General features: G+C 42.1%; 10 protein-coding genes across 10 annotated transcripts in view; 6 read left to right on the top strand and 4 right to left on the bottom strand.

Moving 5' to 3' along the window:
* LOC310944613 (cell adhesion molecule 2-like) overlaps nt 1-13,687 on the top strand; it is a gene marked incomplete at both ends in the record, with an annotated part of 180,235 nt that extends 166,548 nt beyond the window's left edge. Inside the window, 2 exons of the mRNA XM_083910416.1 lie at nt 11,683-11,805; nt 13,569-13,687. Of these exons, the coding sequence (XP_083766542.1) occupies nt 11,683-11,805; nt 13,569-13,687 (242 nt within the window). The remainder of the gene's footprint in view (nt 1-11,682; nt 11,806-13,568) is intronic.
* Nucleotides 13,688-51,003: 37,316 nt separating this feature from the next.
* Nucleotides 51,004-68,725, bottom strand: ltn1 (listerin E3 ubiquitin protein ligase 1). Its single transcript, XM_083908465.1, has 32 exons — nt 68,627-68,725; nt 68,191-68,397; nt 67,814-67,912; nt 67,030-67,260; nt 66,900-66,952; nt 66,631-66,811; nt 65,547-65,720; nt 65,210-65,400; nt 64,523-64,670; nt 64,179-64,436; nt 63,766-64,077; nt 63,434-63,652; nt 63,304-63,345; nt 63,022-63,211; nt 61,868-62,107; nt 61,618-61,771; nt 61,383-61,533; nt 61,059-61,263; nt 60,809-60,965; nt 60,424-60,537; nt 58,789-58,916; nt 58,573-58,708; nt 58,334-58,478; nt 58,047-58,260; nt 55,326-55,563; nt 55,174-55,251; nt 54,916-55,102; nt 54,652-54,817; nt 53,397-53,617; nt 52,376-52,570; nt 51,463-51,630; nt 51,004-51,330 (listed from the first exon to the last, which is right to left on the bottom strand). Exons 1-32 carry the CDS (start codon nt 68,666-68,668, stop codon nt 51,268-51,270), a joined length of 5,307 nt encoding a protein of 1,768 aa, XP_083764591.1. The 5' UTR covers nt 68,669-68,725; the 3' UTR covers nt 51,004-51,267.
* Nucleotides 68,726-69,912: 1,187 nt separating this feature from the next.
* Nucleotides 69,913-77,146, bottom strand: tmem135 (transmembrane protein 135). The gene is made up of 15 exons (XM_083910301.1): nt 77,001-77,146; nt 75,603-75,730; nt 75,426-75,518; nt 75,288-75,321; nt 75,128-75,193; nt 74,987-75,033; nt 74,861-74,902; nt 74,590-74,766; nt 74,451-74,520; nt 72,616-72,783; nt 72,451-72,514; nt 72,293-72,369; nt 71,817-71,915; nt 71,658-71,725; nt 69,913-71,557 (listed from the first exon to the last, which is right to left on the bottom strand). The coding sequence occupies exons 1-15, from the start codon at nt 77,136-77,138 to the stop codon at nt 71,422-71,424; spliced, it is 1,407 nt and encodes a 468-aa protein (XP_083766427.1). The 5' UTR covers nt 77,139-77,146; the 3' UTR covers nt 69,913-71,421.
* Nucleotides 77,147-79,535: 2,389 nt separating this feature from the next.
* Nucleotides 79,536-88,220, top strand: hephl1b (hephaestin-like 1b; the record flags this gene model as incomplete). The annotated part of the gene is made up of 19 exons (XM_083910447.1): nt 79,536-79,711; nt 80,441-80,685; nt 81,378-81,590; nt 81,670-81,861; nt 81,940-82,194; nt 82,405-82,573; nt 83,320-83,459; nt 83,541-83,672; nt 84,154-84,359; nt 84,463-84,607; nt 84,703-84,915; nt 85,606-85,822; nt 85,920-86,059; nt 86,138-86,263; nt 86,342-86,448; nt 86,671-86,905; nt 87,003-87,142; nt 87,338-87,491; nt 88,135-88,220. The coding sequence occupies 19 exons, from the start codon at nt 79,536-79,538 to the stop codon at nt 88,218-88,220; spliced, it is 3,291 nt and encodes a 1,096-aa protein (XP_083766573.1).
* Nucleotides 88,221-90,483: 2,263 nt separating this feature from the next.
* Nucleotides 90,484-97,680, top strand: slc43a2b (solute carrier family 43 member 2b; the record flags this gene model as incomplete). Its single annotated transcript, XM_083909833.1, has 14 exons — nt 90,484-90,643; nt 91,992-92,283; nt 92,655-92,710; nt 92,793-92,869; nt 94,278-94,370; nt 94,474-94,607; nt 94,945-95,141; nt 95,217-95,360; nt 95,442-95,459; nt 95,692-95,824; nt 95,911-96,043; nt 96,451-96,524; nt 97,303-97,426; nt 97,519-97,680. 14 exons carry the CDS (start codon nt 90,484-90,486, stop codon nt 97,678-97,680), a joined length of 1,797 nt encoding a protein of 598 aa, XP_083765959.1.
* Nucleotides 97,681-100,205: 2,525 nt separating this feature from the next.
* Nucleotides 100,206-107,437, top strand: pitpnab (phosphatidylinositol transfer protein, alpha b; the record flags this gene model as incomplete). The annotated part of the gene is made up of 11 exons (XM_083910227.1): nt 100,206-100,222; nt 102,925-102,955; nt 104,290-104,435; nt 104,911-105,002; nt 105,523-105,530; nt 105,819-105,893; nt 105,995-106,078; nt 106,173-106,250; nt 106,906-107,013; nt 107,179-107,301; nt 107,390-107,437. 11 exons carry the CDS (start codon nt 100,206-100,208, stop codon nt 107,435-107,437), a joined length of 810 nt encoding a protein of 269 aa, XP_083766353.1.
* A 5,595-nt stretch (nt 107,438-113,032) lies between these two features.
* inpp5kb (inositol polyphosphate-5-phosphatase Kb) lies at nt 113,033-117,594 on the top strand (the record flags this gene model as incomplete). Its single annotated transcript, XM_083910537.1, has 12 exons — nt 113,033-113,256; nt 113,362-113,466; nt 113,553-113,661; nt 113,994-114,110; nt 115,034-115,209; nt 115,311-115,422; nt 115,516-115,625; nt 116,646-116,892; nt 116,964-117,101; nt 117,178-117,261; nt 117,349-117,453; nt 117,526-117,594. 12 exons carry the CDS (start codon nt 113,033-113,035, stop codon nt 117,592-117,594), a joined length of 1,596 nt encoding a protein of 531 aa, XP_083766663.1.
* A 900-nt stretch (nt 117,595-118,494) lies between these two features.
* On the top strand, nt 118,495-123,669 carry nle1 (notchless homolog 1). Its single transcript, XM_083910367.1, has 13 exons — nt 118,495-118,564; nt 119,250-119,410; nt 119,490-119,710; nt 120,041-120,120; nt 120,212-120,288; nt 120,378-120,475; nt 121,605-121,797; nt 121,883-122,018; nt 122,126-122,172; nt 122,267-122,469; nt 122,562-122,721; nt 122,800-122,870; nt 122,963-123,669. Exons 2-13 carry the CDS (start codon nt 119,273-119,275, stop codon nt 122,973-122,975), a joined length of 1,437 nt encoding a protein of 478 aa, XP_083766493.1. The 5' UTR covers nt 118,495-118,564; nt 119,250-119,272; the 3' UTR covers nt 122,976-123,669.
* Nucleotides 123,670-124,825: 1,156 nt separating this feature from the next.
* On the bottom strand, nt 124,826-126,818 carry slc25a1a (solute carrier family 25 member 1a; the record flags this gene model as incomplete). The annotated part of the gene is made up of 9 exons (XM_083910368.1): nt 124,826-124,940; nt 125,022-125,095; nt 125,178-125,293; nt 125,376-125,480; nt 125,571-125,655; nt 125,740-125,878; nt 125,960-126,059; nt 126,165-126,272; nt 126,584-126,818. The coding sequence occupies 9 exons, from the start codon at nt 126,816-126,818 to the stop codon at nt 124,826-124,828; spliced, it is 1,077 nt and encodes a 358-aa protein (XP_083766494.1).
* Nucleotides 126,819-137,466: 10,648 nt separating this feature from the next.
* LOC310944640 (uncharacterized protein) lies at nt 137,467-139,491 on the bottom strand (the record flags this gene model as incomplete). The annotated part of the gene is made up of 1 exon (XM_083910446.1): nt 137,467-139,491. The coding sequence occupies one exon, from the start codon at nt 139,489-139,491 to the stop codon at nt 137,467-137,469; it is 2,025 nt and encodes a 674-aa protein (XP_083766572.1).
* Between the last annotated feature and the right edge of the window lie 4,688 nt (nt 139,492-144,179).

The following is a 144,179-nucleotide window of genomic DNA, read 5'->3' as shown; positions in this document are numbered from 1 at the left end:
CAGAGATCTCGCTGAGCCCGAGATTACAATAAAACACAGCATTCTCAGCAGTGGCTGAACTGTTTGTTTAGAACCTTCAGGGCTTCTTAAACAAGGTAATGACGCAGATACACACTAAAAAACAGCGTTAATTGGAACTTCCGGTCTAGGTCCGCTTTAACTTTGCAAATGCTCCGTCCATTGTCCCCTTACAGATTCCCACAGATAATATCTGACCACAGTCTCATCATGACTTGAAGAGGGGACACCGTCTAAAAAAATCCTAGCTAAAAGCCTGCTGTATGGATATGAAAAACCTCTCAGGTTTAGTTGCTTTTAGCTGTAGGGAGCTGCTAACTGTGCTAACTGTGCTAATAACAGTTTTGATCAGCAGATGATGAGCAGCGTTTGTCTCTTTCCTCTCAGTGCTCCCGGGGAGTTTTATCCATGTACTTTCATCATATAGATGTAGGCGAGTCTGGCGTCTGTTTTTGTTCCCTCTCTACAACACACTCAACGTAACGGGGCTCCAAAGTCCCATTACCTTAGAATAATCTCCTCTCATCATCGCTGCCTTCTCTAAATTACCATCTTTAGGGTCCTTCAGGTGTGACGCTTTTTCAGAGAGCGCGGCCGGACTTTGTGCAGAGACACGAGGAGATTTAAAAAGTGTAATACAAGCGTTCTTTGACTGAATTATAGCCGACGCATGGATTGTTCTGAGAGTCCCAGACAGTTCAATACGCAGAGTCTGACTCGAGTGTAGAAACAAAGCAGAAGAGTTTGGCTGCAGCATTTGCATCAGGTGTGTGGGAAGTGACTTCAATGCCAGGCCCAATCAACACCACACACAGGCAGGTGTAGGCACGTGAATGTTGGGGGGGAAATGCACCATGAGAACCAGGAAATTCGTTTTTTTCAGGATTCAGGGCGAAAACACGCTTGAAAAGTGCAACTTTTGCAGCACCAGATTGGAAGTGTGTGCACGCGGCATTGTTTGCCAGGGGCAGCAGGAAGGAAGCACATCCTCACACTCTCTGTCAGACTGGTGAAGTCATGGCTTTCAGCTGAGCGGAGCTTCTCCTTGATGAGCCAGGTGAAGAGCGACTGGAGAACCCAGATAAGTAGAGACACGCTGAACCTGAAAGAGACGCTGATTTTACACCAGGGTCCATCGACCGAACACCCATTTACATCATGTTATGTTATGCTGTTACATGCCAGACAACTGCGTGTTCACACTAAGAAATCAAAGTACGAGAAGTATGAGTCTCGTACTTTGATTTCTTTGTGTGTTGTTGGATTACAGATTTAGTTAATTTAGCAGATTATTTGACATTTTTCCTTGAGAAAGTGATTCTTTAATGTGTGCTTTAATGGCACAGATTGTAAAATTTAGCAACGTATGTGGGTAAAGTTGCATGTTAGAGCTTGATAACTCGTCAACATCACGCGTTAAAGGTGCATTATGTAATAAATCATAAAATCCTCCTAATGTGTCACAGAGACTCAGGAATAATGTTCATATAACAACTGAACTCACCAACAACAACAGTACAGACAAAAAAAAATATTTTGCAGACTGCAAATCATGTTTATGTTTTGAAATCATGTTTTGGTGTCATGTGGCGCCACCTACCGCCGTCTACCAATCATTGCAGTCAGTAGAGTCTCAGCTGCCGAGCAACCACGGGTTGCCAGTTACGTCAGAAAACGAAAACTAAAAGACCTCTGTATTTTGAATTTGAATGTAGTAACCGTTTCTGGCCACATTCTTACATTTGGCACCTTTAAATAGTCATTTTCTTAGGGTTTATATCCTTCAAACTGTCATGGCAGTGCAGTTGGCATGACATTTCATTTTCAAGTCGCGTTGTTTTGCCATAGAAACGATTCAAAATACCATAGAAACGTGTCGCAGGGTTAAAACTAGAAGCACAGAGTGCGCAGAATAGCGAGTTAGTTTCCATCCCAATCCGTCCTTTTTCTGGACTTTTGGAGTTATGTTGCTAACAAACAGACTCTGGCAAAAACATATACCTCCTGGTGGAGGTCAATAAGTTAATTTCCTAACCTGAGGTCCATATTCCTAATATCAGCGGTCTTGACTCCTCCCCCCTGACCTCCCCTGACCTCCCCTCTCTCTGAGGACGCTCACACTGATGGATCTTCTTCATCAGCTTGAGTCTGGGCTCTTCTCTGATGTCTGTTTGTGTGTAAACGCAGAGACACGAGAGGAGCTGAACCTCTTCCCCGTATCCTCGGGGGAATCTAAATATCAGACTCCTTCAGTGCATCCTCAGTCACAGGATACTACACTATCTGCTTTCATGTGTCTGCTTGATTTATTAGTGGCTCCTCTGGATAAAGGCAAACAGCTCTGCCTCTGTAACACCACCACCACCACCGTGGTGTGTTTTGTTGCAGAGAAAACACACGTTAAGTCTGTATGCAGATAATATTATACCTCCATCAGACGTGTTCCTCTCTGTCTTTACGCGTTTTTTTTGCGGGGAAATGTCAGAAATGTGTAAACGGCACTTTACGAGCTTGTCAACACGATAACTTGACAAATATTCAACATATTGATGTCAAACTGGCACTGTCCATGCCTCTTACAAGTATCTTGGACAAGTTCAAAGATGGGTGACCTTGACCTACTTTCCAAGGTCACAGCTGCACTTGAAACTTGAAAAATAGCCAAAAAACGGCACTTTTCAACCTTGTCAACGCGACAACTTGACAAATATTTATTGTATTGCTGCCAAACTGGCACTGTGGATGCCTCTTACAAGTATCTTGAACAAGTTCGAAGATGGGTGACCTTGACCTACTTTCCAAGGTCACAGCTGCACACCACATGTCCAAAGTGGCCTTCATTGCCTATGCAAATTTTGCTTTAAAATTGGCATAAAAATGTGGCCGCATGGACTCAGTGCGGAGCATTAGTAGTCGTCGACTATCACCACTCTAGTTCCTCTTGTCATTGATCAGCGTATTTAGTTTTCCTCCAAAGAGCAGTGAGTTTACCACCATTAAGTCTGATGGAGCCTTAAAATAAAGAAAGTTTGGGAGGCACAAGATTCAGGGTTTTTATCATTACAAAATAGTCAGTGTTGTATTAGCTGTCAGTAACTGTCTCTTTTTATCTGAAACACTCTGAACTATAACAGATTGTCTGTTGTTTTGACACAAACATTATTCTGAATGATCGTGTCATAAGTCAGCGGTGGGATATTCGTCATAATTGAGCTCCTGTGGTTTTACAAATCAAAAGTGAGGCCTTTTTTTTTTTTAAACTCGGTAATCTCAGTAAATCCTGTTACTATGGCGATATGACTATAAGCTGGTAATAAGCAGGTAGCTACAGCCCCCAATTACTAGCTATTTACCCAGTAAATATATGGTAACAGAAATGTGTTACTTGGTATTAACCTGTAATTAGAAGGTAAGAACAATGGCCAAAATACTGGGTAATTACCCAGTAAATTATAAAGCGTTATAATATTAACGCTTAAATTACATTATATTAACGCTTATATTACTTAACGCTAAACTGTAGAACTGCAATATGGTCATTAAAATGATTACAAATGGGATTTCTTTCTGGTTTTTTTTCCTTTGGCGGCCCTCAGTCCAATGTTGGGTTCCTAAATTGGCCCTCGGGTATCAAAACTTTGAGAACCCCTGGTGTAAATATATATAAAAACATCATGCTTTAGTGTGTGGCTTGCATGTGTTCTGTATCAGGTCAGGGCTGCTGCATAACTGCAGTGTGTGCTTCACTTTATTAAAGAAGTGCTGCAGGTTTTACCCAACACACACACACTGCTCCAGCAGCCCAGTGAGCCTTAATGGCTGTAATAACTCTTGTGCTAAGTATCAGAGGTCAGTGTAATGTCATCAGATCCCTCTCTCCTCCCTGAACACATATCCTCCTCCACCTCAGGATTCCTTCAAAAATAATTTGCCAAATGCTTTTCCCCCGTCTTTGTAAATCAGCCGTGACCTCGAGTTTCTTTGGTGTTTTTAAAATATTTACTATTGGCTTCTCATAATCGGCGTCGGTGAGGACGACCTGAGCCCTCGAGAAGACGGCAATTATTCATGTCCGCTGCCTCTGAAACAACCGAAGTTTGTTATTTGTTCACGGATAAAAGCAAAGGAATGCACAACAACAACCTTGAGACTCTTAATAAAAGTTAAAACGGATACCAGAAGGCCGGTTGTTACCTGAGGTTTTAAACAGCAGTGAGGTGGTGGTGGTGATGGTGGTGGTTACCATGGCAACGTAAGCCAATGTTTTGTTTTTGTTTGCGACTGCACAGTCAAGGACGAGGGTGCAGGCAAGAGACTGGTCAGGGTTCACTAGTTTGGGATTCGTCGAAGCTTTGGTTCTTATTTAATGTTGGATGAGCCGCTGCAAAAATACACAAAAATAACAATAATATTTAAGAATAAAGGGAGACGACAACATAAGGAGAAAGTGTTGAAAGTTAATGTGATTTTTACAGCTTAAATGTTTGATTGAGTTTGACCTTTATTAAGCACATATTACATTCATTTAAGATTTTATATCATAAAATCCTCCTAATATGTCACAGAGACTCAGGAATAATGTTCATATAACAAACTGAACTCACCAACAACAACAGTACAGACAAAATATTTGCATTAAAAAAAACATTTTGCAGACTGCAAATCATTTTTTAGCGTCAGGTGGCGCCACCTACCGCCGTCTACCAATCATTGCAGTCAGTAGAGTCTCAGCTGCCGAGCAACCACGCGTTGCCAGTTACGTCAGAAAACGGAACCTAAAAGACCTCGGTATTTTTGAATTTGAATGTAGTAAGCATTTTTGGCCACATTCTTACATATGGCGCCTTTAAATAATAATTTTCTTAGGGTTTATATCCTTCAAACTGTCATGGCAGTGCAGTTGGTGTTACATTTAATTTTATCATCATCATCATCATTTAAATCATGTTTTGGCGTCATGTGGCGCCACCTACCGCCGTCCACCAATCATTGCCGTCAGTAGAGTCTCAGCTGCCGAGCGACCACGGGTTGCCAGTTAGGTCAGTAAACCAAACCTAAAAGACCTCGGTGTTTTGAATTTGAATGTAGTAACCGTTTTTGGCAACATTCTTACATATGGCACCTTTAAATATGTATTTGTAGATTTAAAATCCAACAATTGAATCACACGTCCCTCTGAGAACCTTCTGTGGAAACTCAATAAGTGAACAGACGATGATTCCCAGGGATTTGTGACCGCTTTATTCCACTGCTATTGATCGTGTTTAAAAGGGAGGAGAGTGAGGTGAGGCCGCGTTATGAGGGAAAAAGACATATTTCCTCGATTGCAAGTGTCCAGGTCAGCTGTTTGTGCTGTGTTTAAAGCACACAGGAGATGTTCAGGGTGCAGCTTCCTCAGGGGCAAACGGTTAAATACTGAATATTACCCCCTTACCCACCGTCCTCTCTGCCATTCCTCATCCTTTACAGCGCATTAGCCGAGCAGCGCGGGGAGAAATTAAAACGCAACGCAAAGGTCTCTGCGCTTATTGCGGGGCAGAGCTTATCGACGAGCTGCCACATTAACTTGCTTTGCAGAAGAATTATGGGCGACAATTTTGGAACAAAGTGTCGAGCAGAAAATGTGCAATCATTAGATCCCGGGGCCACAGATATGAATTACATGTAAAAGCAATTCTGTTCATTAAATCTCAATGGCGACACACACTTCACACAGACACACTCGTTTTATTTTGTCCTTCGTCTCTGCTCGTCTTCCTCTGGAGGATGATGCTGCTCCTCCAGTATCACTCACTGTTGTGTGTGTGGTCACTGCTCCTGCTGTGGACTCATGCAAAAGCACTTGTTCTGAAGCGAAGCAGCAGCATAATGAAGGTTAGAAGAGAGGAAAAGCTGCAGCAGCAGCAGCAGCACAGTGTAGCACCAGCAGCCGCTGGAGCAGAGTTGTTGAAATGAAGTCCCCTGTTGTATTTGATGGGCGTTTGTGCAGAACATGAAGCTGCTTTGATAGATGATTCATTATTTTTGTTTTTTTTCCCGTTACCCCTCCTGACCACGATTTCTTCTCATGCGAGGAAGACGTGGAACACTCCAGATAGTCCTCATCCGCGTCCAATGATTAGTTCATAATTTGTTCTCAGAATATAATTAGTCCACTGCGACCCAGTAAACAATCAAGTACAAACAGGTCACGGTAACATCTTCCTCCTCCTCCTCCTCCTCGCTCTCCTTCTTCCTCTTTGGCAGTGAAGCCAGCGTTAGACGCAGATTGGTGATTTTCCAGTCGCAGCCAAAAAGCTGAGCAGAATTGACTCGTCGAACAAACAAAGTCTGCAGGAACTTTTTTTTTCACTTTCTGTTTGTTTTCGAGGCTGTTTGTGTCTCCAGCTTTAACACTGTAGTGGAATCTCAAAGTTCCAATTCACCCAAATCTGCATGTTTTGGAGCTTATACTGACATTAAGGGTTAATTAATCTTAACCCTCAATCTCAAAAATGCGCTCCCTCTAGTGCAATACTGAGATTTTCCGAGACCACCCTTGGGAGCAGGGGCTACCCAGAATGCTTTGCGTGTTTAGACATAACAAAGAAGTCGCCGAAAGCAGCGAAACGAGTACGCTACAAATGAAGTATTTTCTTTGTTAATAATAGAGATATAAAAATGATGAAAACCATTGTATTATCTTAGTTTAGGCCCATATTATGGATTACTGACGTCATTGTTGCGTAACATTTATTTTTATTTTACCATCTTTTGTCAATAGCCGGCCGGTGTGGTTTACTTTTCAATAAGCCGTGGTGTGTGGTAACTGTCAGCTGAATAAACTGACAACCTAATAACTTGACTGACAAACGTATCAGAATAAATAATCCTGACATAAATGTGTTCTTCTTCTTCTTCTTCTTTGGAGTTGACAGACTGGACGCAGAGCTTTTCAGGTTATTCTGCCCCCTACAGTCTGAAGACGTATCTGCATTTAAGGGGTGTCCCATTTCTAAGTGACAAAATAACCCTCAACACTTGTTTTTGAGGGCCAGTTAAGATTAAGGGTTGAGATTGAGGGTTAAGATAGGAATTGGAATTGGGCCTAATATCAAGAATAGCTTCGTAGTGCTGATTTATTCATCTGTACAAGTGGAAACTTTGCTTCACAAAGCTTTTAGACGGGAAAAGAGCGTCATCCCGAAGATGTTCAGGATGTTTGTGGGGCATGGATTTATTATTTAAAAGTCAACAACAAGGAGGTAGAAGCTGAAATGTATGTTTACTATTATGTAAATTCCATTCGCTGATGTAATTCAGGAACATACACACACATACAGGAAGTTTCCCATAATAAGATTCTGTAACGTTCCCAGACGCTAAGTCGAGCCGTTTGATATCTTTGCTCGGCCGCTTCCCTCCGTCCTCCTTAGATATGAAACGCTGAAGATTTCTCGTTCAAGAATAAGGAAAGTTACAGCTCAACAGCGAATGATTGTGCAGTTATGGAGGTCAGATTAACAGATTAACAGTTGTGACCTGATCTGATGGACGTTATTCACTCTGACCACATTCATCCAGTTCCTCAGACGCCCGTCCATACGGAGCAGGTATCAGTGAAACAGATAAGATGAGGAGTTAGTGAGCGACACTTCTGCTTCTACTCCATCCACGCGGTGACTCACCGAAGCCCTGAATCTGAATCCCCTTTAATTTATTAAACAAGCCCAAAAAAAACGCACGGCCAGACGACGAGAAGAGTGTTATAAATATTAAAAAGAGGAGTTTGCTCTGCCACGCTTACATATTAAATCACTGTGTGAAGAATGTATTAAAAGATAATGTGCTCTGGAGCCATAAAAATACATCCCTCTCCTCCTCGTCGTCTCCAGCTGAAATCTCTGCCTTTTCCTTTTCCATCACTCACTGTGTTTTCTTTTCTTTTTCTCTGTGTATTCCCTTGTAGTATTAGAACTAAACATATATACATTGGAAGTGCAAGGCAATCAGGTCCTTTTTAACATATATTGTCACGTGGGATTTAAATAACATGATTAGTGCAGGGTTTGACTTTCAAACTTTACGGTTATGGAACCTGCGTCGTTGCCTTCATGATGAATTCCTCTGTCTTTGTGACATTCAAAGGTTAATTGTGATCAACAGGCCGCGTGTTAATGGATACAGATCATAATATATTTAATTAATTTAATTTAATTTAGATAGAGTATATATACTACTGTTATTTAGATGCTAAATGAAAACAGCATTGACATTTTGTTTGGGTTTGATAATCCCATCATGATCTAATCTCGTCCCCACAGGTGTTCCACAAGGCTCCTGTTCGGGCCCAATCACAATTTACACTTATTTTCTGTATATATATACTACTGTTATTCTCCTTTAATTTAGATTAGAGTGTATATATATATATATATATACTAGTTATTTACCTTTAGATTGGAGTATATATACTACTGATGTTTACCTTTCATTTAGAGAGAGTATATCTACCACTGATGTTTACCTTTAGATTAGAGTATATATACTACTGTTATTTAACTTTCATTAAGAGAGAGTATATGTACTACTGATGTTTACCTTTCGTTTAGATCGGAGTATATATACTACTGTTATTTAGATGCTGTATGAAAACAGCATTGACATTTTGTTGGGATGATAATCCCATCATGATCTAATCTCGTCCCCACAGGTGTTCCACAAGGCTCCTGTTCGGGCCCATTCACAATTTACACTTATTTTCTGTCATAATAATAACATCTACAGTTGTGTATCGTCAGCATGGTGAAAATGGATCCCCATCCTCAGATAGAGTCTGAACAACACGGGGCCCAGATTAGAGCCTTGTGGAACACCCACATGTGAACAGTAATGATGCTTTGTGCAGTTGTAACGAGGACAGAATTAGGCTTAAAACAAATGAACGTGGATGTAACTGATGTGTGCTCTGTATTACATTATAGATGATGTCGTTTTACCTTTGTCAACATCCCTAGAGTTGCTTCTTTACACCTGTACTTCCATGAGTAGAATGGGTGCAGCTCGCCTCTCGATTGTGCTGCTAACTCATTCTAAGATGGCCTTGATCCACAGGAGATACTAAACGGTTATGCTGAGTCATGGTGAAAAAACAAAAAAACAAAAAAAAAACACCACATTAAAATAACGACGTAAACTTCTCAAAACCACCACTGCAGCATAATGGCCTCTTCCCCCCCTGTGGCAAACACTTTCCAAACCACTTTCATAGTAAATCACTAAATATAGTCGTGGTTGTGATAGAGCTGTGGGATTATTACGAAGCAGCTGCACAACAACAACAACAACAACAACAACACATTCACACTCTTTTTACAGGGAAATCTGCAGCGAAAAACAGGTTTACGCTGTAATTAATGTGGTGCATCTTTGCTGTGATGTAGATAGATAGATAGATAGATAGATAGATAGATAGATAGATAGATAGATAGATAGATAGATAGATAGATAGATAGATAGATAGATAGATAGATAGATAGATAGATAGATAGATAGATAGATAGGTACGTAAATAGATACGTAGATAGGTAGGTAGATAGATAGATAGATAGATAGATAGATAGATAGATAGATAGATAGATAGATAGATAGATAGATAGATAGATAGATAGATAGATAGATAGATAGATAGATAGATAGATAGATAGATAGATAGGTACGTAAATAGATACGTAGATAGGTAGGTAGGTAGATAGATAGATAGATAGATAGATAGATAGATAGATAGATAGATAGATAGATAGATAGATAGATAGATAGATAGATAGATAGATAGATAGATAGATAGATAGATAGATAGATAGATAGATAGATAGATAGGTACGTAAATAGATACGTAGATAGGTAGGTAGATAGATAGATAGATAGATAGATAGATAGATAGATAGATAGATAGATAGATAGATAGATAGATAGATAGATAGATAGATAGATAGATAGATAGATAGATAGATAGATAGATCGATAGACAGATAGATAGACAGATAGATAGACAGATAGATAGATAGATAGATAGATAGATAGATAGATAGATAGATAGATAGATAGATAGATAGATAGATAGATAGATAGATAGATACGTAGATAGATAGATAGATAGATAGATAGATAGATAGATAGATAGATAGATAGATAGATAGATAGATAGATTTCATTCATTTGCATAGAATTTAATTGTACAGATGTAAAAATGAGCAAGAGTTAAAACTCTGAAAGTAAAATATTTTGCATGGAAAATAAATATATAATTGTGTTAAGTTAACCCGTGCTTAATGTCTATGCAAAAAATAGAAAAGTATAAAGTGACCGTAGATGTAAAAATGTTTTATACAACTATAAACTATAATATGAAGGCTCTGGCTGTGATTTGGCTCACAAGACACACAACTGGGTATAAAGTGAAGCCCAGCACTCCCAGTGTGTGTGTGTGTGTGTGTGTGTGTGTGATTGTTACATAAAAAAAGGACTCACACTCCTTGACAGACAGAGGTGAAGAGACACAACCATGTGTGTAAGTCCAACACCTAAAACCCTGGCCGTGGTGGAGGCGTCAGCAGGGGAACATTCTTCTGCTCTCTGCTCCACTGACCGAGCAGAACTGCAGCACACACCATGTGTGTGTGTGTGTGTGTGTGTGTGACGCAGTGGAGCGCGGCGGCCGAGTGGCTCGGACCGTGGAGAGTTAAGTGTGTGCGAGTGGACCAGCTGTTCTGTTTTTAAACACGTGGACAGACTTTGGAAAGAGAAGGGAGAGAATACCATAGAGAGAGAGAGAAAGGTGACATTATAGTACATGGTGTGTGTGTGTGTGTGTGTGTGTGTATATAAACCACACACACACACAGAGAGTGACAGGTTAGCATGTGGATAATGAGATGAGGGCTAATTTCTCAGGTGTCATGGACTGATATGAATAATCCAGGCTCCTGCGTTACCCACTGCTGTCACTGTCAACTTCATTATTTTATTTATTTTTGTCAGCGTCGCATCCTCCTCACAATCACACTTTTGTGTGTGTGTGGAAAAACAAACTTTAATAATAAGGTGAATAAAGGACATGAGCTGCAGCTGAGAGAGAGAGAGAGAGAGAGAGAGAGAGAGAGAGAGAGAGAGAGAGAGAGGGCGGGAACCTCTGGTGTGGCGTGAAAAAGCTAATATGGCAGTTTTTTGTTTCACGTGACTGACAGTGATTTCTGCTGCTCTTCTGGGGAATTCTACCAACTCTAAATTCATTTTCCTAACAGTAAAAAGATTGATCTTTGCTTTTTATTTACCGTGTAGCACTCTTCCCCACGCTGACCTGGTTTGCATGTTGGTGGACTCCAAGTGGATGGTGCTGAATTATTCACCCCCCCCTTTTTTACTCCGTCTTCCCTTCATTTTGCAGGATGTCTGCCCGTAGTGTGGTGGAGTCTGTCTCTCTTCCTCTTCCTCTCTCTCTCCATTATTATTATTATTCTCAGAGAGCCCGGCGAGTTCTGCTCTGACGGCAAGAGGGATGACAGCAGCTCGAAACAATCATTAGATCAGGAACAAGCTGGGAATAATCTTCTCCTTCCTCCTTCGCTGTGTTTCTCAGCGTCTCTGCCTTCACTTCACCAGCTCTGTCTCTCTGTCTTTGCTCAGACCCGAATGCTCTGGGACAACACGGCACTGACCATGCCCTGATCGGAGGAGTGGTCGCCGTGGTGGTCTTTGTCACCCTGTGTTTAATCATCGTTCTGGGAAGATACCTGGCCAGGCATAAAGGTGAGTCCACTGTGGACAGGAAGGTGTGCAGAACCACGTCTCGTCTCATGAGACGTCAGAATCGTCCGTTTTGCGTCCTCGCGGTAAAGAAAGGCTTAAGCCCAACTTGTACTCCTGCGTAAAAGTGCTCTGCGTCGTCTCCGACTGCAGAAAATATTTTTTAAGTGTCCGTCGCTCCGTCGCTCAAGGGACAACGGAGACGGCAAGAGCTGCGATTGGTCCTCAGGACAGGCCGAGCTAACGCTGCTCTGTGCCGGCTCACAGTGAGCACCGAGCGTCCACAGAGGGCAGAGCTGATCACCGCCGACAACGTCGCTGCCAAACTATAAATACGTCATATCTTAACACACACAAACCACATGTTTAGACTCTAAATGGCTAAATTTCTCGCCTCAAATTATCTTAAAACTGCGTTCCGGACGCCATTGCTCACTGTAGCCAGAAGCACAACAAACTTGCGCAGCGACCCCTACTGATCGGGCGGGAAATTGCAGTGCGTATCCTTCACCACGACGCAGAGGTATGAAGGCTCGTGGCGTCTCCGTGGTTACGCAGTCGGAGAAGTGTAATGTGGCCTTAAGGTTGTGCACAGATAAGAAAAACAGCGCTTTGACGTAATCTGAGTCCCTTAATCCCTTACCCTAACCCTAACCCAGCGTGTCTCAATCCCCGCTGCCCTGCATGTGTTAGACATGTCCCTCCTCTAACTCGCCTGGTTCAGACGGTCCACTGCAGAAACTCTGGTGACCGATCATTTGATTCAGGTTTGCAGGAGCAGAGACAGGTGATGCTAACACCTGCAGAGGAGAACCAGAGAAACACTGGCCTAGGCTGAACTATCACAAACGAAAAGAGCCTAAAGTTAACCTCAACCTCAGTCTTAGGCTGAATCCCAATTCCACTCCTTCCCCTTTGTCGGAGTTCCCCTTGGCTCTCAATACAGAGTTGAGGGTGCTAGGGGTAAGAACGTTCCCCTAAGAAATGGGGGGCCTTAATCCATGAACAGCGACAAAGGTCCTCGCTCTCTGTGGTTTTTGTTCCTGTACCACGACAAACTAACTACGACAAACGGCTGAAAACTCTGCGTGCAAAGCTGCATGTGGCGCGTAAATGTTGGTTGCTTTTGTTGTCGAGGACGTTATTATTCTGTTTGTTTAACATTGTAAATTATAACCTTCAAATAACACAATTTAATAATGACATATTCTAGTTTTTCAGTATCAAAGAACAGTAGATTATACAGATACTGATGTGAAACTGGAGGGTATTTTTTAATAATGTAATTGCATTTGAACTTTAAAAAGGCGCTGTTATTTATTAAGATAGTCACATGAAATATAGGCAGTAATAAGAGCTGATTTAAAGTCAGTGACACGGAAGCAATTGTAAAAAAAATAATGTTGTTTTTATTTACTCTTCATATAAATGATAATTCCACTCAAATATAACACAAAAAGCTGTGTCCTGAGAATTAAGGGAACTTAAAATATAAAATATAGGGCTCATCCACAACATATTAGTATGTTACAGTGACTTTGTATCGTATACAAATGCATTTGTTGTTGTTTCTGAGTCACTATAAAACACTAAATGATGTTTGTGTACATCCTGCACCTCACCATTATCCTGGTGTTTCTTTTACACACAGTCTCAGCTTCATTAGCATAATCGTACGAATAACGGAGCATAACTTCAGGTGTGTTGTTGTTGTCGCTGTTGTTGTTTATCCCTCAACCAAAGGTTTGTTGTCGTCGTTTCCCCAGGAACGTACTTGACAAACGAAGCCAAAGGAGCGGACGACGCGCCCGACGCCGACACGGCCATCATCAACGCCGAGGGCAACCACGCACACGCAGAGGAGAAGAAAGAGTACTTCATTTAGACTGCACAGGGAGCTCTGCAGCTCCTTCATTTCCCCTCCTTCTCGTATTCTCTCTCTCCGTCTTCTGTCGTCGGTCCACAGACGGAGAAGCTCCCCGAGTGTTTTCCTGTCACTTCCCCCCAGTTTTTTTGTCCTTCATCTCTGTCTTCTGCCAGTTTCCACAGGTATCTTCACCTTCGCGTCTTTAAACGTCGTCCCTGGGAACAAGCGGTTTTTCTACCGCGACGCGTTCTTCTGACACCCAAACACTCTCTATATCACACACACACACACACACACACACACACACACACACACACACACACACATGAACACGGTGCCTAAAAATACAGACGCCATTGAACTTCAATGCCTTCATGTATCGTCTGTCAAATGCTTCTCATGCGTCCTCCCCCCACACACACTTTTAATTATGCTTTTTAATTAAACAAAGATCTGTGCTGTTTTTTTACGCCTTATACACGTCTATCACACTGAATATGGTACTTTTAGAAGCTCCGCCCCCCCCCCCCCTCTCTAAATAGACTTGTAATTACTCAGTCGACCCGTGTAAGATAAGAAGAAGGTTTTGTGTGACACTGTAGTTTGATTTGTCAGATAAGCGTATAATATGATTTTCTTCACGACTATAGGCATAGGGTTAATAAAGGGTATCGTTTAGAGCAGAGAATACACGCCAAAAATATGCGAGTAAAAAGGTACTAGATGAAGCATTCCATGGAATAAACTCGAGCAGTTGTACTCGACCGTTTGCTAAACCTGCTGTCCACACGTACCTTTGTCTGTATATTCCTCTGTGGACAGCTGACAGTAGTTTGTTCTTCACCGTCATGGACCGTTCAGGTGTGCGCTACAGTCAATCTCCTCTCTCTGAAAGCTGTATAAATTGTATTTGAGGGCGATTTTAGCGTTTTTTTTGTTTTGTTTTGTTTGTTTTCATGTGACAATTGTACGCCTGGAGGACCCCCATGAAACGTAAAGTGCGGCAGTGAATCCTCCGCCGTCTTCTGGGTAAGAAACCCGTCGTCTGTTTTCTCATTTCTGCAGAAGTGACCAGAATCACACGGTTCTTTTATGCACCAGCGGCTCCTGCTCGTCTCTGAAACCGTGTTTCTCGTTTCATGGGTCCTTCAAGCGGAAAAAAAAGAGGGTGCAGTGAGTGAGTGAGTGAGTGAGGTCACAGATCTGCAGACGCCTCGTTTCCAAACCTGAAGACTAGAGAAGCACAAACACGACTGAATGATGTGACCGTTCCAACCGTTATGATTCAAAGTCTTTGCTTTGTTTTTCTAAATGTGAGATAATTCATGTTTTCCGATTGACGCTCCCTGCTGTATATTATTGTGTCTGCTAAAAAAAAAATGTGGTTGATTGTGAAAAAATTTGCTGTTTCTGGATTCCTTTAAAATTTGTAAATTAGCCACTTTAATCTATTCACTTTTATTTTTTATTTTCTTCCATTTTTTTATTGCATAATCCTCCCTTTTTAGTAAAAACTTTGAAAACATGTGTTTTTTTGTTCTGGCTCAAGGCATGTATATAATGTGTGAGAACTAAAGTTTCATAGTACACATTAGCATGTTTTTGTTTGCTTCTTTGTCATCGTGGATTTATTTAAACGCCTCTTGAGTTTGTGCTTGTGGGAAAAAGAGAAAAGAACATGAAACAAAGCAGTCGCAGATAAAACAATGACTTTAGCAAATCCTTCAAATGCTCGTTTTAAAACACACAGACGAACAAAATAAGTCTGTATCTTCTTCTCCGTCCGTAATATTCCAGCTCAGCAACTTTGCAGAAGTTTGGACGATTTGTTCTCCTGTGAACGCGCGATAAACACTTTGCCTTGTGACAAATTAAAGACTTAAATGTAAGGCACTAATCTTAAAAGGAGCAAATTATTACCAAGGGCAATAAAAAAATGTAAAAAAAATAGCGAGCCCATCTGTCTGCAATTCACTGGCCAATTTACAGCATTATGCAAATGAGGTCAGCGTGTGGAAGTGGAAATCACAGGTTAGGAGCCGTTCAGCCGTCGTTGGCTTTTTTCAGAGCTCCATGGACACGTGTGCAGGTGTAACGTCAGCCTCCAAACCTTCGCTCTCATGTTGTTGTTGTTTCTGTTGCATCGTAAACTCTTTTGTAAATGAAACTTGGTGAATAAGCCGCCATTTTTTTCTCATCAAAATGAATGTAGCGTTCGATCAGACGTTAGAATTGGGCCGAAAAAAATAAACTGGATACACCAGCTTTTCACCACCTGACCGCACTTTACAGACTGCTTTCCCGGCATGCGCTCCCTTAACCGGACCCTACCACCCTTATGTTTAGGACGGGGGTGAGGGGCACAACACAAGCGCAACACAAATGAAGACCGCATCTCATTTTTATCCACCCCCACAAAAAAATATTTTAAAAAAAATAGACAAAATTTGACACGTGGACCTCGACAATCAACTCTCAAAATGCCGTGTAATTCCCATCCCTTGTTATCATTTTATTTCATTAAAAAGAAAAATTAAAGTTATTTGTTTGCATTTTAACCGGCTCAACTACCAGCAATACGATGGGATGTAGCGACAATTGTCGGTCTATTACTCACGTGAAAAGTTACCCTCTCGATGCTGCTGTAGGTTTTTCCAAAAAATACTATAATAGTTGAAGTGTGATCGTAAGTGCTTGTCTGATTTGTAAACGCGACGTAGCCAACGGTGTATTGATCGGGCGTCGTTTCAGCACCACGGACAGCGCTTTATCCATCATACCCATCATGCGTTCACACCGGTGTGTGCGTGTTAAATTGGGGGTCGCGACTCAAAAAGGTTGAGAACCACTGCTGTAGAGAATGACTTCAGGTTTGTATTAGAAATGGAAACAGGTGCCATTTCCATTTCACTGCAGTTTGTTTCTTCTTCTTCTTCTTGATGAAAACCCTGTCTGTAAATACTTGTTTAGACCTGACAGAATAACGAGCTAATTCGCACCAAACCTCTCTTACGTTAACAGCCTCACAGTCTTATCACACATCGTTATGTCTTCATGTCTTTTGTTGTTGTGAGTGTGAAACTAAGCTTTAAACCTCACTTAGGTTCAGATCCACTACATCAGGGTTTCTCAGTCCTGGTCCTGGGACGTCACTGGTTCCCTCCTGATCCAACTCGCCTCATTCAAACGTCAGCAGAAACCTTGGTTTGAATGAGGTGAGTTAGAGCAGAGAAACGTGTGAAACCTGGAGGACAGAGAGGGAAATAGAGTCGCACTCGCACACATTTTTATTCAGCAAAAGTCAATTCTTTACACTCAAAATGAGTGTTTTTTGTGTGTTTTACTGATTTCTCCCTCCACTCTGACATCAATTTTCATGTAATAAAAGCAGTTTATTATGTGTTTCAAACCGACAGCGCCCCCTACAGCAGCAGGGATGATGTGTCAAAGGGACAGTTTTTTTTACTGCTGATATTCTTCTTCTCCTGTAAATGAAATGTAAACTCTCGCTAATAGCTAATAAAGTGACATCAGGAAAGAGGGCAGCTGTTTGTTTGTGTGCTGTGACCTTTGTTTTCCTCCTGCTCTGATGAAACTGACGCTGATTGACTCTCGTCCAAACTCTCGCTTGCAGATGATGGTCGTTTGCATCCTTATGTTCATGCTGCTTCAGAACCTGCAGCACCTACAGTTTGGCTTCTTCTTTTTTATCGACTCTAGAATCAAGTGTTCCTCAATCATCGACAGTTCTTTTCGTTCTCTCTCCTTTGTTTTTGCATCTCAGGAATATTTTTCATGTTGGAGACGTTTAACTTTGGTCTTAAAGGACGTGAGCAGACGTGAGACGACACCATGTATTTGTTCACTTTACTGTTGTCACAGTGTCAATAAAGATTATTCAGCGATTCTCCTTCATCTCGCCGTCATTGGGAGATAAAGAGCTTTAAAGACAAAACCATCGTGAGCTGAGTTTTGTCTACATCTCTTTTTAGTCCTCCTCTCCTCCTCATCCTCCTCTTCCTCTCATCCTCATCCTCCTCCTCCTCTTCCTCTTCCTCTTCCTCTTCCTCTTCCTCTTCCTCTTCCTCTTCCTCTTCCTCTTCCTCTTCCTCTCTTCCTCTCCTCCTCTCTTCCTCTCCTCCTCCGCTCCTCTCCTCCCCTCCTCCTCCTCTTCCTCTCCTCCTCACTTCCTCTCCTCCTCCTCTTCTATTTCTCTCCTCTCCTCTCCTCCCCTCCCCTCCCCTCCTCCTCCTCTCCCTCTCCTCCTCTCCTCCTCTCATCCTCTTCCTCTCCTCCTCTCCTCCTCTCCTCTTCCTCTCCTCCTCTCCTCCTCTCTTCCACTCCTCCTCCTCCTCTCCTCCTCTCTTCCTCTCTTCCTCTCTTCCTCTCCTCCTCTCCTCCGCTCTTCCACTCCTCCTCCTTTCCTCCTCTTCCTCTCCTCCTCCTCTTCCTCTCCTCCTCTCCTCCTCTCTTCCACTCCTCCTCCTCTCCTCTTCCTCTCCTCCGCATCCTCCTCCGCCTCCTCTCTTCTTCTCTTCCTCCTCTCCTCCTCTTCCTCTCCTCCTCTTCTCCTCCTCTCTTCCACTCCTCCTCCTCTCCTCCTCATCCTCCTCTTCCTCTCCTCCTCCTCTTCCTCTCCTCCCTCCTTCTCAGCTGATTCCCTGCTCCAAAAATCTACTTCCTTATTCACTATCATCTGTTTTTCCTCTCCTCCTCTCCTCTTCCTCTCCTCCTCTTCCTCTCCTCCTCATCCTCCTCTTCCTCTCCTCCCTCTTTCACAGCTGATTCCCTGCTAAGCTCCAAAAATCTACTTCCTTGGAGTTTGTAAAGAGTTGTTCCTCCACAGAAAATATCCACAGCAAAGATAAGGAGGAGTGCAGCTTTGATGCACTTTTCATATCAGGCTGTACTGAGAGGGCTTTATATACATAAATATATATATATATATATATATATATATATATATATATATATATATATATATATATAATGGAGGTGTTTTTCTCCCGTTGTCATACTTAACTCAGAGGTTCATTCTCGTGTATAAAATGGAACTTGTTGAATAAATAGTTGCCAAAACGTCACCATATAAGTGTGATTTTATTGATTTTTCTCAGATAAACACACAGTAAATACTGTGGAAATTCACACACACACTCATTTTTACTGAGGAGAATAATTCATGTTGTTTCTGAGCTCTGCCTCGATGTCACGACGCCATCAAACGTGTCTTTTTTTCGGCCGTCTGACTGCTGTTTTTCTGTGTGTGCTGACGGGCCACAAAGCTGTTATTGTTACTGAAAAGCAGCTTCACCTGTGATTTACAGCGTAAGAAACTGCAAAAGCAGTCGCACTGAATCACAACTGAGCGACGAGGAGGAGGAAGAATGTTGTGTTTTTCACAATGTCACTGAAGAAAGAGAGTTCCAAGGATATGAATCCTTAATGCAACGCCATTTAAACTGTATTCTCTGACACTTTTACCCAAATATGGTCACGTTCAGAATGCACAATAATCATTATAAGTCATTTAATAGAGAGATTTGTTTGAGTAAATCTTCATTTCGCAGCAGCTGTGGACAAAAGCTGCTCGTTATCCACAGAATTGGATGAAGCTGAATTCTTCTGCAGGTCTTTGCTGCAGCTTGGTAAAGTATCTGCAATCAGGAGGAAACAATCTGCAGATACGATGGTTTCTTCTCCTGATGAAAAGTGAGTGGACAGAGAGAGAAAATCAGTCTCGTTAAACAGGATCCAGAGCTAAGACAGAAATAGTTGATAATCAAACACTTTTTCTTTTTGCAGTCACAGTCGAGTGCATTTTGTTCCCGGGAGAAAAACCTTCCCCCCAATTTTTTATTTTTTTTTGTTGCTGAAAGTTTTCTTTTTCTCTTTCATTAGACGGCGAAGAATCACGGGACAGACGGAGGAGACAGGTGTGATGATGACACGATGATGATGGATCTGAAGCCAAAACAATGAATAAACAGCTTCCTCCGATGAGCTGTCAACACAAAGCAAAACCTCCGCGTCCGCGTCCACCACCGTCAGCGGTGAGTCAAACGTCAGAGTGAATGTTAACCAGGGAAAACTATCTCATTCTGCAGTCTGTGTGTGTGTGTGTGTGTGTGTGTGTGTGTGTGTGTGTGTGTGTGTGTGTGTGTGTGTGTGTGTGTGTGTGTGTGTGTGTATGTGTGTGTGTGTGTGTGTGTGTGTGTGTGTGTGTGTGTGTGTTCTAGCTCCTGGTATTTCACTTTGTGTTGTTAATATTGGATTTATCTGTTTATTCTTCGTGGAACGAGGACAAAAGAGCTTCACTTTGTAACCGGTGATTTGAGCTCAGTATTCGCAGAATTTATTATATTCATGATATTCCTGGTTATTTAAGATCTGCAGAAGCTTGAGTTCACGTCTGTTTTTAGTGTCTTTGGTTCTCAGAGGCGGTTCTAGAGTCTGTAGGGGCCCTATAGGCAAAAACTTCCCAGGGGGCCCTTCCTTCCAACCAGTGTTCATCACCATTATGTCACAAAAAATCTGACATCAACGAAAAATCTATGAGTTTCGAAATGAAGGAAATAACATGGAAAAACCTTGTAATTAAAAAGTATGTGAAAATATAAATGTAAAGAACAATAAAATACTGTAAATAGCTTTTAAAAAACTATATAAACTTAGTAAAAAATACATTACACTGTAAAAAACCCACATTATAAAACAATATAAATGTATAGAACAATAAAATACTGTAAATAACTGAAAAAAAAACATATATAAACTGCAGAACGATAAGTTCAGCGGGCCGCTGTTGCATTGCCATGACGCCATGTTTCTACGGGAGCCTGTAAGGACAAACCCGAGAGAACAAATCGAGCGCCGAGACGAGGCTGAGAGCGGATCTTTTTACGCGTTTGGAACGGAGGAGCGCACATATTTTACAGCGGATAAAGGAACACCAGTACCTGAAATTGGACCGGCTGAGAACACCCTGAGTCGTCTTGTGTTCTGTTTCCTGTTTTATTTTGAAATAACAACCATAAGTTTCCTCTCCTCTGTGATTACCTGCCCCGCCCTGATGTCTTTCACCTGTGTGTTTAACCTGTGTCTGTCGCCAGTTCATCTTCTCTGCAGACCAGTAAGCATCCTTCTTATTCTATCTATCTAAAGATTAGTTACAAGTGACTTTGTGCTTTTTGGAAACCTATTATTTTGTCCGAGGCGGTTGTCGAGTCGTGCTTTTGAATGCTTCTCAGTTTGATTTTTGCACGTTCTCCTGATATTTAGTTATTCCTGGCTCCTCCAGCTCCGAGTTAGGGTTAAAACAAGCCCCTCTGTGCAACTGTGAAGCTAAAATAAAATAAAATAAAATAAAATAAAATAAAATAAAATAAAATAAAATAAAATAAAATAAAATAATTACATTAAATGTAATTAAATTAAATTAAATTAAATTAAATTAAATTAAATTAAATTAAATTAAATTAAATTAAATTAAATTAAATGTAATTAAATTAAATTAAATTAAATTAAATTAAATTTAATTAAATTAAAATTAAAATTAAATAATTAAATTAAATTAAATTAAATTAAATTAAATTAAATTAAATTAAATTAAATTAAAAATTAAACTAATTACCAGATAAAATATAACATATTTACAAAATACACAATAAATAAAAATAAAAAGCAACAATACGCAATAAAATACGGATCAAATACACAATGTTCAGTATAGCAGCAATATGGATTTGCGTGTGTTGTGTGTGTGCTGTGGCACCATATCGTGTTTGTGTCCTCATCAGAGGTGGAAAAAGTACTAAAATATTGTACTCAAGTAAAAGTATAATACTTTGATGAAATATTACTCAAGTAGAAGTAAAAAGTAGTTCATTTGAAATGTACTTTAAGTAAAAGTTACTTAGTTACTAGAAATCCAAAACTATTTTGGAGCTCACACCCGACGTGACACAGGATATGATGTCACTTTTGGCCACGCCCTCTATGTTCACGTGCATCATCATTGGTCTGGTTCTGGTGTATATTTCCGCCCTGTAGGTCTTCATTGTGCTGAATTTTTATTTTTACTCAGTAACGGGTAGGATTTATAAAGTAACTAAGTACAATACTTGAGTCAATACGTACTCAAGTAAAATTGTACTTAAAAAATACAAAATACACAAAAAAAAAGTATTCAATACAGTAACTTGAGTAAAAGTATTTTGTTACTTTCCACCTCTGATCCTCATGGTATCACAGAGAACGTGTTTAATATAAAATTGCTTTTGAAGCGAGATATTGTCACTGATAATATGAGGATGTGCCTCATTGTTTGTTGCGTATCGTGTTCATCTGCTCTACCTTTGCTGCTCTGGCTCAGTGTTAAGGTGACGAAACGGTGGCAGGAGTTTGTCAGACTGCTCATTTCATGCGGGACATAGTGTCCGTTAAAGCTGACGGAGTGGACGTGGATCTAATAACAGCTGTGAGGCAGAACATTGCGGCGTGTCTGTCCAAAGGCTGATGAAGCTGAGTTCATGTCACACCGGTGGAGCAACACCAGAGTCTGTGGCTGGGATCCTTTATATCTGCTGCACAGCTAAATGCAGGAGATAAAAGCTTCAGCTCGCTCCATTTCAGACGTTGTGTTTTTTGGGTACACGGCTCCAAATGATGATGAGGAAAACGCTGAGTTAAATGAGAGCTGTGTGTGTGTGTGTGTGTGTGTGTTAAAGAGCTGCAGCGTTATCACAGTAATTACAACACATTACACTCTCTGTGCCTTTTGTGAGTCTCTAGTTTAATGTGCACATACAGTGGAAAGATGAAGTCACACACAGATCTGACAGCGTGTGTCGTGTTTAGGCCAAAAAGACACATGGACCAATCAAAACTGGCTAATTACAATACATTATAATGGACTATGTCATTATATCTTATATATCAAAGGTCAATTTAGATCCATTATTATACACAATTTCCTCAATTCTTCTATATAATAAATCTAAAAATCCTCCTAATATGTCACAGAGACTCAGGAATAATGTTCATATAACAAACTGAACTCACCAACAACAACAGTACAGACAAAATATTTACATTAAAAAAGATATTCTGCAGACTGCAAATCATGTTTTTGCATGTGGCACCACCTACCGCCGTCTACCAATCATTGCAGTCAGTAGAGTCTCAGCTGCAGAGCAACCACGGGTTGCCAGTTACGCCAGAAAACGAAACCTTAAAGACCTCGGTATTTTGAATTTGAGTGTAGTCACTGTTTTTGACCACATTCTTACATATGGCGCCTTTAGAATAAGCCTTTTATATGGACTTAAGACAAAGGCTCTTGCATCTTTCAACGCTGTGTTTTAACCCCAGTCAAATTCACATCTCAAGTATAAATATTGATTACAACATGAGCAATAATATGTGCGTTTCTGACTATTTCTTGTTGTTAAATGGGTCTTAAATAACAGTTGTGTTCTGATCCAATCAGATGTCAGATGCTCGTGTCACTCGTGCAACAACATCTGCAGCGTTTTCTCCTCTCAATCACTCGTGTTTTTTAGAGACAAAAACAGAGTTTTCTTTCTCCGTCTTCCGTCTGTTCCTCGCTCTGAAAACATAAACAATGATTTTCTTCAGATTTCTGCACCACAAACTTCTTCTCAGCAACTTTAAATCTACATTTTTTTTACTGCACATTATATGTTTTACTCAATAACTGTGCGATACCTTTTATACAGAGCTTAGACCAGCTGTCATAAAAACATTCATATTTTAGAAAACGTTCATAAACTTATCGACAAATAACAAACTTTGAATTCACCTTTTTTTTATGCCTGAATTTCTCACTGGACTCAATCAAGCCCTAAAACTAGCTTCTCTGTTCAGGAATGCAAGAAAATCAAGAAATAATGTGTTTTATTATTTGTAAAACAATAGATTTTAATGTTAATTTCAGGCAGCTGTGTTCTAATAAATACCATATGCACTGTATCATCTTAAATATAGATCTTTAAACTGTTTAAAAGTCAGTGAGACAGCTGAGGTGGCGCCCTAGTGCCCCCTGTTGGCGAGCCGCCCTTATGTGCAAGCATCTAGAGTAGTTTTCATTTAAAGTTCCAGAGCTGGTTGAGCTTGGATTATCAGAGTTAGAAGAATGGAAAAGTTCTGGATATTTGGGACAAAAAGGTCAGAAATAAACAGATGTTTTTTCACCGAGCTCCGACTCTCGCTGTGCTTTGGCCAAAGGTAACGATGTGAACACTGAGGTGGGACACAGGCGTGCAGCAGGTCACCTTTAAACAGATGTTCTGGCAGAGGCTGGTGTCTGTGTTTGGGGACACGGGTCAGTGTGAAGCAGATGCTGCAGAACAGGAGGGATGAGCACGTCACGTCCTTTCTGAGACGACTAAACGCTGTCGCCTGTGTGTCGTGTGGAGTCCGGCCTCTAATGCTGATGCTGATGCTGATGCTGATGCTGATGCTGATGCTGATGCTGATGCTGATGCTGATGCTGATGCTGCTGCTGCTGCTGCTGCTGTTTCTGCTGCTGTTGCTGCTGTTGCTGCTGCTGAAGTTGCTGCTGCTGAAGTTGCTGCTGCTGAAGCTGCTGCTGAAGCTGCTGTTGCTGAATCTGCTGCTGCTGCTGCTGCTGATGCTGAAGCTGCTGCTGCTGCTGCTGCTGCTGAAGCTGATGCTGAAGCTGCTGCTGCTGCTGCTGCTGCTGCGGTGAAATCACTGCTAATCTTACAAAAAGCAGACAAACCCTGAAAAGGAGCCTCTTCACTTGCTTTTCCACCTGCAGCACAGCAACACAAAGTCGTTACGAAGACCTGAATTAATAGTCCTTTTTGATATGAATTTGTATTTTATGGAAATGAACTGAAACGGCAACAATTGAATGAATTCAAACGAGATAAAGTCTTGAATTCTCTGGAATGATGATCTGGTTTGGAAGGAAACGCATGCAGGAAATAACATTATTATTATTATTATTATTATTATATTCCTATCAATAGCAGTGCAGTGACCTGTGCAGCTGCTGTTGCCTGTAGCAACATAAATGCAGAATGTTGGACAGTAAATTGTTGTCGGGGTGATATCGAGACGTTTTGCTCCTGCAGATGTGCAGGAGATGGAGAGACGCAGAGGAAATGAGAATTGTCCTCCTTGAATTGCAGTTCCCATGTGCAGGTGTCACTGATGTCCTTGAATAAATAATATTATAATAAGGCCTGTGTTCACCTCCTGAGACTGAGCTCTGTATCAATTATGAAGCTTTGTTTGCCGACCACGTCACCTTTAACCGGCACAGAGCAGGCAGGAAATCATCATCATCTGCACCGTCGTGCTGTCAATATCTGAGACGGAGACATGGACACACTTACTACAGTGTACTCTAACAACAACAACAACAACAACCATACAGAGAGTTAGTTAACAGCGGTGGAGCCGGGATCTTTGATGAAGTCCATCCATCACTGACGACTCTGCTCTGCTCTCCTCAGGGAAATATCTGCCACATCTGTCTGTCTGTCTGTTGTTTAGTGGTGGACTTCAGCAGCAAAAGAGTGAGAACTGAACAATAAATAAATAAATAAATAAATGAAAACGCAGTGTAAACGGAGTAAAAACCCTCCAGTTATGATGTTTTTGGGCCAATGTGATGCATTTTGTGAAGTCATATTTTGTTTTCGATCTTCACAAATAAAGAAATACTTTCCACATTATTATCATCAGCATCAGGACTGTGAAAGAGTTTGGAAGAAAGAATCAAACACAGATTGGTGGGAATTATCTCTTTCGTAGAGGAGGAAATGGCTGCTCTACTATTTAATGATAATAACAACAACACATGTAATTAAATAATCATTAAAAAAATCTCATTATATTATACAATTGTATTCTCATATTATGACTTTGGCTCTAAAACTCTGTCATGTCACATTAAATCTAATAAGTCAACAATCACTATTTTAAAAAAAAAAAATACAAAAAATATTGATGACATAATAGGCCACGCCCCCTTGACCTACTTCTTGATGACGGCGCGTGCTGTTTCAGGTCTCGTGACTTTTTTTTTTCGCGATATTTCCTGTCGTTGCGTGCGCGTTCGTGTGTGTGTGTGTGTGTGTGTGTGTGTGTGTGTGTGTGTGTGCGTGCGTGCGTGCGTGCGTGTGTGTGAACACCGTCAGATGAGCTGAAACGACGCAAGTGTGACGTCAGAGAGGAATCGTTCACAATAAACATTACATGTGAGTTGAGCTGATTCTCGGTGGTTTTACGCGTTTTATTTGTCTTAAACTTGAACTGATCTCATCCACAAGTATTTATTTATTTATTTATTTATTTATTTATTGGGATTATTTTTGCCTGAAATTGTGACTGCATTTTGATTTGTGATATTAGACGGAATGGTCATGTTTGCATAATTCTCATTTTAAAACAATACAATTGAATAAATACTGCAGTAATATATATTTCGATCCACTAGGTGGCAGACAAAGACACTAGTCCTGGAAAAACAGGAAGTCTATATTTGTCTCCTGATAATAATTACACATGTGTATTGATTACAGCCTGCCAGGGCATAAACTTAGACTTTTGAGTTCTGTGCAAAACTTTAACGTAACATTAACGACAAATACGCAGTTTAAAGAAACACAATAATCTCGTCTGACCAGTAGAAAACTTCATTTAAACACCTTTCTGCAGAAATAACAGGGACTTTTACATACTTTATTCCCCTTGTGCATGTTTCCTTTCCTTTATGCAAACATGTTTACTGATGCACTCCACACACACACACACACACACAGTTGCTGTGATGTGATTGAGCTCACAAACGTGTTTATTACACACAGACTGCTGAGGTTGACACCAATGCCACTGTTTTCTGAATAATACATATTAACAGTGTGCCATCTCCTCCAGTGTGTGTGTGTGTGTGTGTGTGTGTGTGTGTGTGTGTGTGTGTGTGTGTGTGTGTGTGTGTTTGTGTGTGTGTGTGTGTGTGTGTGTGTGTGTGTGTGTGTGTGTGTGCAGCAGCTGCAGAGTTATGGCCTTATTCAGATTAAGCGGAAGGCTTTTGTTGTGGAGTGAGTCTTGATTAATTCATGACACCGTCACGCTGTCACTCCGCCTCTCTCCGAGGTGATTAATGCATCTGCGACAGAGAGAGAGAGAGAGGATGTGGAGCTCCATCATTCCTCTACTGTACGCTGCTGTAGATCTGTGATGAATCCATTTCTATCAGACTTACGGCACGGTGAAGCTGTGTTTCCTCCCCAGTGACCCGTTTGACTTATTTTTTACCTAAAACTTGAATTCGACCACTTTCTGGTGTACGTTTGTCATTATTATGTGAGAACTGTTGTCGTGTGAGGCCTCATATTTATTCAGGAAGCATCACCGTGTTGTTAGCTCGGGTCAGACAGGGTCCTGATTTACCCACAATGCTCTACACCAGTGTTTCCCAACCCTGATCCTCAGGGAGCGCCTGAAATTGGCCATGCCATGTTTTAGATGTTGCCCTGCTCCAAAAAACGTATTTTTACAAAAATGGAAACATAACATATTTGCATAAAATAAAATATATATATATATTTTTTTTTTTAAGACAAAATGTGAAACATTAATATTATTTTTTAACAAAATTTTTAATATTACAAAACATCACATTTTTGAAAAATAATAAAATACTATATATATTATTATTATAATTATTATTATTACTTTTTAAGTTGAAATATAATTTTTTTTTTACAAAAGTTGAAACATAACATATTTAAATAAAATAAAAAAAATATATATATTTTTTTTTTTATGACAAAAGGTGAAACATTAATAATTTTTTTTTTACATTACAAAACATTACATTTTTGAAAAATAAAATATAATATATATTATTATTATAATTATTATTATTACTTTTTAAGTTGAAATATACATTATTTTTTTTTTCAAAAAGTTGAAAGTTCTGATGATCAGCTGACAATTTATTTCAATCAGGTGATTTTGGAGCAGGGCAACATCTAAAACACGGCAGGGCCGCGTTCCCTGAGGACCGGGGTTGGGAAACACTGCTCTACACTCGTGTAACTCCTGCTGAATATGGAGGCTGAGGAAAACACAGTGTTTAGTGTGATTATTTGTAAGTGTTGGTGTTGGTTCTGTCTTCTCTGAGACTGCTGCATGTGTGGTGGTGGTCTGTGGTGTTGATATAAAAGAAGTATTGAGCGGCCGCCGTGTGCATCGTTTAAGAATCGCATTCAAATGAGCAGCTTTATCGTGAGGCCGTTCAGGGCGCGTCCGATTCCCCTCCGCGCTCACGAGTCGTTGATAAGCTCTGCTTCGCTGTCACTCACGACTCAGCCTGAGCCCAATTTAGTCTCGGCAAGAATCTATCCCACGGCGATGTTATCTGCGAGTCCGTGTCTCTCTCCGCTTTCTCTGTTTCCGTCTCCTCTCCGCCTCGTTGTTCCACTTGTGTCTGTCTTCGGAGGACCTGATCATAGAGATCATAGAGATCATAGAGATCATAGAGATGGGCACAGAAGACGGATGTCCTCGGCCGGCTCACGTATGAAGCCTTTCACTCACGTGATGGATGAGTTGCATTTAGCTGCAGCTTCACTTTTTCAGACAGAGTTTCACCGATATGACTTGATTAATGGTCGTCATCTACTGGGGAGGGAGATTTCCCCTCTGAAGATCCACGATAAAGCACTTAATGGTCGAGCTGAGGAGGAAACATGTCTTATGTGCGTCATTACCTTGTTTAAGAAGCCCTGAAGGTTCTAAACAAACAGTTCAGCCACTGCTGAGAACGATGTGTTTTATTGAAATCGGGCGCAGCGAGATCTCTGAAAAAAACCCGGTCCGGTTGCGTAAACACCGGTTCTCCAGAGCAGCAGGTCCTGCTCCGGGCACTAGTCCGGGCACATCCGGTTGCGTACATTGAACCGCAGAAGAAGAATAACGTCCGTTGTGGAGGTGTTTCACGAGCGACAGTGTCTTCTGACTCTGACTCCGGGTCAAAGGTCGTCAAAGGGACTGCGGCGGGGAGTCGTGAAGAAGCTATTTTTAAACACTGTTAAAACAATGTTTTGACAATGAGGAGCAGTGCATCCACCGTTCCAGAGGGGGGAGCTGTGCTTCTGAGAGCTGGTGTGCTGAATATGTCACTTCCGGGTTGAGAGAGTTGAGTCTCAAATCTCGCGGCTGGGAAACAGCGTCAGAAAAGAGGATTTCTATCGGCTCGTTTACAGCAACTAGGAGGTTTTTGACCATAAAAACAAGTTAATGTATGTAAGTAGACCTCCATTACTACATATATGTGCAACAGGACCACTCTATGTCAGCTTTAAAAGTGAAATGGAGGGTTTACTCTACAAGGGGAGAGCCCATCTTGTGCCACCTGTCAGCACTGAGCTGTAAAATCCTCAATTATGGAAAATTAGGTTGTTCTTTCTTCTTGAAAGACCTTTTAATTAAAGCGTCTCTCATGGTCAAATGTCTCCTCGTTGTCAAGGGAGCGTCCGTCCCCGAAGGGTTTGTGACCTCGGAGCTCGTCTGGTAATGTGAAACAGATGCAGATGTTCGCCGTCATCACAGCTGCGTCTTCGGTTTAATGAATCCTGCAGGGTCAGCGTCTCAGAGAGAGCAGGCACAATATTCCATATCAGCTGCTCAGAACGATTCTGCCTCGCAATATACGTCTCAGTCTATTTCTAGAAAGTGAAGACACAATACTTGTGCAAAGAGTTCTTCAGCTGCTGCTGCTGCTGCTGCAAAAGAAGGGGAAAGTGTGTGTCGTGCACATCATTAAAGTTCCCCTCTGCTCAGCTCTGCACATTTAGTGTCTCATTAAAGACGAGGTTGGACATCGGGGGGTTTCCCCTCGCAGTTGAGATCCTTTTTCTTATCCAGGAAATCTGCTGCGTCATCTAACTCTGTGTTTGTTTGTTTGTTTGTTTGTGGAAGTGGTGACGGTTGAAGACGGCTGCTCAGCACACGCTGTTTGTGTAAAATGAGCAGTTATAAGGTTTACTGCTCAGTGAGAGACCCACAGACAATAATAGTAACACTAGTTTGTGTTTTCTTAAGTGGAGATTAAGTTCATCTCAAAACGTTACGATTATTTTTGAGGTTTAATTCAGCAGAATAATTTGACTCTGAAATAAAACGTCTGGAAATCAGCTCAATGAATCCTCTGCTCTGGTATCTGTAGAATTATTCTATAAATCTGTAACTTTAACGTCTTAAATGCTAATTTTCCTGAGCAAAATACATGAAGTATGTGATACAAAAACTTCATGCATTTATCACAAACATTTAAATTGTACTTGGATTAAGAAAAACTCAAACAAACTTATAAAAGTTTATTTAAATGATATATATATTCATATGTGCAGGATAAAACTTCAATTGAGGTATTTATAACTCAATCAATAAACTAAATCAATTCAGCGAGGTCAGATCCAAAATGATAGGATAAAATAGTCCTTTATTATTCTCACAATGGGAGAATTTACAGCATCACAGCAGCAAAGATAGTTTAGATAATAAATAATAAACATAAACAAGTTAAAACATTTAACATTTTAGACAGGCGCCATCTGTAAGAATGTGGCCAAAAACAGTTACTACATTCAAATTCAAAATACTGAGGTCTTTTAGGTTTCGTTTTCTGACCTAACTGGCAACCCGTGGTTGCTCGGCAGCTGAGACTCTACTGACCGGAATGATTGGTAGACGGCGGTAGGTGGCGCCACATGACGCCAAAACATGATTTCAAAACATAAACATGATTTGCAGTCTGCAAAAATATTTGTTTTAATGGAACTATTTTGTCTGTACTGTTGTTGTTGGTGAGTTCAGTTTGTTATATGAACATTATTCCTGAGTCTCTGTGACATATAAGGAGGATTTTATGATTTATTACATAATGCACCTTTCATTTATGTATTTGTCTTAGATTGACCTTTGTTTAACCCGGTTCATCCCACTGAGATTAAATCCCTCTTTTCCAAGAGAGACCTGGCCAAGATTGGCATCATCGCATTAAAACGCAAATAAAGTTAAAGACAGAAGAAAAACAATGACAAATGCATAAACAAGGTATGATTTAAAAATTCCAATATACTTTTAATTTGGATGTTTCTGTAAATTAGCAGAATATTTTCAGTATACTAGTTTTTACAGTCACTGATTGGAGCTTTAAAAGACACACACACACACACACATAGATGAAGTCTTCTGATGCTGCATCACTGTCCCTGAATGTTCTTCTTCATTGACTTTCAGTCGCTGTCAGACCTTGTGTCGCTCTTTGTGTTCTTCTCTTCATTCACTGCTCACCGTGTGCAGCAGCAGATGTCTATCAATGGCGTCCTTGTCCAAAGTCAAATCTGTGGGTCTTCTCTCTTCGCTCTGTGTAGATCTCTGTCTCCATGGGAATAAAGTCGTTTTAGCATGTCATGTTTTTTTAATATCCCCCCACGGCCCATAAATATTTATTGAAGATGTGGCGTTAAGACGAGCCAAGAAGTCTTCTCTGCTCCACCGTAAGCAAACACCAAGGGGAGCAAACGCCGTGAGGGAGCAGAGACACTGGGGCTGCACTGGGGCTGTGCATTTAGGAACCCAACATTGGAAAAAAACAGAAAGAAATCCCATTTGTACTAATTGACCATATTGCATTAATTAATTAATACCAAGTAACACATTTCTGTTACCATATATTTACTGGGTAAATAGCTAGTAATTGGGGGCTGTAGCTACCTGCTTATTACCAGCTTATAACCCAATAATACACTAAAATTCACCATATAGAAACCAGGTAAATACCCAGTATTTTTGTTTATACTTGTTGGTCTGTATCCAGTAATGTCCAATACATAAAAACATTTAACAAGCTTAGTCGCTCCTGGATTAAATCTTTAAGCTTTTTATTTGTATGTTTGTGTGTGTTTCTGTATGATGATGACTATCAAACCTGACGGAGGGAGCGTTTGTGTGTATACAGCAGCAGTGCGGGGGCGGGTGGAGCCTTAATTGTCGTTGTGTGAACTAATTTGAGATGATTTTTTTTTATGTAACTTACGTTTATTTGTATTAGAGCAGAATTGTCCCTGGAAATAATCTTTAAAGTATATCTGTGCAATTTCAGGATAGAAATGAGGGGAATAATTAATAATACATGAACTTTGTCCTCTCTTTCTCTCTCTCTCCATCACATTTCTTTTTTCGACATCTATTCCCATTTCCCAGCTCTCACAGCCCTCTGGCCTCTCCACCTCTCTCTGCTCTCCATTTCTGTCCCTGCTTCCACCTCCTCCTCCTTCTCCTTCTCCTTCTCCTCCTCTTTCTCCCTCCGAGGCTCAGTCTGGCCCAGTTTAGCTCAGCGTTCTCTGTGAGCGTGAACGACCCTCAGTTACACAGCTCCAAAAAAACCTGTGTTGATGTTGATGTTGTGGTGGAGCGGTGAATATTTATGTCGGTAAATGACACCTCTATATCCATATATGGTGTGATTGTGCACGGACAGGGCCGTTTCAAGGAATTTGGGGGCCACAGGGAGCAGGGACCATGAACGTGGCTGTGGCTACTGTCAGAAACTGCTTTGTATTTGCTGGAAAATACCACATTTTTTCATATTAAATCATGTTATCAATGCTGTAAACATAATTAACACAGCAGGACAGAGACCGTGTGTGTGTGTGTGTGTGTGTGTGTGTGTGTGTGTGTGTGTGTGTGTGTGTGTGTGTGTGTGTGTGTGTGTGTGTGTGTGTGCGTGTGTGTGTGTGTGTGTGTGTGTTTTCCATAAAAGACCATCACACATGACTGTAGCAGACGTCTGTTCACTAAATTTAACTTGTCTATTTTTACGCGTCTGCACTGAAGTGCAACACTTGTGTGGAATCAGCTTCTAAAAGTAGAAAGAAAGTAAAGAGGAGTTTTCTCTCTGTCTTTTATCTCAGACACGAGAGGAGGAAAACACTGACTTTTAGCCGATGATAATGAGTTTTCTGAAATGCATCTCTCTCGCGTCACGGTGCTGATGATGAGTTGATTCGTCTTCACTGTGTTGATGAGAAGATCTTCATGTTTGTGGTGAACAGAGTGGATCATGTTCTGCAGCAGGTGTTGTTAAACCTCAGCTCCAGGCACTTTTTTCTTCTTTTTCTTAAAGTCTCAGAGGTAATTTTATTCTTTCAATCCTTTACTGTGGATGAATACTAATGAGAAGAAGTCTGAGATGGAGTGTTTTATTTCACTCCCGTAAAAGCAGCCGAAGACAGAAATGATCATGCAAATGAGAGAAGGTCAGGACACGGTCAAGAGATGACGACGCGTCACGTCAAGCTTGTTGTTGTTTGTTCTAATATTGACAACATCGTTGTCTTTGGGTTAATTATGTTTATTTCATGTGACGAGACGCTGAATGTTGAAATCCTGTGATTCAAACCCAAAAATAACCCTTTCATTTTGACAATAGTAACAAACAAAAACAATTGAAGATAATTATCGCGCTCTAGGATGAAGTGTTTGTCAGTTTCAGAACAACGGGCTGCAGAAAACCACTATTTTTTTAAACTAATGATTCATGATGCCACACACACACACACACACACACACACACACTCTTATTGATCTGTATCCATACTAAATGGAATAATATATGAAAGCAGAATTCATCCATGCATTTATACTGTACCCAGTATATTGACGTGTTTTCTGTGTATATGATGTTGTGATGCATGTTCTGGTAACTATAGTTACAAACACTTTACATCAAAGTCATCGAGCTGAAAACCACAGATTCTTCCATTGTATGAAAGAGTGAAAAACTCAAGTATAAGCATCACATCTGATATGAGGCGCCGATTGTAAAGTTAAAAATAAACAGCAACTTTTTGCCACTTTTAGCAAAAAAACATGTATAAAAATCTTTTTTTTAATGTTAGTTTTGACCAAATTTACAGCAATATTTGGGAATTTTGTGATATTTACTTCTCTTGTGAAAATATAGCTTCAATGTTTACTCTGAATGAAAACTCTAAATCTAAATGCCAAATTGTTGAGTAAATTTATTAATATGCATAGCAAAGACATGTTTGAGTAGCCTGCGTGATGAGGTCATGCAGGTCATGTGTGCCTGCGTGCAGCTGTCGATTTTTGAGCGTGTGCAGAATAAATGCTCAGTGAGTTTCCAGTTCCGAAAAAGACGAAGTGTGTCTGTCTTTTTTCTCCCGTGAATATTAGTAGCTAGCAGGTGCTAGCTAACCACTTTGGAGACTGTGTAACGATAGACCGCTGCAGAAATGTCTAAAGCTACACAAATATAAATTTAAATCTAAATGTTAAATCTAAATGTTTCATTTAAACTAAATGTTTAGCTAATATGCAAATTCACGCTGCCGGTAACCGGATGTACCAAAATAAAAGCTCGAGGAAAATACACGTGTACACACTATCGTGATAATAACTACATAAAATAAGAAAAAACATGTTCAGAAGTGTTTTCGCCCGTTTTACCCAGTATGCATCGGCTGGTGACTTGAGCGTACTTGGGAAGGCCATGTATCCCAGAATGCATTTCGTTATTTGATTGTTTATATTTATATTTATATTTATATTTAACATTGATATTTATATTTAACATTTATATTAATATTTATATTTATATTTATATTTATATTTATATTTATATTTATATTTATATTTAACATTTATATTTATATTTATATTTAACATTGATATTTATATTTAGCATTTGGATTCAAATGTATATTTAAATTTATATTCAGGATTTAGATTTAACATTTATATTTAATATTTAACATTTAGATTTAGATTTATGAAATTATATTTTCACAAGAGAAGTAAATATCACAAAAGTCACAAATATTGCTGTAAATCTGGTCAAAACTAGCATTAAAAAAAATTCACATGTTTTTATACATTTGTTTTTGCTAAATGTGGCAAAACGTTGCAAGTTTGGTCAAATAAATTGGTGCAGTAGTTTTTGCATAAAAGGAATAAAAAGATAAACATTCAAAGTCAATTTCCTGTCCTAACATGATGATAGTTGGGTATGCGAGGCCTGACGTGCTCATGTGCTCACACTGTGCCACACTTCCCGTCACAAATGCTCTCCATCATTCTGTGGCACTGAGTGTGATTGACAGCTCACACACAAGGTCACAAAGTTTCACTCAAACTTTATATTAAAAAAAAGCGAAAAGAAGAAGAAGAAGAGGCCAATAATGTCCTTATGTGACCTTTAGCAACACGTGCAGGTGTCTATCGTACAATTATCTGTTGCAGCAAATCAGAGGAGAGGAGATTGACAACTTGTTAATTTCTTAACTTTGTGAGTGTTTGCACGAAAGATGTTAATGATGTGATTTATATCATTGAAAACAATCTGATAAAAACAAACAAATAAATAAACACTTATCACAGGCACTCGTCCATATTCAGACTCATGCAGTGAAATGATTTCACTATGTCGACAGAATCATCTCTAGAAAGTCTAAAAAAGGCCGTTGTGTTTGTGCAGTGAGTGTGTGTGTGTGTGTGAGTGTGTGTGTGTGCACGTGTGTGTGTGTGCATATGTGTGTGTGTGTGTGCATATGTGTGTGTGTGAGCATCAGCCCACGGACAGCACTGTTTTCAGAGCGTCAAAGAAAGGAAAGAGCAGAGCTGCTAATGTTCACTGCTGTTGTTCATGCATTCATGCGTGTGTGCAGTGTGTGTGTGCGTGTGTGCAGTGTGTGTGCGTGGGTGTGTGTGTGTGCATGCGTGTGTGTGTGTGTATGCATGATGCTTACATGTGAATTTGATTATGTACATCCTTGTATCTCTGACATGGAAATCAACAATAAGATTATAACCCTGGGGAACCTATTAAAGTGCAGGTTTCTCCACTCCACTATAAATTTGTGTGTGTGTGTGTGTGTGTGTGTGTGAGAGAAATAGCAGCCCTGTATCCCAGTGATGGGTGAACTTCACTCGCTGACTCAGGGGAACTCAATTAAAATACAAGTTCTTTTTTTTATTATTGCACTTCCCCCACAGTCAGTGTGAAGGACTCTGAATTGGAGCGTGGTGTGTGTGTGTGTGTGGGGGGGGGGGGGGGGGGGGGTGTGTGTGTGTGTGTGTGTGTGTGTGTGGCTGTGATATAATATAATATACAGTGACTATTCAAACATGATTATTTGTGTCACACAGTGGTGCACAATGACATGAAAACATCCCTTAAAATCCACTACGGTCAATTTAGCTGCAGCTGAATTTTCTGCACAAAAAACGAACGACGGCTCGTCTCGTTCTGAGCTTTTTCTAATCACACAATGCACCAAAGTGACTTGACAACAATAGTGGAATATACGTAAAGATGGAGGCAGCCGAGTCCACCGTGGATCACCGTGTTCCTCTGGCAGCTCTGTGATCGAATTAACAGAGTCTGGTTCTCTAGAAAAACACCATGCTAATGTGACTGTGGGCCGTGTTCATTACAACACCAGTGAAGAAGGGACAGGAAACACTGCAGCACCAGCGCTCTAAAGGGTGTACACGGTGATTGGGTTTAAGTGTGAGAGTGAATCTGAAAAGGGAGAATATTTGCATTAAAAAAAATATTTTGCAGACTGCAAATCATGTTTATGTTTTGAAATCATGTTTTGGCGCCACCTACCGACGTCTACCAATCATTGCAGTCAGTAGAGTCTCAGCTGCCGAGCAACCACGGGTTGCCAGTTACGTCAGAAAACCAAACCTAAAAGACCTCTGTATTTTGAATTTGAATGTAGTAACTGTTTTTGGCCACATTCTTACATATGGCACCTTTAACTCAAATGACGTGATACAAGAGCACCATTTTATATACACATGCACAACTGCAGAACTTTATCTCTTTATTGCTGAGACCGTGTAGTACTCCTTTATTTGGAAATACCAGTTTATCAATTTAATTAAACATGCCAAAAATATCCCAAATGCAGTTTGGGGGCCCCCTGGTGGCTGTGGGGCCCTATGCAGCTGCATAGATAAATATAAACGTCACAGATATATAACGATGGAACAGAAACAACGTCACTGTGTGATTTTCGGACAATAATTTGATCATGAGAGAGGATTTTAAAATCCTCCTGTGAGTCAGTCGGACTGGTGGTGATGTAACTGCACGAGTGGGTTTGCATCATTATGGGGAAAAAACACTGGGTTCACATAAGAAAAACTGACAAAAGGAGTCATCGCTGAGATAGATAGACAGATAGATAGATAGATAGATAGATAGATAGATAGATAGATAGATAGATAGATAGATAGATAGATAGATAGATAGATAGATAGATAGATAGATAGATAGATAGATAGATAGATAGATAGATAGATAGATAGATAGATGGATGGATGGATAGATAGATGGATAGATGGATGGATGGATGGAAGTTAAATTAAACCATATGTAACCAAATTAAATGTACAGAGAAATTAAAAATGTGCAGGAATTAAACATTTGCATGGAAAATAAAAAGTACAAAAACTATATGAAAAATAGAAAGTGCAACTATAGACACACACACACACACTTGTGTATGTGGCCGGTGTTGTAATGTTGTTGTAATGTTGTTGTAATGTTGTTGTAATGCAGTCCACAGCAGCAGAAACTCCTGGGCATACAAGCAATTAATTAAGTTAATTGCGTTGTTAAGTGAATTGATCACCCTGTTATTTCCCTGGCCTTCATATGGCAGCGCAGCACACTGAGATAATGTAGGCATGAGCAGCAGCAGCAGCAGCAGCAGCAGCAGCAGCAGCAGCAGCAGCAGCAGCAGCAGCAGCAGCAGCACAGAGGCTTTCAGGTGTCTGCCTGGATTCCCTCGCTGCCTCCGTTCCCTCCACGTCGTCCTAGTTTAGCGGCGAGTGAGTAATTGATGTCACATTATTATGGTGCCATTAACATACGCTTAATTTAATCAGTTTGCTTTAATACTCATTAGTGGAGTACGTGGAGGAAGAGCAGGAGACGGAGGCTGTGGGTCGTTTTGTGGGTCACCATGAAAACCAGCTCAACAACAAAAGGCACAAATGAAACTTATATTTAGTGTTTTTGTGTGAATCGCTGCACGTTTTCTGTAGTTTGGCATATTATGGATAACTTTTCCTCCCAGGTGAATATAATGGGCAAACCACTGTGCAATACTGTTTCACCAGCCCATGTTTTTATATTACACTGTAACACATTTAAACTAGGGCTGGATGATTATGGCAAAAATATTAATCACGATAATAGACACGATATTCATTGATTTCAAAGTGTTTCCAGTTAGCTGATATTGTCCTACCTTTTCTTCTCAATCAAAGACTGCCTTTCAGCCATGTTTTCAAACGTTCACTCCTCATATTATTGATCCACACACGTCACTCGCTTGCTGCAGCTGCCACGTAACACAGGTGCATTCAAGGTGTTTTTCTAGCGTCTGAGTCTTAGTTTCTAAAGAAGTCAGGTGTAGGTGAAGTATTGTTCCTGCGTTGGCCTCAGATTTGTCCTCAGACAAACCGTCATGTCGACGCGGCTTTAGGTTAGAAACACGGCCTCTTTTTCTCCCACTCTTTTCAACCCACTTCTCCACTATCTCCGTCCGCCTCGTCCTAATCTTCATCCCTGTTCTCTGCTCGCTCTCACACTCTTCCTCCTCCAACGCTATCGTTTCCCCCACTTTTCCATCTGATGTGAGGGAGGATGAGGGAGAACTCTTCCTCGTCCTCTTCCTCCCTGGCCTGAGTAGATCCACTCCCTGCCTCAGTCTCTGGTGACAGCGTCGACCTTGATAGAACTTCTTAGAGTGAGGACGTCCACTTTTGGAAGTATAAAGACGTCATCAGGGGATGATCATTAAGAAAAGAGCTTCCAGCACCAAAACATCTCACTTTAAAACTCCGTCTGTTTTTCCTCTCTGGGATTTTAAGATTCTTCCCTCCAAAACTTGTGTTGTAGAAAACCTCACACTCACACCTTGATTTTTAACTCTTCTATAAAATAAAAACCCTCATTACCAAACTCCATCATGCTCCGTGGCACCGTTAACCCAGCTCTCGTTAAACATCAGATTAATTGGCAGTTAGAATTTAGCTGATTGTGTTGAAACTTCAAGGATCTGATGTTTGTGACACGAGTTTCTGATTCAGACTGTGATTTACTTTCATTTATGTCCGTCTGACTCTGAGTGATGTGTTCGCAAATACATCCCAGCAACCTTTAAATCAAAGTGAGCCATGGATTCTTCTTCTTCTTCTTCTTGAAGATAGTGAAAAAGTTCCCGTGTCTGTGGAGTTTTGTCCTCCGTGGACACAGAAAGTATGACCTACAGTCTGTGACTTTTAATATATATTATTATATTTATATTAGGTTTCACACAACCCTGTCTGTAATTGAACAGTGCTTTAATCAAAGTAGTGATAAATTCTCTGACCACATTAAAGGCCGTGGTAGCCACTAAAGTTTGTTGTTTCCTCTATATTGAAAATAGCAGTAGTATAAATATATCGTGATGGGGGAAAATGACTAGGAAAAGTACAAATCTAAATCTAAATATCATTTTGAGTGACCTAAGTGTGTTTTTTTTTCCTGTGCTCGGTGTTAAATGTCTGCTTACTTTACAGGGTGATGTATCTGAACGCCCTGAGGCTAAACTGTGGAAACACCAACCTCTGGAACGACGTGGCCATTTAAATAGAACGCTAAATCAAATTTAGCCACAGGGAAAAAAGAAAAGTCCATTCCCTTGCTCCTATTACAGTATATAGAACACAGTAGAATATATGGACTGTGCCTGTGGCGCTCTCTAAATCTACAGGAAAGAAGGAAGGGGCCGTGATGGAGGTCTGACAAAGGCAATTGTTGCTCAATGTTACTGCGATGTTTGAAGTTGTGTTTGTTCAACTAAATGTGATGGATTTGTCTTTTTTAAATTGTTAGACTTTACTTTAAGACGTTTTATTTACTGTTTAACTGCTTTGATTTGGCAGTGTTGGCTGTACGTGCACTAAAAAGTGATATTTGCATGTGTGTTTAAAGGTTTTTCACCTTCTGATCCATGAGTGAGTGAACTCCTGAAACAGGCTGACCTTTTCAGGTGGGTAATTCTGCACTTTTAGACTTTTAAGATAAGATAAGAGAGTCCTTTATTCGTCCCGCAGTGGAGGAATTCACAGCGTTACAATAATAACCATGCATTAACAAGAAAAGTTCAATTTAAAAAGATATTAACACTGAGACTCTATTTCACTAAGTTAAATAGAATGTATAGTCTACATAATAGACAATTTCCAGAATATATACAGTATGGACTAGATATTTACATTATAGACAGAGATTCGTAAACTTTGTTGTTGTTGTTGTTGTTTATGGAGAGGAAAATAAAAATGTGTCCATCGTCACAGACCAAAATACAAACCTGCCAAAGTTTCCAGCACCACCTTCTGTAGCAGTTGCTGCCACAGGAGGTGTAGGTGGCTCCATGACACACACACACACACACACACATAGACCCACACTGTCACAGCTGGTAAAAAAAAGTGTACACACAGTCAGTGTTGTTCTTTATCACTATAAGCCAGTGCTTCCCAACCCTGATCCTCAGGGAACACTGCCCTGCCGTGTTTTAGATGTTGCCAAAAACACCTGTTTCAAATAAATCGGGTGTCAGCCTAATAACAAACTTTTGTCAAAAAAAAATTTTAATAAAAAAACTAGAGTAACTAAAAGTTAAACTTTTGTTTAAAAAAATAAATAATTAAATGTCAAATTTTCTCAAATTGTTTTCAAACATTTTAATGTTTCAACTTTTGTTGAAAATATTTTTTCATGTTCATGTCTATTTTTTCCAAAAAATTTAATATTTCAAATATTTTTTTTTTTGTTAATTAATGTTTCATCTTCAGTAAAATAAAATATACAAAATTGAATGTTTCAACTTTTGTCAACTTTTTCCCAAAAATGTAATGTTTCATCTGAATCAGGGTAACATCTAAAACACGGCAGGGCAGTGTTCCCTGAGGACCAGGGTTGGGAAACACTGCTATAAGCTCACTAATACGGCCCTTTCCCATGTATTGCAGCTTCACAGTGACTGACTGATTGATTAACTTCTCTGTCAAAGTTAAAGAATAATCACATAAACACCAATAGGTTGAGATCGATGATCGTTGTTGCCTTTGATTTTTAGCATCATTCAGTTTGATGCTACGTGATGATTGTGTGTGTGGGATTCACGGGAGTTGAACTGCATCATCTGCAATGTGCATAATCAGACAAGACACACACACACACACACACACATACACAGGGGCTGAGTCACTTCCAGAGCTGTGCAGATGCCTGCAGTGCTGAAGAGCGCTGCAGCTGCCATGAGACCAGCTGCTTACAAATGGCTCTGAATGCTAATGGGCTCATAAATGGGTCAGGCAGAGCTAAATGAGAGTTCGGCTAATTATGTCGTGTAACCACGCCCCCCCCCCCCAAACAATCAAGTTCAAAGGCCACAAAGTCCATAGATAGTATAAAGGAAGGAGACGTGCACATGACCACATTTCCATGTACTCATTCATATGAGTAATTAAAGGTGTCACATAAATAATCCCTGTGGGATTATTCCGCTGTTAATCCACGTTTGAAATTCCATATTAATTATTTGGATGAAATGCAAAACTATTTGTCTGGAAAGGTGCGACCAGAATAATCAACAAACTGGAATGTGATGTCGGTGAGTAATTGAATCTCTCTGGAGAGAACAGGAGCACAAACCTGGTTTCATGTGAGTCTTTGATGTAATGCTGCCATCTTCTGGTGCACTTCACCACAGTAAATACATCAGAATAACCATAATAATAATAATAATAGCTGCATACAGCATTGCTGCTGCTGCCAGCAGGTGGCACTATGCCAACAACAAATAAAAACAAAAAACTATAAAACTATGACTAAAGTATATTTTTTCAAAAGGTCGTCCAAAATCATCCAAAAAAGAAGGTTCAACCGGATTGATCCTACCGGACCGGATCAACCCCGCATTCGCGAAACCGGATCTGCCGGACTGGATCAACCCCGTATTTGCTAAACCGGACCTACTGGACCAGATCAACCCCACATTTTCAAAACTGGACCTACCGGACCGGATCAACCCCGCATTCGCGAAACCGGACCTACTTGAGCCTGTCCAGCAGGTTCGGTTTCACGAATGCGGGCTTGATCCGGTCCGGCAGGTCCGGTTTCTCAGTCATAACTTGTTTTTCATCGTCATTATCGTCAGCATTCAGGTGAATAATTAAGAAAATCCTGGTTTTAAAACATTACATTTATAATTGAAGCTAATTGAATATTCACAACAGTGTCAGCGCCTCCATCCAATCATGCTTCAAAACACCTGAACTGTCCCTTTAACTGCTGCTGTTTGGAAGGAAACACTGAGATGTTTTATTCACTCACATTTAAAGATTTCAAGCCTATTTTACCCTAAAATGAATAATTAAAGTACACAAAGAAATAAATAAGGTTGGAAAAGTATGAACATTCTAACTTCACTGTATCTGCCATTTAAAAACTGAAAATGGCCTGCCCCCTACTGGCCACACCACATACTAATTTTTGATGCTTTTGACAGTTTATATTTGGACAGTTTTTGACTTTGACTACTATACCTTGACTTTTTTGATTGATTTTGGATGACATAAATTGCTCCTAACAGGAATCGAGTCACACCTTTCAACTGTTGAAAGTGCCATCCTGTGGACAAACGTGGTATTCCCTCCCTCCGTCCCCTCTCCATAAACGTATTTGGAATCATCCACTTCCTGTTTGCCATGCGGAGCCAGCAGGAGCAGGAGGAGACACCCGGGAGGAGGACGAGGAGCAGCGGGGACAAACATGTGGTAACTGCTGCTTAAAAATGATCCACACATTTCTTAGATGTTCTGTTGACGCTCTGTTTACAACTGTTGTTAACATCCGACCTAAGTGATCTGATCACAGGTGTTCACATGACACCTGCTGCTAATGCTAATGCTAATGCTAACGCTAACGTCACTGCTCCACAGTAAACAAACACCTTTTATTTCATTTGTCTTCACATACAAATGATGTAGTTTTCTGTTTGTTACAGAAAGACAAAGAATCCAGGAAATGTTCATGTTATTATTTTCTTTGTTTGGTCCAGAAAATATTTGAAAAATGTTCATCAATGTTTCTCAAACCTGGAATTGATCATTCTCAAATGTTTTTATTTTTTTTTATTTTTTTTTTTAAATCCACAAGACAAAAATGATTCTGTTTAATATTGCAGTAATCATTTCATCCCTACTTGTTTGATATATATATATATCTATAGTGAAAGTGAGCACTTGGCACCATCCAGTGGACTGAACTATTCATTTTGTTATTTTTTAACACCAATCCACACACTAGAACAAAGACAAATGGTGTCCATGTGTATTTGTTTATAGAGCAGTAAAGTAGGATTCACCTGTGATTTCATCACCTCAGACGGACGTTAACAGCACTTGTCAACAGAGCCTCTGTTTAATGTGTCTGCATTGATTTTCATTGTTAACATGTGACTTTAGTGAAAACCACATTCACCTGTTTGCTGCTTTTTCAGGCTGAAGCCAGTCCAAGTCAACTGCAGCTATTTGGAGTTCTTCAGTGTTGGGATGTTCACACACAAACTTTTGATAAACACTCATTTTTATCTTTAAACACTTTAGATGATCCATGTTTAGCTCACTGCACCAAATTTGACAAAAAAGTCATACTATACTAAGTTGTCCAAAAATTGACAAAAATGTCATACTATAATATGTCGTCCAAAAATTAACAATTCTATTGTAAAAAAGATTTTTAGTCCAAAATTTTACAATTTCTTTGAAAAAACAATTTTGGTCCAAAATTTGACAAAAATGTCATTCTATACTATGTCGCCAAAAATTAACAATTCTATTGTAAAAAAGATTTTTAATCGAAAATTTGACAATTTTTTGGAAAAAAAATTTGGTCCAAAATTTGACAATAAAGTCACACTATACTATGTTGTCCAAAATTTAACAATTTCTTTGAAAAAAAACAATTTTGGTCGAAAATTTGACAAAAATGTCATACTATACTATGTTGTCCAAAAATTGACAAAAATGTCATACTATACTATGTCGTCCAAAAATTAACAATTCTATTGTAAAAAAGATTTTTAGTCGAAAATTTGACAATTTTTTGGAAAAAAAATTTGGTCCAAAATTTGACAATAAAGTCACACTATACTATGTTGTCCAAAATTTAACAATTTCTTTGAAAAAAAACAATTTTGGTCGAAAATTTGACAAAAATGTCATACTATACTATGTTGTCCAAAAATTGACAAAAATGTCATACTATACTGTCGTCCAAAATTTGACAATTTAAAAAAAAAAGACATTTTGGTCCAAAATTAGGCAAAAATGTCATACTATACTATGTCGTCCAAAAATTTACAATTCTATTGTAAAAAAGATTTTTAGTCCAATGTTTTTGACAAAAAGGTCGTACTATACTATGTTGTCCAAAAATTGACCATTTTCTTGAACGATTTTTTTTGGTACAACATTTCATAAAAATGTCATACTATATACTATGTCGACCAAAAATTGAAAAATGTTTAAAAAAAAATTTTTTGGATAACAAAATGTGGTCTAAAATTTGACAAAAACGTCATACTATACTGTCGTCCAAAATCAGCTGTCTGTGTTTAGTCGGTGTAGTGGCTCAAATATGAGTCAAGTAGTAAACAATATTTACAAGGTACAGTCACGTAAACATGGATCACCTAAAGCCTTTGAATATAAATGAGTGTTGATCAAGTTTCTGTGTGAACATCCCAACACTGAAGAGCTCCAAACAGCTGCAGTTGACTTGGACTGGCTTCAGCCTGAAAAAGCAGCAAACAGGTGAATGTGGTTTTCACTAAAGTCACATGTTAACATGTAAAAAATGATGTGCACACATTAATCACACACAAGTCTAATTAATGTGTGGATGATTTTTAAGCAGCAGTTACTGGACACCTGGACCCCAACTGTCTGGTGGACTTTCCAGGGAGTGAACCCCTGTCATTTTTTTATGGTTTTTTTTATGCATTTTTGGGAAAAAATTTGTGAAATAAAACATCATAACCCCCTCCTCTCATGTCTGTGAATTTCCGGGGGGACACAAGCCCAGCCCCGTTCTCCTACCACCACACCACCACCAGTGAGTAATCTCTTGGGACTGCGAGGTGGAATCGAACCAGCCACCACCTGACTGATACAACCTCACGGTTGTGAACCAAACCACTACGCCACACATCCCTGAGAGATTTGGGAGCTCTTGGTGCTTTTCACTGTTCACTTTGGATGTGGAACCTTAAATGTTGGCGTATAAGGGAATTGAACCCAGAATCTTATGATCCTGATGACTGCTCCTTAACCAGTTGAGCTAATTTCATTCTCCTTCTTTCATTGTTCGAACTCCTATTTACTGTTTGTGGTTGAATATTGTATTTAAAAATCAGCCAATGCAAGATTCAAACCCATACTCACAAGAATCAGGGATTTGAACCCACTATCTTGGGACTCTGACTACTGCTCCTTAACCAGTTGAGCTAAGGCCACACTGCTTGTTTCATTTTTTGAACTCCTACTTACTTTTTTTGGTTGAACATTGTATTTAAAAATCAGTCCATGCAAGATTTGAACCCATGCTCACAGGAACCTCAGGAACTTGAGTCATTCTCTTTGTCCCATGAGCTACTTGTCCTTGAGGGTTTTTTCTTAAAATTTGGAAGCCTTTAAATAACAGAACATGCCTCCACATGTTGAACTATATAATAACGTCCGTCCGGCACAGGCAGCCAAACAGTTGGTGTAATGGTTTACACACTTGTCTTTGGAGCGGGAGACCTGGGTTCAATTCCCACTTGAAACAAGTACCTTTATGCATGGCATTTTTCTCCGTGTGTCTGACACACACACACTGAAGTCTGGTTGTATGACCAACAACACTAACTTTGCTTACACACACACACACGAACAGTGGGGGGGTGGTGTGTGTGGGGGGGTGGTGGGTAATACACAAACACATGGCGAACATGCAAAAGCTCATGCAGGAAAGCCCATGTTCCAACCGGGATTCGAACCCTGGTCCAAAGACAAGACTGTAACATTCTTCACAAGAGTGCTCAACCAGGTGAGCTATTTGTTCTTGTGTGTTTTTTTCTAAAATGTGAAAGTCTTTCAAGAACCCATGACTTCAACGTGTTGGACTATATAATAACGTCCGTCCGGCACAGACAGCCAAACAGTTAGTGTAATGGTTTACACACTTGTCTTTGGAGCAGGGGAGCAGGGGAGCAGGGTTCAATTCCCACTAGGAACAAGTACCTTTATGCATGGCATTTTTCTCCCTGTGTGACACACACACACACTGAAGTCTGGTTGTATGACCATCAACACTAACTTTGCTTACACACACACTAACAGTGGGGGGGTGGTGTGTGTGGGGGAGTGGGGGTAATACACGAACACATGGAGAACATGCAAAAGCTCATGCAGGGAAGCCCATGTTCCAAACGGGATTCGAACCCTGGTCCAAAGACAAGATTGCAACATTCTTCACAAGAGTGCTCAACCAGGTGAGCTATTTGTCCTCGTGAGAGTGTCACAAAATTTGGAAGCCTTTAAATAATAGAACATGCCTCCACATGTTGGACTATATAATAACGTCCGTCCGGCACAGGCAGCCAAACAGTTAGTGTAGTGATTTACACACTTGTCTTTGGAGCAGGATAGCAGGGTTTGAGTCCCGCTCAGCACGTTTATGCATGCAGTTTTTCTCCCTGTGTGACTGACACGCACACACATTGAAGTCTGTGGGGGAGTGGGAGGTGTAATACACAAATGAACATGCAAAACTCTATGCACGAAGGTACTTGTTCGAGGCCGCAATCGAACCCTGCTCTCCTGCTTCAAAGACAAGTGTGTAAACCACTACACTAACTGTTTGGCTGCCTGTGCCGGACGGACGTTATTATATAGTCCAACACGTTGAAGTCATGGGTTCTTGAAAGACTTTCACATTTTAGAAAAAAACACACAAGAACAAATAGCTCACCTGGTTGAGCACTCTTGTGAAGAATGTTACAGACTTGTCTTTGGACCAGGGTTCGAATCCCGGTTGGAACATGGGCTTTCCTGCATGAGCTTTTGCATGTTCGCCATGTGTTTGTGTATTACCCACCACCCCCCCACACACACCACCCCCCCACTGTTCGTGTGTGTGTGTGTAAGCAAAGTTAGTGTTGTTGGTCATACAACCAGACTTCAGTGTGTGTGTGTCAGACACACGGAGAAAAATGCCATGCATAAAGGTACTTGTTTCAAGTGGGAATTGAACCCAGGTCTCCCGCTCCAAAGACAAGTGTGTAAACCATTACACCAACTGTTTGGCTGCCTGTGCCGGACAGACGTTATTATATAGTCCAACATGTGGAGGCATGTTCTGTTATTTAAAGGCTTCCAAATTTTAAGAAAAAACCCTCAAGGACAAGTAGCTCATGGGACAAAGAGAATGACTCAAGTTCCTGAGGTTCCTGTGAGCATGGGTTCAAATCTTGCATGGACTGATTTTTAAATACAATGTTCAACCAAAAACAGTAAATAGGAGTTCGAACAATGAAAGAAGGAGAATGAAATTAGCTCAACTGGTTAAGGAGCAGTCATCACGATCATAAGATTCTGGGTTCAATTCCCTTATACGCCAACATTTAAGGTTCCACATCCAAAGTGAACAGTGAAAAGCACCAAGAGCTCCCAAATCTCTCAGGGATGTGTGGCGTAGTGGTTTGGTTCACAACCGTGAGGTTGTATCAGTCAGGTGGTGGCTGGTTCGATTCCACCTCGCAGTCCCAAGAGATTACTCACTGGTGGTGGTGTGGTGGTAGGAGAACGGGGCTGGGCTTGTGTCCCCCCGGAAATTCACAGACATGAGAGGAGGGGGTTATGATGTTTTATTTCACAAATTTTTTCCCAAAAATGCATAAAAAAAACCATAAAAAAATGACAGGGGTTCACTCCCTGGAAAGTCCACCAGACAGTTGGGGTCCAGGTGTCCAGTAACTGCTGCTTAAAAATCATCCACACATTAATTAGACTTGTGTGTGATTAATGTGTGCACATCATTTTTTACATGTTAACATGTGACTTTAGTGAAAACCACATTCACCTGTTTGCTGCTTTTTCAGGCTGAAGCCAGTCCAAGTCAACTGCAGCTGTTTGGAGCTCTTCAGTGTTGGGATGTTCACACAGAAACTTGATCAACACTCATTTATATTCAAAGGCTTTAGGTGATCCATGTTTACGTGACTGTACCTTGTAAATATTGTTTACTACTTGACTCATATTTGAGCCACTACACCGACTAAACACAGACAGCTGATTTTGGACGACAGTATAGTATGACGTTTTTGTCAAATTTTAGACCACATTTTGTTATCCAAAAAAATTTTTTTTAAACATTTTTCAATTTTTGGTCGACATAGTATATAGTATGACATTTTTATGAAATGTTGTACCAAAAAAAATCGTTCAAGAAAATGGTCAATTTTTGGACAACATAGTATAGTATGACCTTTTTGTCAAAAACATTGGACTAAAAATCTTTTTTACAATAGAATTGTAAATTTTTGGACGACATAGTATAGTATGACATTTTTGCCTAATTTTGGACCAAAATGTCTTTTTTTTTTAAATTGTCAAATTTTGGACGACAGTATAGTATGACATTTTTGTCAATTTTTGGACAACATAGTATAGTATGACATTTTGTCAAATTTTCGACCAAAATTGTTTTTTTTCAAAGAAATTGTTAAATTTTGGACAACATAGTATAGTGTGACTTTATTGTCAAATTTTGGACCAAATTTTTTGTCCAAAAAATTGTCAAATTTTCGACTAAAAATCTTTTTTACAATAGAATTGTTAATTTTTGGACGACATAGTAAAGTATAGTATGACATTTTTGTCAATTTCTGGACAACATAGTATAGTATGACATTTTTGTCAAATTTTCGACCAAATTTTTTTTCCAAAAAATTGTCAAATTTTCGACTAAAAATCTTTTTTACAAAAAATTGTTAAATTTTGGACAACATAGTATAGTGTGACTTTATTGTCAAATTTTGGACCAAATTTTTTTTCCAAAAAATTGTCAAATTTTCGGCTAAAAATCTTTTTTACAATAGAATTGTTAATTTTTGGCGACATAGTATAGTATGACATTTTTGTCAAATTTTGGACCAAAATTGTTTTTTCAAAGAAATTGTAAAATTTTGGACTAAAAATCTTTTTTACAATAGAATTGTTAATTTTTGGATGACAGTATAGTATGACATTTTTGTCAATTTTTGGACAACTTAGTATAGTATGACTTTTTTGTCAAATTTTCGACCAAAATTTTTTTTCCCAAAGAAATTGTTACATTTTGGACAACATACTATAGTGTGACTTTATTGTCAAATTTTGGACCAAATTTTTTTCTCAAAAAAATTGTCAATTTTTGAACGACATAGTATAGTATGACATTTTTGTCAAATTTTCAACCAACATTTTTTTTTTCAAAGAAATTGTTAAATTTTGGACAACAAAGTATAGTGTGACTTTATTGTCAAAATTTTTTTCCAAATAATTGTCAAATTTTGGACTAAACATCATTTTTACAATAGAATTGTTAATTTTTGGACGACATATTATAGTATGACATTTTTGTCAAATTTTGGACGACATAGTATAGTATGACGTTTTTGTCAAATTTGGTGCAGTGAGCTAAACATGGATCATCTAAAGTGTTTAAAGATAAAAATGAGTGTTTATCAAAAGTTTGTGTGTGAACATCCCAACACTGAAGAACTCCAAATAGCTGCAGTTGACTTGGACTGGCTTCAGCCTGAAAAAGCAGCAAACAGGTGAATGTGGTTTTCACTAAAGTCACATGTTAACAATGAAAATCAATGCAGACACATTAAACAGAGGCTCTGTTGACAAGTGCTGTTAACGTCCGTCTGAGGTGATGAAATCACAGGTGAATCCTACTTTACTGCTCTATAAACAAATACACATGGACACCATTTGTCTTTGTTCTAGTGTGTGGATTGGTGTTAAAAAATAACAAAATGAATAGTTCAGTCCACTGGATGGTGCCAAGTGCTCACTTTCACTATAGATATATATATATATATCAAACAAGTAGGGATGAAATGATTACTGAAATATTAAACAGAATCATTTTTGTCTTGTGGATTAAAAAAAAAACAAAAAACAAAAAAAAACATTTGAGAATGATCAATTCCAGGTTTGAGAAACATTGATGAACATTTTTCAAATATTTTCTGGACCAAACAAAGAAAATAATAACATGAACATTTCCTGGATTCTTTGTCTTTCTGTAACAAACAGAAAACTACATCATTTGTATGTGAAGACAAATGAAATAAAAGGTGTTTGTTTACTGTGGAGCAGTGACGTTAGCGTTAGCGTTAGCATTAGCATTAGCAGCAGGTGTCATGTGAACACCTGTGATCAGATCACTTAGGTCGGATGTTAACAACAGTTGTAAACAGAGCGTCAACAGAACATCTAAGAAATGTGTGGATCATTTTTAAGCAGCAGTTACCACATGTTTGTCCCCGCTGCTCCTCGTCCTCCTCCCGGGTGTCTCCTCCTGCTCCTGCTCCTGCTGGCTCCGCATGGCAAACAGGAAGTGGATGATTCCAAATACATTTATGGAGAGGGGACGGAGGGAGGGAATACCACGTTTGTCCACCAGAGGGCAGTTTCAACAGTTGAGCAGCTCTACATTTAAAATCACGTTTTTCCACCAGAGGGCAGTTTCAGCAGTTGAGCAACATTTCATCTACATAATACCACGTTTGTCCACAGGAGGGTAGTTTCAACAGTTGAGCGGCCATAAATGTAATATCAATGTCATATATATATATATATTAATAATAAAGTCTGTATTATAATTTCCCTGTGTATTCTTTATTCGACCACAGTTACAGAATCAGACTTCGTCCATGAATAATAATCATCCAGTTGTATTTTATTGACTTTATTGACTATTGATGATGATCATCATCATCATCATCATATACACTGCAATGCTGTTGTGAAGTGTGATTTAAAATGTGATCCCTATGACGTCAGTCCTCATCAGACATAATCACTCCACGCTCCTAAATATTAGGAAATACTTCTGAAAGCTGTCTTTGGCGTCGCATCATTAGAGACATTCTTTTAGTGACAGGAGAGAGAGTCTGATCAGCTTTGGTCTTCTCAGGTTTGTATTCTCCACACCGGCTCGTTTCAAAAGATAAAAACTAATGAACAGAAAAACATTAGTAAGGATGTAAGATTGTAATGCCAGGTTTCACTCTTCTCCCACTGAGAACAGAAGAGAAAAGACTTGTCATGTGAGAAATTAGAACATTAAGAGAGAAGAGCTTCTCTGCAGCTTCTCTGTGTGAGTTCTTTTAGAAGAAGGTTTCTCTGCACAGTGGACACGTGGACTTGTTGCTGGACGTGAACCATTTGTACTGTAGACAAATGACAACAAAACAACACTTTAAAGTCAGAATATATGAAGCTGCCATACAGTGTAAAGTGTAAAAGTGAATAATTTGACAATCTTCAGAAAAGACAGACTGGCAGAGATGACATAAACTCACCAAACACGCAGAGTGGAACTTCTTCTTGCAGGTTCGACACGCCTTCTTGGGCAGGGAGTAGTTGGAGCCGTGAATCACAGAGAAGCAGATCATGCAATCCTCGATTCCCTCGAAGCGCTTGTCCACGTTGTTCTTCCACAGAGCCAGGCCCTCCATGATGCTGCCGTTCTGAAGACACACACACACAAACAAACACACAAACAAACACACATCAGATCCCTCAACTAGAGGGGTGATAGTCGACGACCACATTTTTATGCCAATTTAAAAGCAAAATTTGCATAGGCAATGAAGGCCACTTTGGACATGTGGTGTGCAGCGGTGACCTTGGAAATAGGTTGAGGTCACCCATCTTCGAACTTATTCAAGATACTTGTAAGAGGCATCCACAGTGCCAGTTTGGCAGCAATACCATAAATATTTGTCAAGTTATCGCATTGACAAGGTTGAAAAGTGCCGGTTTTTGGCTATTTTTCAAGTTTCAAGTGCAGCTGTGACCTTGAAAAGTAGGTCAAGGTCACCCATCTTCGAACTTGTCCAAGATACTTGTAAGAGGCATAGACAGTGCCAGTATGTGACATCAATATGTCGAATATTTGTCAAGTTATCGTGTTGACAAGCTCGTAAAGTGCCGTTTACACATTTCTCACATTTCCCCGCAAAAAAATGCGTAAAAATTCACGAAAAATTCAAAAAAAGGTTTTTGGACAAAACGAAAAAAACGCCTGGAGATATTCACCCACTAAACAATCCTGCAAAATGTGAAGGACGTACGCGCACAGGAAGGTATTCATTTTAGTCCGGACGGACGGAATGACGGTAGGACGTACAGAACGGTGCAAACGCTATATGCTCCGCGTCGATCGTCAAGCGCGGAGCATAAAAACAAACCACAGATCCAGATCCAGCGTACCTGATGTGTGAGGTAAGTGCTGAGCTGCAGCATCCAGTTCCTCCACTGCTGCACGGCCACGCCGACGCGGCGTCCGCTCTCTACGACGATGGAGCCCAGAGGGTAGTTCTGAGGAAGCTGGATCACCAGCTCAATGAAGATGTCGTCCACAGAGTAAGTGGCGATCACCTCACGTGCTGCTGAGCGCGCCTTCACCTGAGGCAGAACATTCATCATGAGACACAGTTTCATCACCACGATTGCTAATTATTCGTCAACCATTTTGATCATCGATAATCGGTTTGAAGCTTTTTTCATGATCAAAACAAGATTTCTGATTGTTTCAGCTTCTTAAATGTGAACATTTTCTTAATTTCTTTGCTCCACATAACAAAGAAATCATTAAAACTGAATCATTTTGGTTTGTGGACAAAACCAGACGTTTGAGAACATCGTCATTTCCAGGTTTGACAAACACTGATCAACGTTTTTTTAACATTTTATGAACCAAACGATGAATTGATTAATTGTTTAAACATAATCGAGAGATGACTCGATGATGAAAATAATCATTAGTTGCAGCACTAAAAGGAGCAGATGTGGCCCGCCACGTAATTTTATGTGGCCCGCGAGTGATTATTTGGTCTTAATAATCTATGTTTAAATCGGTCTATGCTGCTTTAAGGCGTGCGTTGACCATGAACTACATTTCCCACAATGCATGGCGATTGTGTTACCCGCAAAGTAACGGCACCGCCACTAGATCGCAATGCATCATGCGACGAGTGAAATTGAATAAGTAATAAATACAGAAAGTTATTTAGCAATATGCTACAGAGTAGTTACCTTTATATTTGGTGACATTTATTACCCTTTGAGGGTAACCATTATGCTAATGTGGCCTTCAGTGAAAAAGAGTGCGACACCGCTGCATTAGTTCATAAAAGTGACAATCTTCAGCTCCAAAACGTGAAGGGAGCTCAAATAAAATGATTCAGCAATAAGTGAAAAGTCCAGACACGAACAGGAGTTGCCAACTGACCGTCATGCTGTCAAACATCTGCGTGCTGGTGTGGACAGACGAGATCTCCTGAGCCGAGAGGACAGGACTGATGTATCTGATGGTGAACTTCTCCACGGCTAAGCTCACTCGCTTCTCCTGGCCGTTCCACCACAGTCGCACCATGGCCGGCAGGTCCTGCACCGTGCTGTAGTACACGCTGCAGGCCAGGTGGGGGAGCTCCCACTCCACACTGACACTTTCTGCAAGACGGAAACATACAAGAGAACTGAAGGCCACATTATACTTCTCCGCCCGATCAGTAGGGGTCGCTACGCAAGGTTGTTGTGCTTCTGGCTACAGTGAGCAATGGCGTCCGAGAGAGAAAGACTGTTGTTGTTGTTGTTGTTGTTGTTGCTGCTGAGTAACATTGAAACAGTGGCAGTTTCTCACCTGAAATAAATATTTTTCTGTGTCCCGGAACACAGTTTTAAGATAATTTGAGGCCAGAAATTAGCCATTTATAGTCTAAACATGTGCTGTGTGTATTAAGATATGTGGTATTTATAGTTTGGCAGTGACGTTGTCGGCGGTGATCAGCTCCGCCTCTGTGGACGCTCGGTACGCACTGTGAGCCAACACAGAGCAGCGTTATCTCGGCCTGTCCTGAGGACCAATCACAGCCCTTGCCGTCCCAGTTGTCCCTTGAGCCGCAGCTACGCGGCTGAGACACAAATAGACCGCGGGACGCTAAATATGCTAATAATTCTGATATGTTCATACTCAAAACGAACGGAGCAACCTTACCTTACAGTTTTTAAGTGATATGCCATGTTTGTAGTAGAGCTATTTGTAGTAAAGCAAACTGTCGCCCGCAAAGTTTGCGTTTTTTTTTTTTTTTTAACCGTCATCTACTTTTTAAAAATGTCTTTGACATGGATGTGACAGGAGGACTGACTGTAGCCTCAAATGAAACGTCTTCACGTCCAATTAATGGCAACGCTAATCTGTCTGTCGCTCATGAGCCACCGAGCGACAACAACCCACTGGGCTGGACTAAACCAAAATAGTGGAAAACAAGGGGGGTGTTCTCTGAAGACACGTTGTTACCTGTGAAACACGGGTGCTCTAAAACACCCCCATTAGCACTTGGTACTTTCCTCCTAATGAAATTCACCATAAAAATAAATAAAAAAAATTAGTCGACCAGTTGACTTTGACTTTACAGCCCTAATACTGTGGCCTTAAGTGTGTGTCACTTTCACATGCAGGTGTAGAGAGAGTGTGCAGTACTCACTGTCAACAGCCAGAGACAGAGCTTCTGTAAAAAAGGTTTTGGTCTCCTTTGACTCCGCCCCCTGACCGGGAAAGACGGGCGTCTCAGGCATCAGTTTGAAGAGGTGAAGGAGGAGTTTGTTTAAGGAGCAGCTTCTCTTCAGATGCTGAGCGTAATGAGCACGCAGCTGGACATAAATAAATATAGAGGAGCAGTCGGTAACAGAACAGAATCACAGAATATCATACAGGCGACATCTGACGTTACTCTGAAGACTTGACTCACGTGGGAGGGCGAGGATTTAAAGAAAGTCAGGAGTAGCTTCCAGGCGAGCAAGTATCCCAGAATACAGGAGTGCTCCACACTGAGAGGCTGCACCACGGCAAACTCTCCGACCTGAACCCCTGACAGGATGTTATCACACAGCTCCTCACAGGTGGACAGGATGGACATCAGAGACTCTGGAGGAGAACTGAACACAACACAATCATTTAAAAAACATCATCTCTAACAAAAACGGCGGTTTCCATCGGTTTAACTCACAGACACGGCTCGTCTCCGTCATCGTCCGACTTGCTGTTGTCTCCTTCTCCGTCACACTCAGGCAGCTGAGGCATCACCCTGTATGAACAACAAGTTAGTACGTAAGTTTACCGATCTACTTTTAACGAACGCACTTCAACGACATGCCTTACTTTTCCAGAAGCTGGTAAACGGTGACCTGCAGAGGCCTGGCCTTAAACAGCAGCATAGGACACAAGGTGTTGAGGAGGGTCTGGAGGGGCTCGGGCAGGTTGGTCTTCTGGTCGGCGATGAACCGTGGAGGAAGGGAGTTGTGAGTGAGCTGCTGCACAGGAACATACGTCAGTGCTAAACCCACCGACTGCAGCACTGACAGAGGGAACGCGGGGTCATCCGGCTCAGGGAAGGCATCTGCATGCAAAACAGAGAAAAAGACAAAAAGGGAATATGAAGCAGGAAATCAGCACAGAGAAGCCCGGGAAAAAGGACTTTGCTGGTTCCAAAAAGACTTCAAATAGTCAAATAGTGGATTTATAACATCAGTAAACATCTTACTAAGTCGTTAATGGTCTCAACTGCGATGGTCAGGTCTTCTTTAATAGTGTGATTGACAGCTAGTATCAGCCAATAGGTGCCTGGATGCAAATGAAGTCTTAGGGTGAATTCCAATTCCTAACTTAACCCTCAATCTTAACCCTCAATCTCAAAAATGCGTGCTCACCTCTAGTCCAAGTGCTGTCCTGATTCTCAGAAAAATTAAGTTGAGGGCCAAGTTTAAGGGCTGTATCGCCCTCAATATTGAGATTTTCCGAGACCACCCTAAGGAGCAAGGGCTACCCAGAATGCATTGCGTGTTTTGCCATAACAAAGATGGCGCCGAAAACAGCGAAACGAGTGCGATACAAATGAAGTATTTCTTTGTTAATGGAGATATAAAAATGATGAAAACCATTGTATTATCTTAGTTTAGGCCCTGGCAATGTAAATGTGTTCTTCTTCTTCTTCTTTTTTGGAGTTGACAGACTGGACGCAGCTTTGGCGTTATTCTGCCCCCTACAGTCTGAAGACGTATCTGCATTTAAGGGGTGTCCCATTTCTAAGTGACAAAATAACCCTCAACACTTGGTTTTGAGGCCAGTTAAGATTAAGGGTTGAGCTTGAGGGTTAAGATAGGAATTGGAATTGGCCCTAAATATCACGGTGCAACAACCAGGGTCTCTGCAGGTTTCTCTGCAAGTCAAATTTAAGACTTTTTAAGACTTTTTTAAGACTTTTTTAAGACCATAATGAACACAATTTAAGACCCATTTGGCAAAAAGTACAAAAGACATGAAGGAAATTTAGAGCCACAAATCGTTGATCTTGCACTTACTCATCTTATGCAAGCAATTCAGCTCGATAAATTGTCACTGGGCAGCACAGGTTGCCTACTTTAGTTCTGTGTTGTAGTTATGTTATCGGCATCCTCAAAAATAGAAACATTTCAAAGCGAGACTGAAGTTTATGCATGTTTTAAATAAAAGTAACGTAAATAGATTTTTAAGACCTTTCTAAATTGTATTTAAGACCTTTTAGGAGATTTTAGGACAATTTTAGGAGACATTTTAAGGCCTTAAATTCAAATTATATGATTTAAGACTTTTTAAGACCCCACGGATACCCTGAACAACTGTCATGGTGCCAGTCAAACTGCTGAAGTCAATGCTTCAAAATTGTTTTGCTCTGGTGAACACACACATCCGTTAAAGAACACATCATGTGTTTTCTGGGCGTGTCCACATCATATCAAGAGGAAAATATGTCAACAAGGTTACAGTCTTCTGATACACCGGGCTTTGTCGACACATGCATGGAGTGTCAAAGCTGTTGTGAGGGATCTGCAGTGCACACATTTTTAGATGCTGAACAGCCTCTAAGGAACTTCATCAAATACACGTTCATTTAGCACCAGGCTCATTGCTAAAGAAAAGCAAGACAAGTCCAGGGTGCGTACACTTTTTTAGCAATAGTTTTCCATGACTTTTCAATGACTTTTCCATAACCTTTCATTGACTTTCCAAGACCGAATATCAGTTTTAGATTAATGTCCATTTGTTAAGACTTTGGTAAAATAGAAAAACATATGCAGTTTGTTGCGACACGTCTTTCATTATCAGCATCTTCCACGTCCGTGGTCTGCGTCTTTCAGTAGCCAAAGTTTAAAGCTCTCCTTAAAAAGCCACTCTGTTGTAACTTTCTTTCATACTTTTTGAGTAATGCTTTAAGTAATGGTTAAAAGAGATGAAGTGGTTGTATTCTGTAAGGGCTTTTTTGTTGTTCACATTTTGGTTCACGCCTGCAGTATACACTTGCAGCCACTGTGTGGCATCGTTTGCATGTGAATTGTTGTCCCCTATATGCGTCTCCTTTATTTACCTCCGACTAAGAACGCCCCCGGAAGTGTGTTTTTAGCTTCTCCGTTAGCTTTTGTGTTAGCCAGCGTACGCCTTATTTGCATAGACGCAGTTAGATCATATCACACTCGTTGAAACCACACTTTCCTGGCATTTTGTCGTTGAATAGAGCATCTCAAAATCCATGTGAGGACTGGAGGGTCGCTAAGCACGGCGCCAGTGTTCTGCTTGTTTCAGCTTGACACTTCCGTGTCAATTTAAATTTTGATCGCACATTACATCATTTTATTTATGTTTTACGCATCCAAAATATTATCCATGCAATATTTCCATGACTTTTCCAAAACTTTACAGGAAATTTAGTTTGTCATTAACTTTTCAAGGACCTAGGAAATGCATTTTCGATTTCCAAAACTTTTCCAGGTTTTTCATGACCGTACGAACCTTGCAAGTCAACTTTTGTTCTTTCCTTGTTTCAGTGATTGTCAAAAAAAATCTCACCTGTAATACTAACGGGCAGAGGCAACATCAGGTTGTAGATTCCCTCGATAAAGAAGTCTTTCCACTCCACAGTCAGTTCTGAGGGCAGCTTCTCCACAGTGTCGGGTGAGGGCGACGCAAAGAAGTGGTTCAGCTTCACGATCAGAGCAGTGTTCTCGCACACAAAGAGCTGCACCCATGGGTTCCACAGGCTGCTCACATTCTCACTGGCGGTCTGGAAAATAACAGGTAAAGATAAGCAACAGCTAGAAGCCACTGGAGCACAGGGTGTATGATGTTCATCTCACCTCTAACCAGGCTAACATGGAGCAGAGCAGGAAGTCCCACTGACTGTTACCAAGAACTGTGGGACAGTGAGTCACCAGCCACGACAGGAAACGCATCATCTCCACGGTCAAGTTCAACTGCTCAGCTGTGGCTTCAGACAGATCACTGAGAGACACAAACGTGTGTGTGTGTGTGTGAATCACTAGAACAATAAGAATACATGGTGTTGATGGTTCGGTTGATAATATCATAATATTACCTGCCGAAAAGGAACCAGTCCTCCTTGCTGTTCCTCCACTCCATCATCGTGGCCAGGATCGCCTGCAAAATCTCCTCCTCGACGTCTGTGTTGGCTTTAAGGCAGCACAGCAGCACCACCAGACACCCATACACATCTGTGACACACAGACACACATTGTCATTAGTTTAAGTTTAAAGAACTGCAATAAAGAGGTATGTGTGTGTGTTTTCTTACTTTCATCCTGCTGCCAGTTGATGATTGCAGCCGTAGCCAGAGTTACGAGAGTTTCTCTGTCTTTCACGGTCATGGTCGGGCAGAGCACCTGCAGCGTACTCAGTTTGCTTTGAGACACTGGAAACCAACTGAGCACACAGAGAGAATTTTAAACAAACAGAGGCAAGAAATGCTTTTATTGTTAAATGAAAAACAGAAGAAAGACAAGTACAGGTACAACTTAAGGCCGCAGTATACTTCTCCCACTGCATAATGCGTTATCCGACCGCGTAACCACAGAGACCCCTCGAGCCTTCATACTTCTCCGTCGTGGTGCCGGATACGCACTGCAATTTCCCGTCCGATCAGTAGGGGTCACTACGCAAGGTTGTTGTGAAACAGTGTCCGTTTCTCACCTGAAATAAATATTTTTCTGCCCCGGAATGCAGTTTTAAGATCATTAGAGGTGAGAAAGTAGCCATTAAGGGCCTGATTTACTAAGATTCCAAATAGAGAGCGCTAAATTGCGTGCGCGAGCATAAAGACTGCGCCTGCTACTTGATTACATTTTTGCGGGTGAACTACTAAGATTGCGACCGTAATTGCGGCACAGCTGACGTTCTGCGATGAGCAGATAACTGAGATCGAGGCATTTATGACATCCTTGTTCCCCGGGTCCATAAGACGTTTTTATATTATTATTATTTTAATCCTGCGTCAGTATTTTGAACAGCTCCATCATTACCTGACGTATCAAACAAAGAAAACTATGGACTATGGATGTTGCCGTAAAAAAAAAGAAGAAAAGAAGGTGCTGCGCTCTTCTCCTGACACACCTGCAGCTCACTGACAGCTGCCAGGGGGCGCTCTGCTGTTTCTCTCAAGATTACACATAGGTCTACTCTCTATGGATGAGTGACTAGTTTGTCAATAAGTAAGAAAAAAAATAAATAAAAAAATAAAAAATAAAAAAAATAAAATAAATAAATAAATAAATAAATAAATAAAGCGGATCATCACAACAGCTTTTTAGTCCCAGTCCGTCCCTGGTTTCCTCTGTGTTCATTCAGTCAGGCTGAGTTTCCATTACGCGTGCCAACAGCCTCTGATCTGACGTCAGAGGCGACGGGACAATCGATAGATACATTAAATAGTGATAGAGATAAAATAACATATTTACATTTTCTCCTCCCATCACACGCAGAATTGCGTGTAAACCCCCACATTGCATATGCATTAAGGCAAGAACGCTAAATGGGTTGCGAGTGCTATTTTGCCCGTCTGAGGGACACACTCCTCGTTGCGCCCTGTTAGTAGATCAGCATCAACGCAAATCTACTGATGTGTGCAAACTGGATTGCACACGTTTTTGCACACGCAAAGCTTTAGTAAATCAGGCCCTTAGAGTCTAAACATGTGCTGTGTGTATTAAGATATGAAGTATTTATAGTTTGGCAGCGACGTTGTCGGCAGTGATCAGCTCCGCCTCTGTGGACGGCACAGAGCATCGTTATCTCAGCCTGTCCTGAGGACCAATCGCAGCCCTTGCCGTCTCCGTTGTCCCTTGACTGAGTGACGGACACTTCAAAAATATTTTGTGCACCTGTAGACGACGGAGAGGCTCTCCATCAGGAGTATAAATTGGGCTTTACTGACCTGTCCACAGAGCTGTAAAGCTGCCTCACAGTTCCAATGCATGTGGTTGCCAAGTTGTTGGTGTGGATGTAGTTTTCAAGAGTGAGAGACCAAAGCCCGCCGTCCTCCATTGACCTACAGGATAACAACACAGTGCATGGTTTATTGAGTGGATATGGTTTCAATGTATCATACGGGGGGGGAGGGGACAATACGAGTCCAGACTTAAGATCTGCTCATGTAGAAAACCATAATAAGGCTAGACAACATGGCCAAAACATCAGTCCCTATCAATTAAACCACAATAAAACGTCAGGTCATTTAAGATTGAGTTTTGCTCCTAAAGGTACATCGAAGAAAAGAGTTAAAAGTGATGATAATCCAGTTTGTTTTAGTCAAAAATCACCTCGAGTAGAGCGTCTCCAGCAGACCGGTGACTGCAGCCTGACGGTGAAGTCCCTCTGACAGACCACAGTCACTCAGTAGATTGTGATAAGCAGACAATAAAGAAGGACTGTAGGCACTTTCCTGACACCACTGCAGAGCATACAGCAGCTCTGAAACTGTCAAACCAAAACGTACACAAATATGTTTCATCAAAGTGACATTCATCTAAAATCATGAACATAAAAACAGTCGTCTGTGTGCATGCATACCTGTGAGTTTAAGTAACGTCAGGTGTGACTGTGTCTTCTCGAGTTCACATGGTTGGTCTACAACAGTCCTGACCACCTTCCCTAACAGAGCACAGGTACATAAATGGGCCGGCACCACGTTTGGCTCCATAAACCTCTGCATGTCCACGGAGGGGTTTTTACAAACTGCTCTGTGACGACTGGACAGTAACGGTGTTTTGATCCACTGAAAATGAGAGAAAAAAAGTCACATGGACGTCTCCACAGCTCCAGGACCAAGACCAGGACCTGCACTACCAGGACCAAGACCAGGGCCTGCACTCAGGGTGACGATCGGTGACTCACCTGAGGAGGTAAGGCCTGTCTGATTCTTGTCCACTCAGTCTCACTCGGCATCAACAGGGTAAAGAATTGAGTGATGAATGAGGAGTCTTCATGGCAGACGGAGATGATCGTCTCCACGAGGCTCTCTATGGCCATCACAAGAACCTGCAAACTAAAGAATATAATCCAGGGAATGTCAGATTGGTTGCACACACACACACACACGGAAACTGGAGAAAAGGATGTTTTCTGTTACCTTTTAATATCCAGAGATGTGGTGAGGAGTTTGTTTCTCACCCAAACAGCCACACTGTGCAGGAAACCGCCTTCCTTGACCTCATATTCAGAGTGCTGGAACAATGACCGAACCCCAGCAACACACACGTTCCTCAGCTTATCCAGCAGTGAGTCTTTAAAAGCATTATCAACACTAATGAGATCCTCGGTTAACCTGGCAGAAATCACACGTCATAAATATGACACAGAACTGTGTTATGTGTACATACCAGACAAGTGAGTGTGAGTTTGATCCTGGGCAGTGAGCTGGAAAACACTGAGCAGGAGTTCTTCAGCAGACAGGAGGAGAAGACAGTCTTGTACCGAGGAGAAGAAGGTGGAGGCTACGTCACAGATGAAGGAGATGAGCGGATCCATGTTGCCTGAATCTGACAGACTCTTTGTCTCAGACAGTGTAGCGTGAAGCTTCTCCAGGATCTTCTCCATGTACACCTCCCCGATCAGTGGCTCTGTGAACAATATGATGATTGTACAGTTAGGTGAATGTTAATGAAAACATCTACATATCTGTGTGTGTTAGGGCTGTAACGATACACAAACTCACAAACAAAATAAAGGAATAACCAAAGATTTCTCTCTTTTCTGTAACAAAATAATACTGTTGAAAAGTACAAAGTAAATGATCAATCAGACTGGGATTTGTCCCCAAAGCATGCTGGGAAGTGTAGTTCTTCATGAGACGCAGTTTTGTTCCAGTGGAAATAACTTGTTTTGATAAACAGCAAAGGTAAGACAATATTTCCGCTTGTATTTCTTGAAAGTCAGTTGTTGTTTTGCTCTTATTTTGGGGCTGGATCCGAGAATCTTGTTCGTAGAGTAATAAAAACGGTACCGTTAAAATCTGTGAATTCTCCGCTGTTTACATAATCACGCTGACGCTACGGTGCCGCTTTTCAATGTGTGCGCTGGAACAGGTTTTTATTCCGCTCCTGCGGGTTTGATCCATCGGTGTTTTAACTGTGTTTGGTGAACATAAGAATGGTTTATATGAGCTTTTAGCTGAGTTTTTGACCTTTCTGTGAGTATGCAGCATGTCTGTGTTTGTATAAGTTAGACATGGTTTTATGACGCTTTTGTCGCTGCGTACATCAGTAAAGAAGAGATTAACGCGATTAAAAAACATAACGCGTTAATGATGACAGTAATTCATTAATCACAATTAATGCGATAATTTGACACCCCTAATAAAAATAAGTTTGGTAGCACTAACAGCTCATATCATGTAGCTGACTGGAAAAATAACTGGGAGTAAGAAAGGGCGACTATGTTTTCTCAGATCGTGACACAGGTTCGTGGCTCTGAGTATCACAATTTCGATTTTGATACGCATATCGCTACAGCCCTAGTGTGTGTGTGTGTTCACCGTTATTGTGGTGTTGAGAGAGGACCAGGCTGATCAGCGTCCAACTATGGCTGCTTGTAGAAGACGTAGAGCTGGGAGGACAGCGTCCCACCCTGCACAGCTCTTCAGTCAGTCCCAGGAGCTGCTCACCAAGAACTGAACCTTTAAGCCAATCCCGACAGCTCTTCAGAGTCTGAGGATCTGCACAGGCCTGACAAAGGACAGGAAGGAGAGTGGCACTGACTGTTATGACAACTAGTTAAGAAAAATGATTTAAGTGTGTGTAATGTAAACGTCTCATACCCTCTGAATAATCTGCAGGATAATTCTCCACGGTAAATTCATCTAGAAAGCAGAGAAAAGATCATGTATGTGAGCAAAAAGAACAACAAAAAGAAGTTGGATTTAAAGCTACATGAGAGCTCTGGGTTACCGTGGTGATGTGGTTCAGTATTCTTGTGGTGTCCTGGTGGCTGCAGCAGTGGAGTGAGCTGAAAACCATCTCCACCAGGTGCTGCGTGTCCCTGCGGTCCTTCTCACTCAGCCACACCATCACTCGCTCCAGAAGGAACTCAACCGCTGGATTTTTCCAGTTCAAATCGTCTCTGTGCTCACTTTCCTTTGTTGTTCTGTCGTCCACATTGACCAGCGTCTAAGACGGGAACAGGTCACACGTTTGGCTCTTTAAAAATATGACTTTATGGGTTTGTCATTATAACATTGAAAGGCTCTCGCTTTTGTCTCGAATTGTCAAAGTGAACTTACATTGAAGACCCTTGGTGTGTGGAAGGAGCGTAGGAGAAGGGAGAGAAAAACGAGATGTCTCTCTGAGTTTCTCTCATTGACATGCACCAAGCACAGCTGAGCCAGCTGGCACACAACATCCTCAAAACGCTGGGTCTGCAGGGAACCGAGAGCTTTCTCATCCACGGGCTCTGACGGCGTCTGCACAGGCTTCTCGACATCACCGCCCTCTACACCAGGTTTGTCATTGTCTTCAGGCTGAGAGAAACAGATCCTGACAGATTTCTTCTTCTGGACGTGCTTTTTGTTTCCTCTCTCAGGATAGTGCATCACCTGCAGACACAGGAGTAGATTTATTTAAGAGTCTTGCATTTGCTGTGTCCTTATCGTCAACATTCAGGCGACATGATGTCTGAACCAGTGATAAAACTCACCTGCAGCATGGTGGCTATGCCCTCTAAGGCCTGTGGATCTGCTTCCTCACTGTCAACATAACGCACAAAGAGAAGACCAAGCTCCTCCCAGAAGTCTGCCAGAAGCTCTTGAAAGACATCCTTGGTGTCCTTTGTTTCACCTTCATCAAGTAAACCTGCCCTCTTCTCCCAAGAAATCAACATCTCAGTGACCAAAAGGAAGAGAGGACCATTCTGAAGTAAGGGATTTCCAAGAGCCTTTTCAAGTAGAGGTAGGAGCTGCAAAAAGACAAATACAAGAATTTGACAATGTGGACACGTCGGTTTCACAGAAAGATAATGTGAGTAATTATACGTGATCCCACCTGCTGAGAAATGAGCATGGTCCTTATTTTTCCCTGATCCTCCTCTTGTTGGGTATTGTGCAGCATGCAATACCTCAAGCACTCAACAAACGACGTCACAATGACGGCACTTTCTGTTGGACTTGCTGCTGCGCGCTCACTGGAGAGGCTGAGACGGACATGACAGTCAGTGTAAAGCAGGAGCAACATCAAAACTTTACCAAAGGTAACAAGTGTCATACAGTTGAAAAATCAGGGATTAAAATCACTGGATGGGAAGATCAGAAAGAGAAAAATACTAAATCTGATAAATCAAAATATCCTGCAAAGACTACATTTTTTTAATAAAAATCAACATTTCATGTTGTATGACTTTTATTTCTTATTAGAGAAGAGTATTTGTTACATAGATGGAGAATCACATCTGTGTAATTGCTTAAAAATGCAAGCTGGTAAATAAATCAGCACAAAACAGCGTTGTAGTTTAAAATTGTAATATTAAACTGATCAGTATGCAATGAACAATGATTCTGCTAGGACAAAAATATATTTATAATGAAATGACAATGAGTCAACATCGCAATACAATGAACTGAAGCCTTTTCTACGTGTTTTAGAGATCCAGAAAATAACAGTTCATGTTTCATGTTTAAAATTTGGTAAATGATCAAAATTGACTGATTGCATCATGATGCAATAACACGTTACCCTTGTGTGATGGAAGTAAAGAAGGTGGCGTAGAAGTCCAGGGTTTGATCAGTGACTTGTTCAGGCAGTTTGCTGAGAAGTGGCATCATGTTAGGGTGCAGAGCTTTAGCCATGCCTTTACCACCATCTTTGAGCAAAGCCCAAAGTTTAGGCAGGAAACCCTTCTTTGCATTCACATGTGTCCAGCAATCCTAGAATAGAAACAGGGGCATCGAAGATGGGATAGAAATCAAATGTGTTAAATAAACTGGCTCAGTGCACCATTATCATTGGTACTTCATACGACTGGCATTATGTGTTTTATGTAAAATATAAATAAATACAACGAATAGCTCACCGGGACTGTCGACACAACATGAAGAACAGCTTCCCACACAGGAGGCAACACTAAAGGATCCGTGTCGTCGATGCTGAGCAGCACAGCCGGGCAGAGTCGAGCTGCTTCAGCCTGAACGATTGTTGGAGTGAACTCAGACAGAGCACACACCATCTCGAAAAACGCCCCTCGCACCTGCACAGTAACAGTTAATATAGCAATTAGAGGAACGCCATGGGAATTTGGAATTATAGGGGAACCTGGTGGCCTCGTCATTGTGAGATTATTACACATAGAAAGTATTATTTTACTTGATTTATATTTAATTGTGTACACCATACCAAATGGAGAAATTCATAATGTATTATTTTAAAGGTCACATAGAGTGGTCCTGTTGCACATATATGTTAGTTATGGAGGTCTACTTACATATATTAACTTTTTTTATGGTCAAAAACCTCCTAGTTGCTGTAAACGAGCCGATTGAAATCCTCTTTTCTGACGCTGTTCTTCAGCCGCGATGTTGCAGAGTGAACTTTCACCCCCAGAAGACAGAGTGTTGTGATTGGCCAGTACTATTCAGCAAATCCGCTCTCAGAAGCGCAGCTCCCCCCTCTGGAACGGTGGATGCACTGCTCCTCATTATGAAAACATTGTTTAAACAGTGTTTAAAAATAGCTTCTTCACGACTCCCCGCCGCAGTCTCTTTGACGACCTTTGACCCGGAGTCAGACCCAGAGTCAGAAGACACTGTCGTTCGTGAAACACCTCCACAACGGAAGTTATTCTTCTTCTGCGGTTCAATGTACACAACCGGATGTGCCCGGACTAGTGCCCGGACTAGTGCCTGGAGCAGGAGGATCTGCTGTTCAGGAGAACCGCTGTTTATGTAAGCGGACCGGGTTTTTTCAGAGATCTCGCTGAGCCCCGAGATTACAATAAACACAGCGTTCTCAGCAATGGCTGAACTGTTTGTTTAGAAACTTCAGGGCTTCATAAACAAGGTAATGACGCAGATACACACCAAAAAAACAGCGTTAATCGGAACTTCTGGTCTAGGCCCGCTTTAAGACGGGCAGTTTACAGTCCAGTCAGGGGCTCATACCTGTGGTGTCTTGTGTTTGCTGTATTTCCAGAACTTGCCAGCGTTCATTAGATGTCCTAGTCTTTGCTCCAGGGCCGTTCTGTCGCTCTGAACAAGCAGGGAGAGCAGCCTCTTCACCCCGAGCAGAGAACTGGTCAGCATACGCAAATATTTGGCTTCTCTCTCCTCATGTGTCACAATTCTGGAAAACAAGGGGAAGCAGTGCCTGAGCAGAACCGCTAATATCATTCATCATCGTTGTGCATGAGCTAACATAACTGTTAACTTACTGTGGATCACTCAGTGTTTCTGCAGTGTCCTTTAACAAAATATCTTGAAGTACCTACAGAATAAAAAAAAATAATATTAGATCACAGCTCACACTCCTTTATCTGCACCAAAGCCATCATGCCTACTCACCATAAGGATCTCCTCCTTGCAGAAGCTCAGGGCCTCTGGCTGTTTAGGGGGTGAGAACGCCGCCTGAAAGGCCTGGCACGCAGCAGAGGCTGCAGGTGTGTAAGTGTCACACTGGGACAGGATCCAGTGGCCCATCAAGCTCTTCAGAAAGGGGGCCAAGCTCCTACGTACTTTCAGCACCAGCTGCTCAAAAGCCTGCTGCGTCGCCTCCCTGATCCGCCGGTCGTGATCCTGACAAATGATGATGATGAAGACAGAATTATCATAATGTGCACACTGTAAACATGAGCAGTCACACACAGTATGTATACAGTTGCTTTCAGCATGATGCATGCACTAAACTTCCAACATTCTCCAGAGATTGCGCTAGTGAACAAAAATGTTGACTGGACATTCTGAGCAGATTCTCCTGCCTCAAAAAATGTGTGTAGTTGAGTTATTTTCCATTAAGAATTAGTAGTAATAGTGTTTAATCAGTAAAGAATTAGTAATTATTGACACACACACCAGTCAGTTACAGTGAAATTGTCCTCTGAATTTAACCCATCCTTATTACACACCAGTCGTGAACACACACGCCGGGCACAGGAGAAGTGGGCAGCACTTATCTGCACCAATGGGGGGGATTGGGTGCCTTGCTCAGGGTCACCCAGCACTTGATCCATCCCCAGATTGAACCATCAACCTTCCAGTTCCAAGCCCAATTCCTTTCCTCTTGGCCATGGGAAGCCATGGTCTCCCCTCACTGTCCCCTGAATGGTTATTGACTGTGTGATCAGCCTACCATTGATATCTTGCAGTAAATCCTTGGCCAGTACGGCAGGACCCCTTTAACTTCTGTGGCGTCCCGTTCCTGACACATGGATCCAAAGTCCTGCACAGCCTGAGACGAGTACACACCATCAATACATAGATATCAGCAAAACACACACATACACTCAGCCTAAAACACTCAATTAGACACTGCCTTTCACTTTAATGTTATTTTAAATATCAGGTAGTTGCACAGATGTTCACTTTGTGAGGAACATCTGTTCGACCATGAAGCAGATGGGCTACAGCAGCAAAAATCACAACACTGTGTACCTAATGAAGTGGTCAGTGAGTGTGCAGACACGTTCATAGTTTTAGTGTACAATGACAAACGTATGTAAACTTTACTTTCAGTCTGGTGACAACATCCCTCTTGGACAGTTTCCTGAGCACCAGGCGGAAATCAGCATCTACCAGGTTGTCTATCTCCTCCGCGCCGTGGACAGCGGGGACGTAACTCAGCTCCGAGGTCACCGTCGTATCGAAGCCCACAAACCCAGGTATGACACCACCTTCCCGGGTGAGTACGTCAGCAGCACGGCCGCTACTTGATGGCTAGGAGCAAGAAAGAAAGTTAACTAATAAGACGAACAACAACAAAAGTAATACCGTCGGTATCTTAGTTAACATATAGGGTGTAATAATAATATAATTACACAGTGACTGTCAGGAAGCGTAACTTGTAAAAACACTAGAGAGCGCTATACCACATGTAGCGTGCTAGCTCCTAAAGTACGTGTTAGCGTTTGCTAAAGGAGCTATTGCTAGCATTAGAATCACTTACCCGAACATTTCCTTTCGTCCGCTGTTTATTCTTTCCTCCCATGGTTACGTGTTTGATGTAAAAGTCCGTTTTTGTTCGTGACTTTTGTTGTTATTCGTGTGACTGAAACGACTCATGGATACGTAACACAATTGTCCACTTCCTGTATCCGTATTTCAAAATAAAACGTCACCCCCTGACCATGAATGAGTCATGTTCTTCCTTTGTCAATGTTTCTGAACTGTTTTCAATAAAGTTAAGAAAGAGGGGGAAAACTGTACAATGAGCGGTGCAATGTTGCCCTCTGCTGTTCGAAGTTCTTTACTACAGTTCTCCAATAGGCTTTGTCGAACACAAATAATGCATGATTTTTGTAGATATTAACAATAGATATATTCAATATTTTGTAGATATTAACAATATGTATATTAGATATTTTGTAGATATTAACAATACATATATTAGATATTTTGTAGATATTAACAATATATATATAATATATTTTGTAGATATTAACAATATATATATATATATATTAGCTATTTTGTAGATATTAACAATATATATATATTAGATATTTTGTAGATATTAACAATATATATATATATATTTGATATTTGGTAGATAATATGTATATTAGCTATTTTGTAGATATTAACAATATGTATATTAGATATTTTGTAGATATTAACAATATATTAGCTATTTTGTAGATATTAACAATATATATATATATATTTGATATTTGGTAGATAATATGTATATTAGATATTTTGTAGATATTAAAAATATATATATTAGATATTTTGTAGATATTAACAATATATATATATTTGATATTTTGTAGATATTAACAATATATATATATTTGATATTTTGTAGATATTAACAATTTATATATTAGATATTTTTTAGATTCTAACAATATATATATATTTGATATTTTTTAGATATTAACAATTTATATATAAGCTATTTTGTAGATATTAACAATATATATATTAGCTATTTTGTAGATATTAACAATATATATATATATTAGTTATTTTGTAGATATTAACAATATATATATATTAGATATTTTGTAGAGATTAACAATATTTACAAAAATGGATAACAATAAGGATAACTGATTTATATACATGGCAGTTTTTATGATTTGTTTGCTAAGAAGAAGAACATGATGGGGAGTAAAAGTTGCCTAAATACAGCAAATAAAATTCTAAAACGTTTCAAAACTAAAGCACAAAAAACAAGTCATGTTCTTGGAGTCAAAAAAAATATTTTAATATACACCTTTATACATAAGTCAATTACATTTGCACAGAGTAGTATTATAACTCAATATGACAGATTATTATGTCACTTTTATCAGGCACGTCTGCTTAAATCTGACCAAGAATGAAGCACGCTGTGTTTTACAATCATGGCTTCTCTTTCCACACAGAGGTCGCATCAGTGTCTGAACATGAGCTCAACAACACATTTGTTCAAGGAAAGGGAATCGTTTGCATTCGTGTGCTGTTCGTCACAAACGGTCCACTCCAACATCTGAAGATGAAAATCAAACACAGGCTGAAATGACTCAAATAACAACATGTTAATCCCTCTTACAGCGTTCAGTCTCAGGAAATGTTTAAGTGATCGGTAAACGTGAAATAATATTCAAACAGCCAACCAAGCATTTTCATCATATTTTTATATGTTCATAATCAAACAAGTTCAAGGCTTAGTTTACAGGTTTTAGTTTGAATTAGTGAACATTTAAGTCATTTGTAACCCCCCAAATCTTTAGAGAGTTAAATTTAAAGGACAGACTGACAGTGAAAAACACATTTTGTGGTTCAGATTTGTGTAAATGATCTTTGCATTGAAACATTAAGGCAGTAAAAGTCACCACTTTCAGCTCCACATCCATTCCTTCGCAATAATTAAATGTAAAGTCAAATATGAAATATAAATTGGTTGTTAGTCCTTAAACCAAATGATCTCCCAACTTTCTTATATATCAATACTTCCATACAGTTAGGAAGAGAGTGTTGGTTTAAAAGTAATTAGATTAAGCCTGTGTTGTAAATACTTTATTTGAAGTTGACTCTTCATTTATATGATGTTGAAATTGATGGTATTTTTTCCACAGTTAATAAACTAAAGGTCTCATAAACAAAGATATTGTATGATCGTAATTAACTTTAGTTTAATTTTCTTTTACCCAGGGAAGAATCATTAAAAGGTGCATCACCTTGTTGAAATCAAGTGCGTTTATGAAGATATTAGAAGAAATAAATCAATGAAATTCTGAATAACTTGACTTTTTAACCCTTAATCTCAATTCATCACCCATACCTGTGTTGAAAAGTCTTTTATCTCCTCAGAAATAAAAAGCAGGTTTCAGAAACCTGTGAAATTATAAACCTATTTCAATTTAAAAAATGTAAAAATAAAATGACATCTGCTGCATCTCTACCTAGAGTCATTCTTCCAAAAAGCCCATTTTTGGTTCATGATTTGAGTGAACAGCACCTTTAATTTACTATTTACTATAGTATTTACTATTTACTATAGTATCCGTCCAATGATAAAATAACTTCGCATGATTAATCATCAATGTCAGCTATTAACTGTATTACGTACAAACCACACTAATATTCATCACAGCCAGACTTTGGACTCTTTTATCTTGGATGTTAACTTTCTTCAAAAGCATCATCTCTAAATCCTGACATTGCTCACAAAGAAAAAAATGGCAAAGAGCCCATTTCATGTTGAGGTAACCCCTGAACCTTCTCCCCGATCCTGATCCTGGTCCACTAAAGTCACCCGAGCTGGATGTCGCCCCCCGGTGGAAGCCCCGCGCAGTAACGAGGGTCCAGTTTGGGCACAAAGCCTTTAAAGTCCCTGGAGGCCTGCGTCCCAAACACGTCGAGCACATGTCGGTTCATGAGGGCAAACCTGGAAGAAGAAGAAGAGACGGGAAACAACGACTCACTAAAAAGATAAGTTAAGATAGTCCTTTATGATCTATGATGAATGAAGTGTGGTTGGTTCATACCTGCCCTTAGTTAAACGCAGCAAGAACTTCCAGTATGAAGGCCGGAGGTTCTGCACTTCCATCACAGCCTGTGTGACCAAAGCAAAGAGTCACACATTAGCTCCTCTGTCAGCGAAGCACACTGGCGTGCGATTAACGTACACACGTGGCTTTACTTACAGCCTGGAAACAGATAGCGGTGGATATGGCGTACAGGACTGTGTCGGCGTGAGGGACGTACGGGAAGTGTCCCGCTTCGATGCCCTTGAAGTACATGGTCTAAGGACAGAGATCGTCACGTGTGCTGTTAATGATAAACTGGAGAATGGAGATAAGTGCACATAAATACACGGCAACACTGTGTGTTAACTTAAAGGGATAGTTCGGAATCCATCCGGTGCGAACTCGGCAACGAGAAGAACTGAATGAAATTTCTTGAAAACGTCTCCAGACGTCTCCATCACACCGGCTGAGTTGGAAAACAGGTCTTATGTCCAAAATTCCAAACTATCCCTTTAACTATTACCATCTCTGTATCATGTCCAATGTGTATATACATTTTAATTTGGTCGCAGGAGCATATTAAACAAGTTATGACAGTAAACACCTGAAGACATAAGAAACGGCAAAGAGATTTCTGACACATGTTCCATTACCTCCACCAGCTTAGAGAAGAGATACATGGATATCGATGTGCTTTTGTAGAAGAACATCGAGATGCCAGCCAGGAAACCTTCGAAGAGGAGAGAAAGGTGAGTCACGGCGAAATCCACAGATTCATTTTTGTTTGACAGTTTGCACAATCCCTTCTTACCGGCTATTAGTGCATGGAGTTCATCGTCTATGTTCCGCAGCCAGCGCAGCAGGCAGCTTGTTCCCTGAGTCAATGTAAACAACATGAACACTAAATGATCAACGTAACAAAGACAAGAGAAGCGCATGAATTCTAATGAGTGGATGATGTACGTTATTTTCGTACCTTGTAGATGCTGACGAAAGATCCTAGAAAAGCCCCTAACTGGAAGTTCTCCTTGTTGTACAAGAGCGACGGGAGGCGCGAGGGTTTGGAGAACATATACCTGAAGGCTGAGGGCACTTTAAGACAGCACTGAATCAGGTAGCCGACGCTGAACATCCGCACAAAACCCTGCACAATCAGACACAAAAACAGCAGGGTTTCCAACAGTGGCCCGCCAGGCTTAGCATTGCTTGTTTATTTATTTAAAATAGATTTTTTTTTTTACACCACAGATTTTTCTATATCGGGGAACAATGTAATCAGCATTATTACGGTTACATCGTTCTTGTCAATAAAGACGCTGGAAAGTCTGGCTGCGTACGGCACAGATTATGAACTCCCCGCGACATTGACTTCACAGCAGATAACTTTCTCTCTCTTTGAGCAGTTAACTTAAGACATCAGCTCATTTGATGCATCTGTTATTCCCTTAATTGCAGCATTAAAGCGTCTTCTTTCACAAAGATTAAGACCACGGAGTGAAAACGATGAAAAGTGCGAGTCTGGATATACTCAGATAACCTGCACTTCATCGCGACTGTACTCCATCCTCGTCATAAAGATCATTATTTTTATGTGAGGATAAAACACGTAGAGAAATGATCCAGTCTGCTTTAGATATGAAATGACTGCTTGGAGACACAGAAGCGCAGAGCGACGCAGGAGAGGGAGCACAGGAACAGCGCAGGGGCAGTGTGCAGAAATAAAAGGGCCGTTTGTCTGCACCAGATGAGGCAGATGAGGGGGCACTACCACTTTTATATTTATGTTGCTTTATTTTACTTTTAAATGTAACCATTGTATGGCTTGTTTTAAGATTCACTGGCCGATTACTTAATTAATATTTAACTTAAGTGAAAAAATGTATATTATTTATTTAATTTCAAGAGTGTCTTTTTGTAAGACTCTATAGTTGGTGTTTAAGTATTGTTAATACATGTCTTACAATAACACATAATAGTCATAATTAAAAAAATTCCTGTGAACTTTTATTTATTTATTTTCTTTTTACAAAAACGCAGTGGGCTGCCGGTGGGCCCGAGAGGTACAACAGGGCTTAGCGGGTTTTCTGGGGGAAACCCTGAACAGACAACATTTAGTCTTACTGTTGTTATTATTGTGTAGTGTTTAGTTTAACCCATTAAGGCCTGAAACGCCTGGAAAAAATCCCTCCAGAACCTGAGCTTCTACGCTGACTAAATGACTGATTTCTCAGCCTCTGTAGCAGATATAACACAATTCAAAAAGTATTTGAGAGCTTACACCTGTGGCTTTCCTGGGACATTGAGTTTGTTTAGATAAAAAAAAAAAACGTAAAAGTAAAGTGAATAACTATTTTCAATTAAAAGCAGGTAAATCCACTGTCACCCCTGTTGTGTGGTTGAAAACACTCTGTAGATTACGGTGGTAATTCTCTGTCTTCTGTCACTTTCAAAACCTTCAAACTCATCGTCGTTATCGCCAACCTCGTCGTCTTCAAACATAATTATGTCTTAACCATAAATCCCGTTCGATTGGTTCAGCGCGTTCGAAGTCATCAGCGATGACGTCATCAAAGACGAGAAACTCCTCAAAATCACTGCCTTCAGAAATCTCTTCGCTGTCAAAAATCCTCCATGTTTGCTCCAAGACATTTCAAAACAATGTCGCGAGGAACCCTCATACCCCCCGAAAATTAACCTACCCGCTTTACCGACGTCTATGGTAGAATTACGTAGCCGTGCTCGCGGCTCTAATGGTAGAAACACTGCAATGCTTTCCCGGCGTCAATGGGTTAAGAGGCGTCCAGGTCTTACCTTAACACAGTAAGAGATGCAGTTGTCTTGGTAATGTTTACAGCATCTGTGTCTTGGACCATGTTTGCATCTGCAACATTCAAAAAAAAAGTTAATGTTGACAACTCTGGCACAAATGTAATGTTGTTTATTGTCTCACATCAGTTGCAGCAGCTCCCTGGTGTAGGTGAGCAGAGTTTTCCTCCTGGAGCCGGACCGTCCCGCTGATGGCTGTAAATCCTCAGTCTCTGCAGCAGCCGTGCTCTCGTGGCTCTTTGCACAGACGTGATCTGCTGCACCAGAGTGACTTGGAATTTCTTCTTTACCGACAATAAACCTGTGACGGGGGGGGGGGGGGGGACACAGCCTCTGTGAGCTTTAGCCCAAGAAATGACATCAATGCATGAGTGAGAATAGAGTTATAGACTTACTTCAGCGCAGAGAATGAAAAGCCTTTAAGACCATCTTTACTCCTGCCATTAGACACAAAAAAAATCATTTAATACAAATTAAATTCAGTCGTAATATTTAAAACAATCCTGACGACCTGCTCTGACCTGAAGAAGAACATGTAGAGGGAGGCAGTGATGCAGAACAACAGCACCTGGGAGACGGAGCGAGGACAAACGACACTGTATGTAGTGCTGGGTGCAATATGGTTCATGCTGGAAACAACAAGTGCAGCGGGGACATCTTACCTCGCCGTATTTGATGGGTTTGACGATGCCTCGTGTCACGGCCATGCGGAACAAAGTCTCAGTGGCCTAAAAAAACAAGATTCCACCGAGTGTCAGGAGCAGACGTGTCTCCTGATGTATGTACAACAAACAATATTTACATGAAAAGAGAAGCTCTTACCAGATTTGTCATGTATATCGTCAGCAGCCCTCTCCTGAAGGGGAGAGAAAGGGTGAGGCATGGAATTTTAAACTTTACCACGCCATCCCCGATACTTCAGAGAGTGCGATTGTGTACAATGTTAGACCTGGATCGTACCTGCTCTTACGCTCCAAGAGGATCGCGATGTAGGAGGCGGGCAGTGCTGAGCCAAAGCCAGCAGACCACGGGTAGAACCCTCCCAACAGTTTCCTGAAGAATTTGGAAATACACAAAGTTATTTACACAATGAAGAAACCAAATAAGGCAAATTGGCATCATCATATCTCTACTGACCTGAGGATGCAGAAGAAAACAATGTAGAGACCTCCATTGGCAGTGAGGAATGAGGTAGACCATAGAATCTCAGGGATAAGCTTCTTTAAATAGTAGTCCTTCTTTCTTTTCCTTAGGATTGCTGCTATCTGCACAACACAGAACACGGTGTGGTTGCTAACAGTATTCTGGTCTTCTACTGGGTGTCAACTATGTTATTAACAACCCTACTGGTTTAATCTTTGAAGAAACTATTTCTTAGGAGTACATCAAATGCCATCGTCTATATGTTATTGTGATTGAAAACATATGTGTGAAGGTTCAACCAGTGTAGAACTGTCACAGGGTTTCTGATAAGAGAAACAAAAGGTCAATCTCAAGGCCAATCTCTGCACTACAGCGAGAAACATGCAGCTAAACTGGATTGGAGTTAGATAAAGGGAACTCTCAGTGAGCCTGTGCTGTTTGTTTGGAGACCAATGCCCACGGTTAACACATGTCGACACTGTTACTGGTAAAAGATTATACAGATGCAGTAGATCTTTGGAATATCTGACAAATATCCTACATAACACAGTAGACCAGTTCTTTAGAGTCTGACAGCCCTATCGGAACTACCTGGATTGGACTTGTCTATTATACAAGGCCTTTTTTTGGAAAATGCAGTTTAAAATGACAGCGTCTTCCATCAAATTAACATATTGCATTATTGCTGTCCATGTAAACACAGCGTGTGTAAACACTGCAAAAACAAACGCCTGCAAAGACATTGCAAAACACTACAGTGAACAGGAAGTGCACATACACTGACCAGTCGTAACAGAATCACTCAGTGGTCACTTCATTAGGTACAGGAGTGGCACCCACTGTGATCTTCTGCTGCTGCCGTTCTATCAATTCAAAACAGTGATGTCTATTCTCCTCTCAACTCTGGCAATAACAGGGAATCTCCACCCACAGAACAGTGGACATGTTCTCTTCCTCCCAGTAGATCAGCAGTTTCTTTAATTCTTAGACAGAAACCATGCATTCTCCACGTCACTCACTGTTAATTACCGTCATGTGATTTGGGTGATTTACTTACATACCAAGAAGTTGATACTAAATAGTATAAACTGTACCAATGACTTTTGGATATCGTCGAAATTAACACCCAGCTCACTCACACAGTACAGTATAGTGTGTGTGTGTGTGTGTTGTTGTTGTTGTTGTGGTATTCTACACACTGAATGCCAACATGTCAACACACTTTTCCAAAGCAAACACAAAAGTAAACACTATTATTATTATTATTATTATTACTATAAAGTCCAGCTTCGCGACGTTTCATCCCAACTCGTCAGCCCAAACTTAGCTAACGAGCTAGCTAACTTTAGCTCCAGAGTCCCAACTCCTGCAGCTCGAGCGGTGACAACGTACCAGGTACAGGGGTGCGTATATCTTGAAGGACACCTCCAGAGCGCCGCGGGCCACATCCAGTGCCGCCTGCGTACACGACGGGCTCCAGGTGTGGCCGATTTCGTAGCAGTTATGTGGTATTTTACTCAGGGCTCCCATCTCAGCTGGACCGCTGAACACTAGAAACCAAACAACAGCCGCTAGCTTACGTACGCGGCGGTGACTGTGTGTGACAGCAGGCGCGCTGACGCAGAAGAGCTGTGTGGACGCGCACGTCGCTGCCCGGACCGGTGCGCGTTCCCGTCAGGCGAGGGCAATTCTCGGCAGGCGCACCGAACTCGGCGTAACACCCGTTTGTCCTTTTCACCGTGACGATGACGTTACCGACATTTAAAATGTACATTTCTAACTTTACTTCAGTGAAAACCCGCAGCGACAGAGTAGTGAACGTATGTAACTTCATAGGTAAACTATTAAAACATGTAAAGGTCCAGTTTGTAACATTTCGGAGGAAAAAGTTGGCAGGAATTAGCCATGCTAGCCATGCTAAGTACATTTGTATGAGTGTATTAGCACTTAAAAATTGAAATTGTTATTGCTCTGTAGCCGTTAGTCAAGGGCATTTTGTTTAATGGAAGCAGCCATGTTTCTACAGCAGACAAAATAGAGAAAAATCAGTTTATAGGCGGACACAAGTGAAGAACGACATCCTTTATGGCACATAAAGGCCACCGTAGTTCCGTAATGCACTTGGGAAAGGGACAGGTGAGTGGAAGAGTCCTCCATTTATTACAAAACCAGTGGGATAAAGACACAGACACTTTTAAATATTAAATAAATAAATAAATATAGGAATAGATGCATACATAAATAAATACAGGAAGGTGCCTCCAAATATAATGCATTATTATTATATTATTATAATAAATAATTAAAAACATACATAAATAAATTCATAAATAAATAAATGCTTTACATTTAGTCTACATTTCTGTATTTATTTATTGATTGATTGACATGTCAGGTCTTACTAACACATAAATACACCACCAGTCTAATCTCAGTGTTAAAAATCATAAACCTGCAGCATCGTGCAATTCTGTGGAAATAAATGCGGTAAAAACAGACCTAAAACCTCTTTTTCTGTTGTTAAAATTAATAGGTTAAAATAAAACTTACAGACACTTTAAAGGGGAAATAAGTAGTTTATAGTGCCATCTAGAGGAGAGGCTGAAATTTACAACAAAGACCTGCTGCTCTGCTCACCCCCTCCCTTCCCTGAGCGCTACGGTATCCGCAGCTGGTCAAATGTCGTCCTCGTCGTCTTTCTCCGTGTCAGCAGATGAGGTTCGTGAGGCGAGGGAGAGGGCGAGCTACCGCGGCCGTAGCAGACGAAGCGGAGAGAGAGTCGGCGGGACTTCCGCTACGAGTAAAGAGACGCTTGTTTTGTTCTCTCGCGTTTGTCCTTACAGGCTCCGGTAGAAACATGGCGTCTCGCTGCTAACAGTGGCTATGCAACCGCGGTCCGCGGTCATGTTATTTAACATGACTTTTTGAAACACTACGAAAATGAAACAAAAACTATTATACAGCGACTAGACAACGCAGGAGCACACAATATGTATAAAAAAGTGGATTTTGGGTTATATAAACCCATAAATACTACATATTGTACCTTTAACACTGGAGCTGCACAGTGGTTTGATCCAACAGCTTTTACAGGTGCACTGCTCAGAGTTGGCCAGCAGATGTCGGCTTTGTCACTCTTTTCATGCAGGTATGGATAACCTTACTTATAACCTGTGTGTATAACATGTTTATAAGTGAAATGGACTATGAATGACTGCATCACTTACAGGTTTGACGTGCTGTGATTTATTAAGTACATATTTTAGTTTATTCCATTCCAATTTATTGAGATGTTTTGCTCTCTTTTTGTAAATAATTCCTAAATCATTGAGAAGTTCAATTTATATAAAAAAAATAAAAAATTATTTGGTTTGCAAGCTATGACCAATTATTTAATTCCATGTGTTTTATTGTTTCATAAACACATAATTAATGCCAAATGTTGGGTTGCCAGATTGGGTAAGAATCCTCTGCGAAGAAATTGGACCAAAAAGTGGAAAATATGCGAGTATTACGCATTATAACGAGACAAACCACCATTAAACCAGGCGAGTGTCATGCTTACTCATCACCTTTGCGAAATTGACAGCCAATAGAGACGATGCTGTGCGTGCGCCTGCATTTTAGCGATAAGTAGATCAATTTCCTTAATTTCCCAGCGGGCAATCTGACTAACTGTGGTAATTAAGGCGAGAACATTGAGAGTAATCATCCTGCATGTCAGATATCCCAGGAGGCGGTCACTTATTCACTCTCTCTCTCTCTGAATGGACCAACTGTGTTCTCTTTTTTCCTACAGCTGCTGCAGCATCAACAGGAACAGCGTAAACAGCCCGCGCGCGTCTATGGATCAGTCACTCACGCGTCCTTGTGCGTCTGGATAGAACAACAGCTACGTGCCACAGTCGAGACGAACTAAACCCGGACATGGAGCAGTGTTTGCGGCTGTTGGCCGGCGGTTTGCTGCTGCTGCTGCTCTCCTCCTCCTCCGGAGCGCAGAAGGGCAAAGACAGAGTCTACTATGTGGGGATTATTGAGGGCGACTGGGATTACGCGCCAAGTGGAAAGAATCTGCTCAACGGGGAACGCGTCGAAGCAGACGAGTGAGTTTTGACAGTTGACTGAGACTAATCATACATATCAGTCATATTTCCACGTTAAAATATGTAACTCGTGTTGTAATAATTGGTCATAACACATACATCATTTCCAAATATGGCAGTGGTGGTATGTTGTATATACAATTAAATAACTGTATTATTATCTATTCCCTATGATAACTCATGTAATAATGATGATAACATTAAGTGTTAAGTGTTTTAACCCGTGTTGCAAACAGTTTTGAATGAGTTGCAGTTGTATTTAGTGTCTCGACCTCAGAGGACGACTAACCATCTTATCTCCTACAATCAGGTGACCAAGATAAAGTCCCCTAAAGTGTGTCTTCGCCACACAGACTGTGATATTTCATACACAACAGAGCAGAATTGATCTCCACTCAATGTTCAAAGAGCTGATTTGGGAAAATGTCTTGATCCGTGGTGCTCATCAGTTACGTATCATCTTTTATCATCATGGTCATCACTTTCCTTTTCCTTGTTGTTGTGGTGATGAGCCGTATAAACAGGAGCAGAACTGTGTGTGTGTGTGTGCAGCAGCTCCTGTAGCCGGTTATTAGCCCAGAGAAACTTGTAATCACAATGAGTACCTGAGTACCTCTTGTCAGACATGAAATGTAAACAAAATCAAAGATACTACGTACATGCTCGTCTGTGGCAAAGCTCCCTCCTGTGTCTCTCATCGTTTTTGTATTATTTCCACTTCTGTTTCAGACAAGCGTCCGTTTTCCTGGAAAGAAGACCCGACCGTATCGGCAGGGTTTATAAGAAAGCTATGTTCCGACAGTACACGGACGCAACGTACAGCAAACTGGTGCCCCAGCCGGTTTGGTTGGGCTTCCTGGGTCCAGTGCTGCGAGCGGAGGTGGACGACGTCATTGTGGTCCACCTGAGGAACTCTGCATCCAGGGACTACTCAATGCATCCTCATGGAGTTTTCTATGAGAAGGACACAGAAGGTACAATCTGAACATGGAAAATATGCATGTTTTAAAGCCTTTGCTTTTGTGTTACACTAGTCTGCACCGTCTCTGACATTGAAATAACGAGAGGCCGAACAGGAGAAGCACAGGGGAATATGATACACGTGCTGCATGAGCATATTTTCAATAACAGAGTGACCATTATGGACGACATCATCACCTCTGTCGCTTGTTATCCCTCGTGTCTCACCCAGAGCTTCACAAACTGCCCGAGGAAGTTATTTTTTAGACCCTTCCTGGATATGAAAGTGAAACTAAGCTTCTTGGTTCTTTGTCATGAAGCCAAAAACAGCACATTGTGCAGGAATGAAAAGGAGATGTGGTTATAGGAGTAGGAAGGATGTGCTGAACTGTGTCTTGTGTTGAGTACACGGTGCAAAGGTCAGTCTGCTCCTGTGAATGAGGTCATTTACTCACACACACAGAAATCCTGAGGTGAACAGAAAGCAGATATTATTCATAAAGTCTTAGATAAAGAGTTCTTATGGTCCCCTGTTGACCTCCTGACCTTTTCAGGAATAGCTGAAGTGTTTGCAGCTGGTGAGCCTCCACGTTACCTCCTTTTATGTGCAAAAGTTAAGCAATAAAGCTGTTTGAAAGTTGTAATGCCCAGTTTTTCTCATAACTGCAGCATGATGTGACATAAACATCTTGTATTTGGCTACCAGGGGCGCTCTATCCAGATGGGACATCGAGCAAACTGAAGAAGGACGACGCCGTCCCTCCAGGAGGCAGCTACACCTACCGCTGGGAGGTGAGGCCAGAATTCGCCCCCACAGTTGGCGATGCAAACTGCCTGACCTGGGTGTACCACTCTCACGTAGACGCTCCAATGGACATCTCCTCGGGACTCATAGGGGCTTTACTCACTTGCAAGAAGGGTACAGCATGAAATATGTTACCATGTCGCTAAATGAAGAGGCAAAGAAATCAATGCTAAACCTGTGTTTGATGTCTCAGGCATCTTGAAGGAAACACAAACAGGATCTGCCCAAGTCTCAGCCCGTCACGATGTGGACCAGGATGTCTTTATGATGTTCCACATCGTGGACGAGAACCTGAGCTGGTACCTGGAGGACAACATTCAACGTCTCTCTGATCCGGGAGTCGACGAGGAAGACCCTGATTTTAAGGAGTCAAACAAGATGCATGGTGAGTGTCTGGAAGGTCACTCAGCACACACTCTACAAATGAAACGTGTTGTAATATTTGCTCTCTCTCTGGTGACAGCTATTAACGGCTTCATGTTTGGAAACCTCCCCGGGATCGAGTTGTGCCAGCATCGCTCTGTCGCCTGGCATTTGTTCGGCATGGGTAACGAGGTGGACATTCACTCCGCCTTTTTCCACGGGAACACACTGCTGGACCGCGGTCACCGCACTGACGTCCTCAGCCTGTTCCCAGCCACGTTTGCTACTGCTGAGATGGTCCCCAAATCTAAGGGGAAGTGGCTTCTAAGCTGCCAGGTTAATGACCACTTACAGGGTAGGGAATCTGACTTGTTCACGTCTTTGCTGTTTTTACTGGTTGTTGTAGAAGTCACAGCCTTTGCTGCTTATCATGTTCTTCAGTATAAAGATGAATGACAGTTTGGTCGTTTTGAAAAGCGACAACTGCTTAAAGATAAGGGAGGTCAAAGTGTGAACCAAAGCCTTTAAACAGAACCGTACGTCTTTGTCTCTTCTCCTGTCCCAGCTGGGATGCAGGCCTTCTATGAAGTGAAGTCGTGTGGCGATGGATCCAGCTCCACAGTGAGCGGCGGCGTGGTGAGGGATTACTTCCTGGCAGCAGAGAAAGTGGTGTGGAGCTACGCTCCGTCTGACATGGACCTGATTAACAACGTGTCCCTCACTGACGCTGACAGGTGTGTACTGTATACTTATACTGCAGAGTATTACCTACTGCACTTATACAGATGATAACAGGCAGGGTCACTGCAGTGGAAACGGTTAATCATTATCTGGCTCAGTGCAATTAATGCATTTTTACAGCAAACACAAAGTGAGCAAGGATCAGCTGCTCTCGGCTGAACTATCGAGGACACTGGGGGACACGTCCATTCAGTTTGTTTGTGTGTTCCATTGCTTCTTAATTCTTCTTCTTCTTGTCCCTGGTTCTTGGTCCAGTCTCTTCTCCCTCTTCTTCTTCTTCTTCTCCAAACTACTCATGATGCCACTGAAACAACAGCTGTAATGACACTATAACAGTATCTCCTTCCACCTTATGTGGAGATTCATAAAAAGCCAACAATGAGGATCACCGATGCGTATGACTAATAAAAGAGGGAAGGATGTGCAGAGTCTCTCTGGGTTTGAAATGAAGACATTAACGTTCGTTAACGCATCTTTTTAAACGACAGTTCAGGCTCTTTGAGTCCCAGAGGAGGCATCAGGTCTAGAGTAATACAGCCTCATTTTGAAGGGAGCTAACTGACAATGGCTCAGGAAATATCCCTTTAAGGCTGGCAAAACATCCCAACAAAACCTGTATATTGTGTGGTTTCCGGACATGGCTGCATAGTGTTGATAGTCACAATGTCTTTGTTCCTGTTTCCTGACCTGACCTCAGTGAAGCCCTCACCCTGACTGACCAGCTCTTTTTCACCCTTAGAGCATCAGAGGTGTTTTTTGGACGAGAAGAAGGAAGGATTGGAGGTGAATATGTGAAAGTGTTATACAGAGAGTACACAGACAACACCTTCACCATCAAAAAACCGTCAGGACCTGATCAGGAACATTTAGGAATCCTGGGTAAGTTTATCTTCGGTGTGTTCTCTTTTGTTCTGATCATATCAGCACCTCCAGTTACACCGTTCTTTTGTATTTGTCCAGGTCCAGTGCTGAGGTCAGAGGAAGGAGACACTCTCAGGGTGACGTTCATGAACAAGGCCGATATAAACTACAGCATCCAGCCTCATGGTCTGCACTATGACAAACAGTTCCAGGGAAGCGTCTATGAGGACGGTGAGACTCAGGACTCTAACTGATAACAAGGGGAGTCAGTGTAACAACATCTGTACTTCCAATGTTGCCTCAATCTTTATTTCCCCCTTCTTCTTCCTCTTCTTAAAGAAGGCAAACCATTGTGAACACATTTACAATATAAATCACGACGAGAGCTGTTTGATAAATAAAGTACAACTTCATTTTATGCGAGGTATTTACATAGAATCACATAAACCTCAAGTAAAAGGCTGGTAAAAATCAGCAAATTGACTAAAAGTCATGCACGAGGTGCTCCACGGGGAAAAGTTTCAGAATATTTTGAAAGAAGTTAGAAATAGTTTTCAGGCATTTTCTTTGAGGCCAACACAGCTTTGATGGTAACTTTACGGGACACTGGGACTAAGATCTTTGTCTGTGCAATGAACAAATGACGAAGAAGAAATGTCTTCAGTGAAAACAGATCTGATGATAGCTGATAACCTTGTGTCCTCTGCTGCAGGCGTTGACAAGCCCGGCTCTCGCGTTGGTCCAGGTGAGATCTTCGTCTACATCTGGCAGGTCCTGGAAGGTCCATCTTCATCCGATTCGCCCTGCATCCCCTACTTATACTACTCTGCCACGGACCCAGCCATGGACACCAACTCTGGATTAGTGGGACCTCTGCTCGTGTGCAGGAAAGGAACGCTGGGCGGGAACGGAACCCAGGTACTGCTTCACGGCTCATTTACAAACACTTAAATCACCTCAGAATAATAACAAACAGGGGAAAGCAAATGAATTGGCCTTTCTTGCATGGATTTCTTCCTAGAACGGCGCAGACAGGGAGTTCTTCCTTCTCTTTTCTGTCATGGATGAAAACATGAGCTGGTATTTGGAGGAGAATATTGAGAGATTTGGAAGCAGACTGAGCAACACAGAAGCTGACGACTTTGTGGAGAGCAATAAGATGCATGGTAATGAAAACATGACATAGATGAAGTGTAGTGTTGTTGTGCGTATTCTGACTGCTCTCCACATTTTCCTCTGTCAATCCTCTCCCTCATTGAAGCTGTAAATGGACTCATGTACGGGAACCTTTATGGGCTGGACATGTGTGCCGGGGACAAGGTCTGGTGGTACACGTTTGGACTGGGCACAGAGGTGGACATCCATGGGGTTTATTTTGAAGGGAACACCTTTAAGAAGCAGAGCACAACACGAGACACCGTCAGCCTGTTCCCTCACGTCACTGCGGCTGTCGCCATGCAGCCCAACAAACCTGGTCAGTCACGTGACTCTGTACGCACACACACAGGAAGCTCCACAGTGTAAACGGGAAACTGTGAGGGCTTGTCCACATGGTTTTTATTTTTATGTCTTCATTTATTCTTGACTTTTTAGTTTCTAAGTTAACGGAAAACGTTAACAGAAGCAGAGGTCTTCTGAATTCCAGAGAAGACTTACAGAAGATTGATGTGGTGTTATGTTTTGAAAAGTCAAAGTGATGTAAGACAGAACACACTCAGATATTATCCTGTTTACATGTTTCGAGGTTAAGTATCACGCCGGGAGTCTGACACACTGCTAACCACAGGCTCTGCAGCACACGTTCAGCTGCTGAACTCTGCAAGAACGAGACTCTTTCCTGTCTGCTTTCATGATGATTTGGCAGATGGTTTTTGTCTTCAGCGATCAGTGTTTTCCACAGACACACAAAGAATAATGAATCCAGAGTAGTGTCTTTATCCAGCTCACCACCATAATCTAATCATTTCTCATTTCCCCCAAAGAATTTAATCTCAATCTGTGCTTTACTTTTTGAGTCATACAGCTCACAGACAAACAGAGAGACAAACATGGTCAAAAACGTCACTAAAGCACGTCCGGACAGGTGCTGTGCAGATGCTCTGGGCCTTTTTAGCTGCAGGCAACACATTAATGTTATCATGACCTGTCCTCTTTCTCCTGTCAGGTGTGTACGAGGTGAGCTGCAGAGTCACAGACCACTACTCCGCTGGCATGAGGCAGCAGTACAGCGTCGGCCTCTGCCCGGGCCGGAAAGTCAATTTCACCCGAACGGAGCCGACCAGGACCGTCCAGTACTTTATCAGTGCTGAAGAAATAGAGTGGGACTACTCTCCTGAGAGGGACTGGGAGCTGGAGAAACACCAGGCCACATCAGAGGACAGGTGTGGTCATTATAGGATGATGTATTTCAGCCTGTGATTAGAGCGAACTTATTACTGTCTGTTTGTTAATGGAAGCAAATTGGTACATGTCTCTCAGTCCAGGCAGCACTTTTGTGGAGAGAGGAAAGAACAGAATTGGATCGCGCTACAAGAAGGTGGTTTACAGAGAATACACGGACGGAACCTTCACAGTTCAGAAGATACGGACACCAAGTCAACAGCACCTGGGGATTCTGGGTATTCTGGCTCCTCTTTATGTTTTGTGAGCTTTTTAAGGCAGACTGAAAGCAGCACAGGTTTCCTTCTCGTCTGTAGGTCCATTAATCAAAGCTGAGGTCGGAGAGCAGATTGTGATCACATTTAAGAACAAAGCCAGTCGTCCGTACTCCATCGCTGCACATGGAGTCAAAGCGAGTGGCGCTCACGTCCCTGTCAAACCTGGTGAGGATCAAACCTGGAACAAAACACCGGCCTTTTCCACACAGCTCTGACGTCTGTTCTGTGTTGTTTTTCCTTCAGGTCTCATTCTCGAGTTGACCTGGGATGTTCCTGTGAGCTCTGGTCCTGGGGTCACAGATCCTAACTGTATATCTTACGCCTATTACTCCAACGTTGACTTCATTAAGGTACGTTCAGCCTCCACACTGCCCTCTGCTGGAATCTACTTCTCGTAGCCATTAAATGCTCTGTTCTCTGGTGCTTTTTTACTTTAGCTTAATCCTGATTCAAATGATCAGCTCTGTAAAAGCCTGATACCGAACCATTCATTCGAATCAGGTGTGTTTTTGAATGATATATTCATTATTCATGATGTGTGTGCTTCTTTGTGTTTCCTTTCCTATGTCCAGGACCTGTACAGTGGTCTTCTGGGGCCTCTGGTGATCTGCAGGCCCGGGACGCTGCAGCGCGGCCAGGGCCCCGGCCGACAGAGGGCCGACGTGGAGCAGGAGTTTGCTCTGCTCTTCATGGTGCACGATGAAAACCAGTCGTGGTACGTGGATGAAAACATCAGGACGTACCTCGGCGTCGATCCCGACACCTTCGCGAGAGACGACGACTTTGAAGAGAGCAATATGATGCACGGTGAGAGTGAAACGCAAGCTTGGATAAGCCCAGTGGGAAATGAGTGTGTAGGTAACATAAGAAAGGAAGATATTTTATGTGACTGTGTGTATTAAAGGGATCAATGGGAAACTGTACGGTAACCTCCGCGGACTGGTGATGATGCAGGGCCAAAAGGTTGACTGGTATCTTCTGGGCATGGGCAACGAAGTGGATATGCACACTGTACATTTCCACGCTGAGACTTTTACTTACAAGGTAACGTTCAAATAAATATTATTATTATTATTATATTTAAATAATATAGTAAGGACATGATGAGTGGTTCTACAGCAGAGAAGTTTGTGGATCTCGTCTGTCAGATAGTGTGTTTATGTGTTAAGTGTTTATTTCCTCTTTTTTGTTCTCGTTTTTCTGTGTGTGTGTGTGTGTGTGTGTGTGTCTGTGTGTCAGACGGACCGTGTCCACCGCGCAGACGTCTTTGACCTCTTCCCCGGGACTTTCCAGACTGTAGAGATGGTTGCTGGGAACCCAGGGACTTGGTTGCTCCACTGTCACGTGACGGATCACATCCACGCTGGCATGGAAACCACTTTCACCATCAAAGGTGTGTGTGTGCACGTTTATGTATTTATATATCAACCTCATTTAGGACAAGAGATTTCATCTAACATCTAACATCTAACATGTCACTTCTCTCACTCTGTTTTATTTCCAGAAAAAAGCTTCTCAAATGGTAAACACCTTTATCATTCCTTATTATATTATATTTTTGTATATTATTAATTCTCTTGATGCCTTTTGCTTCTTAAACCCTCCTGTTGTCCTCCTGGGTCAAGGAAGAAAGGAAAGAAAGAAAGATGGAGGAAGGGAACCGATTGGATCAGGGAAGGAAGAAGAATGAAGGGAAAGAATGGATGTAGGAAGTGAAAAGGATGGTGGGAAGAAGGAAGGGAGAAAGGAAGGCTGGGCAAAGGGAACAGATTGGGTCAAGGAAGGAAGAAGAAGGAAAAAGGAAGGGAGGAAAGAAGGACCATTCTAAACAGATTGGGTCAGATTGACCCAGGAGGACAACAGAAGGGTTAATAAATGAATAAAAGAGAATCTTGTGGATTTGTGAGGACTTTAATTAGTTTGAAAGTAACAGGAGGCTGTGAAGTGTTTGATTGTCCGTCCTTGCCCTTGTCCGTCCCTGTGTCTGATTTTCCTTCCCTTTCCACTTCCTCCTCTCTCCATGTTTCCTGTTGCAGCCCCGGACACTGAATCCTCCTCCATGAAGATGATGATGCTGTTGTTGCTCGCTCTCGGTCTTATTGCTGTAGGTGAGCTGCACTGACGACACTGGACTGTTTATGTATCCACAGAGAAGCACTGGACAGCTCAATAGTACTGCATCATATATGCGTTTACTGGAGGACATGTACTGTATATAAATATGATTGTGTATTGTTACTGTGGTTCACAAAGCACTGCTGTATTTTATTTCACCAAAGAATTCGTTTTTTACTTTATTATTGTTGTTTAAAAGTGTTAGCACCATCTGACACCACAAGGTGGCGTTCATTTCACTTTAAAGTCTTATTATTGTTGTCTGTGAGCACCGTTTTTGGTTGTTTTTTGCAGCTTTTATTCTAAGTAAGTAACTTTTTACGTGGAACTCCTGCAGAAATGTGCTGTCCTGTGGTCGATGATCAGATCAATAAATGTTGTCGATAAGGTTCAGGGAAATGAGACGCTTTAATTGACGAGTTATTGTGTGTTATATAATGAGTTTGTCATCACACACACCGTCTGTACATCAGTACATCAAAGGCTCCATTGACACACATACATTTTTGTGAATCACCAGCTAAAAAGCCTCATCTGAATTTCAAACTACGTATTTTTGACCTTTTAATCAAAGACATTGATCAAAGTAATCACCACAAACACACATTACCATATCAGTGTGTGTGTGTGTGTGTGATGACTGTTCACTCAGTGTTCACTCACAGATATTGATTTCAGCTTCAGTTTGACCTCTCAAACATGAAGAGCAGGATTTCACTTCCCCGCTGACTGATGACGTCACGTTCACTTCACCTAATATTTCAAATAAAAGTGCATCTCCGGGACACCAGTGTGTGATGACGGAGACAAATAATAATGTAGTAGTAGAATGTAAGTGATTAATTACCATCTTTAGGTTGCTTGTGTTGTATAATCTACTCCAGAAATAGGACCTTTTTTACTCACCTGACGTACTTATGTAAAGGTTAAGCTGCTGTGTTTTAGTTCTTAGCGTTTATTCCTTTATTCCTCGTATTCTTCACGGAGAACTGGAAATACCAGATTAAAGTAAAGTCAACGGCTCCATCGTCTAAAACAAAGGCGACTGTCAGCAGTGAATCATGTGAATGTGGGGATTAATCTTCTGCAAAGGTGTTGAGAAACAGCTGTTTGTGCTCTAATGGACTCTGTAGGAATGTAAATCAGTCGAGCGATTGATCAACAGATCATATCCTGGTCAACACTTTAGTCTCCTCTCATTGATCCTGACGACTATTGGTTTGTCTTTATCGCGTTTTTAACCGCTATCTTGATTCATTCTTTCCATTTCCTTTGATAAAACTAAACATGTGTACATTTTTATTGTCAGCAGGGGGCGCCGTGTGAAGACATTCAGTGTATATATATATATATATATAAGGCTGGTTTATTACAGAGAAGTGGTCAGTTAAATGTGACCAGAGTGAGGGAGACACTGGACGCTGCAGAGGTAAAGAAGTCTGTTTTCACGCATTATTAAAGTGAAGTTTTTAAATGTTTAAATGTGTTTTTACATGAGGTTTTTAAAGCACTTTGACTGTGTTGTGCTGTGTGAGTGCACTACAGTGCTACAGAGATGCAGAGAGAAGCTGTTTTTGTGTGAGCTGCTAATTTGTTTATTGTCTGTCTGGCTATCTGGCCACGATAATTGCAGAGGGGAGTTTCGGTTGAATGGGCCTCAGAGAACATTTATTATGGGACCGGGGGTGAGGGAGCAGTGAGGGAGCCCCACTTTTCCCCTCTGAGTCCAGTTTGATCCAGTTTCTGTGAGTGTGTGACAGCACCGTGGAGCCACGGATGCTGCTTCACTCCTCAGATCTTTGTCCCGGCAGCTGAGTGACGTAATAACCTTTATAACCGGAGGGAGAGTTAATCATTCACTGGTCATTGTTCCCTGTGTTTATTAGAAAAGGGGAAGAAAACTGAGTCAACAAATCAAATGTTTCCTACTTTATTTCATATCTTATATCAAGTCACAGTTTGGTGAAAAGTTGTTGTTTTTGTATTTTTTATTTAATCTTGTGATCTTGTGAAAAAAAAAGTCAACTTCCTGTGCTTGAGTGACATCAGTGATAGGCTAACCGTGGCCCCTCCCCCTTCCTCTGCACAGATAAGTGATGAGTGATCGTCCATCCTGAGTGTCAGTCAGTCAGGGAGGCTCTCTGCACATCTCCACTTCTCTGCTCCTCCTCCTCCTCCCTCTCTCTCATTCACTCTCACTCTTTCTTTCTTCCAGTTCCCTCGCTCTCCTCTCTTCTCCTCTGTCTCTTCTCTCTTTCTTCCCCTCAGCCATGGCTCCGACCCTGGCCTCAGCCTTCGCCCGGCGCTGGTGGATGGCAGTGACTGCCATTATAGAGAATCTGTTCTTCTCTGCGGTGCTGCTGGGATGGGGCTCGCTGCTCATCATGCTCAAGTCAGAAGGCTTCTACTCGTACATGTGCAACGAGGACGGTGAGTCAAAACAACAGCCTGCTCCTCTGTTATATATCACATCGTCTTTATTGTCTGTCTTCCATATGTCACAAAAGTTTCCTGACTGTTTCATTGCCGTTTGTGATCTCGATCTCGAGCTGTAACTCCACACCTCTTAGAGGGAAAAGAGTGTCCTGTGAAAGGCTCTTCACTTGTATTTTAAGGACCCTGGAGATTAAACCTGATAAGTCCAGGAGTTTCTCTGTCGCCTCCTGAGTTTACTCACACACAAGATCATGACTGCTGAGCATCCGCGAGCGTACAGTAGGTGACCTCACAGTAACCGTCTTATCACCAGCTCAGCTTTTTCTCAGACACGTGACACAATGTGGTCGAGTGATCCGCCGCCGGGTTTTATGACCGGTAATAATTATGTTAAAAGTGTAAAGTCCACAGATAAAGAGGCGACTGATAGTAAAGTGATGAACAGTAGAAATCACTCTGTCGCTCTGCGGCTGACAGTAAAAAAACCAGAAAGATAACGGCGGTGCACGTGCAGCAGCAGAGATATAACTTTAATGGTCACAGCTGGATTTTATATTGGAAGGTCAGAGTTCACAGATGAACTGTTGATAAGCTGCTTATTAAGCTGTGGCACTCGTTTAATAATGACTTACACGGATTAAATCAGTTTTCCTGAATCTTACAGACACAGATCTGTCTTTCTCTATGTTTTTTAAACAATCTTTAATTACATTTGTGCATTCCTGCTGCTGCTTATCCGTATGTTCACTTACAGGACGACAGTATTTCCTTTCCCCACAAACACAGACACCTTTTAGACTGCATCATCACACAATGTGACTGATTAGATAGATGTTTGTCTGTGTAACAAAGTCTCTCACTTTGTTTTCTTGAGGAAGACGTTGCTATTTCCTTATGTAGCACAAGATAAAAAGTGATGTAATCCAGCCAATGTTAACAACAACAACAACAACAACAAACTCCTGCTCACTTTGACCTCCCATAAACTTTTGTACTATTATCTCCTCCCCACCGGTTGTGATGATAATTAAACGTTTACTGCGAGTATTAGCTTATCACTTTTTATCTCTGGTATTCCACTAATAAGAGAGGAGATTGGCACATTTTAATCTCTGAGGATCAATGTGTGTGTGTGTCTGTGTGTGTTTTGCTTCTGCTCCGGATGTTAATGATGATGTGTGTTTCTTTAAATACACACGTCACTTTACAGCATGTTATTCTGATATCTGATGCAGATGTTCTGCCAGTGTCAGACTGATATTCTGCATGTATCAGGATCCTGTGAATTAGAATAATCTGATAACTAACTAAAAAAATCACTCTAAAGACTCTTTTTTTTCAGGTAACAGCTCGAGTTATAATCTGTCGCTTCCTGAACCGACGCCGACCCCCGACGAGTACGCTGACTATTACGAGGACGAGGCGGCGGCGGGTCTGGGAGACGGCGTGGAGATGAGGCCCCTGGTCCCCGCCGACGGACCCCTGAGGATGAACGGCTGGCTCATCTGTAAGGAACAAGACGAGATGCTGAACCTGGCGTTCACAGTGGGCTCCTTCCTGCTGTCGGCCATCACGCTGCCTCTGGGGATCGTCATGGATAAATATGGGCCTCGCAAGCTGCGACTGCTGGGCAGGTATGCAAACAAGACCAGTCTTTAACCAGACTGTGTTGTAGCTTTAAGAAGAAGAAGAACACACACTTCTCACTTTCCCAGGCACAAACACACAGGGTGTCAAACATAATTTCACATTTCTCTCATTTCCTTCTTCTTTTCCACTGGTTCATGCGTCACATGAATGTGGCCGAAGTCATTTTTCCTCATTTGTGAGGTCAGGCGACACAGGAGAAGAAGAAGAAGCCTTAGCCTAAAGTTTAAGCTCTCTCCTGCAGATGCTTTGGTCTTTTTCTTCCTAGAAGAAGAGGACATTTACAAACCTGTGCAGTCGTAATGACTTCAGATGCTCTGATGTTTAACAGTCTTAACACCTTTTCATCTGTTTTCAGCACTTGCTTCGGACTGTCCTGTCTCCTCATCGCTTATGGAGCTTACAAACCCAACGGTAAGAGAGTGATTCTGTGCTTGTACACTAGTTTGACTCCTCTGACCTCTGACCTCTGACCTGACCTGTGTGTCCTTTGCAGAACTCTCTGTCCTCATCTTCCTCGCCCTGACTTTCAATGGCTTCGGAGGCATGTGCATGACCTTCACCTCTCTCACAGTAAGTGTGTGTGTTTGTTCAGATGTGTGTTTCCCGCGCTAATAGTTTGCGTAACAGTTTGCCGCTTCCCCATCTGCTCACACCCTCAACCCCAACCCTCCCCTCGCCGCTCGATGTGTCCCCGTCGACGATGTGAGCTCAGCTTTGTGAAATCAGGAAGCAGAGACTCATACGGAGACTAAAGATGAGGAACAAACCACCACGATGCTGCAGAAATCACATGCCACTGCCATTTATGACTGCGCTTTAGCACGAACGTCGCAGCAAACACCAGTCGTTACCAGTCATGGTGCAGCTTCGTGTTTACAGGGAGTTAAGTTTGTGTTTCCACAAGAAAAACCTGGAATATACAGCTTATTATTAAGCTGATTTTTATTAAAAAACCCAAACACTGACTTAAGTGATCACCTGCAGCAGTTTATCCACATTTCCTTCTGAGTCACAAAAGCTCCAGGTGTAATCCAGTAAGAACTCCTTATATAGACTGTATTATCACACTTGCAGTCCGATGTGTAACCAAACACACGATGACAGAAAAACAACTTAGTATTTACAGAGTTCACAGGGTCAGTTCCTCACCGTTCCTCCCTGTCACCATCACTTAAAGCTGCGGTGATAAACACAGCAGTCCAGGCCCGTGTCATGGTGATGCTGTGGCTCCGCTCCACCACATTCCTCCATAAAACACCGCATTTCTACTCCACCACAGGCCACATTGTGCGTTTTCCCGTGTGGTTTTTGTTTTGTGCGTGTAAATCTCTCTCCGCGATGCAGCAGTTAAACCTTGATTTTGGGCTGAAGGTCACAGGAAGAAGAAAACATGTTTTCCTGCTAATGTCCACGTCTTTCACAAAGCCGGCTGTGTCTAAAAGCCTGGATGTGGGGTTAATAATTAGACTCTGTGCTGCTCCTTGACTCTTTGATGACGACTCCACCTTAGAACATCGGCCATTTATTCATTTGCAACGCTCCATTGGCCTCAAGGTCACAGTGCCATTCCAGGTTTGTCCTACAGTGACTAATGCAGCTCTAAGTATTAGAAAGCACTTTCTCTTCTTTCTTTAAATGATTTTCTGTGTAGTGGTGGAACTGTGTGCGTCACTGTACCGTGTTTTTCTTGTTAAGGACCTTTTCATTTCCTGTCCATCACCTCAGCCGTCATCAGTGATTGTTTCAGCTGTGTCATCTGTACTCTCTCCTGTGTTGGACAGCTGTGTGATTGCTTTTCCTGGAGTTCTATATCACGCTGCTGTTGTTTTATTTTCCCTGCTTCCCACTGTCCACTCTGACCCTGTTCCCAGAGTCTGTCTCTCTCTGACCTGAGAGCAGCTGTAAACTCAGTGCTTTAACCTTTATACTCACACTTACAAAGAAACACATGGATTAACTGTTCTTTGCCTTTTTGCAGCTGCCCAGTATGTTTGGAGACCTGCGCTCCACCTTCATCGCTCTGATGATCGGCTCTTATGCCTCCTCTGCCGTCACCTTCCCTGGTGTCAAGGTAATCATCGCTGCCATGCACTGATACTGTCTTTCACTCTGCAGTCACAGGTTTCTATGAATCCAGACGCTCTTATATTATATGATTTTTATCTATTGCACAGGTGATCTATGATCTCGGAGTCCCGTTCATCACCATCCTGGTGGTGTGGGCCGCCTGCGCGGGGATCGTCTTCCTCAACTGCTTCTTCAACTGGCCGCTGGAGCCGTTCCCAGGACCAGAGGACATGGACTACACGTCAGTACCACACGCTTGTTTGTAGTTGAACTGTATTCCATTGACACAGTGACGATAAAGTAAGAGTAAAAGAAAAGGACAGTTATGGAGGAGTCAGCACTGATGTAACATGTTAAAGGTTAAAGTCCATGTGCACACTCATCACTGAACTCGTCACTGAACTCATCATCTTTTTTATTGGCTTGTTCAACTTGTTTCCAGCTGACTGTTTCACATTAAGCCTCATCACCATTTTTAATTTATAATGTTTGTTTTCCCTCTCCTCCCACTCGTTCTCCTTTCATCATCATTCTCCTCCTCCTCCTCTTCTTCCTCTTCACACCTGCTGCCTCCTCAGTGTGAAGATCAAGTTCAGCTGGCTGGGCTTTGACCACAAAATCACAGGGAAGCAGTTCTACCGCCAAGTGACCACGGTGGGGCGCCGCCTGAGCGTGGGCAGCAGCCTCACGCAGAAGGAGCTCGCCGTGAAAGACGGCAACAAGATCTGCCTCTCCACCATGGACCTGGAGATGGACTGTAAACCAAAGGCAGAGAGTAAGTAAGAGTGTGTTTTAAGACCTCACTGACCTCCTTCTCCTTCACTCACTCATGACTGTCTCTGCTCTGCAGCCCAGACGTTCCTGCAGAGCGTCATCAGCCCCATCTTCCTGCTCAGCGCCGTTACCATGAGCGTCACTCAGCTCCGCCTCCTGTTCTACATGGGAGCCATGAACAGCGTCCTGGAGTCGCTCAGTGACGGAGACCTGAACACAGGTAATCCAGACGACCACAGAGTGACGCTGACTCGTGATCTAAGAGCATCTCCACTGACCTTGGTTTTTATTTGATTTTCAGTGGAGAGAATGGAGCTCGGTATGAATCTAAAAAAAAAACCTGTCGTCGTATGAGTAGTTAACAGAAACATTAACAGTTAGAACTTCTAACCCAGTCCTGCAGCTTTAATCTGAACCGCTCGCTGTACTCATTAACTAACTTCACTCAGACTCATTTATCATTAGTAATGGCATCACATTGAGCAGTTTAGACTAATCATTAGCTTGTTTTAATGTTTTAATGTCTGTGCGTCCTTGTTTCTGTCCCTCAGTCAGCCTGTACTCGTCCATCTTTGGCGTGCTGCAGCTGCTTTGCCTGATGACCACGCCTGTCATCGGTCAGATCATGGACTGGAGGCTGAAGGACTGCGACGACGGAGCGGAGGAAAAGGAGCCGTTCACCAAGTGAGTCTCGTTTACACTGATCCCCCCCTGAAACCAAGAAGTAAAACCTTTGCGACATCTATGACCTCTCTCTCCTCCTCCTTCAGGGGCGAGGGAAAACAAAAGCGCCGCGACAAGAAAACCCAGAAGGTGACCAATGCCTTACGAGCTTTCGTCCTCACAAACGTCCTCCTCGTAGGATTTGGTATCACTTCCCTCATCCCTAATCTGCCCCTGCAGGTGAGTGATAAAAACATGATTTTCCTTGAGAGAAAGTTACTGATTAACCTTAAGTTTTTACAGGCTCTTGGTGTCAGGGACACACAGTTCTGTTATGTTTCACATCATCGGTATTTAAGACTAAGGACTTTTCCGCTTTCACTTGTAAACTTCACGACTTTATGTGTATTCAGGCCGCAACGAACTAAATACAGAAAAGAGGCGTCTTATTTATTTTAATTAACATTCATTCACACAGAGGTGTAATAGGCTCACTTTACATTTGTATAGGGTTACGTTATAGACGTTTTTTGGGCATCACTATGATTTTTTATTTGCACATCGATGCTATGGGCCACATGAAAACTATAATATATATAAAATGAAATGATAAACGTGTTTTCCTCTGCTCGTGTCTTGTGTTTCAGATCGTGTCGTTTGTCTTACACACTGTGGTCAGAGGATTCATTCACTCTGCTGTCGGTGGTCTTTATGCTGCTGTGTAAGTCTCACACTCACCAATCATGGGCCAATTCCAATTCCTATCTTAACCCTCAAGCTCAACCCTTAATCTTAACTGGCCCTCAAAACCAAGTGTTGAGGGTTATTTTGTCACTTAGAAATGGGACACCCCTTAAATGCAGATACGTCTTCAGACTGTAGGGGGCAGAATAACGCGGAAGCTGCGTCCAGTCTGTCAACTCCAAAAAAGAAGAAGAAGAACACATTTACATTGTCAGGATTATTCATTACGATCCGTTTGTCAGTCAAGTTATTAGGTTGTCAGTTAGTTATAAGATGATACTCATACAAATATTCAGCTGACAGTTACCACACACCACGGCTTATTGAAAAGTAAACCACACCGGCCGGCTATTGACAAAAGATCGTAAAATAAAAGTAATGTTACGCAACAATGACGTCAGTAATCCATAATATGGGCCTAAACTAAGATCATTTTTATATCTCTATTAACAAAGAAAATACTTCATTTGTATCGCACTCGCTTCACTGCTTTCAACGCCATCTTTCCTCTGTGAAAACACGCTATGCATTCTGGGTAGCCCTTGCTCCCAAGAGTGGTTACAGCTCTTAAACTTGGCCCTCAACTTAATTTTTCTGAGAATCGGGACAGCACTTGGACTAGAGGGAGAACATTTTTGAGATTGAGGGTTAAGATTGAGGGTTAAGCAAGGAATTGGAATTCACCCTAAGTCTTGTGTTTATTTTGAACATTAAAAAAACGCCTGACTCCCTCTCCTCCTCCTCCTCCTCCGCAGATATCCTTCCTCCCAGTTTGGCAGCCTCACAGGGATGCAGTCCCTGGTCAGTGCTGTGTTTGCTCTGCTGCAGCAGCCTCTGTTCTTGGCGATGATGGGACCTCTGGAGGGAGACCCGCTCTGGGTATGAACACACATTCTCAACACACACAAACACAGACACACACACACTTGAGAGGAACTCAGTTAACCGTGATGTTGTCCTCTCCTCTCCAGGTGAACGTTGGCCTCCTTGTCCTCAGCATGCTGGGCTTTCTGCTGCCCGCCTACCTGCTCTACTACAGACACACACTCAACAGGCAGCAGCAGCAGAAGGACGACAAAGTCAAGATCTACATCAAAATCAACGACTGTGACCACGCCGAGGCCTTCGTCTAAACTCTTCGTCTTCGTGCCGACAAACACGGACAATGCCACGACACATTTACGCTCACATGGAAAAGGACAAGTGGACAAGTTTTATCCATCCATCAGCCACTCACTCACTCACTCACAGACACAATCTCCTCACAAAGCCACTAAGATAAGCTCACGTCACGGTTGTCACGGAAACAGGAGAAAAGTGAAGAGTAGAAGACGAGAGAGGAAAGACTGTGAAAGGAAGGAGACGTCAGCGCTCTGCATTCCCCCCAAATCCTCTCTGAGTCGGTCGGCTGAGACTGCGTTCATGATTCCTGCTCCGGCAGAAGAAGGAGAGAAAGAAAGATCTTCTCTGATGATCTTGACTTCTTCTCCTTTGGCCGGTGAGTATCAGGTGAATGTGGACTTAAAGACGTGGATGACAGGAAATGAGTTGATCCTTCATTACTGAGAAGAAAATGATGATTTTTAATCACTGGATGGACGAACATCAGCCTTTTATTGTTTTACTCAAATCGAAATGCTTAGATTATTTATTTCACGTTGTTTTCTTTTTGCTTGTTTTGAATTAACCAGTGTTTCCTTTTGAATATTAGCGTCATTTAAAGGAGCTCTTTAAGCTCTGTTTTACACACGAGTCAGAATTCAAAAGACAACCTTATAACAACCTTATAACTCCAACAATAGTCAGACGTGAGTGTTGTGCTCACGATGCACTTTAATCCCTGTCAATCAGCTCAGTCCAGCACTTCTCTCCTGATGCTTCTGTGAGGAAAAGTCTTACTTTAATACATAGAGCTCCTTCTTCCCTCACACCTCTATTTATTTTTTATTTTTTACACTAATTTGTTCCCCCATCATGATTTCCATGACGTACTGTATTTTAATTGTAATTTTTTATTCATCTTGTTATGAAGAGGTTTTACAGGGGCTTAATAAAGATGAAATGAAATTCATGTGTGTGCGTGTAGAATATTGTCCCGTATGACTTTTCATTTGAAAGTCAATTTGAGATAAGTTGTTGTGTGCTTTTCCTTCAACTCACCAACAGAGGGCAGTATTAGAAGCCTGGGCTCATTATTGGATGTGTGGTCTTGACACCAGAATGTTCTGCTCCATGGAGTAACAGTGAGAATCAGACTGATTCTGAACAGCATTTAAACTCCAGATGTTTCTGGTGCACACACACATGCTACATGTTTAGTTTTTGCAGGTCTGTCTGCACACACACACACACACACACACACACACTGCTCTGTCACCTGACACAACACTATGGGCTGTGACTACACCTGACACCTCAGCTGCTGTCACCTGAGAGGTCCTGCTGATGATGCTGCTGCTGAAGCTGCTGCTGCTTTGCACCGACCACAGTTTACATCAATGCAACAGGCAACATGCATTTTCAACATTTCTAACACTTTTTGACTGACTGAATGACTACAGAGGAAGTGAATACTAACGCTCAAGTGATCAGTCAGACAGAAAAATAAGTTGTTTTTCTGATGACCATGCCATGTTCTGACCACTTCCTGAAGGGTCATGTGATGCGTGTTACGTGTGCCTTGTCCTGCGTCAGACTTTATTTACTAAAACGCTGAGAGGATAAAAAATCACAGAAGTCACCGAGCAAAAGGGAAACCTATCCAAGGAGACAAAGGACGTCGACCCAGACGCTGACCTTTGACACACTGGGTCAGAGAGAACAGTGTCAGTGCTTACTGAATGACAAAAGACACCACTTTTCTTCCTTCCTTTTGTTTATTTCTTTTGTTGAATGTAAACCTCTTCATGTGCTCTTGAGTTGCAAACACAGACACTGTTGACCAGTGTATGTGCTCTGTGGGGGGTTGATGAGTGTCAGTGATGGAAGAAGACACTCGTTCAAATGCATGAAGCCCCGGTTGTGTAATATTCATCATTATATACTATACTATTTAGAAATTTCGACTTCTATCTCATAATTATGAGATTTTAAGTCACATTTAGTATTAGTAACTATATTATAATAATTTATTATCTCAGTATTATGACTTAATATTTCATTATTATGACTTAGTATCTTATAATTATGGCTTAAAATCTCATTATTCTGACGTAGTGTCTCATTATTATGAATTACTATTATGTATTTTTATTTTTAGTATTTTAGTATATATTTATCTTAGTAACATGGTATCCTGTTGCAAGGCTGATAACTTAAAAAAAAAAAAAGGCAGAACTCTCAAAGTTTTATTTTCTATTTATTTATTTTATTTTTCTCTATTTTCCAAAAACATAGGTGTATTATTGGAAACGGTCTGTTTTAAAATATATATATATATTGTTTTTACAGCATTTCAATGTTATTGTATTCGTGTGGATATATAAATAAAGTTTTGTATATTAAAAAAAATGAAACCGATTTGCACCGGAAGTGCACGGCGCATGCGCGAGTCGGTTCGGCGTTCACGGACGGATCAGGAGGAAAAGACCGTCGGAGAAGCGAGCTGCTCGGATACACTCTGCCTCTGTGAACCGGAGAAACACTGCACCGCCTCAACATGCTCATAAAGGAATAGTAAGTCGCTGTATGTAAGTGAATGAGTGAATGAATGAGTGAGTGAGTGTGACAGAGAGGAAGAAGAGGATGAACGCGCGTCCGTTCGGCTCGCTGCCATTATCGCCAGGACGCATTTACGGTCGCGCGGCCGGGTCTGATGTCGTTTGACTCCGCGCCGTCACCATCTTTAATGCTGCGAGGCGTTCACGGACCGCGCTGTGACGGTGACTTCTCCTCCTACGGCGGCGGCGTCTTCTCATCAGCAGAAGCAGCGGCAGCGGCAGCGGCCGGTGTTACACCGCCCACCGCCTTCCTCACTGAGCCCGCTACTCTGCGCGTTCACGCGTCCTCCTCTTCGGTCCTCGGGCAGATGTGGGCACGTGCAGCGCATCTGTCCGTCAGCGCGTCATCAAACACGTGACCGGGCCCCCTTTTTCAAGCCGGAAATGAATCTGCTGCGCAAAATAAGAGCCGCGTATAACGTGAGCGCTACGTCACAGCCGCTTATGATACAGACACACAAGTGTTCCACATGTTTACGTGTGTTTTTGAGCCAAAGAAAACACGAATTAATGTCAAACATGAGAGGCATTCTTGTACAAAACACCCAAATACTGTTCGTCTTTCAGTCAAGCTAATTTCAGCTTGTTTAGTTTTGACATTATTTTTAAAATATAATATATAATCATATAATCATTTACATTTGGCCGTGTTTGCTGCTCACTTATATATAAATCATATTATGCGCGACTCGTAAACCTCCAGTGATGTTGTTGGAGGAAGAGCACCGCCTCTGCTCGGAGAGGACGCGCGTGCACGCGCCGTGTAACGTAGACGGTGGGAGGAGCCGAGTCGAGTCGTAACACCCGCGGAGGCAGCAGACAGTCGGGCTGTGTCCTTCACATCCTTCATCATCACAGAAACATCTGTACACTTCCGCAGTCCGCTCCCTTTTTATTTCCGCACTGGTGATTAAACGTCAGACGTTAGATTCGTGACGTTAGGAGTTTATTTTTCTTATTATTATTGTTGTTGTTGTCGTTTCTGCTGCTGAAGGAGAAACGACGTGAGCGCGCGTCCATGCATATAAGCCGCTGTGGCCATGTTATTGATTCACGGTGAAGGTGAAACGAGTGATGGCGCATTGTGGTGTTTATCTGCTGAGGGGTCAGGAGCAGGGAGGATGGTGTGATGACAGGAAAGAGGAGAGAGTCCTAAAGAAGGGGAGATGCTGTTGGGTTCTCTGTGCAGAGGAGGCATGTGTTGGTTAGAATTAAACTTAGTCACGACACCGGCCTTCAAATGACCAACAGGGGACTTTATTTCCAGAGAATGCACGATATCGTGCAGCAAAGATTTTTATTTACATATTTTGGGCTACAGTTATGGGAAATATGTAATTGTGATTGGATTTTTTGCGATATAATTGATGTAAGTCAAAGTGTGGTATGTGTGGTAAATCAGTAATATAGTAGTAATGCTACTTTTTTATTCAAACAGCACAGACAGATGAAAAAAAAATACTCAAATACCCCTAATATACACGCTCCCCTTCTGAAGTAAACGTATACATGTACACATATACATATACTTGCATATGTGTGTACACAGGTGTATATTGTTAAAAACAGCAAAACAGCAACAGCTTGGCAGCGTCTAGACCTAAGAATAACACAATCTGATCAGATATTGATCAGAGTCTGACTTAAAGAGAGGAGAGAGACATTTATCAACCGAGATCATTGTCTTGATTTCACTTCACGTGTCTTTAAATCAATGAATGAATGAATAAAAACAGCTCCAGGGTCAGAGTGGTGGTGTCGGCTAAAGAGCTGAAGTGATTAGGAAGAGTCTGGACCTCAGCACTCTGCCTGGAAATTAATTAAATCATTCATGATTAAATACTGAATGCAACACACACACACACAGATAACCATCGAGGGGGGGGGGTAAAGAGAGAGTGAATTGATCCACGCCCCCCTGACTCCAGTCCAGACTCTTCTTTTCACCTGAACCACTGACCTACATCTTTGTGATGAAGATGACAAAGACAAAAGTTGAGATAAGAGCAGTTTGTGTTTCCTGAAGCAGCAGAACAGAAAAGAAAGAAAGACACTCGATATTTCTGTCCAGACCTGGAGACACTGACATGACTCCAGTCCTTGTTTTACTCATTGAAATTCTCCTGATCCCATTGAATGTTTCCTCTGTGACTAAAGGACATTAACATGAGCGCTTTAAATCATATATTAGATCACAGTTAATCACGCTGAAACATGAAAATCTCCTGAAAGAGTCGAGAGCAGTGAGTGTTGAGTTGTGTGAAAGTCTATTTTTATCGTTAACACAGGATAATCTGCGATGCCAAAGTTCACACTTTGCTGTGTGAAATTCTTAACTTGTGAAGTGTGTTTTTAATCTGGGACACAACGACACACTAAGAAGCACACATACACACACAGCGTGTTAATCAACTTAATCAGGATGGTGTTGGAATGCCGTTTATATAAGTTTTATTATATATAGTATATATATATATAGTATTATAAGTCACGCGCGACACTTTTAAATAACACGTATGAATATGAATAGTTTTACAGGATTGTTTACAGGAGTATTTGCATATCTATGTATTGTACGCGTGGAGTTTTACCACCAGTTGTTGCTTTTGTGATATTTTAGAGTAACTTTCTTCATATTTTTTCCTCCTTCTCTTTCAGTCGAGTGATTCTTCCCATCTCTGTGGATGAGGTAAGCCACTCAGATGTGATGATCTGATATTACTAGTGCTGTCAAATGTTAGTTAGCGCGGCAACAGCGTTTAACAGCGTCAACGTTAACGCACGGGAAAAAGACATGCGTGACGTCATGTTTCCGTGACTCTGGATTGTTAAAATGAGTCTCTAAAGCAGGGGTTCTCAAAGTTTTGATACCTGAGGGCCAATTTAGGAACCCAACATTGGACTGAGGGCTGCCAAAGGAAAAAAAGGAAAAAAAACCAGAAAGAAATCCCATTTGTAATCATTTTAATGACCAGATTGCAGTTCTACAATTTAGCGTTAAGTAATATAAGCGTTAATATAATGTAATTTAAGCATTAATATAATAACGCTTTATAATTTACTGGGTAATTACCCAGTATTTTGGCCATTGTTCTTACCTTCTAATTACAGGTTAATAACAAGTAACACATTTCTGTTACCATATATTTACTGGGTAAATAGCTAGTAATTGGGGGCTGTAGCTACCTGCTTATTACCAGTTTATAACCCAATAATAAACTAAAATTCACCATATAGAAACCAGGTAAATACCCAGTATTTTTGTTTACACTTATTGGTCTGTATCCAGTAATGTCCAATAAACATTTAACAAGCTTAGTAGCTCCTGGATTAAAACTATCAATATAAGCGCGGGCCGCCAGAAATGTTTCTGTGGGCCGCCATTGGCCCCCGGGCCGCACTTTAAGAACCAATGCTCTAAAGAAATGCTAACCTTTAAAACAAAGGCACACATACGCAGTACACAGGTACACTAACGTTATTTGTACGGCTGCTCTTTTCCTTAAATAAACAGACAACTCCATTTCCACTGTAGGCGCACTAACGGTGCTAAAAGGAGCTAATGCAGCTAACGGAGCTAACTGGTAAACGGTGCCTAGACTCCTGGTGTCACGGCACGTAAACATGACGTCATGCGCGTCTTTTTCCGGTCAGTCGTCATGGAAACGTGGCATGCGTTTAACATTTTGCACAGCACTAGATATTACACATCTGTCATATTGATGCTTTATTGTTTTAATTCACTGTATAAACAGGTCATCTCTGATATTACACAATGACCTCAGCTGCACACAAACGTGTTTGATGTTAACGATGTGTCCGTGCTCTGGTGTTAAAGGTTATACGCTGGATTAGAGGTGATTTAGAAATGAAAGGAGTCTTTGTCCTGTGTTTAAATACTCACATGTTCACTGGAGGAGGAGGAGAGAGGTTTAGTCTGGGATCAGATCAGGTCAGAAAAGCGTGCTAATTTAACACAATAAGAGACACTTGTGTGTGTGTATTCTGCTGTCTTGTCCTCAGTATCAGGTGGGTCAGCTGTACTCTGTGGCAGAGGCCAGTAAGAACGAGACGGGAGGAGGAGAAGGAGTGGAGGTGCTAAAGAACGAGCCCTACGAGAAAGAGGGAGAGAAAGGACAGTACACACACAAAATTTACCATTTGCACAGGTAAGCAGTTTGTTATCCCCCCCTAAATACACCAGACCTCCTCCTCAGAGCTCCTCCTCTCTTCAATATGGAGATTATCGTATATTTCCAGAGCAGGTGCTAAAAAAAGGACTGAGCTGAGTCGTGCTAGAACTGTGTCGTGGAAAAGTGTCAAGAATGGTCGTCTTGTTTCACTTTATGAACGTTAGAAAGCTGTATTTATATATAATATATATATAAATATATAATATTTTATGTATTTTATTATATATGACTTTACATCATGAATGTAGCAGCATCTAACCTGCTTTTAACCCTAAACACTCATGTTAGCATCCGAGCGTACTTGCATGATCATGTCTAAACAGGTACTAAGTGATAAAACTGTCTAGATTAATGTTTTTTTTGTGCAGATTAAAATAACAGTGACATCGTTAATATATGCAGTGATTAAACTCAAACCTGCTTCCTTCTCATTGGCTCTCCTGTTGTCCAGTAAAGTGCCCACGTACATCAGAATTCTGGCTCCGTCTTCCGCTCTCAGTATTCACGAGAAAGCCTGGAACGCCTACCCTTACTGTTGCACAGGTAGATCACACACACACACACACACATTGTTGAAATCTGAAATCCAAACTCCATCCATAGAAATGAAGTTATTTTAACCACGTTATTTTGCACAATTGTCTCATTGTTTGCTGGAATAAACCATCAGCTCAGTGAATTTGACTGATTTGAGTGTGAAATGATGATATTTCAGGATCACTGTGTGCACTTTACTTTACTGCTCAACAATGTGACACAAATACTTTAAAGGTGAAGTGTTCTCTCTCTCTCTCTCTCTTTGTCTGGATCTCTGTCACCTTCAGGGGAGGGGGAGCTGAATAATTTATTGTGTCCAGTGAGGAGAGTCACGCAATCGCTCGAGCTTTACACACACACACACACAGACACACACACAGCTTCCTGAAAGCCATCTGTTATAGCAGCACCACAGTGTTTTCACAGTGTTGTCAAAGGCCTGACGTGACCACGCTAGTTCTCCTCTCGCTGATATATACTTCTGTCTTTGTTTGCTCCTCCTCACGTCTTTCATGTGGCTCTGCAGTTCTCACTGTAAGTACAGTTTCCCTGTTGTTGTACGTATGCATAAGTCATCGATGTGTTAACGTGAACACACACACACGCACTCCGATTCACACTGAGCCACTGAATTAACGTGAAACTTGAGAAAGACATTTGATCCATTTCTTCTTGAGCAGCAGCAGCACACGCCAGTCTGTGTGTGTGTGCATGTGTGTGTTTGTGTGTTGGTATGTGTTTGTTAGCAGGACGTGGACCAAAGACAAAGACACTTTCTCCCTCACTGTCCCTCACACACCTCCCTCTCTCTGTTCTCTGCAGAATGAGTTTATGAAAGACAACTTCATGATCAAGATCGAGACGTGGCACAAACCTGACATGGGACAACTCGATAATGTAATCGTCTTCTCTCTCTCTCTCTCTTGTTGCAGTAGTTGTGTTAAATGTGTTTTGACACTCGTGTGTGAGCTGAGCTCTGTGCTTCTTCTGTTCTTCAGGTTCACCGTTTGGATGCAGAGACTTGGAAGAAGGTGGAGGTCGTCTATATTGACATCGCAGACCGAAGCCAAGTGGACCAGAAGGTGAATATGATGATTATCACTCTCTCTCTCTCTCTGTCTCTTGTTGACCCGTCCATGTGTTTTAATGTGGTTTCTCCTCACACGATCTGTCCAGGACTTTAAGGAGGAGGAGGACCCGTCGAAATACAAGTCAGTGAAGACTGGACGAGGTCCTCTACGACAAGACTGGAAGGTAATGTTTATTCTGAAGCCACGGAAACACATGTCCTGTCCACACTGAAGCCTTAAATACCACAAATATCTTAAAATAATGGAAACAAATGTGTGAATATTCACTTGCTTTGTTGTGTCGCAAAAGGTTTGAAAAGCATTGAAGCCTTGTATGTAAACTCGAGATGGGCACCAGGTTAACGCATGCCGCCGTTTCCATGACGACTGACCGGAAAAAAGACGCGCGTGACGCCATGTTTACGTGCCGCGACACCGGAGTCCAGGGCACCGTTTACCAGTTAGCTCTGTTAGCTGCATTAGCTCCTTGAGCGCCGGTTAGCGCGCCTACAGTGGAACGGGAGCGTTTCTTAAAGGAAAAGAGCAGTGCGTACCTGTGTACTGCGTATGTGTGCCTCTGTTTTTAAAGGTTAGCGTTACTTTACAGACTCGTTTTAACAATCCGGAGTCACGTAAACATGACGTCACTCGCGTCTTTTTCCGGTCAGTCGCCCATGGAAACGGCGTCATGCGTTAACGTGCCCAGCACGAATGTAAACACATTTATACACAATAATTGAATAATTCCAATTGTAACTCATTTAAAAATGTATATGAATGGGAAACATTAAACCTTAATATGTAAATTTATATACTTTTATTGTTGTGTGCACCTGCAGAAGGAGCTCCCTAACACCTCCTGGCCTCACATGTGTGCCTACAAACTGGTCACCGTTAAATTCAAGTGGTTCGGGCTGCAGAATAAAGTGGAGAGTTTCATTCAGAAGGTTGGTCACAGTCTGTCGCTCAGAGGTCAACGACCTTTTAACTTAGTATTTATGATATTCACTGTCCTGGGCGGTCTTTTTACTCTGTGTTTGTGTTCAGTGCTGAATATCCTCTGCATACTTTCCGTCTGTTTGAGTTCTTTTCTTTTCCTTTTCCCTCCCCAGCAAGAGAAGCGCTTGTTCACTAACTTCCACCGTCAGCTCTTCTGTTGGATGGACAAGTGGATCGAGCTGAGCATGGACGACATCCGCCGCAAGGAGGACCAGACACGTGAGGAGCTGGAGGAGGTGAGGAGGAGCGACACGGCAGATTTATGGTTTGATGTCTGTTTATACTACATTATATATACTGTATATATGTGTGTGTGTTTGTCAGATGAGAGTGAAGGACCCAGTGAAGGGAATGACGGCTGCAGAGGACTGAGGCCTGTGTCAGAGTGTGAATGCTGCTGCTGCTGCTGCTGCTCATCAGGTGAGAGGAACATCACAGGGTCGTTGAAGGTCGTGCAGCCTCTCCATATCGTTTTAAAGCGGACCTAGACCGGAAGTTCCAATTAAGGCTGTTTTTTAGTGTGTATCTGCGTCAGTACCTTGTTTACGAAGCCCTGAAGGTTCTAAACAAACAGTGCTGAGAACGCTGTGTTTTATTGTAATCTCAGGCTCAGCGAAATCTCTGAAAAAACCCGGCCCGGTTACATAAACAGTGGTTCTCATGAACAGCAGATCCTCCTGCTCCGGGCACTAGTCCGGGAACATCCGGTTGCGTACATTGAACCACAGAAGAAGAATAACGTCCGTTGTGGAGGTGTTTCACGAGCGACAGTGTCTTCTGACTCTGGGTCAAAGGGAAGCTATTTTTAAACACTGTTAAAACAATGTTTTGATAATGAGTAGCAGTGCATCCACCGTTCCAGAGAGGGGAGATGTGCTTCTGAGAGCAGGTGTGCTGAATATGTCACGTCCGGGTATTGGCCAATCACAAGACAGTTGGGAGGGCTCTACGCTGGCTGGCCAATCACAACACACTCTGTCTTCTCTGGGTGATGGTTCAGTCTGAAATATCACGGCTGGGAAACAGCGTCAGAAAAGACAGATTTCTATCGGCTCGTTTACAGCAACTAGGAGGTTTTTGACCATTAAACAAGTTAGACCTCCATAACTAACATATATGTGCAACAGGACCGCTCTGTGTGAGCTTTAAATCAGTCTCTGTAAAGCTGAGCGGTGGTTGTGCATGAAGCTGCCAGTGAAACACTCACCATCAAAGTTGTGTGAATCTTCCTCCTTGTCGATGCTGATGCTGCTGATCAGACTCTAACCTGACCTCTGACCTCTGTCCTCTGTCCTCTGTGTGTCTCTCACAGACCAGAATACCCAGACACCAGCGGATTCACATCCTCCTCCTCCTGTTCCACCTGACCGGCTGGTCCAAACTCTCCACTTTGGGCCCCAGTAAACCCTCTGATGTCCGTCCCTCGTCTCATCTGCCTTTGTTTTGTTTGTTTTGTTTGTTTGTTTGTTTCTCTTCATTTTACTGTAAGTAAGAACTGAGGCCTCCAGCAGCAACTCTTTAGATCTCGTCAGTCTTTAAAGTCTTCTAAACTACAGAGAATATTGTCACTTATTATCTCTGCACTTTAGAGAATAAGATATTCCGGTGTGTGTATCATATATATATGCAGTCTCTTTGGGGAGCTGAAGAATTGTATTTAAATATATATATAAATATAAACAGGGTTTTTAAAGTTTTGTCTGTAGGTTTATCTGTAGATGTTTATTCTTCCAGCTCAGTCTGAACCTGCTCAGTGTTCCATAGTTTTTCCATCATCATCATCATCATCATAGCCTCTTTTTTGCTCAAATCAATTAGGAAATGTACAAACTGCAGCTGTTTGACCTGGAGTGTTAAGTCTGCTCAACGACCACGTTTTATATTTGTTGATCTGTGTGTGTGTGTGTGCTCGTGCGATGGTGTGTGTGTGTGTGGTTTTCAAAGTTTCCAGCTCAGTGTATTAATTTCATTTTCTCCTTCCTTTCACGTCAGTATCATCAGCCTTTTTTAAAACCCACTGCAGTCAAAGTGCAGTCAGTGAAGATAAACTTATAAATGATCACATGTACACACACACACACACGAGGAATCACTGCAGATGTAAAGTAGACGATTAGATGTGTAGATGAGTGTGTAGAACTCTCTCCTGTCAGCCATTCTGTCATCACTCCAGTGGATAAATGGTCTTATCCAGTGATAGCAATAACTACCATGACACGTCGGTCTCTCCTTTGTCGACACAAATACAAATATTTTGGTTTTTACGCTGTGTTTGTGTCACAGCAGCCGTGGAAATCCACTCGTTTGATTGAAGAAGTGCTGGTTTTGTTGTAAACGTCTTTTCTCAGAGGTGGTTTGTGATGGTTTGGAGTTTTTTTTGGTAAATGCATACGTTTTCTGGGTTTGTCAGGGAGGACGTGGTGCAGCGTGTGGCTTCATCCTTCACTCTCCATCACTTCACCACTGTTTTCTGTTTCCCAGCCTTTGAAAGCTTCACACCCCCGTCACATTATTACACAGTGTGGAAACTTTAAAGAGCATGCAACACACACACACACACACACACACTCACTCAAAGTGTTAAATGGAATCAAGTAGATTTGTCCTTTTCTTTAGTTTAACTAAAGCAAGCAAAGACGAAGTACAGCAGACTATTTATTAATTCGTTCAAATTGAAATTTAAACGTTAAAAACTGCGTCTCGGTAGCTCAGTCTTCTGTTATTACGTCGTCGTCATCATGTCATATCGTCAGGTTAAACGTCTGTTGCCTCCTCTTTAAAGAACTCCGCCCGTCTCTGTTTCACTCGCAGATTAAACGAGTGAATCCTGGAGCTCTGTGGACGTACTGTACGCCCTGACCTTTGTAAATAAATCAGTGTAGATGAACACATAAATAAATAAAATATATATATATATATATATACATGTATTGACCAGACTGTCCTGCCAAACCTTACAGCACCTGATCCTCTCGTCTGAAATCCTCCTCCTGAAATATTGACCAAGTCTCTCCTCACACAGTGAGACACACAGCGAGGACGTGTAGAGTCGTAGTTTTAGTTTCCGTCAGCCGTAGACTTCATAAATGTGTTCTTACAGAAGGTTTTTAGTGCAGCGGAGTGAGTGAGTTGTGTTTTGTAGTGGGAGGAAATCCAAGAGAAAAGAACAACAATAATAATAATAATGATAATAATAATAAGCGAAGCAAAAACCCTGTTGATTGTTCCTGTGCGTCTCACGGACAGGACGGTGTATAAATATCTATTTTTGTTCTCAGTGTTGTTCCTCTGTTGTCTTTGAACGCTCACTGGAAATGAAACTACTGTAAAAAAAAAAATAAAAAAAATAAAAGGCAGCTTAACATAATTATTAGCAGATGTTAGATTTTAAACCTCTCCATTGACGACACAAGCAGAGATCATCTCTTATATTAGATTCCTGGGTTTATAATCGGAGGATAAAGTGATTCCCAAAGTGTTTTTAAACTGAAATATATCTTTGTCTGTTTCTCTCACTCATGTTAAATCGTCTCCTGTTTTTTTTCTTTTCTTTAACTGTGAACTTCTTGTGTCTTCTTTTGCCATCTTCCAATAAATCTGTTGTACATTGGAGAAATAAGAAGTGAATAAAAAAGAAGCAGAGCAACTGTACCCGAGCATGTCCTCTGGTTTTATTCATCGCCGTTTAAATGATTGGTCTGTCGTCTTTTTCTGTGATGGACTGGTGACCTTTCACCTTCTGTCAGCTGGGAATCACCCCGGCAACCCTCACGACCCTCGTGTGGAGAATGAAGCGGTAAATAAAGCAGTGTGTTGACTGACAGGTGACAGACAGCACTCGGGGTCAAATGAATCAGACTTTAAATCCTGATTATGAAGCTGATGAAGCATAAAGAGTTATTTCGCGTTTACCTTTAAAGAACGGTGCGTTTTCGTGTGTGTTGTGTAACTAAAGCAGAGCACATACACATTCCATACTGTGAAGAAAGTGGAGGATTATTGATGAACTTACAAAGAGAGCTTTAATCAGGACAAACGCCCCGCGTCACGGTGACACCGAGTAAACACACACATGTCCATTCATGAAGGACAGAATACTTTGTGACTGACCTGGGATCAGAGCTTGATCCGATGTTCCGCTTTAAGTCCACAGCAGGTCCTGTTGTGTTGTGTTGTGTTGCGTTGTGTTGTGTTGTGTTGTGGGTGAGGACCTGAAAGAGTCAAACAACGGCTCTCAGCACAGGAAAACAGATCCAGTCTCTGGACCTGGACTCTGCTCTGCAGGTCTTTGTCATCTGTGCACAGGGAGTGTGCGGGTTCTTCCAGACGCCACGAGAGAGACTCACACATCTGGGTAATGCTCTTTTTTATTTTTTTTTTTATTTTTTTTTTATGTGAAAGTTAAATGTATGTGTCCTTTAAAGTTTAAAGCTGCTGCAGGCAGAATTATGAGAGATAATGTTTGAATATTGAGCGTCATTCCCAGATCAGTTTTGGGATTCTTTGCAGCATCGGCAGTTAATAGTCAATAAAATCTCTCATCTGAGTTTGTTTTGGATCAACATTAACCTGTTTTAAAAGAGTTTTACAGTCATTTTAGTCATACTTTACTCCCATAGCCAGGTGAAATGAAATGACTTTTACAACATTAGGAATCGTTTCATCACATTTTGCACTGTCACTGTCCCTTTAACGTGAGATTTGATACTACAAAGCCATTACATAAATGACTTTTTGCCTTTTTTCTGTGTGTGTGTGTGTGTGCAGGGGAGAAAATGAGCGCTGGGAAATTTCAAAGTGTTGGGAAAGACAAGTGCAGGTAAGACTGTGGTGTTTGTTATCTTCTGTCTAAACTTGTGTCTTTGTGTAATAAAACTTAACTTAAACTCTTCTCACTGAACTAAATTCCTGATCTTTGATCCACTTCACACTTGTCTGTGTTTAACAATGAGCTCTAATTCTCTTCATGTGGTTCAGATTTTTTTTCCGATATTTTTTCTCTTCAAATGACAACGTTCTGTCATGATGTTATTATATAATAGTGATCTGCAATCATTAATCAGGTTAATGTAATCTCTGTTGTATTTAATGATGCATGCAATCCACAGAATGAAGCACTATTATAATATTAAAGTCATTACAGTGATCGTAACACTTTTATTTCTGAACACCAGAGGTTTGAGATTATGAAACTAAGCTTTTCTCCAGAAGCAGAATCTATTATCTCAATATTCTAATAGGGTTGCATGCTTTAAAATGTATTGTGCGGTTTGTTTGTTGAAACAATAACATTTACAGTACAAAATTCACCTTTAGTATATATATATATACATATATATGTATATCTGTATAGAAATCATCGAGCCCCTCCTCCGTCTGCTGGCCTTCCAACAATAACCTTTCATCTACATGAGCAGAGGCTGGATTGAGGTCAAAGGAAGCTAATGCTAATGCTATTGTTGAGCTGCGGTCCCCTCCTCACTAATGCACATCGCGGCCTATAAGAGTTCTCAGCTGACGCTTTAAGAAAAGCTCTTAGGGATCTGAGCGCTCTTGCAACATCACTCGCAAAGATGGAGGAGGATCGACCTCGAAGCAAGTCCTCTCTTCTGGTTCTCCATGTGACCCAAACACACACACACTCACTCACACACACACACACTCTCACATGCCAGCGATTAGAGTCCAAATCAGACTCATTCTTGCCCACATTCCTGAGTGGACCCCACTGCTCCATCCATCGCTGCATGATCACACAGGACTGTTCCTGCACATTTACATCCCTGATGAGTTTAGAGGAAGCCAGAACAGAAGCCATCTGAGGCACCGGCAGAGATTTAACCAAACAACAGATGGCTGCAGTCCAACCAGAAGAAGAAGAAGTCTGAAGAGGAATCTTGTGCACAGGATTGTTTTTGTCCTTTCTCCTCAAAGAAAAGTGACCTTTCCTCAGCCTGACATCCAGAGATGGACTTCCCCGCAGACGTTGGCCTGCGCGTGCGCTCGGACAGCATGAGCAGCTCAGTGTCTCAGGGCTCCAGGTCAAAGGTCATCCTCCGTCAGCGCCTGACGCAGCTGCTCACCTGCATCGAGGACATGGAGTCCGACGACGAAGCCAGCGAGGAAGTGTCGCGGACGCTGGACGAAGCCTTTCAGCTCTGCGGACGCTACGTGCCCTCAGACGCTTTCAGGTCGACACACAGAGAGAGATGGTCCACTTTGACTTTGTCTTTTCATTGTGACAGGAAAGTGTACTATAAGTTACGATGTTATAACTGATAAAAACACACTTACAGGCTCCACATGGTGACGTGGAACGTGGCCTCGGCAGAGCCTCCTGAAGACCTGAGCTCTCTGCTGCAGCTCCACGTCCAGCCTCCCAAAGACCTCTACGTCATCGGGTGAGTGACAGAAATGTGGATTTTTAACCTGTCAGAGTTTGTCACTGACTGTTGTTGTGCTGTGTGTGTGTGTGTGTGTGTGTCAGCCTGCAGGAGGTGAACTCCACACCTGTGAGGTTCATCTCAGACCTGGTGGTGGACGACTCCTGGAGCCACGTGTTCATGGACACCCTGGCACCCAGAGGATTCATCAAGGTGAGCAACGATATAAAAACATTAGACTCCTATAGCCTGAAGCCACAGTGTGTAACTTTGTTGGTTTAACCCGCTTCTATTCTGTCTTTAAGAGCAGAAACAAAGATGGTGAATGACCCTTACAGGTGCACCCATGGTCATTTGCTGTGGGAATAATACACAACTCCTTATATGGACATCCTGTGTGTTTATAGGTCACATATTCAGGCTTTAAAAAAGCACCAGGTTGCTCAGGTTGAGCTGAAAAAGAGGATATAAGACAGTGTATAGGTCACATTCTTACAAACTCTGCATATACTGTATATTAACGCTGCTCTTCTGACTGTTTCCAGGTGACATCCGTGAGGATGCAGGGTTTGCTGCTGCTGCTGTTTGCCAAACAAATTCACCTGCCTTACATCAGGAACATCCAGACCGCCTACACACGCACCGGCGTCTTCGGCTACTGGGTAATGATGAAACACGTTAACACAATGTGAACGTGAGACGACAACAGTCTGTCTGTTGCCCAGGAAACCAGTGAGCATCAGATGTTTGAGGAGGTTATGAAACGGGAGCATTGTGTTTGTGCAGTGGAACGTCAACGAATGAACTCACTGACAAAGAACTCACTCAGCGGAAAGAGGAAAACAATCCCAATTAATGAAGGCATTTTAGTTTTTTAAACTCTTTATACCAAACTACGGTGGCCTGGAGGTGCAAAACACAACACAAATCAAAAACACAACACAAAACACAAACGCAAATCACAAAACACAAAAACATTAACTCACAACGCAAACACAAATCACACAACGCAAACACAAAAGCAGAAAACACGAAATCATTAACTCACTTTAGCTCACTCTGTTTTCGTGTTTTCTGCTTTTGTGTTTGTGTTGCGTGATTTGTGTTTGAGTTGTGAGTTAATGTTTTTGTGTTTTCTGCTTTTGTGTTAATGTTTTCGTGTTTTCTGCTTTTGTGTTTGTGTTGTATGATTTGCATTTCTGTTTTGAGTTAATGTTTTTGTGTTTTCTGCTTTTGTGTTTGCGTTTGTGTTTTTGATTTGCGTTTGTGTTTTTGATTTGCGTTTCTCGATTTGCGTTTGTGTTTTGTGATCTGTATTTGTGTTTCTGATTTGTGTTGCCACCGTACCAAACACCAGCTGAGAAAAATCGGTAAAATACAGTGGTGGGAAAAGGGTCGAGATCAAGTTGCACCGAATTTCACAAAACTTGGTGGGAACTTGTAACAGACCAAGACGAACAAAAAAGTAAATGGGGACCACGGCCTCAACTCAACAGGAAGTCGGCCATTTTGAATTTGGTAACCATGGAGATGGCGAGGTCAGGGAACTGTTGCACCTTCTACAGTTTGTCCTGTGTCCTCTCAGGGTAATAAAGGGGGCGTGTCCATGCGCTTCTCCTTCTACGGCCACGCCCTGTGCTTCCTCAACTGCCACCTCTCCGCTCACATGAACTACGCTCTGGAGCGCGTGGACGAGTTCGAGCACATCCTGGAGACGCAGGACTTTGACGTCAGCGACACGCCTCACGTGCTGGACCACAAGTCAGCGCTCACACACACACACACACACTCACACACTCACAGTGTTGTTGTTGTTGTGTAGAAGGTAAAACGAGGACTGTCTCCTCCTCCTCCTCACACAGGGTGGTGTTCTGCTTCGGTGACCTGAACTTCAGAATCGCGGACCACGGCTTGCACTTCCTCCGCTCATCCATCAACAGTGGACGTGTGAACTTACTGTGGGGCAAAGACCAGGTGATGTCACATAAAACACACTCACACACACACACACACACACACACACACACACACACACATACTTATATTGTATTATTATTCTTCTTGCAGCTGACCATGATGAAGCAGAAGGAACCGTTCCTGCAGGAGTTTGAAGAAGGCCCGTTAAACTTTAAACCCACGTACAAGTTTGACCGTAACTCAAACAGCTATGACACCAGGTAACAACCAAAAACACAAACGCAAATCAAAAAACACACCGCAACTCAAAAACACAAAAACATTAACTCAAAACGGAAACACAAATCACACAACACAAAAGCAGAAAACACGAAAAGATTAACTCACAACGCAAGTACAAAAGCAGAAAACACAAAAACTTTAACTCACGACGCAAACACAAAAGCAGAAAACACGAAAACATTAACTCACAACGCAAACACAAATCACACAACGCAAACACAAAAACATCAACTCACAACTCAAACACAAATCACACAACGCAAACACAAAAACATTAACTCACAACGCAAACACAAATGCAGAAAACACAAAAACATTAACTCACAACGCAAACACAAAAGCAGAAAACACAAAAACATTAACTCACAACTCTGTGTTGTCCAAAGACGTGGTTTGCTGTTCAGTAAGACCTCCTCCTCCTTTTTGTTTTGTTTTTCTGTTGCATGGCCCACAGTCCTTTATTTCCTTAGTCACCACATTTATTCCTGATATTCCTCTCAGAGTTAAGAGCTCTGTGGTGCTGCCTCTGGCCTTCATGTACAGAGTCAGGCCCCTGCAGCGCCGCAGCACCACCCTCCTCTTCCTCCTCACCTGGTGGCTGCTCTCTGTGTGGTCAGGGCTCTGGTGCGGGGAGAGAGAGCCGCCCAGGTGGGTGTCTCCATAGATCAGGGGTGTCAAACTAATTTTCACTGAGGGCCACATCAGCATAATGGTTACCCTCAAAGGGCCAGATGTAACCGTCATACAGAAAAAATGTAACTAAATGTAACCAAATATAATGTAAAATGAAGGTAACTACTTTGTAACATATATCGCTAAATAACTTTTCCATATTTATTACTTATTCAATTTCACCCGTTGCGTGATGCATATACAATGATACACTCTGTGTTTAAAAGACGCTGAGGTCGTGGGCATGCAATCGATTGGGGGGGGGGACCCCTGTTTAACACCCTTCTTTCTTGTATTTCTATATAAAAACAGTGTGAAAACTAGAGGATGTGTGACACTGACTTGACCTTTGCTCTGCTCAGCGGTAAGAAGAGGAAACCGGCGTGGACCGACCGCATCCTGTGGCGTATCAAACCCCAAACTCCACCGTCAGAGGACGACGAGAAGGCCTCGCTCTCTGCCGATGACGGACGGGAGGAGTTTCCTGTCGTGGTCACGCAGGACAAATACGACAGTGACATGAACTACGGCGTCAGCGACCACAAACCTGTCATCGCAACCTTCAGCGTGGAGGTCAGTGTTGTTGTTGTTGTTGTTTAGCTGTGTGATGATATAAATAACAATAAAAAAGTCATGTCCCACAGCTGAGGAAGTGCTTTGACACGCCCGTGGTGCACGTGTCTCCTGTGGGAGTGTGGAGCGCCGACCACGACGCCGTCCTTCACTACACCGTTCAGGAGGACTTCATGTCCTCTACGTGGGACTGGATTGGTTTGTACAAGGTACCGAGACGACTTTATTCAACAAATAATATCGCAGGAGACACAGATCAGAGGTCACGAGAGTGTCGTCCTGCAGGTGGGATTTAAGAGCGCCAGCGACTATGAGACCTTTGCGTGGGTGAGGGAGAAGGAGCTGCCAGAGATAAACGAACTCATCCAGGTAAAAACAAGCGTTTTGTATTTTTTTTAAAAGGCAGGAGAAGAAGAGAGCAGAGGCTTCATCTGCAGACGTGTGCTCTGATTCCAGATATCTGTGGATAAGGATGACATCCCTCTGCTGGGTGGACAGTATGTGCTGGGTTACTACAGCACAAACACGCAGAGCATCGTCGGCCTGAGCAGCAACTTCCAGGCAAGTGAACGTTGACCGTGGAATAAAAAACAGTTTAAAAGAAGATTTAACATCTTTGTTTTCATTTTGCAGATCCTGGAGTCGAAGCGTGCCGTGATGGAAGGCCTCGTTCCTGAGAACATGAACGGGCTCAACAAATAACAACTCATTCCACTCTGTCATTAAAGAACATGGACTGTGAACGATGTGGTTTGTTGTTTTTTTGGACTTGTGCCTTTAATGAATAAAGTCAAATTCACTCACGCTGCAGTTTTCTCGTCTGTTCAACCGCAAAATACTTGAATAAATGCACAAAAGAAGGTTTAGTTGTTTTACTTTTTACACCTTAGTGCAATAATATGATCACAGAGTGTCAGAAATTCTGCGTGTTGTCATGAAACTGTGCATATTTGATATATTTTAATTTATATAATTATTAATATCGCTGCTGCAGCCAACAGTCAGCATGGTGATGAGTTAAAATAAGGTGGTTTTGATTGTTTCGAAAGATATATATATAGATATACTATATATAAAAAACATAGATTTCTACATTTATGAAGCCTAAAAAGTAGAAAAATAAAACTCTTGGCATTTTGTTTTTACCTCTTTGAATTAAATATTGAAAATAAAGCTTTCATTGGTCGCCCTTGATCCCTAAAAGAATAATAATAGAAGAAAGAAAATAAATTTACATTTTATAATATATATATTAATAATAATATTATCTAAATATTATATTACAATTTTTTTACAAGCTACAGGAAGCCATAGATAAATGAGACAAGTTTTAATTTGTATGTTTGTGCTCAAATTGTAATTTGGGCTATTTTATTTTTTCAAAAGTTATAGTATCACATTTTTTATTTCATGTTTCCAGTTAAAATAATGATTAATATGCGCATAAATAATAATAATAATGAATCAATGACTGTGATTTCAATGAAAACTCTATGAAACGAGAAGATGAACACGAACAACAACACTCTGGTCAACTCGATTTCCCACAATGCATTGCGAAGTGTGTCCCCGGACTTGACAGCGTCAGTGTGCGGAGCATCTCTGACTCACAGACTCTTCGGTGGTTTAAAAACACGTGCGGAGTTTTTAGCACAGCGCTAACTCTGTGAAGGTAAACTTCTCAACACATTTATGCGACAGTGTCTAACTTTGTTATAAAACTGTACATGTTTGTGTGAATAAGTCACGTTTCTCTCAGTGTCACGTAACCGCGAATGAAACGAACCATGTGTCCTAAATGTTAGCTAGCAGCAGGCTAGTGGTGTTAGCTGTGATGCTTACGTGACATTAGTTAGCTTAAAAAATGACTTGTTTGAGCTCAGAATAATAACAGTTTTACACGTTTGCGTTTTTCTGTGAACTATTGTGAGTTGACTCAATCACCAACTATTTGGTTAACCGATAATTAATTAATTAAGCCAACAAATTTGATTAAATTTGAACGTTTCTTTACTTGTTTACAAAGTTCAGCCTCTTAAATGTGAATTATCGTTCTCCATTTCAGGACATTATACTTTTTGGGTTTGACAAAACACGCAGAACTATCGGCTGTTTGCACTATTGTGTAGATGAAACACCTTTGATTGATTAACTGAGTAAATATGGCTATTTTAACATAATGATGACTCAAAATGATGGCACCGACCTGTGAATATTATTCACTAAAGCCATGGTTCTCAAACTGTGGTGAGCTTCCTCTGGTGGTACAGTACTTGGAGTAAAATCAGAAATACTAATGTTGCCTTGTGTAGAAAATGAAATTATTTCGTTTATGTACATTTATGTTATTGTTTCAGTCGTATCTGAACCAAACGGAGAGATGGCGAGTGAGGACGTGGCTCGGCTCTTGATCCAGTTTCAGAATGAGGAGGGCGAGGTCCTGGGTTCACCTTTCGATGTGCCGTTAGACATCACTCCAGATAAATTACAGCTGGTCTGCAATGCACTGCTGCAGAAGGTACGCTGTGATATGTTCACATCAGCACACATTAAGGTTTGTGAATGCATCTCATGTTGTCTGTCTAAATTCGCTCCAGGATGAGCCAGTGCCACTGGCGTTTTTTGTGCGTGGAGAGGCTGAGGTGGTGTCCAGTCTGGGCTCCTGTGTGAAGACTCTTGGGGTCGAGACGGAGCAGATCCTGCCGGTGGTGTACCAGCCTCAGGCTGTGTTCAGGGTGCGTGCTGTGGCCCGCTGCACCAGCACACTCCAGGGACACACGGAAGCTGTCATCTCCACTGCTTTCAGCCCCACTGGCAAGTAAGTAACTCTGACAGAGAATGTCTTCTCCTGTGCACATGCCTTATTACATCAGATATAACAGCATTTACATCTTCTCTAGTTAGCTGTAGGCGACTTGGCTTGTTTCTTTAATTCTTTGGCTCCTTTAGTTTTGACTGACTGGTGAAAAACAAGGTATTTAGTCTCTCCTATAACATCAATAAGTTAAATAATGCAGATTGGTTACCCCCAGACCCAGTTCCATTGCTCTATATCTATGGATGAAACACGTTTTTGTTTTAAGGTGTAGCAGGTTTTGAGTTATGTTTTATAGATGCACTTCATGAAGTTCTCCTTTTGTTGTTGCAGGTATCTGGCCAGCGGGTCTGGTGATACCACAGTACGTTTCTGGGATTTGACAACTGAGACTCCTCACCACACTGCCAGAGGTAGATATATCAGCTATGTCTTGAAAGTAAAAATTATATACCAGTGGATTTAGACGTCAGTAAGCTTTCTTCTTCTTCTTCTTTGTCGAAGGTCACAGTCATTGGGTGCTGAGCATTGCTTGGTCACCGGATGGAAAGAAACTGGCTTCAGGGTGCAAGAACAGTCAGGTATGATTTGAAAACACACGGATGTCTTAGCTGCTGCACGTGTTTATGAATATTATGTGTATTTATATTTTTGTGGGGGATTTCTGCAGATCTGTGTTTGGGATCCAGTGACGGGTGCACAGATGGGCAAGACTTTGACAGGACACTCAAAGTGGATCACTTGGCTCTGCTGGGAACCTCTCCATCTGTGAGTCATCTGTCTTAACTTTTGTCCAATAAGATGCAGCATTTATGTTCTGAACGACCCTTAAGAATCTGGACTCCAGAATCACTGTGTCCACACATCTGTGCCATGCTTCATCGAGAGAAGTTGACTGATTTTTCCGAAGCATTCTATTTAAGTTGAGTTCTTTTTGCAACCAGTAGAGTTCCCTCTGGTGTCTGTTCAGTGTACATTCTCTTCCTCATTGACCTCACTGAAAAAAGTCTGTTTTATATCCAGCTCATGGTTTCAAACGGATGCATTTTAATTCTGAAAACAGTTTAACTTGTTGCATTACATGCACAAAGATGGGATAGTTTTCCTCACTTTCTGGGTGTTGCTTTTGTGCTCATTGTGATGAATTACCAGGACACTGTTTTCAGCACCTGGGAAGTTCACAATGAGACAGTCATGGCATTTCTAGGGTAAAAAACGACCAAAACAAAATACTTAAGCATTCAATATCACCTTTACATTTGCATTTATGCAAATAACAATAACCCAGCCTTGGAAATGAACTCTACTAAAAAGCAATCTAATGTGGGGCACCGTGTTGGCCTAAACGCCACAAAGTACCACAAATATACCATACATATACCACACATATACCACACGTACACCACACATATACCACACGTACACCACACATAAACTGCTAAACTGCAGCATCTACATATCAACTTCTGCTGCTGGAAGTGAGCTGAGCCCCAGCTGCTCTGTAGCCACCAAGTCCTAGATCATCCTGGGTAAACGTCATCAGTTTGACAGCAGAGGTGAGTTGAATTACACGTCAGGGGACTGTGGCAGGATCAGACATGTCTGTAATATCAGTGAAGACGTCACACTTTAAGAAGTTTAAATATAAAGACAAGTTAGAAGAGAGAGGGGATTAAATTGATCAAATAAAATTGTATTGATGTTAACTTCATCATGTTCATGTGTTCATTTACATCACCCTTGTAGTTTTTCATGATAGTTAATGTAATCAAAGACTCGTAGCTAGTGGAGAGAAGATTCTTTTGCGATGTGAAATTTCCTGTTTACAACATTATGCACATTTATATGTTTGCATGATTTCCTCTTTCTCTAATCGCCGCCTTTCTCTCGTTTTCAGAAACCCAGAGTGTCGTTACTTAGCCAGTAGCTCTAAGGACGGCTCTGTCCGTGTCTGGGACACAGTGTTAGGACGCTGTGACAAAATCCTGACTGGACACACTCAGTCAGTCACCTGTGTGAAGTGGGGAGGCGACGGGCTTCTGTACACTTCCTCTCAGGACAGGACGGTCAAAGTCTGGAGAGCCAAAGATGTAAGTGTCTGTGTGTGTGTGTGATGATAATGATAATAATGAGTGTTGAAGCAGAGCTCACTGTGTGTGTTCATGGGTGTCTCAGGGTGTGCAGTGCAGGACGCTGCAGGGTCACGCTCACTGGGTCAACACTCTGGCTCTCAGCACAGACTACGTCCTGCGCACTGGTGCTTTTGAACCCGCTAGTGCCACAGTGAACCCTCAGGACCTCTCTGGATCATGTAAGTCCTGCCGTTATCCGTTTTATAATAAAATCATCTTCAAATAAACGACACGTTTATTTGTTCTGTAGAGAATTACTTGCGTAACAAGTCTTATTTTCCCCCAGTGGAGGAGCTGAAGGAGACGGCCTTGCAGAGATACAATAACGTCAGGGTGAGTTCTTCACTATGTTCTGAAGTCAGTATATGTTCACATGTATCCACACACACATCATCTCCGTGTCCAAACACCCATTCTCCTGCTGCAGGGCACAGCTCCAGAGCGTTTGGTCTCCGGCTCCGATGATTTTACCATGTTCCTGTGGAACCCTGCAGAAGACAAGAAGCCTCTGGCCAGGATGACGGGGCACAGTGCTCTGGTCAATGAAGTGCTCTTCTCCCCAGACACCAGGCTCCTCGCCTCTGCATCCTTTGATAAGTCCATTAAAATCTGGGATGGACGCAATGGAAAGTAAGAAAACATAACGATAAATAACGTTTGTAATGCTGCTCTTGTCCAGATGATGGTGGTGTAAGTCTGTGTCTTTGCCCGTCTTCACACAGGTACTTGTTGTCCCTGCGTGGTCATGTGGCCTCTGTCTATCAGGTGGCGTGGTCAGCTGACAGCAGGCTGCTGGTCAGTGGCAGCAGCGACAGCACGCTGAAAGTCTGGGACATAAAGACGGGGAAACTGAACATGGATCTGCCTGGACATGCTGACGAGGTAATGGAAGGAAACATGTCTGTTACTCCTTCCTCAGTGGTTGTGTTTACGTTTCCCTTACTGTCTTGTTTCTTTCAGGTTTATGCAGTGGACTGGAGTCCTGATGGACAAAGAGTGGCCAGTGGTGGGAAAGATAAATGTCTCAGGATGTAAGTGTCTTTATCTTTTTATCAGTTTAATTAATAATAGCAAAGTTTGCTCAGACCTAACACTTTTTGTGTTTTGTGTTGTATGTGTACAGATGGAGACGATAGCCACACCTCTTTTACTTCTCCCTCCTCTGATTGGCTGAGGGTTCATCATCAAGAAACCTGACAGCCGCAGCCAAGGCTGACCAGACTACACCTATAATCCCCACGTTCAGCTTCATTAAGCTGTCTGTCACAGTGGCATCATGTCAACCATCTCTGTTCAGGAGAGCAGACGCAGATGTCGTGGTTGTGACGAGATCAATGGAAATGCAGAATGATTTTTTATTCCAAGAACATGTACGAGAAAAGGTTCTTGGCCTCACTGGAAGCAGATTAGTTCTTTTACTTTCTTTGAATTCATTTTAGGGCCCTTACTGAATCCTATAAAGTCATAAATTGTGGACTTTTTTTCTTTCCAAGTGACGTCTGACTTCTGTCTTCAAAAGTATAATCCAAGCATTTTCTAACTAACAATCATTATCATGTGAAATATTTTTGGTTGAGGCCAAAGTTGAAGTGAATGGATGTTTGTCTCTTCCTTCATCCTTAAGCCTTTACTGGATGCTACAGTATATATGCTGAAGGTGACAGGTGTACTGAGGTCTAAGACCTTTGTCCTTTGTGATAATAATGCTGCTGCCTTTAATCTCCTCTGTCTTAACCTGCAGAGTTTCCTTACGGCCGTGCAGTAAAGCCAGCTCTGGACCGTGTGTGACACGCATCACAATCACTGCTCCATGCTCCAGCTGAAGTTACAAATAAATATACATACATGTTCTGATTTTACTCCAATACTCATTCATGTAAACACACACAGTGTATTGTGACACAAACACATCTTAAAATGCTCATTTGGTCATGAATGAAACAATGAAACACAAGGTTTTCTTTGAATTCTTTTAATGATGATACAGATTTCTGATCAGATGTTAGTGGTTTGGCAAACGTGTAAAAGTTCTCTGTGTAAGACTGCAGTGCAGCTCGGCGTCGGTCAGCAGCCTCACATCTTTATCCTTTCTCCCGTTATCGGAGTAAATACTTTGGCAGACGAGATTCAACGCGTTCAAAAATATGAAGTGGGTAGCAGTTTTTCACCAATTCATGTACAAAAAGCATATGAAGCAGGATGGATGGAGGTACAGGGAGGATATTATTCCAGTGACTGTAAAGGATACCAAACCATTTTCACAGCTAAGTGATGGATTCACCGATTTACACCTCATGTGACCACTTTTTAGCTGTAAACAACACGCGACTATAATGCGTTTCTGTGAACACTGCTACATACGGAGTGGTTTTTACTACAGTAATAATGTGTGTGTGTTCATGTCGTCTCATAGTCGGTGTCGCAGGACAGATTCATGCAGAGCTGCACCAGATAGAACAGCCTCTAAAGTTTGACGTGTGATGAGGCCACGAGTACAGTCCAGTTTAAGCGTTTACGACGAGGCGCACAAGACGGTTTTAAAGCAGGTTAGATGTTTCTCTAAGCAGCCCGGAGCATCACAGTCCTTCTCTCAGTGTTATAAGTACTTAGTGGATCAGAAGACACATTTATGGTTTTAGTAGAAAGTGGTCACTCTTAACGACAGTTATAGAAAAACACTAAACCTCCCTTTTTAACGTATTAATTCAAGTCACACTTTCATGACACTCATTTGTGCTTCTTCTCTAGAAACTGTACACTCAAGTTTGTGTTAGTAAGATTATGAATCTGGTGAATAGAATATCACCTTCTCTAATCTCCTACCTGTCCTTCAAAGTGAAATAGAAATGAAAACCCAGGTGCGTTTGCTCTGAGGGAGTGCACAGAGTTGTGATGAGGTGTGATGGAGGTGTTTGTTTGTGCGTCACTGCTCTATCACTGCTCTGTGGTACCCTCTGGACCTCTGTCACCTCTGTGTCGTCCATGTTTACTGCGTGATCCAGACGTTGTTGAGTAGTTTGACCACCTCCTCGTAGATGACAAACACGATGGCGACGTCCAAGCACACGCGGCCGAGCCTGGGAACTGTGCCTTTGTAGAAACTGCAGATTTAAGACGAGATTTAAAGTGAGGTTCAGTGATTTAGCTGCCGTTTGCGGTTTAATTAAGCGATGGTTACTCACGCCTGCGGTCCCTCGAGCTTCAAGATCTGGAAGGCACAGTCCACGGTGTTTTTGTAGCGATGAGCCTCCAAACCCTGTTTAATTAAAAAGTGTCTTTAGAGATAAAGACAGATAAAGAGTCGTAGTGTAAACATGAGAAGGCGGGTGTTTTCTGACCTGCATCCTGGTCTTCACCACGTCCAGAGGCGTGTTTCCGAAAACACTGGCAGCTCCGGCCGTCGCTCCAAACATCGCTGTGACGATCGGGTGCATCTCTTTCCTGGGATCATCCCCTGGTTATGTTTTAACACGGAGAATGAATGCAGCAAACATCCAGACTTACGTTAAACTGTGTGTTTTTGTGTGTTTTCTCACCTTTGTACCAGTTACGCAGCGCATTCATCACGTAGAAGCGAATGGCCTGATTGGTTCCCTGTTTTAGGACGGTTGCCGTCAGACCTTGATACGTCCCCCTCACACCTGGACAAGTCAGACAGACAAAGGTATGAGGAACGCACTTATACCACACGCTTTAATACGATGACATGTCCATGGTCCTGCTTCCTTTACCCTGTTCTCTAATAATCTCACTGACGCCGTGGAAGAAGCCTCTGTACCTTGGCCTCAGGGAACACTGGTCATGGATCAGCTTCACCTGGAGGTGAAGAGAAGAAGATCCAGTTTGTCTGGTTAATCTGATCATTACAGAGTCAGACATGGACAGAGTTTTCCCACAGACCTTGAGTGTCTCCATGGGACAGACGATGACGATGGCCTCGGCGATACCTGCTCCTAACCCACACAAGAGGCTCCGCGTGTTATCCAGCCGACCTGTGGCGTCTCGCATCGGGCTGCTGAGGATCTCAAACGTGCCGAACCTGAGGAAAAAACATTTATTTTTATGTTTATGTGTAATTGCAGAGTAAAGACTTTATTATACACCTTAAATGCACCTTTACCTGACTGCAGATTTGGGTATAGAGCCGTAGAGCAGGGAGCTGAGACCTCGGTACAGTCCTCTGAGTCCGTGATCCTGCACGGTCAACTTCACACAGTCGCCTAAACGCACAAACACAATCGTCCAGGAGTGAGTGACCCAGCAGAGGACTGGACCATGTACCTGCTGTCAGTCAGCAGTCAGTGACATTTGACCCGTGACCTTACCGATGCCTCTGTATCGTGGTGGGTTGGCTCGCTCGTCGAGCTGCAGCTGGGTCTTCACGTACTCCGTGGGGAAGGTTATGCAGATCTCGATGCCTCCTGCGATGCCACCTGAAGGAGAGGCGAGGGCTGTTTGAATCACTGCGGAAACACTCTGTGAATGTATAGTTTCTTGTTGTTTTAATGAACTGAGGATAGTGTAAGGTTCTAGAAAATAAGGCTGAATGCACCTGCTTCTGGTTTATACAATAGATGTTTGTATGTATACATGCAGAAAAGATATAAATGCATGCATCTCAGCTGCTGCATCATCCCTGCTGCCTGAGATTTGACCCAGTTCTGCATGATTGGGCTTCACTCTGCAGAAACGGGCCGCCTATGTTGGGGGTGTAAATAATCTATAATCACTCGGCGATATCAACCTGCAAGAATGGCCTTTCCCGGATGCGTGATTTTCCTCCCTCCGATTGCAGCGGCCGCCAGGTTCCTCCTCGCCGCGTACGAGGGCTGGTGGGCCGGCAGAGAGGCGAGCGCCGTGGCGGCGGTGAGAGCGCGCTGGAGCTGGAGCGGAGGCTGCGGATGAGGCGCAGGGCGCGGGCGTCCTCTCCTCTCACACGGGCTCTCGCACACGGAGAACGGCTTGAGCAGGGACGACATTTTGTCCCCGTGTGTGTGTGTGGTGGTGGTGGTGGTGATGGTGGTGATGGATCCACGCAGACAATAATAGACAATAACAGACAGCAGCAGCAGGGGCACAGGGAGGGCGAGGGCGGGACACACAGAGAGACACCGAGCATCAATATTCAAAGACGGGTCAGCTGATGCTCGGACCATTGGCTCTCCATGCTGTCGAATAACGGGATTCAGTCACGTGACCCTGCGTGATGTCTGACAACCAATCACGGGCAGGATGCTGCTGCTGCTGCTCTGGTGTGTCCACATCACTCTTTTACTACAATAATCCGCAATAATCTGACCTCATCACAGCCTCTGTTCATATTAGACTAATACTATATTAAATAATTAGATTTAAGTTGAATTAAAACAATATACTGATATAAGCAGTTGTTAATTAGACATAACAGAAGACATCAAAGATATAAAAAGAGCAATAAGCAGAATAACTGTGATATATAACTGACTTTGCTTCCTTGCATGTTTAATTTTGCTGCTGCTTCTTTCTCCTTGTTCCTTTAAATGCTGCATGAATTTCCTGTCAACTCGTCTTATATCACTAACTGTAACCAGAACTAAACCTAACCCTCACATTAACATAGAGTTCACATGTTAGTCCTGTCCTTAACCAGTTCCTCAGCCTCATTAGGACCGTGAGGACCACACATGTTGACAATGTCACTTTCTATAACACAACAGCTCCACAATGAAAAGGTCAATTACTGCACAAACACCTACACCCCTACAGAGTAAGAGTTCATACAATGATCAGTTATTTTATCATTTTGCAGCCTCCCTTTGATTTGAAATAAACGTTAATAACAGAGTTCTAGAGTTCACGTAGTCTCCCACACTTTGTCAGACTATATACTCACGACACTACACCACAGTATAGTGTATAGTATAATAGTATTCATTATATTGTAAAGTAATTTGATTTTTTCAATAGAGTTAGTCAGTTATAATTGAATAAAATCTGCGTTTATTGTTTGCTTGTATGCTTGTATTTAACTTTTTTATATAGTCTCAATGTTAAAGGTACATTATGTAATAAATCTAAAACAAGTGGCCACAAAATCCTCCTAATATGTCACAGAGACTCAGGAATAATGTTCATATAACAAACTGAACTCACCAACAACAACAGTACAGACAAAATATTTGCATTACTGCAAATCATGTTTTGGCATGTGGTGCCACCTACCGCCGTCTACCAATCATTGCAGTAGAGTCTCAGCTGCCAAGCAACCACGGGTTGCCAGTTACGTCAGAAAACGAAACCTAAAAGACCTCGGAATTTTGAATTTGATTGTAGTAACCGTTTTTGGCCACATTCTTACATATGGCGCCTTTAATATCTTTTTATGTTGTACTTTTCTTGTTAATGCATTGTTATTGTTTATTATCCTTATCTTTTCTGTCTTGCTGGGGGACGAATAAAGGACTCTTATCTTATCTCTGTGCTGCTCAATTTACACCACAAACAATCTATTTTTTATTTTTATTTTTATAAAGACTTCAAATGAATATTTAGCACAATAAATTCAGCCGTCAACAATATTTGACGTAAATCATGTTCCAAAAGTCGGCTGCTTGGTAAAAGGCTCTGTCAGGAAGTTCAGCACCAAATGACAAAAGTCCAGTTTTCTGAAAGTATTTGTGAATGAACTGATGTTATGAATGAGCATCATTTTAACCTCCTCCCTCCTCCTCTCCCTCTGTGTGTGCAGGCTTTATGAATGGCTGTGATGACTCAATCATCGCTGGACTGAGTCCACACAGAGCATCTATAGGAGGTAAGAGGTGTGTGCAGCGCTCTCATTGATATGTGCTGTAACTATTCCTTTTCTGGTGTGGGACACAGTGAAGCAGGTGGGCACAGGAACTGGAGCCAGGAACAGCTTGTAAACGTCTTTGCCAACATGTCAGTGAGCTCTGAAGATGCAGGGCCCCCCCGGGGGGCCACGGGCACAGCGCCCTCACTCTTCTTCTCAGAGCCTTGCACACATCTGCTGATGACACAGTGAGCGATGAGGTGTGTGTGCAGACGTTGGCTCTGGTCCTCCTCTGTTTGTTGGTCCATGTTGGTGAACTCAGAGTGAGCATATGTTAGCGCGAGAGCACACCTGCACAGCGCCAGAAGACAAGGAAGTCCAAAGATGGACACGGCCGTTCAAAAGTTTGGGCTCACCGACACCGAAGTTTTGTTGTGTTTTCCATTAAAAGTCAGACTTTTATTCATGAAAAGAGTTGCAAAATGAAGAGAAAATACAGTCAAGACATTGACGAGATGAGAAATAATGATTTTTATTCGAAATAATACATTTTCTTTTGTCAAAGAAGCAGCAGAACTGTTTTCAGCTGTGCTAACATCATTGCACAAGGGTTTTCTTATCACCCAATAGCCTTCTAACGCCATTAACACAATGTACCATTAGAACACTCTCTATACACCTATGTACATATTCCATAAAGTAATTTACCACATTAACAGTGTATAGAGTGTATTTCTCATTCATTTAAAGGTGCATTGTGTAATAAATCTAAAGCAACTGGCCATAAAATCCTCCTAATATGTCACAGAGACTCAGTTTGTTCATATAACAAACTGAACTCACCAACAACAACAGTACAGACAAAATATTTGCATTAAAAAAAATATTTTGCAGACTGCAAATCATGTTTTGGCATGTGGCGCCACCTACCGCCGTCTACCAATCATTGCTTTAGGTAGAGTCTCAGCTGCCAAGCAACCACGGGTTGCCAGTTACGTCAGAAAACAAAACCTAAAAGACCTCGGTATTTTGAATTTGAATGTAGTCACCGTTTTTGGCCACATTCTTACATATGGCACCGTTAATGTTATATTCATTGAAAAAAAAGTCAAGGACATTTCTAAGTGAGCCCAAACTTTTGAACGGTAGTGTACGAGGGAATGTATGTCAGAATAGATGCAACAACAAGATGAATTAATATGGCAGTTTTATGAAAGAGCAACCAAAGTGTGGTCGTGCACGTGCAGTTTATTTGTCTGAAAACGTCTTTAAAATCATCACAGAAGTGAAACATAAACTCAGGATGGAAGAAGAAGAAGAAGAAGACGTGAACTCTGTGTCAAACAGCAGCAGCAGAAACGGATGATGATGAGTTTAGTTGTTGGAGTTCCTCAGTCCTTCAAACAGCAGACACTTGGCCTGTGTGCAGAGAGAGAGAGAGAGAAAACCATCAGAGGCTCAGAGGGGTCAGTCATGTCTGGTTGTGTCTGTGTTTCTGTCCGTTTTGACGACCTCGTGCCACCTCAGAGTGTCCGGGGTCAGGCCCAGGTGACAGTGAGGGCAGGTGTGCATCTGACCGCCCACTTCCTGGCTCCTCTGGCCCCAGCAGGGACCCTCGCTGCCCCACAGGGGGCGACACGTGGAGTGGGACGACCAGGTGACGCCAAAGTGAGGCCGAGGGTCCGTCTGGTAGCTCACTTTCTGGCCACTGGAGGGCAGTGGCGACGAAGGGTTTGAGTCTTCCTGCAGCAAAGACACAATTGGGAGCATGTTGAGGAGTTGTTTGTAGGAACCTGTTTTATATTTATCTTTGGCTTATCCCACAAACCTGTGTTGAAGTTTCAGGCTGACTCTCCAGGTCCAGAGACCTCATGCAGTACCAGCAGGGTTCAGACGGTCGGTCTGTAAAGAGTAAACAGAGACCATTTAGTGTCACATCCTCTCGTCTTACGTTAGCATAAGCTGTGTGTGTCTTACCCTGTGTGCCCTGTGAGGGATGAGGTGACAGTGGCAGTGACAGGGGGGTGTCCTCGTCCTGTGAGAGGCGCTCGGCATCCTCCTCTGTGTTTGTGTGTGTCACAGTCTCCTGTGGGAAGGTTTGTTTTCTCTATCAGTGACACATACTGTACATGCTCACCAACCTTCACCCACCATAGCCTATATTTCTCTATCTATATCCCAGGCTCTGTGAGAGTTTGGAGCAGATGGAGATGGAGATGTTCACTCACTGGACATCTTAAAAACTCAGGCTGAGCCTGGTGTGAACGACAGAAATCTGAGCACAAATGGAAAAAGGAAACTGTGAATGATGTAAAAAGGAGATATTTCTCCTATATTATAGCGTCAAACTGTCACAGACCTATATTTAATTGGCTTTTGACACTATTTAAGTTGTTATTTTAGTTGTATGTCATTGGCTCTTGTGAGCTTTTATGTTCTTATATTTATTATTCTTCACAGTCCACTGTGGTCGTTCTAAAGCGCTTTACATGGATTTGGATTGGATTGCTTCAGGTTGTGCGTTTCGAGTCGTTTCGTTGAGATTCTTTTGTGAGTTATTGTCCCCTCTTCATTCTTCTCTGACTCTGGAGCGTTCTTTGTAAAAAAAAAAAACCTGTTGATGATGAAGTGTAAAAGTCCCTTTGAAATACTCAGAGCAGCTCATCTGGCACTGAAATCACCTGTGTGTTCCACATTCTGATGCTCGGCTTGAACAGTTGAACCTATTAAATTGTCCAGTGAGTGTGCGTCATAAAAGAAAAGCCTATATTTCAGTCACTCACATCAGAGGCTCTGTGCTGCAGGTCTGGTGTCTCCGTGCCGTCGTCGCTGCAGCTCTGGATCAGCGCGTCGGCCTGAGCAGATTCTGTGCCGCTGACGCTTCACAGAGACGCAGCAAAATGAAAAAACATGGCCTCTTAACTGCCTGACAAGAAGGTTATCAGTCAATCACTCTGCAGCTGATTGCATCTCCTCAGCCTCTACTGTTACCCTGGAGGAGGGAGAGCCTGATTAGTCAGAAACAATCGCATTCTCCTCGTCTTACCTTTGTGCAGCGTCTCCCTGATCCTCCCCGTCTCCCTCCATCCCTGCTCCCGTCTTTACCTCCCACGACGCCCGCTCTCTTATTTTCCTCTAAATCCTGTTGTTCTTTGACATTTTCCTCCCCTTCCTCTTCACCCCCGCGCCTCCTCTCCTCTCCTCTCTCCTCTGTTTGCCTTTGTCTCGTCGTCTCGACCTCGCTGTGCGTGAAACGGAAACTGCAGGCCTTCAATATTTGATGCGTCTGAATGGCTCACAAGCAGGTTTCTGTAAAGAGTAATCAGGTGAGGGCTCTGGTGTCTCTGCGGTGGAGGACATAAACAGGCCTGCACGCACCTGTGTTGTTAGATTTTTGATTTATTATCCAATTATTGTCCCTCATCGTCTTCACACGTGTGAATTTAGAGTGTGAAATTATGCTTTTGTGCATGGACACAGTAGAAAACCGTGACCTCTGACCTCTTCCTCCAGTTATAAAGGGCGGCTACTATTCTGCTGCAAATGTTTAAGATACATAAATTAATCTTTAAAAAACACATTCATTGCAACTGTTTTGACACTTCAGGGGCAAATATTACACATTTTACACTGACAATAGCTACTTTACATGGCGTGATAAGATTGAGTTTGAACGTTTTTAACACAGTTTAGAAGACGCTGTTCCGTACGCTGTGTTCTTGTGCACGACTGCATTGTAAGACACTCGTTCCTCCAGCAGATGGAGGAAGAGCATTTCCTTCTTTCCTTCTTTCCTTCCTTCTTTCTGTGCTTCATGACGATGTGCAGATGGACAGAAGACAAACACCACATCACTATCACCCATGGAATGTCTGTCTTCACCTTCTCTTTGTCCATGTCGTCTCACCTGTGCTCCTAACAAACACCTCCCTCTCTCTCTCTGTGTGTTAATTCCCTGATTATCATGAGAATGCAAACCTTTACAAACCTGGAGTCATCTGAGCAGAGAATGACAGGCAGCGCTCACCAATTAATGCCATTTGTAGCCATTATGATCAAAGAAATGACTTGGATTTTAATTTCAGAGCTTTGGAATGTGTGTGTGTGATGTTCTGTGTGTCTTGTGTGTACACACTGACAAATATGTGTGTGTGTGTGTCATAAGTGCATGGCAGGTAGGGAGTAATTTGAGTTTTTTTTTTTTTTTCCTGCATGTGTGTTTTTTTGTAGGAGGTGGGAGACGACGGGAACATAAGTGGCGATGAGTCACCAGTCTTTTGTGACAGTGGTGCAGAGAGAGTGCTTTTCTCCCATTTCCCTCCCGAGGGGCTTGCATACAAAACAAGAAATGGAGAGAGGATAAAGAAGAAAAGGGGAGGAAGGTTGTGTGCTGGGGAGCATTAGGCAGGGACGGGGGGGTTAAGGAGAAACAGAGGAACAAGGCAGACGATGGCCTCAGAGCTAGAGATTGGGCTAAAGAAAGGGGAAGAGGAGATGAAAGCAGGGGTTGCAGAGATCATAAACAAAGACGGCAGCCTCTGCCTCCGTCGTCCTAATGGCTGGTAAAAGCATGGCTGATGAGGCGTATTATATGGCAAAGATTATGTTCAACAATGGTCGTTTAGCAGAACAAAAGGAGTGGGGGGGGGCACACCGAGGTCAAGAATATCAGGACAGGAAAGTGAACGTACATGAAAATACGTGTAATGATCTGCGAGTGGAAAACAAACAAAAGGAGAAGAGTTTTGTCTGCGTGCTTCAAACTCACGGCCTCCTGACGTTAAACCTCGCCATCTTGTTTTACACGTTTGTCGCGCGTTGTCGATATTGTTCGATAAATCGTTAAATCAGAATGTGAATAGTATTCAACCCTCGAGGATTCAGAGCAGGGGAGCTCAGTTAATAACCTGTAAACGAGAACAACTGTGAAATACTGCAAAATATAGTATATCATATCACTTATTTTATCATTTATTCACTTATTCATCTAAAGATAACGTCAGTGTTCACTGGGTCAGAAAAGGCAACAGGTCACGCCGATATGTTTCGTCTTTGACGATCAACCTAACTTATTTAATAAATCCTGTCAAAACAAAAAAGGCTTGTGTTGCAGGATAAATGCCACATTTCTCACGTGGGGAAATTAGCATTTTGGCATTTGAGAGCGACGCGCGCGACTCTAATTAGCTCCAGCCAGAATTGCTTTAGAATCAGGTGAAATCGAGTTAAATCAAAACTAAGTAAAAGACGAAGAACATCAACCCGTGACAATTAAAACACAGTGGAAGCTAAAGAAGTTACGATCATGCCTGAATCAAATCATGTTTCTGCTCCTGTAAATGCATGAGATTCTTGGATCCGTGTCTAAATAGCAACACCATGGCTGGATGTTTCAGCTCCATGTATGAGCTTCAGCTGAGAGACTTTTGAGGCTTTTGAGAAATTCAAATAGCATTTTAATTACAGCACCCCCACCAGGCCGAATGGAAATGATTATCACGCCATCACAAGCACAGTTGCTCTTTTGTGTTTTGTGGATTGTGTAAGTCGTGGAGATGTGAAGGATGTTCTTTTTGTGCACAGCTTGTCAACATGTTTACGCGGACGAGGACTTGACACTTCCTTTTCATACGTGTGAGCGTCCTCTCAGCACCTGTTAAATCTACTGTTAGAGCCGTGAATGAACATGAAATACAGGCTTTTTAGACGAAAGTGTCATGTTTGAACTGAATGAAGGTCGAGGCAGTGATACATATGAGGATTTGCTTGTCCAAAACATCTTTATTTCATGTTTGAGGATTATATTTGACTGATTTTTGCATCTGAAAGTTTGCCTGTGCTATAAGAACGACACAATTTCATGCTTGAAGCTTATATTTAAGAGATTATAGCTCACTCTGTAATCTCTGTAAAGCACCGGGACGACCATCAAACGACATCATGACTGAAAGGTTGTTTTTTCCTCAGAGTGACTTCATGTCATGCTTGAGCCTGACATTCAATATTCAATAGATAATAACCTATATATATTTGTAAGGAGCCAAGACAATCGGCAACATCGAATAACCATTAATAACACCAGTAAAACTTGAAGGTGACGTGCTTTGTTTTAGGTGTATTAGCTTTATTTGACTTGTAAGTTGTGTTTTAGTGTGTTTTATCACACTTTATCATCCATTTGATGATTGTTATTCTGTGTCATGTAGTTTATATTGTACATTTTAATGTTTTATGCCATTTTATCATGTAGTTGTGTGTGTTTTTGTTTTTGTTTTAACGCGTTTGATGATCTATTGTGTTATGATACTGTTCAGGTAGAAGAACAGCTATGTTAACACTATTGTCCTGTTTTAAGATCTGACTGAAGACTTTTTGTTCACCTTTCAGAGTCTGACAGAAACATGTGATGGACAGCAGAGAGTCTCCACTGCAGGTGAGGACAACACCTTTCCATACTATAATACTTATTTAGCACTAAACTCATGTTTTATTACAATGCATGAGTGATTTAAGGGTTAGGGTGTGATTACAGTTCAGCGGCGCTGACTCTGACTGTTACAGGTGTTACAGTTCACTCTCACTCTCTCGCTCTCTCTCTCTCAGTCCTGCTGGCATCACATCGTCACATAAATATATTCATCCTTACAGTCAGTCCACAAACATCCAGCTGGGACTTCAACAGAAGGTCCGAGCTGTGATTAACAACCTGAATTCATCACATGCTGCACAGGAGACAAAGCCATGGAAGCTGCGCTGCAATCAACGCTGAGCAACCAGGCAAAAACAATAACAACACTCAGTATTTGACTGACAATCGGGAGCCAGAGGCAAATTATGTGCAGAATATGAGAGCAGGAGGGGAATTTAGCTCATGTTAGGAAGGAAGAGTGAGGACAATGTTTGGAATCCAGCAAAAACACCTTTATCTTCAACGCCAGCAGCTAAATGACTACACAACTGTGTGTGTGTGTGTGTGTGAGCATGTGGTCCTGCGCAGTGAAGTGTACAGATGGATGACTCATGCAGCAATCATGTGACTCATCAATCACTGCAGTTACTGCTTTCTGCTCCTTTATTCTCATATTTCTCGTATCTCCAGCTCTTCTTTCCGAACTCAGTTTTCCCCCCATTTTCATTTTGATTATTCATATTTGATGGCAATAATTAGCTTTTTTTCCTCTCCATATTCTTAGTTTTTTGTGTGTGTGTGTGTGTGTGGTGTGACTGAGTGATCGGGCGTTTCCTGACAACATAGCACTCTGCAAAAAGCCATTAAAAAACTGAGCTTTAATAAAATAATTGCTTTTATTTTTTTGATCATATAGCAAAACTAGTAATCGTCATGCTGTTATTTACACATTGCACAGGCATATTTATTTCACACTGTACATGTTACAATGCTAAAGGTGACATCAACAACAACACTCTCCGTTTACACAGTGGACACAGTGGCCCTCGTCCGTTTCGACATGTCTTCTTTTGAAAAGTTCACAGTTTATTCAGAGAAAACAAAACCGCCTTGAGTTCTCCACACTGTTTTATTTTTTCCTCTTTTTTTTGTTCATTTTTTTTTTGTCCATTTTTAAGATGCAAGTAGAAAGACGTGCATTGTTTTACGAGTTAAGCACAATCCCTGACTTCCCGGCCTCAGACTCCTCAATGAATTTCTCCTGAAAATGAACGCCACTCTTGCAGAAGGCTGCAAAACACACAATGATGGGATGTTTTATTTCTTAGTTTTGTTATTTTTTAAAGAAACTGAAATGAGAAAACGGGTATGAGTTATATATATATATTTATATATATATGATTTCAAAATGATAAGCCCAAAAACCCTTAGTCCACCAGGTTGGAAGTTGAGTTTGTGCTTTTGGAGTCCTCAGGGTTTCTCTGGGACTGCAGTGATGAAAATAGAACCGTAACGAAGAAATCAAACTCTTTTCAATCCTTCGTTTAAAAATAAAAATTAACGTGTGTGTGTGTCTTTGCAAATTGGTCTGATTGGGAGTAAGAAAGGCAAAAATAAACACCACAGGTCAAATGTTCTACAACACCTCGACTTCTCCAGTCGTTACTGAAAAAAACCAGCAGACAATAGAAGTAAAAGAATTAAAAAATCATGGAAACTTAGACCTTAACTTGACTTTGCTTTCACCTTTCTGTCATTTAATTAAGGTTTGTCATCAACAAAAGTCAACAAACACCTCTCATATTTGACTTTTAACCCATTTCCTTACTCCTGTAAATTGATTTTTTTTCCCCACAATTTTTCAGTTTTCCACCGTTTTCTTTCCACATGGAGGGATTGACTGATTTTTCTGCTGCTGAAATCGTCACTAAAGCCTGGAGAAGTAAGGTTTGTTGTAAAAAACACGATACACACACGCGACAAAAGCATCCTGTCAACGGTTTGTCGTGTTTGTGAAGACGAGAAGGCGTCGAACAGAAAGTACAGATGGATGTTGTAAACATGGTTCTCTGACAATGGACACATCAGTGTGTGTGTGTGAGTGTGTGTGTGTGTAAATAAATCTCCGACTAAAGCCAGAGCATCAGAGACCGACCTGAATGGAGGCAGCAGACATACACGATGGTATGTCCTGTTTCATTATGTAAACTGAGCAGGAGGCTGAACATGGAGACAGGGAGCTTGATATCTCAGAGCCCTCCGTCCTCTCCCTGACTGAGGAAATCAACAACAAAAACTGTGATTTTTAAACAACACAAACCGAACCTTTCACTGCTTGTCCTTTAAGTTACCCTCGGGCTTTTTTTTCTTCACTTCTTCAAACTAGCGAACATCTATCCCACCTCTGTCTGTCCCTCCGTCCTGACACATGTCCCAAAAAAGTCTCTCAGTACATTCTGCGCTTCATGTAGATCCTCTCAATAAAGTTCTCCAGCTCCTCCTCACTGTCCACCTGAGGCACCAGGCCGTCCTCCTCATAGTCATCCGCCGGTGTGATCTGAGGGTAGTAATATGGGGAAGGCCTGCCTCTCCTGGGCGGGGCTACTGGTTTGGGAGGGGGTAAGGCCTGGTAGGTCCGTGGGTGAGGGAGGATATAGTTAGAGATATAAGGGGTGAGAGGCAGGCGCGGCGGTGGCTGCTGCTGCTGCTGCCTCCAGCCCTGTCCGCGGTTCTTAGCCCCGCCCCTGTGTCTGCGCCTTGGGGCCTGGAGGTCAAGTTCCTGGGGGCCGAACAGCTCCTCTCTGGAGGGGGCCGGCTTGCCGTAATACTGTTGTTTGGGATATGGGAAATAAACGGGGTAGTACGCACGGTATGGCTTCTGGTAGTAAGGGTAGGAAGGGAAGGCCAAAAACTGTTTCTGTGGTTTGTACCAATAATCGAGCTGCTTCTGAGGCTTGTACCAATATTCCTGTTTGTACGATTTGACTTTGTCCTTGTGCCACTTCTTGTTGGACTTGTTGTACTTGTACGGGTTCTTCTTGGGGTTCTTTGAGGCCGTGTAGTGGTACATGGGCGGAGCTGCCAGAGGAGGAGGCACCAGAGGCCTGAATCGAGGCACCACAGGGCTGCTGTTGATGGGTTGCTGCTGCAGCTCTTTCCTTTTCTTCTTCTTCTCCTCTACGTCGCTGATGATCTCGACCACGTCGTCAGCAGGCAGGTGCAGTTTGCTGCTGATCTCGATGAGCCTGTCGATCATCTGCTGGTCCAGGTCGTCTTCGTCTGGGAGGACCTCCTCGGAGCGCTTGTCCTCAGCGGTGTTGCCTGCGGCGCCCATGCTGCTCTTTTCTCGGGGCTTGATGTAGGACTGCTGCTTCCTGCCCATGTACTGCAGCAGCATGTCAGAGGCGATGTCTGCCAACCTCTGCTCCTCCTCTCTGGCTCGCTCCGCCTCCTCCTGCTGCCTGAGCACCTCCTGTTTCTCAGCGCGAGCCCTGGCCTCCTCCTCCATGTGGGAAAGGGTCTCCTCTTCTTCCTCCACCTCCTCCTCCAGCTCCTCTCCCTCATCCTCAAAATCGTCCATGAAGTTGCCGCCCTTGACGGCTCGGTTGCCGGCGGCGTTGTCCTTCCAGTGCAGCTTCTTTGCAGCCTGTGCCAGCTGAGTGTTGTACGCCTTGTAGCCCTTCAGTGGAGGCAGGATCTCGTTATCTTGGAGACCCAAGTCAATGTTCTGGAAGTAGCCTCGTATTTTGCGCTGCAGCGAGGAGTCGACTCCCTGTGCTGTGGAGCTCGGTCTTTCTAAATCATTCCCTTCATCCTGTCCCTCTTCTTCCTCCTCTTCTTCCCCTTCCTTCTCACTTACACTATCTGATCCCTGATCCTCCTCTGACCAGCCTGGCTCCTCCTCTGACCTTGTCTTTTTATTCTCCTCCCTTCCGTTGAGGTCGGCTGTCAAACGGCCCACAATTAGCTGTTCAATGGTCTTATCAGCCCTTCTGCCTTCTCTCATCTGCTGCAGCCTCCTGTCGCCCTCTGTCTGTCCTGTTCTTCTTATCACGCCACCATCCAGCCCTTGGAAGGAGGGCAGCCCCCAGCTCTGTTCTCCTCCCCAGGCTGTTCTGCTGCTCCGCTGACCTCCGCTCTGACCTCCGCTCTCCCCCGTTTGGTCCAGGGCTTCCAAAAGCACGGCGAGCACCTGCGCGGTGTCCGTGGCTTTATCTGAGTCTTTCACCTGACCTGGACCCACGCTCCTGTCCAGGGAGGCGTTCTCCGGGCCCGATGGGCTTTGGGGCGGGGGCAAGAGGAAGGGGTCGAGGCTGTCCTCTTTATGGTCGGTCCTGGTGCGCCCCTCCACCCCTCCTTCCCCTCCCTCACCCAACACAGGGGCGGTGCCAGCCAGCTGTGGAGTGACAATGAGCAGGACCAATAGGATGAGGTGGGCTGTGGAAGGGGCGTGATGACAGGTCATGACCATGCAGAACTGGCAGGAGGGAGGTTAAGCACCTGAAGAAGAAGAAAAAGAAGAAGAAGAAGAAGGAAGGAAGACGGAGAAGCAAAAAATTCATGAGTCGTGTTTACACTGTTTCTTAATTAGAATAATGAGATTTTTGAAGCATTTGCCTGGAAAGGCCACTCTAAAATACAATAAAAGCACAGCTCACTGTGTCTTTCCAGCATAAAACATCAACAGCATTGCCATTCATCCTGTCACACGCACGTGTTCACCTTGAAGCCACAGCACACAGAAGCGCTCGATACTGTGAGCCATTTAATGAGCGTTTTAGGACAAAGCGCGCACTCAAGTGCAGTTCAATGAGCCACAATGTCACATGATGCCACATGCAGCAAAGAAACTTACACCTCTCTCTCTTTTTTTCCTCTTCTCACCGAACACTATTGTGTTTTTATTTCAAACCCAGATTCTAGAAATGGGACTTTCTTTTTTATTTTATTTTTATTTTATTTGAGCCATCGCTGCGTAAATAACCTGAGCGCGTTTGGAGCCACAGAGATGATTGTGTGGACCTGTCTCTCAGAAAAGCAACACATTCATTTGCATGCAGAAATTGTGCAGTGAATCTCGTCGTTTCTGCTCCGTGCTCGTGCGTTCACGCGCTCATCTTTGATTTGAGAATTTAGATTTATGTGTTTTCCCCTTCCCACGGGCTCAAACGAAGCAAACAGTCAAACAATCAGTGAATTCGTATCAAAGGATTACATTTATCCAATTTTCAGCCTTTTTTCTAGTAAAGATAAAAAAGCCTCACCTCATCCTCCAAGTCAAGCAAACCAAAGCGCGCGCGCCTCCTGCCATTTTAAGCCTTTCTTTCTTTCTTTCTTCAAAAATATTATCCGAAAACAAAATTATCTCAGGTATTTTTTTGCCTGTATTTTTCCTGATTTTGGGGATTTCCGTGCGTCAGTGCCAGGCGCTGTGACCGGGAGGATAATGGCACAAAGACGGCACGCACGGGGAAGTCATGCGTAAAGCCGCTGGCTCCGTTTCACTTGTTTAACCCTGCGGTCTCTGAGTGCTCCGTCCAATTTGTGAATGTGCTGTGTGTTAAATTTCGGGGGAGACGTGTCCGTGTGCAGAGGGGACGTGGCAGCAGTCAGTGGATGAGACGCGTCTTTGTCCTTGTGTGGTGGGAGCGCGTTTTCTCCTCAGTGGTGGAATGCAGATACACGCGTAAATGTGAGCAGCGCAGCGCAGCAGGCACTTTGAACATTTTAATAAAGCGGATCATTAAGAGTGCAAACGAAATAAATCCTCTTAGTGAGAGAGTTGGAGCGCACAGACACTCGCCTAAGACTCTAATTCGATTAGAATTAAATCACGAGAAATGACATTTCAAATTTTGGGCTGGCTTTTTAATCATGAAACCAGATTTTTTTTGTTCCACTCACGTCTGTAAAATCACCGCCGAAATTATCAGATGCTCCAGAGCGGCAGCTGCGCGCATTAATGGCATTGTCTGCGCATTAGAGGCAAAAATCATTGCTTCCAAAATATATACAAGATGACATTTTTCTTCCATCTATTACTATTTTATCATTTTATTATTTCCCTATATATTTTTCTTAATAAATACACATATATAATTGAAACTCAATTGTTAAATAAACGTATTAATGTCGTAAAAAACATGGAGTAAAAATGTAATTGTTTATAGTTTTAGTGGAAAAATATATTCCGTTTTTGCTCCGTTTGAAAAAGTCACGCGGAAACTGCTCAACAACAACATCTGCAACAGCTGCAGCAAACAGATGTGATTCACTGATAAAGTTCACATTCGACTTCACTTCACAGTCTTCAAAAAACAAAGTCCCACTGTCACTATTATTATTAAGAACATTCAATTACAACTAATTCAGACATTTTTATTATTATTAATAATAATAATAATAATAATAATAATAATAATGATAACATTAGATTGTGGATGATAGAGGAAAAAAAACACTTACCTGGAATCCCACTCAGGGTGGGGACGTGGTGTAAACTCACGAGCGCGGGTAAAGCCAAGATTATTTCATGAATGGTGGATCACCTGAGAGAATGTCTGTGTTCCCCCTCTTTCTCTCTCTCTCTCTCTCTCTCTCTCTCTTTCTTCAGCCCAACATCAAGCAGAAGACAGGAAACAAAGTGTAGTCTTGTCTTTATTGACTTGTGTGTGTGTGTGTGTGTGTGTTAGTATGACAGCAGCAGCGGCGCAAATGTACAATTGAGTGACTGTTTTCAGCACCACGGTCAGCGCAACTTTATTGTATATACCCTCAGTGGAACCACGTGACGCTGCTGTCCCCCCCCCCTCCCTACACACACACACACACACACACACACACACACACACACACACACACCTCACCCGACACCCCCCCCCCCCCCCCAGCTGCAGGCAGTGCTGACGTCACTTCCATTGATAAGAATGTTGGTGTGGAGGGAGATGGCTGTGTGAGTCGAGGCTCGCCCCAGCTGATGAATGAACGGAAATGGCATGAATGAAATAGTACTTTTCCCTCAATGGAAGGAGAAAATTGTAGAGATGGAGCTGGTACGCGGCCATTTTCCCCCTCTGCAGCATCCTTCCTCTGCTCCGGAGCTTGGTTCATAGTCAGGAGCTGGGGGGGGGGGGGGGGGGGGGAGTATAGCGTGACCTCGATCACTGGTGGCTATCAATTAGGCTCATTTGGCGCTGGGTGACTTGCATGTGCGCAGACATGTGTGAGATTCTGTCGGCGCTGGCCCTCGTTCCCCTCTGAGGCTTTGCTGATCAGTTTCCAGTGATTGCACAATCTTCCACTTGGCATCTGCATCCGTCAGGCAGCGCCACGTCGTCCTCTGATAGCATGTCCTCTTATCGTCATCAGCAGCCTTTGTGTCAGCCCTGAGACGTGGCTCAACACGCTGTAACAAGTCTGCAAAACACACACACACACACACACACTTAAAGAAGTAGAGCAGCGTCACCGTTTCATTCACGGTGTGTAGGCAAAGGTGTGAGGTGATGGATGTCCGACTCTGTGTGTGGATATAATCATCGTTGTTGCTGCAGAGGACATGCATGTTTAAGTCACACTCTTTGTAGAGGAAAAACCGGACAGTACAGGCGGTGTAAGTGGTTTATCATCAGAGGAAGTGGTGATGAATCACATGTGTTAAAGGGCTAATGAGAAGCATTTAGAGGAGTTTACTGGTGGTGAGAAAAGAGACTCGGGGTCATGATGATCCAGTACGACTATAAGGGCCTTTCTGCATCTTTCTCCTGTTTCCTCCTGCAGTGCAAGAACATGCAGAGGTTAATTGAACGTGTGAATGTGAGAGTGAATCATGGATGTTCATCTCCTTCTGATCTGTGTCAGCTGGGATTGACAGAGCGGTAGACGATGATTGAATGAATGGATGGATGATTTAGGGCCTTATTTTTTACGGAGGCCACCATTTTGTGCAGCTTTGTGTCTGCAGCAGTGTGCAGCAACATCAGGATAGGAGAGTAGGATAAATACTATTTATTTAACATAAATTCAGGTGATTTTAAACCACAATTATTACTCAGTGTTTCAAAGAAGTCTTTCCTCAGCCAGCAAAGGAGGGATTTCTTGAGTTTAAACGTAGTGGTTTGTAATTTAAACACGTTTAAACCTGTAAGGCAGGGTGAGAGTCAAAGGTTTGCTGTACAGGCTGCACAAGGACACTTTGACGACTTCCTTTACGCTCTGTTACTGTTTTAAAATCTAAAGTAGCTCTGCTAACAGCAGTAGCAGCAGTCAGTCGCTCTGAAGGACCACAGTAATGGAGCATGTGGTGAAATATAATATATTGTAAAAAAACAACGTTAAAGTCCAGCGTCAGGCCTTTGCTCTGAACCTTGTCTGCCTTTAAATGCAGCTGTTTTAATAATGACATTAATAATGACAGTGTATGTCCACTGGAGCACAGGCAGAGGGATTCTCTGTGCTGATGAATGATGGGATATTAACTGCAGGTGTCAGAATCCCAACTTTAATAAGTGATTAATGTGTGGCCGGCTCTAAAATGCCACGGCCCGCCTGTGTAAATGTTAGATTTATGACGGTCCTCACTTGAGCAGGGAGGAAACACCGCGTCGTTGGCTGTTAATGTGGTTTTAAAGTGTCATTTCTCACACAGGGTTTTAATCTTATCAAAGACACAAGTAATTAAGTAGAGCAGAGATCACACAGTGTGTGTTCACTGCTGCACACGTGTGTGTCTCTGTGGGGGGGGGGGGGCACAAACTTGACCGAGTCTGTGTGTGTGCGTGTGTGTCTGCAGACGAGATATGAACATCAAATGAAGTTGTAATTTGAAGCGATGGCTTCAGGCTGCACATAACCTCTGTTTGATTAGATTGTGTGCAGGGGGATGTGCGTACGCTGCAGAATGCAGAGCGTTGTGTTGTTGTGTTGTTGTTGTGTGTGCGTGGCATCAGCATCAGCATCAGCAGCAGTGAGTGAGAGAGAGAGGTAAAGCATGGAGCCGGAGGGCAGATGCTGATATAACGGTCTGGCATTATCAGCTGCCACTCAGCATTAGTTGGCCCTTTAGCCTCTCTCCATGTCGGCACCCCCGCACTGACTCACACTCTGCCGCCTGCTCGGCCACTCACGCAGATTAACACTGCTTGCATTTAATGGAATACA

Source organism: Microchirus variegatus (genome assembly GCF_963457635.1).
Source record: "Microchirus variegatus genome assembly, chromosome: 2".
NCBI lineage: Eukaryota > Metazoa > Chordata > Actinopteri > Pleuronectiformes > Soleidae > Microchirus > Microchirus variegatus.
The sequence above is the reverse complement of the archived record's forward strand: the minus strand, read 5'-3'. Positions and strand labels throughout refer to the sequence as shown.

Excerpts from the sequence above, each read along its gene's own strand:
- tmem135 (XM_083910301.1), bottom strand. The coding sequence starts at position 77,138 with ATGGGAGCCCTGAGTAAAATACCACATAACTGCTACGAAATCGGCCAC. Across the intron at positions 72,515-72,615 it reads CTTTCGTCAGCATCTACAAG|GGAACAAGCTGCCTGCTGCG; the intron begins GTACGAAAATAA and ends ACATTGACTCAG. Across the intron at positions 71,726-71,816 it reads CCGCTATCTGTTTCCAGGCT|GCTGTGATGGAAGTGCAGAA; the intron begins GTAAGTAAAGCC and ends TTGGTCACACAG.
- nle1 (XM_083910367.1), top strand. The coding sequence starts at position 119,273 with ATGGCGAGTGAGGACGTGGCTCGGCTCTTGATCCAGTTTCAGAATGAG. Across the intron at positions 122,019-122,125 it reads TCAGGACCTCTCTGGATCAT|TGGAGGAGCTGAAGGAGACG; the intron begins GTAAGTCCTGCC and ends ATTTTCCCCCAG. Across the intron at positions 122,470-122,561 it reads TGGGATGGACGCAATGGAAA|GTACTTGTTGTCCCTGCGTG; the intron begins GTAAGAAAACAT and ends GTCTTCACACAG.
- ltn1 (XM_083908465.1), bottom strand. The coding sequence starts at position 68,668 with ATGGGAGGAAAGAATAAACAGCGGACGAAAGGAAATGTTCGG. Across the intron at positions 66,812-66,899 it reads GAAACACTGAGTGATCCACA|AATTGTGACACATGAGGAGA; the intron begins GTAAGTTAACAG and ends CTTGTTTTCCAG. Across the intron at positions 51,631-52,375 it reads GCACTTACCTCACACATCAG|AACGGCAGCATCATGGAGGG; the intron begins GTACGCTGGATC and ends GTGTGTCTTCAG.